This window comes from Anolis sagrei, chromosome 4, assembly GCF_037176765.1.
Source record: "Anolis sagrei isolate rAnoSag1 chromosome 4, rAnoSag1.mat, whole genome shotgun sequence".
Lineage (NCBI taxonomy): Eukaryota > Metazoa > Chordata > Lepidosauria > Squamata > Dactyloidae > Anolis > Anolis sagrei.
Genome location: NC_090024.1, coordinates 45,611,539 through 45,717,640, shown reverse-complemented (window position 1 = coordinate 45,717,640; position 106,102 = coordinate 45,611,539). Strand labels below are relative to the sequence as shown.

At 40.6% G+C, this 106,102-nt stretch overlaps 3 protein-coding genes and 4 non-coding genes across 9 annotated transcripts in view; 4 read left to right on the top strand and 3 right to left on the bottom strand.

Moving 5' to 3' along the window:
- Nucleotides 1–13,773: 13,773 nt before the first annotated feature.
- DNAJC5B (DnaJ heat shock protein family (Hsp40) member C5 beta) lies at nt 13,774–26,248 on the top strand. The gene is made up of 4 exons (XM_060771680.2): nt 13,774–13,880; nt 20,672–20,885; nt 23,262–23,433; nt 26,143–26,248. Exons 1-4 carry the CDS (start codon nt 13,774–13,776, stop codon nt 26,235–26,237), a joined length of 588 nt encoding a protein of 195 aa, XP_060627663.1. The 3' UTR covers nt 26,238–26,248.
- A 5,708-nt stretch (nt 26,249–31,956) lies between these two features.
- Nucleotides 31,957–32,047, bottom strand: TRNAY-GUA (transfer RNA tyrosine (anticodon GUA)). The gene is given in 2 exon segments: nt 31,957–31,992; nt 32,011–32,047. It is a non-coding gene; the product is annotated as a tRNA-Tyr (tRNA).
- A 373-nt stretch (nt 32,048–32,420) lies between these two features.
- On the top strand, nt 32,421–32,493 carry TRNAR-ACG (transfer RNA arginine (anticodon ACG)). Its single transcript has one exon. It is a non-coding gene; the product is annotated as a tRNA-Arg (tRNA).
- Nucleotides 32,494–36,130: 3,637 nt separating this feature from the next.
- Nucleotides 36,131–36,203, bottom strand: TRNAR-ACG (transfer RNA arginine (anticodon ACG)). Its single transcript has one exon. It is a non-coding gene; the product is annotated as a tRNA-Arg (tRNA).
- A 331-nt stretch (nt 36,204–36,534) lies between these two features.
- Nucleotides 36,535–36,628, top strand: TRNAY-GUA (transfer RNA tyrosine (anticodon GUA)). Its single transcript has 2 exons — nt 36,535–36,571; nt 36,593–36,628. It is a non-coding gene; the product is annotated as a tRNA-Tyr (tRNA).
- A 4,723-nt stretch (nt 36,629–41,351) lies between these two features.
- TRIM55 (tripartite motif containing 55) lies at nt 41,352–93,568 on the top strand. Of its 3 annotated transcripts, XM_060775402.2 has the most exons (11): nt 41,352–41,666; nt 42,907–43,079; nt 48,752–48,923; nt 51,559–51,654; nt 59,331–59,564; nt 61,756–61,778; nt 62,239–62,363; nt 63,785–64,005; nt 64,787–65,074; nt 71,484–71,574; nt 92,839–92,929. In XM_060775402.2, the coding sequence occupies exons 1-11, from the start codon at nt 41,499–41,501 to the stop codon at nt 92,847–92,849; spliced, it is 1,602 nt and encodes a 533-aa protein (XP_060631385.2). In that variant the 5' UTR covers nt 41,352–41,498; the 3' UTR covers nt 92,850–92,929. The 3 variants fall into 3 exon arrangements, with proteins under 3 accessions (XP_060631385.2, XP_060631384.2, XP_060631386.2); XM_060775401.2 differs by lacking the exon at nt 71,484–71,574 and having other exon boundaries at nt 41,353–41,666; nt 92,839–93,568; XM_060775403.2 differs by lacking the exon at nt 71,484–71,574 and having other exon boundaries at nt 41,584–41,666; nt 42,902–43,079; nt 92,839–93,568.
- A 5,101-nt stretch (nt 93,569–98,669) lies between these two features.
- Nucleotides 98,670–106,102, bottom strand: part of CRH (corticotropin releasing hormone) — a 7,702-nt gene continuing 269 nt past the window's right edge. Inside the window, exons 1-2 of the mRNA XM_060771681.2 lie at nt 106,037–106,102; nt 98,670–99,842 (exon numbers count right to left, since the gene is read on the bottom strand). The exon at nt 106,037–106,102 is cut by the window's right edge and continues 269 nt beyond it. Coding sequence (XP_060627664.2) covers nt 99,236–99,826 — 591 coding nt within the window. The 5' untranslated portion in view covers nt 99,827–99,842; nt 106,037–106,102 and the 3' untranslated portion in view covers nt 98,670–99,235. The remainder of the gene's footprint in view (nt 99,843–106,036) is intronic.

The window sequence follows — 106,102 nt, the reverse complement described above, 5'->3', positions numbered from 1 at the left end:
CAGTTCTCGCATCCATAGGTTACTCTGGGGAATACCATTGCTTTAACTGTGTGAATCTTTGTTGCCAGTATGATGTCTCTACTCTTCACTATTTTATTGAGATTGGTCATTACTCTCCTCCCAAGAAGTAAAAGTCTTCTGATTTCCTGGCTGCAGTCTGTGTCTGTGGTCATCTTCGCACATAGTAATACGAAGTCTGTCACTGTCTCCACGTTTTCTCCCTCTATTTGCCAGTTATCAATCAGTCTGGCTGCCATAATCTTAGTTTGTTTTTGTTTGTTTTTTTTTGGGGGGGGGGGTTGCAGTTTAACTGCAACCCAGCTTTTGCACTTTCTTCTTTTACCCTAGTTATAAGGCTCCTCAGCTCCTTCTCGCTTTCAGCCATCAAAGTGGTATTATCTGCATATCTAAAGTTGTTAATGTTTTGTCCAATAATTTTAACTCCAGCCTTGAATTCATCAGGCCCTGCACGTCGCATGATGTGTTCTGCATACAAGTTGAAAAGTAAGGTGAGAGTATATAGCCCTGCCAAACTCCTTTCTGCTGGGGAATATTTTTCCTACATGGGGAAAATAAAGATATTACCAGCCAGTGCTCTCCCCCCCCCCCCCCCGCCCCAATGACAATTGGCCACTGACATAGTAACTAATAGGCAACTATGTACCACCTCCTAGACTAACATCTCCTCCAAACCTGTCTTAACAGTGAACCAAACAAAGGAAGCAAGATTCAAGATGACAAGGAGATGCTGTTTCTGATTGTTGCAGATTTGCTCACTGGTGGGTTGTTCTTGTGTGTCTTCACGTTTCTGATTTATGGTGACCTTACTGTGAATCTATCACAAAGTTTTGTTAGCAATATTTGTTCAGAGGGAGTTTCCCTTTGGGGCTCTGAGCGTGTGATTTCTTCAAGGTCACCCAGTGGGATTCCCATGGCTAAGCAAGAATTTGAACCCTGGCCTCCAGAGACCTCCAAAACTGTAGTTCAGTGGTCAAACTATTACACCTCACTGGTTCATACTGGAAATACCATTCTGCTGTACCCTGATTGCTAGCAGAACAAACCTGATGGGATTTCAAAGGCATATAATAATTGAATACAGAGTACTTGCAGTCCCATTACACTAGTTTATGTATTTGTAACTGCAATACAGAATGCCAATTATTGTTAATGCCAAAAAAGTAGCATGACCAATATTGCACATTATTGCAATCATAAATTAATCTGAAATGTATATCAGATGTAAGTAATTTGCAGTGGTATGACACCAGAGGGAGCTGTAGGCCCACAGCATGTAATTATACAATAGATGTTTGTTCACAATTCTGGAATATATTTAATTTTTTGAAAATAAAAATCCCAACCTCTGGTAATTCCAGGGAAACTATGGTTCTTTTAAAAAAGTAAATAAAGCATTTAGTGAAATGAATATTCATATTTCTGATGAAGAACTACATAATTCATATTATGTAAATATTATGTTTTCCATTACAAATGTTTTTTGTTTAAAAATTCCAATAGAAAACTAAAGAAAAGGAAAGAAACCAGTCTTTCATTTTTATATGTGAAACATATGGCTTTGAACATGAATGTGATAATGTTGGGGACTGGAAAATAAATTTATTACTATAAAAAAACCTGAATTCTTTTAATAAATAAAATTGTTATTGTTTAATTTATTATTGAAAATGTTTGCTTCCATAACAGATGATGGTATTTGCAGAAATCTGCATGAAGGTTGTCAGTATTCATCACAGAAGCACATTTTGTGATTGGCAGTTTCAGAAGTAGACCTTTTCCTGTTTCAATGTTTTTGTTCTCCCAGGCATTTCTCACTAGATGGACTATAAAGCCAATTATGCAGTTGTGATATGGACATGGAGAAGAGGACCTAGAAATTCCCAGAAATAACCCTTCTCTAGAAAGTTGGAGGATCTAGGCATCTCTAGGTCCTCCAATACGATTCAGTGGTCAGCTTCCAGTAGAACAGTGGTTCCCAACCTGTGGGCCGTGGCCCAGCAGTGGGCCACAAGAATGAAAATCTGGTTCAAGAACCTCCTTCTCCTTTATTTATTTTATTTTATGTTATTTATTTCATTTCCGCTCCTTTCCACAGAGCTCCGCCTCTTTTGGTACTAATGTTGGAAAGTGGTCCCTGGTCAAAGTGGTTCCCAGTCAAGTGGTCCCTGGTCAAAGTGGGCCCTGGTCAAAAAAAGGTTGGAAACCACTTCAGTAGAAGATTCAGAAATTCCTATAGACGTGTCATGTCATATTTTAACAAATAACAATTTTCTTCTTTATGGTTTTCTGCTTTCTGAGGGGTTCTGTGGCCCAACCCTAGTGAAAGTGTATATTGTGAAATAACAGCTTCCAGTTCTAATGAGCTTTGATGGACTAAGTCTCAGTGAAGATCCAGGACATAGTTCTATCATTTCTTGAAGTACACAAGTCACTGTTGGTGTAACATGTCTTCTCTCTAGCCTTCTGTGAATAAAATTATATTTTTCATACTCATTTCTCTGAAGAAAATAAATTAATGCTAATGGATTCTGTACACCTTAGCAAAGAAAATGAATTAACCTTTAACAAATTCATTCAAGTAAGGTTGTTAGAGGCAGACAAAATTGAGCCAAGAATGAAACATAATCAAACTGGGATGTGATGCACTTTTTGGCGTCATTGGCTATCATGCTATGGCAACCTTTATCCTCATTAATGTTTTATTCGTCTTTTCATGGGCCTTCAGAAGAAATCACCAATGGGCTACTAGAGTAACAAAAAGTAACCAGATTCCACTGACCTGTTTAACCACATATGTGAAGGAAGGAAGAGAGAAAGACAGTTGCCTCTTTTCATAGGAGAGTGGTTCAGGTAGACAGCATGTTTCCTTTATTCTGCCTCCCTTTTCTTTCTTTCCTTTTCTCGGGATAAATAAAATATTTTGAGTTATGAATATCATCAGGGTTTTAAGTTGCTAAACTGATGCAGTGAGTTTCCTTGGAATATCCATGCATCTACTGAACTCTGTTTTAGAAACAGGTATGTCTGCTCGCTACCTTCAGATCTTATTTGTGTTTCTTGAAAGTGTTATGTTGCATTTCTTTATAAAGTATCTGGACATATCAAGGCATATGCCACAAACTGGTAAGAATAGGAATTTAATTTATCCGCCTGTAAAAGTAAGGCAAAATGTTCTTTAGATAAGATTCCATGTTTTATAGTAAATTTGTAGAATTATTAAAGTTAAAGACATGGCTCTGTACTCAAGCGTTTGAAGAATAAGGTTTCGACACAGTCTGAATAAGGATTATGAGCAAGGATTATGGAAAAATGGTACCATGCACTTTATATGTTTTAAATCTGTTATTATTCTATGTGTTTATTTGCTTGACTGTTTTAATTGTTTTAGTTGACGGGATATGTTTTATGATTATGTTTTAAACAGCATTGAATCTTGCTACAATAGTTAGCCGCCTTGAGAAAGGCGGGGTATAAGTGAAGCAAGCAAACAAATAAATATCTGGCGGTTTTATTGCATTGCGTATTCATATTGAAACTATTTTAAGATTGAGAATTTATGCAAATCTACCTGGGAGTAATCACAGTTGAACAATACATCACTTTAGTAAATAAGAATTGGCTGTATGTATAAACATGAGTTGGCTATATATAAAAACATTGTTTAATCTAAACAAGAACTTTCAAGCATACAGGCTGAGTATCCTTTATCTAAATGCTTGGGACCAGAAGTAGAATTGGATTTTTTCTCCCAGATTTTGAAATACAGGCAGTCCCAACCTTTTCCCTATGATAATACTTTCAGGAGTGATTTCCCCTTCCTAGCCATAGATTTCTCTCACTTCCTGCTGTCTCAAAAGCATTTTTAACCATGAGTCATTTGTAAGTTGAGTATTTGGAACTTGGGGACTGGCTGTACATGTATGTATTTATATAATGCAAATAATTAGATATCTTGGAGATGGAATTTAAGTCTAAACATGAAATTAATATATGTTTAACATATACCTTATGCACATAAAATGAAAATCATTTTTACACAATATTTTAAATGCTTATGTACATTGAACCATTAGAAGTCAAATATGTCACCATTGATATGGACTAGTCTGGATTTTGGAATATTTTGTATAACAAATTGTGAACTTGTATAGGCTTTGCTCTAGCTGAATTATGCACATGAATCCATCCATGTATCCTTGGGAAAATAAGGCGGAATATAAATAAATAAATAAATAATAATAATAATAATTATTATTATTATTATTATTATTGTACATACATAATTCTACATAACTAAATGTTCTAAATCTTTAATAAATGTATTTAGTATAGCACTTTTAATTAACAGCATAACATATCTATTGTTCAGAATCCTCTACTGGTTTCAGTAGCTCATATTTCACTTTCTGAAAAGCAAAAAAACCCTCAAAGGAACAAAAACTTTCCAATGTATAAGGATTTTTTAAAGGATAAGAATGAGTAGTAAAGTCCTTGAAGATTCCTTTGTATTAGTCCCTTTTCTTGGCCTCCATTTATTTTGTTGAGTGCAACACTAGTCTCTATGTAACTATCATGTTGAACACGTTCCAGACACACATTCTTAATAACACGCAATACAGGCAGCAACTGAATAATTAAGAGACCTGAAATGACCCCCAGTATAAATAGCAGGGCAAAACCAACATTCACTTCCCTCAATGGGACATAGTCTCTTGCATTCTCTTGTTAAGTTCATTTCCTTTGAGTAAAGTCAATTATCAATAAACCATGAAGAATGATATATTCATATATTTATTTTAATAACACAATTGCAAAAAGACATAATGAATATAAATGTTAGATTTCCCACTGGAAATGAAGTGGTTGTTCCAGAGTTATTAGTTCAGTGTGAGCCTCGTGTAACATTTATTGGTTTAGGAAGATGGGGGTGGACAGCATATCATTACGCTTTACTACTGGAATGTCATAAAGAAATGAAAGTCCTTACAATATGAACCTCTAGCAAAACATGTCTCTGTAAATAATGTATGAATTGGTGCAGTGTATCGTTTCCAGTTGAGCAGTCAAGGGAGAAAGAGTAAGCACTCACTTTATTCAAAATGGAGTTCTTAGGATTGACAGATTTCCATGTACAAAAGAAAGAAATCGATTAACTGCATGATTTATTACACTATTACACCTTTAGATACATTTGAGTGTAAGGATTACAAAGGTTGAACAAAGATATATTTAATATAGTCCAGTATTCAGTGCTTTTATTAGTTTCACCCCCCCCCCCCCACAAACACACATACACACCAGCACCACAACCACACACACACACACAATGTTAGGGTTGCCAGGGAATTGTTGTGCCTCTCTCCAAGCAAGGAGAGAAATCTTGGGGCAAATGGAATCAGATGCAGAGATAGTTTGGATTTCGTGTATGAAGCATCTTCCAAGCTTTTAAACTTAGGCATCCATTCCAAAGTGACAGGTGTGTGTGTTGCACCTGAGCAACTTTGATGCAACAGAAAAAAAGGAATGATGTCAAGATATGTGTTATGCTATTTAGACCAAGGAAGGGGAATGGGGCACAAATACTGTAATTCAGGAGCCCTCCTGTTGTACAAGACCTGGCTGTATCAGCCACAGCGAGCCTTCCATAACCTGCAGCAGCACAAGCCCAGAGAAACTCCTCATGTGCCACTAGAGATGTAGGGAAACAAAGGAATTGCAGCTATGATTGTGGCTGTTGGATGCATATATATTGCTTTGTGTGTTCTTTCTCTGACCTTGGGTTGCCATGCTACCCGGTTGACTAGATTTTATCCGGACTTAGGATCCATTTACCCAGCTTGCTTTTAAACCCCTTTTAAGACCCTACTAATATTCTCACTCCACCCCACTATGCTAAAAGCAGAGATGTGGAGCAACTCTCAGTTTTTAATGTTATATATGAAAGGGATTTTGGGATCCTTAGTTCAACTGAGCTTAGATAAATTCATGGGCGTGAGGGTCATCAATGGCTATCAGAATCAGTATACATCATATACTGGCTGTTGAGGAGAGTGCTGTTGCACTTATGTCCTGCTGGCAGATTTCCCATCGCCAACTAATTGTTGTTGCTGTTATTGTTATTATTATTTGGCTGCTGATATAACAGAATATTCACCAATATGGTCAGATGAAACATGGCTCTTTTTATGTTCTCATAAATGCAGGTTCACTTTGAGATATAGATACACATATACTTATCTGTGTGTATGTGTATGCGTATGAGTGTGTAAGGGAGTTTTAAATTTATTTATTTATTTATTTACTACATTTATATACTGCTTTTCTCACCCCTGAGGGGACTCAAAGCAGTATACATCAAGTAATTTATTTATTTACAGTATGCATCAAGTAATTTATTTACTCCTCTGTGTCCACTCTCTTGGGGGAGCGCGGTCTGACACCACGCTGCTGCGGCTTGAATCGGCGCCTTGCTGGAGGCCTGGAGTGCGGCCTGACATCACGCCGCTGCCGCTTGCGTCACCGCCTTGCTGATTGGGACCCATGGTGGCTTGGATCCCTTGCCTAGCTGCGGGGATCAGTAGGCTCCCTGTGGCGTCGGCTGGCCCTGGCTCTGGCACTTGGCGAGGCCTCTCCATCCGGGCCTCGGCGTTCGGCATTGGAGTGGGCTCCTCCATCGGGGGCCCGGCGTTGCTTCGCTGTTCTTTGCATCGGCCGCAGCTCTCCATAATAACACAGTTGGATTGCTTTGGAATTGAACAAGTGGAGGACCTTCCCCCCTCATCTGCCAGCCCAGAGGTGAGGGTGTAGGAAAGAGGAACAAGCCAGCAAGAAATTGACATCACTGCTGTTGCTGTTAACCCGCTGTTCAGCCCTACTCAGCCTCCGGCTATTGAACAACTGTGTGGGGGGAGTATTATCACGTCCTGAGGCTGGCGGCTTTTATCCTCGCCACCAATAACGACAATCTAACATCAAGACTGACACCACAATGGCGGACGGTTGGTGTTGATACCGGTCGGAAGATTTGTCCGCCATTACCATCCAGCGTTCACCGTTCAATCCTTTGGTATTAGTGCAAATTACCATCTTATACTGCCCTCTCTGGCCAAGCCGAGCTGTGTAAATAACATCTGATCTCCAGCTCTGAAGCTCTTGGCAAACTGTGACGTTAATTAATAGACACTGCCTCTTGCACGAGTATATCATCTGTTCGTGATCAGTGCCACTACCCATTGGCTGGTCGGGAAGAGGCGGGATTCTGGCCAAGGGGATGCCGGCTCGTTCTCCACGGATCCTCAGAAGCCGGTCTCCTGAATCCAAACTGACTACCCTTGATTGAGAAGTGGCCTAGCTCAAGAAGGCAAAGAACTTTTTTGAACTGGTTCCACCACTATGTCACTTTAGCCTAGAACACTTTAGACCTACCATTAGTCACTTTAGCTTAGAGCACTTTAGACGTACCATATCCTGCCAGAGCCCTGCTATTAACTGGTCCCAAATTATTTATCTATGTCTGTGTTGTTATCCAGGGATTAAGGTATTACTAGATCAGTACCCTGGACTGTTGCCTGAGACCCTGCATTAGCACTTTAATTTGTAATTCTAGGATATTGATAACTACTGCACTTTATGTATCCAACTGCCTTACTATTTATATTTATTGCCTCCATTTCTAACCATTGGTATAATTGCACATTACTGTTTTCTGGAATATTAGAAGAGGCAGGAAACATAGAGGGGAGGGAATGCTGGGTTCCGGATATAATTAAGCTTGTAAATGACCCTTACAAAGAAGTAACAACGGGAACAAAAACTGAGAATGGAGGGGGGAATTTCCTCGGGGGAGGGGTTCTGCGGGCGGGGGACACACTATAGAGGTGGTGACAGGTAGGGGGAGATACGGGAAAGGGAGAACAAAACATCTAATTTGGCCAAAAAATTATGACAATAGATTGGCAGCTTCCAAATATATTAAAAATCAGAAACAACATCAAATTCGACCCAAAACTTACAATAGAACATTGGCAAAGATCAATCATAATGTGATTCAAAAACCAATTCGACCCAAAATTGACAAGAAAACATTGGCAGTTCCAAAGCATTCTCCTGACAAGATACAGCTGAGGTGCCAGAATGGTGGTCCCTCCGGGTTGAAGGTAGTGCTGCTTAATGCCAGGTCAGTAAATGTGAAAACATCTACCATCCGGGATCTAATCCTTGAAGAACAAGCTGACCTGGCTTGTATAACAGAAACCTGGCTGGATGAGGGGGGTGGGGTAAACCTCTCCCAACTCTGTCCGACAGGCTACTCTGTGCAGCACCAACCAAGATCCGGAGGGCGGGGAGGAGGAGTTGCAGTGGTCTATAAGGACGTTATCCCCCTGATCAGGTGCCCCATCCCTCAATCATCTTCCTTTGAGTGTGTCAGCATCAGGATAGGAGACCGGGACAGGATAGGGATTCTGTTAGTGTACCGAACACCCCGCTGCACTACTGTCTCCCTACCTGAGTTAGCAGGAGTGATCTCGGACATGGCGTTGAATTCTCAGCGCCTCTTGGTGCTGGGAGATTTCAATGTGCATGCCAAGACCTCCTTATCAGGTGCGGCTCAGGACTTCATGGCCGCCATGGCAACCATGGGCCTGTCCCAATTAGTATCTGGTCCCACCCATAGTGCTGGACACACATTGGATTTGGTTTTCTACCAGGGGTGGGAAGAAGATGGTAGGGTGGAGGAGCTGACCATCGCTCCATTGCCGTGGACCGATCACCACCTGATCAGGTTTAGACTTACCGTGCCTCTTAACCTCCGCAGGGGTGATGGACCCATTAGAATGGTCCGCCCCAGGAGACTTATGGATCCAAGTGGCTTCCTGACGGCTCTTGGGGAATTTCCCACCTCCTTGGCAAGAGACTCTGTCAATGCTCTGTTCTCGCACTGGGAGAGTGAGATGACTAGGGCAATTGATACAATCGCACCGGAGCGCCCCCTCTCGAGTAACCGAGCTAAAACATCTCCTTGGTTTACTGAGGAGCTGGCAGTGATGAAGCGAAATAAGAGGAGGCTGGAGCGCGTATGGCGCCGGAACCCCTCCAAATCAGCCCAAACACGTCTGGAGACCTTCTCAAGGCTCTACGAAGTGGCAATAGCGGCGGCACAGAAATCATTCTTTGCCGCCAATATTGCATCTGCAAAGAATTATCCGGCTGAGCTATTCCGAGTCGTCAGAGGACTGTTAAATCCACCGATGAGTGTGATCCCTGACGACTCGATGGCTCGCTGTGAAGCATTTGCTCGATTCTTTGCGGATAAAGTTGCGCTGATTCGGTCCGGATTCGATGTCATGTTATCTGCAGTCTCTGAGGATGTAACATGTGCACCTGCTTGTCCGGTTTTATTGGATTCATTTCAATTGGTTCAGCTTGAGGATGTGGACAGGATTCTTGGAGAGGTGAGACCTACCACATGCATCCTAGACCCCTGCCCATCCTGGCTGATAAAGGAAGCCAGAGGGGGTTTGGCAGAGTGGGTAAAGGTGGTGGTTAATGCCTCCTTACAGGAGGGAAAGTTTCCAGCAAGCTTAAAACAAGCTATTATAAAACCACTGTTGAAAAAACCATCACTGGACCCCACTCAATTAGACAACTTTCGGCCTGTTTCCAATCTCCCCTATTTGGGCAAAGTCATGGAACGTGTGGTGGCTACACAGCTCCAGGAATTCCTGGTAGACACTGATTATCTAGATCTGGCACAGTCTGGAATTGAGACAGCCTTGGTCGCCTTGGTAGATGATCTTCGCAGGGAGCTGGACACGGGGAGTGTGTCCTTGTTAGTTCTGCTGGACCTCTCAGCGGCCTTCGATACCGTCGACCACAGTATCCTTCTGGGGTGCCTTGTAGATATGGGACTTGGGGGTACTGCTCTGCAGTGGCTCCAATCCTTCCTCGAGGGTCGGTCCCAGAAGGTGTTACTGGGTGACTCCTGTTCGACCCCACAACCATTGTTGTGTGGAGTCCCACAGGGTTCAATTCTGTCCCCAATGTTGTTTAACATCTACATGAAGCCGCTGGGGGAGATCATCCGGAGTTTCGGAATGCGATGTTATCTCTACGCAGATGATGTCCAAATCTGTCACTCCTTTCCACCTGTCACCAAGGAGGCTGTCCAGACCTTGAACCGGTGCTTGGCCGCTGTGTCGGACTGGATGAGAGCTAACAAATTGAAATTGAATCCAGACAAGACAGAGGTCCTACTGGTCAGTCGTAAGGCCGAACAGGGAATAGGGTTACAGCCTGTGTTGGACGGGGTTACACTCCCCCTGAAGACGCAGGTTCGCAGCTTGGGAGTGATCCTGGACTCATCGCTGAGCCTGGAACCCCAGGTTTCAGCGGAGGCCGGGAGAGCTTTTGCACAATTAAAACTCGTGCGCCAGCTGCGCCCGTTCCTTGGGAAGTCTGATCTGGCCACGGTGGTCCACGCCCTTGTTACATCCCAAATAGATTACTGCAACGCACTCTACATGGGGTTGCCTTTGAAGACTGTTCGGAAACTTCAATTAGTCCAACGGGCGGCAGCCAGATTAATCACCGGAGCGTCATACAGGGAGCACACCACTCCTCTGTTACGTCAGCTCCACTGGCTGCCGATCCAGTTCCGAGCACAATTCAAAGTGCTGGTTTTGACCTTTAAAACTCTGTACGGCCCCGGCCCAGTGTACTTGTCCGAACGTATCTCCTCCTATGTCCCACCACGGAGTTTAAGATCTTCTGGGGAGGCCTGCTCTCGGCCCCACCTTTATCACAAGTGAGGCTGGTGGGGACGAGAGACAGGGCCTTCTCAGTGGTGGCCCCTCGCCTGTGGAATTCACTCCCCGGGGAAATTAGGTTGTCAACATTCCTCCTCTCCTTCAGGAGAAAGCTGAAGACATGGATATGGGACCAGGCATTTGGGTAGTCTGGCAGGGTAACATGGTAATGATGACTAGAGCTGGAAATGACTATGGCAATGCTAAACGGATTGACGGATTTTAGAACACGACGAACGCAAGTTTTTAGAGTGGTTTTTAGTTGATATTGTATTGTGTTATGTTGTACTGTATTAATTGTCTGTTTTTAATCTATTGTGTTTTACTATTGTATTTTATTGTAATTGTGGGCATTGAACTGTGCCGGATGTAAGCCGCCTTGAGTCCCCCCTAGGGGGTGAGAAAGGCGGGGTATAAATGACCGAAATAAATAAATAAATATTTCAAAGTTTTATATACCGAGCTTCTCACCTCATAAGAGGGACTCAATGCCATTTAATATGCAAATTGCAGTATGGATATTAAAACCAAAGCATAATAACTAAAACGATTACATAATTATAATGTAAAACCATTTAAATCATATTAAACATAGAATATAAACAAACATTTAGATAATTAAAACATAGAATTAAAAGTATCTTAATATTAACATTGAAATCACATAATCCATTGTGGGAAGGATGTGCTCCAACCTGGACACACACAAAAATAAGTGATTTTATCAACTGGAGACATATGGGAATATCAGCAGACATTCAGATTAACACAATGATAGCAGATAAACTAAAAAAACCTTTCAGATATTTGTGTGTGCATTTATTTCCTGATCTATTGTCATTTTTCTTTTTGTAACTCACTCCAAGTTTCACCCAGGATTTGTGGAGTGAATCTACATCAGTGCTTCTTAAACCTTTTCCACTTCTGACCCCCTCATGCATGAACATTTTTTATGTCACCCTGGGTATAAAGCTATGTAAAACAGATTCAAAATCAGATATTTACTAGTGATCAGTCAGCATTTGCAAGGCCTGCAAACAGAACGATTTACCCCTTTTATGAAATACAGCTGAAACATTTTATATCCATTGTAAACATGGTATGTTGTTGTTAACAGATTTGTGTGTGTCCAAAGATCTCTTCACCCGTTTTGCCTCTTTATTCATAGCTTGGGTAGGACCTGCCAAGTGCCTTCAGGTGATGCATGGCAGGCTCCACCCACATTCCTCCCAAAGGTGCTTCCTTCTTGACCACAGGGAGGAAAGTCTATTTTGGGTAGCTCTGATGGCGCTACCCACACTTTCTTCTCCTTTTCCCTCTATGATGAAGGAAAGGGCGGCGGGGGCAGCACACATTGCTGCCTTTTCTTTGAGTCCCCCCAGGGGTGAGAAAGGCGGTATATAAATACTGTAAATGAATGAATAAATAAATAAATAAATAAATGAAATTTCTCCCATCTGATGGGGACAGGGACCCTATCCCATCCCCACGATGTGATGGAGGAAGGAGAGCACACGGGGCACCATGAGGCCCTGTGAAGACGTCCAAAAACAGCCACTATGCTGTTTTACTGTTACCAAATTTTTCATGACCCCAGCATTGAACTAAGGTGACACCATTTGTGGTCTGGAACCACAGTTTAAGAAGCAGTGATTTAGCCCAGCAGCCGATCCCATAGTTATCTTTCCTACCATATACTACTTCATCACACTAGAGAAGGAATCCAATAGTCACTCAACTCTCTTGCTTATCGTCAACTTGGGACTTCATCCCACAGGATAAGTGAAGCATTTGGGATCATTGCTTTTCCCTTAAGCTTCATACTGCAATTTGGATATTAAATGGATGATTTTACTACCCCCATCATGCCTTTAGGATTTATCCTTTTGATTTGCCACCACACAGTAGAGATTTGTTTCCTCCCATTGTCCCTGCAAGATTTCAATTATTAATCTTTTTTTAAAAAACCACCCTGGATTGTAGGAAGTGGGTTTTAGTTAATCCTGATCTTTCTCCAAGAAATTGCATTGGTGATTGTAGGAAGTGGTTTTAAATTAACCCTGATCTTTTCCCAAGCCTCTGCATTGGCGGTCATAGGAAGTGGATTAAAATTGGAAAAATAGGCATTTTGGCTCCTCCCACACACGGCGTCATTATTTTATTTAGAAGCAGGCAAAAAGGATTAACATCACATGTGGAATTTGGCCATTTCCCCTGCCTCTATGTGGGGAATTTAAAAATAAGTCAATTGACAATTGGCTTAAGAATTGTTGAGGAAACCAACACTTTAGAAGCGGCAAAATACATCATCCCCACAGTTGAAGCTTGTGTCATGTGAAGGGCACAGTGGATTGCTGTTTCTTAAACGTGTGGAAACGCTGATTTTACTGCATGGGGTGAAGTCAGTGGTGTGCTGAACATATCAAAGGACCACACCCCAAATAATAAATTCCAGGTTTTGACTACATCTGATCTGGAAGCACACCATAGAACTACACTGGAGGATCTAGAGAGGGCTACAAATACTTCCAGGGGAAATATTTTTAAGCATGGATAAGTGAAACCATAACTATCAAAGATGTTGATAAAAGGGTCATAGCATATTAATGAACCACTAAAACAGTGCATAGAGGGATAGGCAGGATTATCATTTCCATCCCATAGCAACAGAACTGACTGGTAACCAAGGACGGAACAACAGCTGCCATGGAATAGTTCAAAACCAGGCAGTTATTTGTATTGTAGCACTCCGTATAAAAAAACCTGTTCCCTGTGTGGTAAATTCCACATCTGTATTCCTCTATTGTGGAATCATGAGAAAATGATTACAAGGGTTATTGATGTCTTTCAAACTTTCTCTATTTTTTGTGAAACTTCACATTTAAAAAAGTTACTCTCTTGATTGTCTTTTCTTGCACAGTAGAGTTCCTGGAAATGCTTTGATAAGATGGCTGAACCAAGGCAGCGCACTTTGTCTACATCAGGAGTAGCACTTTATGAACTTCTGGGTCTTGAGAAGGGTGCATCCCATGACGAAATCAAGAAGTGTTACAGGTATTTGTGTAACTTCTAGTCTAATATATTTGCTAGACACATCACAGCCACATTTTGTTAGTCACAAGTGCCATTGTTTTAAAAAACCATCAAGAATTTTATATAGATATATTTTTAAAGAAATCTCTTTAGCTAGCAATTTCCAAAGTTTCCAAATTCTTGCATCCGGTGGTCCTTCAGATGTTTCTGAAGAACTCATAATTTCTTAGGATTCATTTTAACTCTATTTTAACTCGCATGGCAACACCCTATGGAATCATTGAGTTTAAAATTTATCGAAGTGTATTTAGGATTCTTAACAAGAGCTCTAATGTGCAGCACCAACTACAAACCCCAGGCTCTAGACAAAGCTGTGAAATTAGAAAGAGGAATCACATTGCTATAACTGCAGAATGTAAAAGCTCTCTTGAGCCTCTATATCAGGAGAAAGGTAAGATAAAAATTAAGTAAATAAATAAATGAAATAATAAAAGGGACCTTGCTTAAGGCTAATGGCAGTTGCCTACCTCAGTCCATTGTTTTGTGAATTGATAAGAAAAGAAAATGATTGTGAGACTGCTATATGAGGCCCCTTCTACACTGCCATACAATCCACATTATCTGCTTTGAACTGGATTATCTGAGTCTACACTGTCATATGGAGCCCCCGGTGGTGCAGTGGGTTAAACCGCTGAGCTGCTGAACTTTCCGACCAAAAGGTCAGAGGTTCGAATCTGGGGAGTGGGGTGAGCTCCCACTGTTGGCCCCAGGTTCTGCCGACCTAACAGTTTGAAAACATGCTAATGTGAGTAGATCAATAGGTACCACTTTGGCAGAAAGGTAACAGCACACCATGCAGTCATACCGGCTACATGGCCTTGAAGGCATCTACAGACAATGCTGGCTCTTTGGCTTAGAAATGGACCCCCCCTCCCCCCCCCCCAGAACTGGACATGACTAGACTTAATTTCAAGGGGAAACCTTTACCTTTTACATTGCCATATAATCCAGTTCAAAGCAGATAATCTGGATTTTATCTGGCAGTAGAAAAGAGGCCTGAGACTTCCCCACCACATCATGCTTTACATTACACTTGCTATATTTTTAAAGCAAATAAATGTTTTAAAATTTGATTAGCAGCCCTAGGATACACAAACTCTTGCTTCTCTTATGAAGAACAAAGATTAATTTAACACTTTATAAAGCATTTGAAGGCATCTTTGAAATTTAAAGAGAGAAAGAAACTTACAAAGCAAGGCCCTCTAAAAAGTGAAATAACCTGGGTTTTTTATGGCGAGGTAGAAGGGGCCTGAGATTATTGCAAATCTGATAGAGAATTCTTTCAAAACAACTCCAATTATGCTTATCTAGTCTAAACTACAGTAGATGTGTTTAAAGGGGGGGAGGGGAATACAAAGCTTATATAAAATAATTCTAAAAGAACTGGAAAGTCCCAAAACAGAAAGTGGTATAATGAACAAAGCCTGGAGTATGAATGAGAGTGAGGAACAAAGCTGCAGATAAGACAGGAGGGGAGCAAAATTGGAAACCGAGTTAGTAACATTGGAAATAATAATGCTAACATTTTTGAAACAGCCCAACCGTGCTAAGAACAAATTTCCTGTTAAAATAATAGTTGAAATCAATGCATTCCTTATGTATCTTCTTGTTGTTTTTCACACTAAGTGAGAAGAGGGCACATACTGAAGTTTCTCTAATCCCGGAAGAGGAGAATTATTGTGACAGAATGGAAACTGAACTGAAATTTATTTTGTGTTGTACATGAATAGTGATGAGTTATATAGCAGTCTATTGTAAAAATGACAGTGGTGTTTTATCCATCTTTATTAGCAATTACAAGCTAAAAACAAAGGCTGCTTCTGAATAAAGTGGAACTATCAGAGGGATTTACACTTAATAGAATAGCTGTAAATACTTGCAAGACAAAATGATGAGTCAGACTCTTAGATTCCATTTAATTGATCTTTTCACTTGCACTAATTTTCTTCATGAATCTAAAAATCTGTGACTGAACCTACCAGTTGGCAATGCCTTATAATAATCCTTTAATACCTGGCTTCAAATTTCCTATTGCTATTAGTTAGTGTGATACTTACCATGAACACCAGAACCTGTGTTATTTAAATGACATAAACACAGCATGCTACAAAAGTTTTGTTTTCTAATTAAATGTCAATTTATTAGTGAGAGCTTAGAAAAGTTACTTATTAGTTTGGAGTCCAAAAAAGTAACTTTGCAAGCTCTGGTTGGTGTTATTTCCAATTAACAGTTTTGTTACATTAAATCAATAATGCACATTAATGTACTCTACATAAGTACATGGAGCCATGAATTTGTTTTTATTTATATACCTTGTTGACATTATTTAGGAATTGGTAAGGAGGAATGTTTTTTGAATTGTCAAATATTATGCTGATATCTTTGCAATGATAAAACCCATATGATAGTTTATGTGCCGGATATAGAGATACTGTGATTTTGCCTGCTAAAGTGAGCAACACAGAATGATAAGCAAGATTTCTAGAGATTTCTAGTTTACTGTGAATGAACTGTGTGCGATTATGCCACCAATTCTCCCTCACTTGGCTCTTCCTTTTGCTAATATGAGCCATTAAACTTGTTGCTCTCAGATAAGCTAGGATTTGTAAACTGAGAGCCTTATTTTTGAGGTGACTGGTAAAATTGGTGACAAACCAGAATGCCCAGAATGCCCAGTATAGGACATTGTAAGCTAAAGTTGAGAAATAAACTGCCATTCTTATGTTTTTGGACTGCAATTCCCACCATAACTATCCAGCATAGACAATGGTGAAGGTTTGGAAAACTGCCATCCAACAGTATCTGACAGGCATATAGTCTATATTTGATGTCAGTTCTAGTTAGTTTAGTGGTTCACAATAACAGAAGTCTGGAAAATTCAGTTCAAAAATCAAGCAAAAAAAAAAACTAGATTGATTTACCCATGGGTCAATGTAAGTACTGTACCTTAACTCATATTAAGAGAAGAATCATGCCCTTCTCTGAGGGAACTTCCATACAGCCCTATATGCCAGAATATCAAGGCAGAAAATCCCATATTATCTCAGTGTGGACTCAGATAACCCAGTTCAAAGCAGATGTTGTGGAATTTTCTGCCTTAATATTCTGTGGAAGGGCTCTGAATAGAGTGGTAAAAGTGAGAATGTTGTCAAGTTTGGGAAAACCTAAAAGCAACACTGATGCACTCTACTTTCTCCATTGTGGCACCAGTTTGGCATTTTTTGAATGCCTGAGTGAGGAAATGGTGCCGGCAGACCTCCTAAGGTGACATTGGTACTGTCCTCTCCACACGGAATGACCCTCAGCTTATTCATGGGTCTTACAAAAATCCTAAATTTTGGATCCAAACCCTGTCCAAAACTTACATGAGGTGTAAGTGGCTTCAGTCTAAGGGACCTTCCAGATAGACCCTATAGTCAGGATCTGGTCCCAGGTTTTCTGCTTTAAACTGAATTATATGCGTTCGCACTGCCAGATAATCTGGGATAAACAGAAAACCTGGGATCAGATCCTAGGATATCGGACCTGTCTGGGGGCCCTTCCACACAGCCAGGCCCGTAACCAGGATTTTGATTCGTGGGGGGGGGGGGGGGGGGCTGAGTCTGAGTGAAAGAGGGTCTACCCTAGCAAATCTTTTGTATTGTTACCCCAATACCCCCATGCATATGGGATATATTGAGTATGGTGATCAGATCATGATATGAATAAACATATCATGATCTGATCACCATATTCAATATATCACGGACCACCATGAGAATTTCAGGGGGGGGTGAAGCCCCAAAGCCCCCCCCCCCCCCCGGCTACATGCCTGCACACAGCCATATAACCCACAATATCAAGGCAAAATAACCCACAATATTTGCTTTGAACAGGAATATCTGAGTCCACATTGCTATAGATCCCTGTTCAAAGCAGATAATGTGGGAATTTATTCAACTATGTGAAAGGGCCCTGGAAGAGCCATAAGGTGCTTCCAAAATTTTATGTTTGGAATTGCAGATTGAAGCCAGTAAAATCAATGCATATACATGCACCTGTCATGTAGAAAACATAGAAAGTTGCTCTTTAAGGAAACTAACCATCTGACAGCTTTCCAGGGATCCAGATAGTTTTCTTTTCTAACCTTTGCCAGAGATTTCCTCAAATTCTTTGGATACTAACCAGGTCTAACCCTACCGAAATCAGACAAGATCAGCTGTATTCTTTATGGTATGGAATCACAAGAGGGAACCATTCTAAAGAAAGCATAGCGTACATATTGAAAAGAATAGTGGGTTGCAATTCGAAAAGCTCTTGCCCTCTTCAACACCATCCTTGCCATCCTTGGAATGTTCAGAAGGACTGTCAATGTCTCAATGTTAACAGACTCTGCCAGGTTTAAAGACAATATATTATAAAACATTATACATGTATGCAACAGTAGCACACATGTACAATGTATGTTATTGCTAAAAGATTATATTCCCACCTAATCTGAACTCCATGCTGAGAAAAACTAAATTGTGTAGCCACTAGCCTATACTTTTATGCAAACTGAGCCATAACAGTATATTTGGTCTTTATTTTGCATAACATAGCTTGTGATTTTATTCTGGTAGTCATGGGAGAGTGAAAGATATGGAAGATTTGCCCCTTCACCCATCCTTGAAAATTGCTTTATTAGCCACTTCTGTAGCTTCTGGGAATTCTGGAAACATTATCTGTTTCATTTGAAGGCTAGAAAAGTTATTCTTAAAAAAAAACAGAATTAAATTAAAGCAATTGTTTTTAATGAGCCTTATTGTCCTGCACATAAGAGACCCAGTTCCTCAGCCCCTCCACCGTCCACAACCCCTCTCAAAGCAAAATACGGCAAATGCACAATATGTGGAATTTGCCATTTAGATATTATTTCCCTGTCTCTTTTTTCCCTTTCCCTTTTTGATCCCTCCCTTTTTGTGGCAGAACTGTACATTGCATATCATCTGTAACATGGGTATACATTTTTATTAAAACCTATTTGTTTGTAAAAGTGAAGAAAACCTTCTGTTCTGTTGATGTTTCTTTCATCAAAGCTAGTGCCTCTCGCTCATTTTAAGGATCCTGTTATTCTAATAGTCTTGCCAGATACTGTTTGTGGTGTAACTTAATAGATTATGCATTTGTGATAAGCCTTTTCTATCTCCTGCACTTTGGGAAGAAATATTTGTAAGGACACAGAGAACAGGAGGGACATGAAATCCCTTAATTCCTCGTCATTCATTATCATCTTCTGCTGCTCCTTCTCCTCATCTTTCTTTTAATATAGCCCAGTCCAGTACTAATAGGTTTGTGTCATAGTAATATTTAGCTAACACATGAATCTATTGCTCAGTTGAGCAGAGCAAATTTAACACTTTGGGACAAGAGAAAAAAAATTAATCTCACTTTGTCAAAGCACCAGTATTGCCACTAGAGGGCACTATGCAATTAACTTTTGACAGTCAAGTGTTGAGGTGGCAGAGCCTTCTAAACTATTTTAAATACCAACCATATAACAAATGTTATCACTTAAGCCTTTGCTTTTTTAAAAAAAAAAATGCAGTCTTTTGTTTTCATTGTGGGATCAAATAATCTAAATGTATGTACCATATACATACAGGTTACATGATGATATTTCTCCATTTGGTTAGAAATACCCAAAGAAGCATGTGTCTATCTGTTTCATCCATGCATTCCAAGAATACAACCATACAAGTACTTTGCTTTTTTTTTTTTACAATGAGTTTTTTGGTCCCTTCCTTATATTGCAGTTTCTTCGCAATTTTGTGTTAGTGATCCTCTGTAACCCCTTTAACTCAAAACTGTTCATACATTTAGAATATTAACATTTTTAAGTAGGGGGAAATAAGCCACCAAATAATGAGGATGGCCTGAAAATGTGTTGAAATGCCTACACTGTGGTTCTCAACTTGTAGGTCCCTAGATGTTTTGGCCTTCAACTCCCACATTTCCTAACAAATGGTAAACTGACTGGGATTTCTGGGAGTTGTAGGCCCCAAGGTGGTTCTTGATGGGGCCAAATTCACATCTCAAATTATGACAGTGGGGGATACAGCTTTCCATGGTTCAACAAGGGGGCAGTGTGACCCCAAACTGCACCAATTGTCCATCCATGATTGAGAGTAATAGTCATTCCAGAGGCTCATGGCCTCTAACAATGAAGTGGAGGAGAAACCATCAATGTCTAAAACTTCCCCTCTGCTCCACTGGGTCTTGATCCTATATTTGTAGATTGTTTATATCTATATCCTCTGCCAAATACAAATACAGTATTGCCTTTTAAAATGAACATATACTGCTATCATCTTTGGAACATGACCAGAAATCAAAATCAAGGGTAGACATTGTAGTTACACACAGATAATTTTTCTTTTTAAAGAACTAAGTAGTGAAAATCCCTTGAAGTTCTCATCTAAAATTGCCTTGCATGATACTTGTATTGCCATGGAGAATTTCACAATCAATGAAATACTGTGGAATTTGAATATTATTAGGTGCAAACCTAAAATATCAAAAAGCTGTGTTAATTAAGTCTGAATATGGAAACTTAACAAAACTGATTTTCAGAAGCATATTTATTGATACAGAATCTAAACCATCTTTTTGTTTTTCTGTGTGTGTTTTCCTTTATGGGTCTAAAGTTAAGTTATACAGTGTGTACATACTGCAAGCTCTGTCGTTATCTAAACACTTGTTCTTTATTATTATTATTTTGTTGCCTGTTTAAGAAAGTTGGCTCTGAAATATCATCCTGACAAGAACCCTGATAACCCAGAAGCTTCAGAGAAATTTAAAGAAATCAACAATGCTCATGCAATATTAACGGATGTTACCAAAAGAAACATATACGACCAGTATGGATCATTAGGATTGTACATCGCAGAACAATTTGGTGAAGAAAATGTCAATACGTACTTTATGCTCTCTAGCTGGTGGGCAAAGGTAAGTACTTAAATTAAAACTGATGTATCTTCTTTTAGTTTTTGTCTGAGAGAGGCAGAACCATTGGTTGGCAATCTCATTCAGTCTTGCTATTGCAGTTTTCACAGAACCTGCACAGAATCTCTGGAGAGTTCTAGGTAAGTCAATGTTGAACAAGTTTCAGTATCTTGAAGAGCTTTGCTGAAATCGCCGGCTTATCTCAACTGCTTCAACAAATACAGCATAATAATGATGATGATGCACACTTTTGGGGAAGTGTTTATTAAAGGATGTTTTCTTGTCCCTTTCATTTACTAATTAAATATGTTGCATGCCACTTTCATCGCCTCAAGACATTAATTAAATCTGAAGCTGGAGCTCCAGGTTAATTTTGACTTTCTTTTCAGTAATGACTAAATGAAAATGACTCATTGCTCAAAGTGAAAAGTCCTCTTGGTGTGACAACCAGCTAATCAGTTATTGCAGTACAAACTTAGCCCTATTCTGGGCTAAATATGGCATAGCGTATGCGTAAGCAATAGTAGTGCATAACACTGTGTACCTTTATACACACCTTGGGCACCTTGCAAAGGAGTTGGGAAGAACAGGTGCAAAATGGGAGGATGTTGACGGAGGAGCAGAATGGTACAGGTTGAACTAGGAGATTGGGTCTTCCGGTTCTGATGACATCAGATGTCTTACTCATTTGTTTTGTTATGTAATCATCAGAATTTGGCATTTATCGGTGCAGATATCACAAATGTTAACATTTCAATTGGTGTGACCAAATGTATTAGGCCTTAGGCTTCAAGAATGTGCTAGATCTCACACTGAATGTGCTATTCTCACTGCTATTTCTAGTTACTAACTCTTTGGGCCAAAAGAGATTGTTCGTTTAAATAGAACACAAACACACAAGGCTTGCCATTTTTAGACAAGAGTGATATTTTAAGTTGAACATTTGTAGCAATGTATTTATATTTCACTTCCATGAGTTATTCTCACAAGTTGGCTTTGCTCCATGAATCTCATGGTATTGGCTGGAACTTCCTCTCTTTTTTTCCTCCTGCAGAATATATGTATCTCTTTGAAAATATTTAACATGTACATCATTCCCCAAACACAGAGATTAAAGTTATGGGAAAGCTGTATCTGTTGAATTCTGGCTCCTATTTAACTATTAAAAAGTTTAAAGCCTTTGGGAAAGAGACAGTTCTGAATATAATTATTTACAAAACTGTAATTGGAGACAATTTTCTTTCAGTTGCCAATAAAAGCTTCAGTGTCGTTGTATCTTAGCATCGAGTCCCCTGGTGATGCAGCACAGTAAACCACTGAGCTGCTGAACTTGCTGACCGAAAGGTTAGCAGTTCAAATCCAGGGAGCAGGGTGAGCTCCTGCTATTAGCCCCAGCTTCTGCCAATCTAGCAGTTTGAAAACATGCAAATGTGAGTAGATCAGTAGGTACCACTTCTGCAAGAAGGTAACGGCACTCCATGCAGACATGCTGGCCACATGAACTTAGAAGTGTCTATGGACAATGCCGGCTCTTCGGCTTAGAAATGGAAATAAGCACCACCCTCCAGAGTTGGATACGACTAGACTTAATGTCAAGGGGAAACCTTTACTTTTCCTAGCCTCAAATGGTTGCTTATTCCTCAGGGAAGCAGTAGTTTTCCTCCTCCTACAGTTAATTGTAATGGAGCCGGTTTTATTTATTATTTATTTATTTACACCATTTCTACCCTGCCCTTCTCACCCACGAGGAGGGGAAGTGTATGGGTCCTCAAGATTGGCAGGGCAGTTGGCAGGAAAGTGTATATCTTCTAAAACTACAGTGATTACATAGTATTGCAGCATAGCAGTTAAAGTGGTGTCTAACTGTATTAATTTGACACTGTAGATGCACCCTGAGTTATTTCTGAGAAGATGGAGTAGTTAAGCTTGTCTAAACACCCAAGAGGTGTGTGAGGTATATGAGAAAGCAGACATTAATTAGCTCTACCTAATTGGTGGAACTTTATACTACATTTACCTCCCCTGAGCCTATTAACATTAAAGGTATGGGAGTCTCATCCCATATTCAGCTGGCAGTCTTGTATGTGACTATGTAACTTGTTCTTTAATTGCTTTTCAGATGTTATTCGTTGAACTTTTAAAAATTAAATGATTTGCAATTCATATTTTTGGTTACTCTTGTGGTTTGCATTTTAACCTTTTCCAACTACTCTGGGAGCTTTGTTTGACCAAAGAGCTGCACAGACCAAAAGGTCACTAGAATATAACAAGTTGCTCAGCTAGTCACCAATTTGGAGACCTGTCTAGAACTGTGGGCACCCAGTCTCTTTCTTGTGACCTTGAATATATCTCCCCTGCCTCTTTTCTCCTCCCTCCAAGGGCCTGTTTGTTCTTTGTGGCCTTTTGACTGGCTGCTACTTTTGCTGCTGCCTGTGCTGCTGCTTCAACTGCTGCTGTGGGAAATGCAAGCCTAAACCATCTGAAGAAGACCAAGAATACTGCCTGTCTCCTGAAGATCTGGAAGAACAAATTAAGAGTGACATGGAAAGAGGTGTTTATTATTATGGAGTAGTAGATGTACTATTCAAGAAAAAAAATACTATTATTTTCTTAAATGCATACCCTGGGGGTTCAACTCCAGCTGTTCAGCTTTGGTGTTGTTAATTTGAGAAAGGATGCTAAATTGAAAGAAGTGATAATTGTAATCCCTTCTACCTGCTGCACAGGTTCCTTTAAGGCTCAGGAGGTGGCTACTTGTTAATGTCACTGTTAATCTGTGTGCCTTCACCCTTGCCCCAATTTCAGACTTGGAAATTTACTTTTAAGACAAATGGGTATAATGACACACCAAAGCCATCTCTAACCCAGCAAGCTCAGAATAGCACCCCAAAACAATCTCAGTTATAGACATTTTCAGCACATCGCTCTGTTCATTCATTTTAAAAGTAATTATCCAAATGCTGGAAAGGTGATGAATTAATTTCTACTGGTTGCTTATCTTTGTGAGTTTGGTAGATTCACTATAGTTCAGAAGGGGTGGGGAGTTACACTGCCATTACAATTCTGAATGGGAGAGTTAAAAACCACTGTAGACTTACTTCAACACTCATATTTGCTTTGTTTCTAAATATTATTTTTATTCATGAATTTGTTGCCCTCTAGCAGTGTACAGTGTCATTATCCCTTATAACATTCTTGTTAATTTCATAATTGATTGTACTGGGTCTATGATGGTATAGAAATTAATAGTGGGGAGGAAAGAAGGAATAACTTAGCTGTTCTGGGTAGTTAAAGGAGTAAAACCAGGACTGACCAAAATGGCAGAGCAATGGTTACTATTTCCATGAGAGAGGGAGCTATACAGTCAAGTCTGAAAATAGCAGTACTTAATCCTCTACCAAAAAGCCATCTCCAGACATCATTATAGGAAGCTAATATCCAATGCTACATTTTACATATTTAGCTTTGTAGAGAGCCCCCGGTGGCACAGTGGGTTAAACCACCAAGCTGCTGAGCATGTTGACCAAAAGGTCACAGATTCGAATCCAGGGAGCGGCATGAGCTTCCGCTGTCAGCCCCAAATTCTGCCAACCTAGCAGTTCGAAAACATGCAAATGCGAGTATATCAGTAGGTACCTCTCTGGCGGGAAGGTAATGGCACTCCATGTAGTCATGCCAGCCACAGCTCTAGTTTTTGAGATACAGAACATACGCCATTTATCAATCACCATTTGCTCGTCCATAGAAAATCATCAAAAACATATCTCAAAAACTAGAGCTGATGCAGTTTATCAAATGCAATTTTCTGAATCAGTGCCCTGAATAACCCCAGGAAGGATCCTAAAAACCAAGCGACCAAGAAAAAATTGTTTGGCTCTGTTATCTGCCCTGTTCTGGAGACAGAAATTTCTTTATTTGCCCTGGAAAATTGTGCCAGGAACTGGAAAAGGAGAGTCTGCTGAACCCTGTTCTTGGTGGTTTTTAGTAGCATCTCCCATGCTGCCTTTCTAGATCAGTGGCTCCAGGCCCAAATCTCCAGATACCACTCTATGCAAACTCTCTAAAGCCCCAGTCAGTGTAACCAATGGCCAGGAAGTTGAGAAGTTATGGGAACTACTGTTTTATATCAAGGTTTCTTTTTTGATTCATAATTTCTTTCAGCCTGAGAAATGTTTATGTGACCTCAGGTATATAGATATATAAAATAGGTATGGAAATCAAACATCAACTGATAACAAGGAAACATTTGCATGGCTTAATCAAGCTGATTTTCCTTTTTATGAAGTACAACTGAACCATCTTCTACAGAGCGCACTGTAAACACTGCACAACAGATTTGTGTAAATGTCTAAAACAGCCACTAGGTGATGTTTAATTTTTTTTAATGTTGCCATATTTTTGGGACTTGAAAATTGAGCTAAGGGGACCTCATTTGGGGTCTGGACCCAGAAGAGCAGTGTCCTAGATCATCTCTCTGTCGTGGCATTTGGAGGTCTATATTATTGCTACTGTGATACTTACCACTTCATCAGATGGGAAAAATTGCCCTTCATAGGATGCCTTTGCCATGTAGCCCATCCTATGACATAGATCTACTTCCAGTGGAGCTCCATGGTAAAAGTGAAGAGGGAGTGTCATACTTCACCACCGCAACATCATGGAAGGCTTCTCGTGTTACAATGGCAACAACGGGGAGGAAGCCGGGTGGTGGATGTTTCCCCCATGGAGTGGGGTAAGGGGGAAGCTGGGTGATGTGGATTATGGGGTGACGGGTTCCCCATGCCCTTCACCGGATCTCTCTAGATTTGCCACAATCTGTGGCAAATACGGTTGCTAATGTGACGAGGTCCCTACTGAAGGATAGATTACAATAATTGAATACCTGCTTGGCCTACTGTCTGTGCAACCACTACGGCCCACCCCAAATCCCTAGCATCAACATATGATTTTGATGAAAATAGAGCATATGTACTGAACAAATAAAGGAATCTCTAATGTGGAGACTTTTAAACACAGTACATGTTTATATCAACATACCTATCATCTTAACTGAATACAAGAATTTAAGCATCTGCTTACTTCCCCCACAATGGGGTTGTAATATTATTACCTTTGACAACATTGTTCCCCTAAATAATATTAGTTGTACACAGGACAATTAGGTGATCCTAGCCAAAGGTTCATTTTTAATAAGGATAACGTCTTCGATTAGTTAACAAATCAAATACATGTCTAAATCCTGCTCTTTTCCTTGTTTTAGATGGGGAAACTCCCATTATGCTACAGCCAACAAATGCAACAGAGAAGACCCAGCTTATTGGAGACAGTCGCCGCAGCTATCGCACAGAATCATAAACCTGTTATCACTGGAGCCTAACAGAATGTCAGCAAAGGAGTTCGGGATTGTAAAGTATGATTAGAACATTTTCACACATGACACTAAAGAGGAATTCTGTATTGTCTAAATGCATGGGATGACGTCCCATTGACCTCAACTGACAATGGACCTACTTCTGAGAAGGCATGCAAGAGTATCTTTGAGGATCCTCCGTGTCTTTTTCCCTGCATGTAGGCTGTTGCTGAATATCAGGTGGGGAAAGAGCCTTTTTAAAACTGAAAATGCTTTCTACCCAACCTTGGTTTGAGATTCATACTAGAGATATCAAATATGTAAATAGCTTTTCTGGTGTCATCTGTGAAAATGTCTTCAGTTTTCTCTATAATTGCTTTTCATTTACAGTTTAGGCAGTGATTATTTTGGTGTAGTTTTCTCCTTTAATTCTAGGAACTTTAGAGATACGCAGATTCTCTGGCTTCATTTTCCATCACAGTATTGCAACCATGCAAAGTTTAGTGTGTATTTTCTTCCCTAACCTATATATTTTGCAGCCACAACAGCCTCCATTTCTGATTAAAACTGACTAGCACAGCTGGATCTCCAGCTCAGTGAGATCCAGATTTGCAATTTCCAGTGACCACGATTATCATGTCCTATATTAGTAAGTGCTAGAGATGTGAACAGACAAGCTGAAGTGTGCCATTTAATAATACGGGCCTGGATTATCCATGGGTTTTTGGTTGTTTTTTTTTTTGTTTTGTTTTGTTTTGTATCTGTAGCAGATCCCTGGTCAAACCCACACATTCATAGACGGTCCACTGTATTCTTAGCTTTGAACATATATGTAAATCAAGACACAGGCATGACAAAATATTTTGCACATGGAAAATAGTTACAAGATTCTCTCAGCTCCTTTTAAGAAGGGCTAAACAGTAACTCAACAATAAATCAGCTTTTAGGTCTGTTGGGATCAGGTCCAAAGCAGCAGGTGATGAGATATTTCCCAACATATGCAAGAAATGTAAATGAAAAATGGTTGTGTCTATCTTTACCAGCTGCTTCTGTAGCTTGGTTCAGTGCATTTATGGTATGATGTAAACAATGGGTATTTTTGCTGCAATGGGTGAAATTAGTGCTGTGCAGCCGAATAATAAGCCATTTGAGGCACTTGATGAGTACATGGCAAATGGAAATTTGCACTTGCACACCTGCATACATCTGCACTCACAACAGTCATTGTGTTTAGTCATTTTTGTGGTTATTACTTAAATGTTTACTTAGAAGTTGAATTATGTATACACATAATATATCAATCTCAATTTATTTTATGCATGTCAGTGGCCCTATCACTATGGCTTTGCTAAGTCAGGGACCAAAAGGATAACAAAAGGCCCAATGCTCATTGAATAAGTTGGAAATGAAATCATTCAAAAGAGTAGCAAGCGATATAATAGGAAAATATCCACTATATCACATTGAAAATAAATCTACTAATAAGGATCGAAGAAGCCAGTTTTAATAAAAGTGAAGTGCTCATCTCTGTTTCAAGAACAAGATATATTTTAAGTATCCTAAACTCAATGTTTAAATTGGAAGCCATTTGGCAGCATAGCACTTTCAATTTTTCATGTAGTTTGTAAGTGGCTGCATATTGTATGTACAGGTAAACAGTAACCAATGAATCTTTCATAACTGGAAATTTAACATATGCTCATTTCTTGGGAAAGTTACTTTTTCATTTGCAGCTTCCAAAAGATCCCCAGCCAGAATAACCATGCTAGCTAAAAAAAAAAAAAACTCCAGAAGCTGTACTCCATTAAGTTAATTTTTCCCAATGATATCTGATTCTCTATATTACAGTTGTAAGTGTTTAGCACTTTACCTTTGCATTTATTGCTGTACCAATTTCAAAATGTACCATGTATACTGAATTTAACTTTTTGCTGTCTAACATATTACTTGAATAATAAAGATTCTCTATATTGTAAGAAATCGTTATTTTCCCCCTATTTTTGAAGTGTGTGTGTGTGTGTGTGTTACTTCTTTGCTGTTCAGAGAATTGTCAGTTCTCTTTAAGTTTCTAAATTCTGTCTGGAATTTGGGGGTTCCATGCTTTTTTTGGCCTTTTATCTCACAAATCTTTCTTTTAAATTATCTATTAATTGCTTTTTCTTAATTTCTTCTTCTAGTCAGAGGCCCTTAGGGATTAATTCTTCTTTTAACTCTTCATATATTTTCTTTAATCTGATTTTTCCTTTTAGCTTGCAATATCACATTTATGATATCCAGCTCTTACTTTTCTTTCCTTCTCTCCTGTTTATCATTACCTATATTTCTACTTGTCTTAGATCTATGGCTTTCTGAACATGAAACAACAACTTACTATGTTCTTATTTCTCCTAAATATTCATTTTCATCTTCTGACATCACCTTTTGGTCTTTAACACCATTAATACATTTGGGGATTAACTTTAATCCTTCTTTCTTTTTCTATTAATAACCCTATTTCCATGTTTATTTTTATTTATTGTGTCAGAAGCAAATTGAGAATACAGCTATACTGTATCAAAAAAACTACAACGTTAAAAACTTGGCATTATGCTAAATGTCCTCTGACCAGAAGCTGACCACTTGGAGGGCCTCTGGTGTCACTGTGAGAAGGTCCTTCACTGTAAATGTGGCATTGTAGTAAGTGGTCTGTGGTTTACTCTTTTCTGCACTTGCATGTCATGGACTCCACTTTGTAGTCCCATTTCTTAAGATTTGCTCTGCATCTCATGGTGCCAGAGCACAGTCTGTTCAGTGCCTTCCAAGTTGTCCAGTCTTCTGTGTGCCCAGGAGGAAGTTTCTGATCTGGTATCAGTCACTGATTGAAGTTCTGGGTTTTAGCCTGCCACTTTTGGACTCCCGCTTGCTGAGGTGTTCCTGCGAGTGTCTGTGTGGATCTTAGAAAGCTGTTTCTTGATTTGAGTCGTTGGCATGCTAGCTGATATCTGAACGGACGATGGGCTGGAGATGTCACTGCCTTGGTCCTTTCACTGCTGGCTGCTACTTTCCGGTGGATATCAGGTGGTGCAATACCGGCTATGCACTATAAGTTCTTCAGCAATGTTGGGTGTAGATCCTGTAATAATGTGGCATGTCTCATTAAGTGCCACATCCACTATTTCAATGTGGTGAGATTTATTCCATACTGAGCATGCATACTCATCAGCAGAGTGGCAAAGCGGTTGTGATCCCCAGGTTGACTGCCATGTCATCTTATCTTCAATGGCCAGGTTTGAATATTTAAAACATTTGCTTAAAGATCCAACCATTATTAATGTATTCCCCTTTTCCTTCTTGGCCCTTCTATTAATCAGGCATACATCTTATTATTATATTATTTTAGTGTTAGCCGCTTTTAGAGTCTATTGGGAGAGAAGGATTCATCTTTGATAGAGTTTGGAGTCCCCATAGTTCCATAGCACTGAGTTTCGGCAGTTAAAGTAGTATCAAAGTGTGTTATTTCTACAGTGTAGATGCACCCTGTAATTAGACTGAAGATGTTGCATCTGGGTTTTCTTTGTCCATTATTTTGTGTGTGTGTGTGTGTGTTTTTTTTCATTTTCTTATTTAGATTGTGAGCTTATTCTGCCTTGGTCAGACCATACCTGGAATGCTATGTCCAATTTTGAGCACCACAATTAAAGAGAGATGTTGACAAGCTGGAATGTGTCCAGAGGAGGGCGACTAAAATGATCAAGGGTCTGAGAACAAGACCTATGAGGAGCAGCTTAAAGAGCTGGGGGTGTTTAGCCTGCAGAAGAGAAGGCTGAGAGGACACATGATGGCCATGTATAAATATGTGAGGGGAAGTCATAGGGAGGAGGGAGCAACTTGTTTTCTTCTGCCCTGGAGACCAGAATGCAAAACAATGGCTTCAAAATATAGGAAAGGAGATTCCACCTGAACATGAGGAAGAACTTCCTAACTGTGAGAGCTGTTCAGCAGTGGAACTCTCTGCCCCAGAGTGTGGTGGAGGCTCCTTCTTCGGAGGCTTTTAAGCAGAGGCTGGATGGCCATCTGTCAAATGTGGGTTTCCTGCTTCTTGGCAGAATGGGGTTGGACTGGATGGCCCATAAGATATTGAGTATTTGTGCCAAGTTTGGTCCAGATCCATCATTGTTTGAGTCCACAGTGCTCTCTGGATGTAGGTAAACTACAACTCCAAAACTCAAAGGCCAAGGCCTCAAAACACAACATAACAATACAAAACCTAAAGCAAATTAAAAACAATTAAAACAAAGAAAATGAAGGAAGACTGCCTTTTCTAGATGTCCTAGTCATCTGCAACCCAGATCAACAATTGGGTCACACCATCTACAGAAAACCCACACACAGAGATAGATATCTACATAAAAGCTCCAACCATCACCCAAGTCAAAAAAGAAGCACAATTAAAGCCTTGGCAGACCGTGCAAAAAGAATCTGCGAACCCCACCTCCTCCAAGATGAACTGAACCACCTCAACTGGGCTCTCCAGGCCAACGGATACTCCACCTCAGACATCAGAAGAGCTGCAAGACCAAGAACAAGCCACGAGAGTAAAGATGAAGGTCCACCCAGAGGAAAAGTGTTCCTGCCATACATCAAGGGAACCACTGATCGCATAGGGAAGCTGATGAGGAAACACAACATACAAACAATCTACAAACCCACCAAGAAAATCCAACAAATGCTACGTTCAGCAAAGGATAAGAGGGATCCTCTCACCTCTGCAGGAGTCTACCGTATACCATGCAGCTGTGGACAAGTCTACATAGGGACCACCAAACGCAGCTTTGCCCAAACACGAATCAAGGAACATGAAAGGCACTGCAGACTACTTCAACCAGAGAAGTCAGCCATAGCAGAGCACCTGATGAACCAGCCTGGACACAGCATATTATTTGAGAACACAGAAATGCTGGACCACACAAACAACCACCATGTCAGACTACACAGAGAAGCCATTGAAATCCACAAGCATGTGGACAATTTCAACAGAAAGGAGGAGACCATGAAAATGAACAAAATCTGGCTACCAGTATTAAAAAAAAACTCTAAAATTACAACAGCAAAACAGCAGAGAGGAAACAACCAGGCACAGCTTAACACCTCTCAACAGGAGATTTTTCCAGGCTCAGGCAGGCCTTCAAATGCTAATGAAGGTGGTCAGCTGAAACATTCACACCTAGTTTCAGCAAGGAAGAGCTCTTTGCCCCACCCCAGCCATTCCACGGATATATAAACCCATTGTCCTAATTCCAACAGACCTCACTGCCTCTGAGGATGCTTGCCATAGATGCAGGCGAAACGTCAGGAGAAATGCCTCTAGAACATGGCCCTATAGCCCGAAAAAATCTACAAGAACCTAATTAAAGCAATATTAAACAACAAGCAATAAACAATACACCAAGACACAATAAAACCGGGCCGGGCCAGAGTAAGTGACAATTCGTCAAAAATCTAAACTAAGCTAGCAATCTAAATTCCAAGCTGTACTTCCCCATTATTTCATAGTCGAGACACTTGGCTTCTGAACTTTGTGTCATCATAGATATCAAAACAGAGCATCAGAGATCTTTCAATCATAGGGGAGCAATGAATCGAGCCGACTTGACAGCAACAAATGAAAAATAATACTGTATATGAATAGCTTTAGCCGACGTGGAGGACAGATCTTGCAGTAATTAATTAGGACAAAAAACTGTCTCCTTCGAGCCGGAATCGAACCAGCGACCTAAGGATTCCTGGTCTGCGTTTGTCCTACAGTCCTCCGCTCTACCAGCTGAGCTATCGAAGGGACTTGCCGAGCGGCTTCCTTCAGCAACAGAAACAAGATCTGTTGCCATTGCTCGGAAGGTGAAATTCACTACTAAACCAGGAGGTGGCGCTGGAGATCACATTGCATGCAAGAGTTGTTGCTTCTGCTCTCAGTCTTTCCAATGCGGCTCCTTTGAACTGGAGGAGTGAAACTTTGAAATGGGAAGGGCGCTGATAACGGAAAGAGACCCTCTTCCTGCCTTAGTCCCGCTCAGTGTATGGAGGAAACAAACATGGAGAGGTGTGACAAAGTGGGTGGAAGTCGCCCATAAGGAAGCAAAGGGGAGAAGCTGTGCATGGCAAGGCTTCTCTTATATATTTGGAGGTGGTCCTCAGCCCTGCTCTCGTGTGCGGGGCCAGTGGCGCAATGGATAACGCGTCTGACTACGGATCAGAAGATTGTAGGTTCGACTCCTGCCTGGCTCGCAGCAAGACTTGGTTTTATAAAATCCTCAGATTACTACTGCATAAAGGCTTTTATCAAATTTCGTTGACCCCGGGAGGGTTTGTCAGGACATACACAATTTTTTTCTGTAGGGTTTCTCAGGATATATATATTTATATAAATAAAAATGTAATGTTTAGAATCATAGAATCATAGTGGTGGATGAGACCTCATGGGCCATCCAGTCCAACCCCCTGCCAAGAAGCAGGAATATTGCATTCAAATCACCCCTGACAGATGGCCATCCAGCCTCTGTTTAAAAGCTTCCAAAGAAGGAGCCCCCACCACACTCCAGGGCAGAGAGTTCCACTGCTGAACGGCTCTCACAGTCAAGAAGTTCTTCCTAATGTTCAGATGGAATCTCCTCTCTTGTAGTTTGAAGCCATTGTTCCGCGTCCTAGTCTCCAAGGAAGCAGAAAACAAGCTTGCTCCCTCCTCTCTGTGGCTTCCTCTCACATATTTATACATGGCTATCATATCCCCTCTCAGCCATCTCTTCTTCAGGCTAAACATGCCCAGCTCCTTAAGCTGCTCCTCATAGGGCTTGTTCTCCAGACCCTTTATCATTTTAGTCGCTCTCCTCTGGACACATTCCAGCTTGTCAATATCTCTCTTGAATTGTGGTGCCCAGAAGTGGACACAATATTCCAGATGTGGTCTAACCAAAACAGAATAGAGGGGTAGCATTACTTCCCTAGATCTAGACACTATGCTCCTATTGATGCAGGCCAAAATCCCTTTGGCTTTTTTTGCCGCCACATCACATTGTTGGCTCATGTTTAACTTGTTGTCCACAAGGACTCCAAGATCTTTTTCACACGTACTGCTCTCGAGCCAGGCATCCCCCATTCTGTATCTTTGCATTTCATTTTTTCTGCCAAAGTGGAGTATCTTGCATTTGTCCCTGTTGAACTTCATTTTGTTAGTTTTGGCCCATCTCTCTAATCTGTCAAGATCGTTTTGAATCCTGCTCCTGTCCTCTGGAGTATTGGCTATCCCTCCCAATTTGGTGTCATCTGCAAACTTGATGATCATGCCTTCTAGCCCTTCATCTAAGTCATTAATAAAGATGTTGAACAGGCCCGGGCCCAGGACAGAACCCTGCGGCACTCCGCTCGTCACTTCTTTCCAGGATGAAGAGGAAGCATTGGTGAGCACCCTCTGGGTTCGTGCATTTAACCAATTACAGATCCACCTCACCGTAGTTTTGCCTAGCCCACATTGGACTAGTTTCCTTGCCAGAAGGTCATGGGGGACCTTGTCGAAGGCCTTACTGAAATCCAGGTACGCCACATCCACGGCATTCCCCGCATCTACCCAGCTTGTAGCTCTATTGAAAAAAGAGATCAGATTAGTCTGGCATGACTTGTTTTTGATAAATCCATGTTGACTATTAGCAATGACCGCATTTGTTTCTAAGTGTTTGCAGACCACTTCCTTAACAGTCTTTTCCAGAATCTTGCCTGGTATCAACATGAGGCTGACCGGACGGTAATTATTTGGGTCATCCTTTTTTCCCTTCTTGAAGATTGGGACCACATTGGCCCTCCTCCAATCTGCTGGAACTTCTCCTGTTCTCCAAGAACACTCAAAGATGGTTGCCAATGGTTCCGAAATGACTTCTGTCAATGGTTCCGAAATTACTTCCGCAATAGGTACCACTCCGGCGGGAAGCTAATGGCGCTCCATGCAGTCATGCCAGCTACATGACCTTGGAGGTGTCTACGGACAATGCCGGCTCTTCAGCTTAGAAATGGAGATGAGCACCAACCTCCTACTCTTTTCAACGCTTTCTGCACTAATCAGTAAGTAAACATACTGGAGGAATTTGAGGGATTGGCTCCACGTGATGGAAGTTGTAGTTCACCCTGCATCAAGTCAGAGCACTGTGACCCCCACTGACAATGGAGCTGGACCACATTTAGCACATAGAACCCCCATCACCAAAGAAAAATACTGGAGAAGTTTGAGGGAAAATTCACCTTGCTTTATAACTGTTGTAGGTACTGGGATTTATAGTTCACTTGCAATCAAAGAGCATTTGGGGCCTCACGAACGATGGCCCTAGATCTAACTTGGCAAACAGAGCCACCATGACCAACTAAAAATACTAGGGGTTGGGGAAAACTGGCCTTCATTTCTGGAAGTTGTACTTCACTTACATCCAGAGACACTGTGACCATCACCGATGATGGATCTGGACCAAACTTGGCATTACAGAATGCCTATGACTAACTGAACCTATTGGAGGGATTTGAGGGGACTAGCTCACCATAGTGGAAGCTGTAGTTTATCCTGCAGCCAGAGATCACACTAAACCCCACCAATGATGCATCTAAAGCAGTGGTTTTCAATCTGTGGGTCCCCAGATGTTTTGACCTTCAGCTCCCAGAAATCCCAACAGCTGGTAAACTGGCTGGGATTTCTGGGAGTTTTAGGCACACAAAAAAAGAACACCTGGGGACCCACAGGTTGAGAAGCACTGATCTAGAGCAAACTTGCTCAACATGACAAACTTTAACTACTAATGGAGTTTCAGGGGGCTAACCTGGCATGGTGTGAGTTGTAGTTCACCCACAACCTTATGCATTTTGGGAAATTTAAAAAAAAACATGACTTTTTCAAATAACCCAAGCTAAACTAACAAAGTGAAATTCAACAGTGACAAATGCAAGATACTCCACTTAGGCAGAAAAAAATGAAATTCAAAGATACAGGATGGGGGACACGTGGTTCGAGAGCAGTACATGTGGAAAAGATCTTGGGGTCCTCGTGGACAACAAGTTAAACATGAGCCAACAATGTGATGTGGCGGCAAAAAAAGCCAATGGGATTTTGGCCTGCATCAATAGGAGCATAGTGTCTAGATCCAGGGAAGTCATGCTACTCCTCTATTCCGCTTTGGTTAGACCACACCTGGAATACTGTGTCCAATTTTGGGCACCACAATTCAAGAGAGATATTGACAAGCTGGAATGTGTCCAGAGGAGGGCGACTAAAATAATAAAGGGTCTGGAGAACAAGCCCTATGACAAGCGGCTTAAGGAGCTGGGCATGTTTAGCCTGAAGAAGAGAAGGCTGAGAGGAGACATGATGTATAAATATGTGAGAAAGTCATAGGGAGGAGGGAGCAAGCTTGTTTTCTGCTGCCCTGGAGACTAGGATGCGGAGCAATGGCTTCAAACTATAAGAAAGGAGATTCCATCTGAACATTAGGAAGAACTTCCCGACTGTGAGAGCCCATTCAGAAGTGGAACTCTCTGCCTCGAAGTGTGGTGGAGGCTCCTTCTTTGGAAGTTTTAAAACAGAGGCTGGATGACCATCTGTCAGGGGTGCTTTGAATGCAATATTCCTGCTTCTAGGCAGGGGGTTGGACTGGATGGCCCATGAGGTCTCTTCCAACTCTTTGATTCTATGATTCTATCTGTCAAGGGTGGTTTGAATGCAATTTTCCTGCTTCTAGGCTGGGGTTGGACTGGATGGCCCACGAGGTCTCTTCCAACTCTTTGATTCTAATGATACTTGAAAAAATCTTCAGCTCTCTTCCACATGCAAAGGAACAAGAAGAATCAGTGAATGTACTGGAATGTTTGGATTTCAAAGTGTTAGTAAAAGAAACGAGCCAGGCAGGAGTCGAACCTACAATCTTCTGATCCGTAGTCAGACGCGTTATCCATTGCGCCACTGGCCCCTCGCTTGCCTTAACCCTTTGCCAAAAAAAATTGGAAGAGGAATACACACAGTGCAGCCAGCCCCTGTGTCCATGGGTTTGGCAACCATGAGAGTCAGCAAACCCCAAGCTTGAAAATACTCCAAGAAAACCCAATATATATATTTAAAATTCCAAAACCCAAACTATGATTTTGTCACCGTGTATATAAGGATGAAAACAAACCTGGCAAGAGAGGCAGATACCCAAACTATCACCTTTGTTCAGGCACCTATATAGCATGGGGCAATAGAGGCAGTGCCTGTCTCTTCCGGAGGCTTAGATCTCTCAAGGGGAGCAGCTCCGCCGTGTGCCTTCGATAGCTCAGCTGGTAGAGCGGAGGACTGTAGAGGAGAACTTCCCTTGTAGGAATCCTTAGGTCGCTGGTTCGATTCCGGCTCGAAGGAGATTTTTTTTTCAAACTTGCACTTTCAGTTTCTGATTGAAAATAGCTTCCCTCTTGTGCTTTGTAAATTACTGTGACTTTAGTAGTTTAACTCTGTGATTCAATATAAAAAGTTACTCAAGAGATCCATGTTTGGAGGTTGCAGTTCCTTCCCTACAATAAAGAATAGACTATTTATTTATAGAGTCAGAAGCAAATTGAGGGTACAGTTATAATGTAGAATCATACAGTTGGAAGAGACATCATGGGCCATCCAGTCCAACCCCCTGCCAAGAAGCAAGAAAATCAAATTCAAAGCACTCCCAACAGATGGCCATCCAGCTTCTATTTAAAAGATTCCAAAGAAGAAGCCTTCACCACACTCCTTGGCAGAGAGTTCCACTGCTGAAGGGCTCTCACAGTCAGAAAGTTCTTCCTCATGTTCAGGTGGAATCTCCTCTCTTGTAGTTTGAAGCCATTGTTCCGCGTTCTAGTGTCCAATGCAGCAGAAAACAAGTTTGCTCCCTCTTCTCTATGACTTCCTCTCACGTATTTATACATGGCTAGCATGTCTCCTCTTGAGGAAGGGACAAGCTTGTTTTCTGCTGCTCTGGACACTAGGACAAACCAGAGCAATGGAATCAAACAGCACCTGAACATTTGGAAGAACTTCCACTATGCAGTAGTGCATGGGCAAACTTGGGCCCTGCAGGTGGTTTGGAGTCTAACTCCCACCATTCATCACAGCTTATGACTTCCTCTCACATATTTATACATGGCTATCATGTCTCCTCTCATCCTTTTCTTCTTCAGGCTAAACATACCCAACTCTTTAAGCCACTCCTCATAGGGCTTGTTCTCCAGACCCTTGATCATGGTGTGGGGCATAGACATCCTGTGATAATGTGGTATGTCTTATTAAGAGCCATATCTACTGTTTTAGCATGGTGAGATGTGTTCTACGCTGGGTATGTGTACTCAGCAGCGGAGTAGCAAAGCACAAGGGCAGATGTCTTCACTGTGTTTGGTTGTGATTCCCCAGATTGTGCTATTCAGCTTTCATACAATATTGTTTCTAGCACTCACTTTTTGCTTGATAGTCAAGCAGTGCTTCTTGTAGGCCAGAGTTGATGAGGATGTGTCCATATTCTACAGCCAGGCATGAGCAAACTTCTGCCCTCCAGGTGTATGGGACTTCAACTTCCACAATTCATAAGAGCGGCTGTATCCCTTACCCAAAATGGTTGCGACCAGAAGTGTTTTGGATTTTGGATTTTTCCTGATTTGGAATACTTGTATTTGCATATATTGTATGTACACATAGTATTCAAAGACAAAGCAATGTAGTCTGGATCAGTGTGCAAAAGAGATCTTGAAGTAGCTTTAAGACTAGTTATAAAGCCTGTGCTCTTTGGTTGGGCCCAGACTTTGTTTTAAGTATAGATTACCCATAGACTTTGTTGTAAGTATAGATTGCCCCTTGAAGGTTACTCCTTCCTTGTGTTTAGAGCTGAAATTTAAACTTTCCTTGTATCTTGATAGCCAGATAATAACAAATTCTATTAGTATAATGAACAGGCCTTTTCACCATGCTGTCTCTAAGCAGAGAGAGGTATATTCTTACTCTCTCTCTCTCTCTCTCTCTCTAGCTAGCTAGCTATCCTAGCTATTTTATTAGCAAATAAAATGGACCCAATGTGCAAGTGGTATGTACAGGATGAATGCGAATACAACCGCCTGCTACAGTAAGTAAAGTAGATGTTGCACTTAAACTCATAGACATGATACATACTGCTTGTACAGTTGTCTGATAAAGTATTGGCAAGTAACAGCACAGATGGCTTGCTTTAAGATTAGGCCTCACATGCCAGACGTGATCTGGGAAATTGTCATTTTAAAAATAACTTTGCAACAAGTGCCAAGTTATGAGGGATCCATGCATCCAATAAACAGAAACAAAGCAGTGTCCCAGTGCTGGAACTTAATCATTGGGATTATACTATGGGCGTATAACCCAGGCAGAATTATCACCTCTGCTCAGCCAATAAAAATGGTGCATCTTCGCTATTTTTCCAAAGTACTTGAACTTAGAAAACACTGAAAGGTTTTTTTTTCTTTTTAAGTGTATTGGAACTGTTCCTTTAAAAAACTACAGAGAAAGCTTATTTATGAAGAATATTATTGAAGAGCTAAGTATGATTTCTCTATGGCAACACTATCTACAGGTGTGACAGCATGACAGGAAGAAGATCAAGAGAAGAAAGAAGCAAACATTTGCCAATTGGCTTTTTGAGGCAGAAGAGGAGGATGGGGCCTCTGGCTTACCATTATCTAGCAATAGACACCGCTGGTCAGCCATGTGTGAGTACAAAGCCAACTGAGCCACATCCTTTTATGCTATTTTACCACACTGCGCACTGGTGAGAGCATAGGGGGCTTCCTGCCTCAGTGCTATTCTACAAAGGGAGCATCTTTCCATCTGCCACACCATCTGCCACTACTAAGACTGGTTCACACAACTAATTGTGGAACTTGTTTCCACATCTTACTTCTTTCTACAAAAGAGATAGAGACTTTTTGAAGCCTTATATACCATTTGAGAAAAGTAGGTTCTGGACATTAGAAATATGCAATTAATTGGTTAATAAGAGGCAAAGTCCAACCCTGGAAGCACACAGAATCATATAGAAACCACAAAGTATTCCAATTAAAGGATTCCTGAGAGAGAGCCATTCAAACTATGTTTAGAAACCACAGAAAAGGAGAGTTCACCATCCTTCAAGCCAATCTATTCTACCATTGAACAGTACACAAGTTCATCCTAATATTGAGGTGGAATCTCTAATCTTCTCTTGTAATTGAACTCCATAGTTCATATCTGAGGCTCTAGAAAAGCAACAAGAAAGTTCATTCCATCTTTTGCATGGCATCCTTCCATATATTTGAAGATGGTTATCATATTACCTCTTAAGTTTCTCTGCTCCAGGCTCAACATACCTAGATCTCAAAATTATTTCTCATTGCACTTGATTTGCAGACCTTTTACCATATTGGCAGTTTTCCTCTGGACATATTCCAGCTTGTCCTTATTGAACTGTTATTCAGAACTGGAAAAAGTATTTCTCCACTATTTCCCTTGATCTGATCGCTACATTCCTTTTGATGCAGCCTACAGTCCATTGTTTGTTTGCTTGTTTTAGTCACTGCATTATACTATTGAATAATGTTTGTTATAATCTGCTAAAATTGTTTGATCATTTTCACAAGTGTTGTTTTTTTCTCCCATTAATCTTACACATTTTTCCTTCCTAGATATAGTACCCTTCTGAGATTCACTTTATTAGCTTTGCTCCAGATCTCCAATCTGTCAAGGTCATATTGAATAACCCCTGGCACCACATCTATGGCCCTTTTCCTCTTCAGACATCCTGGATTAAAAAACATGAAAGGGGGGGGGGGGAGATTATTCTTCTAGAAGCCTTCAGAAGTTCATATATTAAATAGTTGAAGGCCTTTCTTACACATCTCAACAGGGTTTTTTTGCAGGGGGAGGGGGTGGGGATCCCCCAAAGCCATAATCAAATGTCTGGTTACTTCTGCGTGTTTTTGGTTTGTTCTTTGGCAATCCATCATTATTTGAGTGGGTTCCAGGACCAGAAAATTGCCTTTTGGACCCACTTTAGTTTTAGAAAGTAGTAGTACTACAGTAGAGTCTCACTTATCCAACATTAATGGGCTGGCAGAATGTTGGATAAGCAAAAATATTGGGTAATAAGGAGGGATTAAAGAAAAGCCTATTAAACATCAAATTATGTTATGATTTTACAAATTAAGCACCAAAACATCAACAGAAAAAGCAGTTCAATACATGGTAACATTATGTAGTAATTACTGTATTTACAAATTTAGCACCAAAACATTGCAATGTTTTGAAACAGCTGTGGAGACAGACTGCTTTGAATAATACAGCACATAGGATGAGCGAAGGTTGAATAAGCAAGACTCTATCGTATATCTATTCGAGTATAAGCCAACCTCCTGCATAATTTTTCAGGGCAAGAATTGTGGATTTTGATACCCCCCATGTAGATAAGTTGAGAATAATTCCATGGAGAAAAGAAAACACTAGGACTGACTTAAAGGGCCTTTGACTGCCACTACCATTTTCCCCGTGCAGGCAATCAAAAAGTCCAGAAGCAGCACCATAGTGTAGAGGGTAGAAGAGGTCAGTGCTTCTTTAAGGTTTTCCTGGGATGGACCAAGCTCTTAACTTTTACCATTCTATTCAGAGAAGTAGGTGGTAGTTTTTTGAAAAATTAATATACAGTACTTACATTGACCCATGGATAAGATGACACCATTTTTGGAGCTGACTTTTTGACTAAAATTTCTAGACATATATATGAGTATTTAGGGTATGCTTATTGAATTGCTCCTTGCTTTTTCTTACCACAATGAGATGTAAAGATATTAACAACCAGGCTGTATTCTATGGTCAACATGATATTTCAACTTTTCCAAAAGAGTGAGTGGTGCATGTGTCAGCGGCAACTGTTGAATTTCTCCACCTCCTCCCCTATGCTCCCCCCCCCCATTCCTCTTGGACACAAGAATGTTGCTCTTTCACCCCAGTGAGCTGTCACCTGTCTAAATCTGTCCTTGTGACAGATGCATATATGGAGAGAGTGAGTATGGCAGCCAATGACGCTCTGCTTCTAAAATAGGCCCAGCTCCCTGCTTTCCCTTCCACCCATTAAAACAATGTCATCCAGGGAAAGAGTCTCAAAGGACATTTGATCTCACAAGCATTGGAATTTTTTCAGGGGACCTAACCCGGAAACCCATTGGCCGCATTCTGATTCTGAGCCTATGTTCCTCAGACTCTCTAGGAGATGAGCACCTCTCTTAATTACAAGTCTTTCTCCAAAGAGCAAGAAACTATGGATAACTTAGAGAAACAGCTTATTTGTCCCATATGTTTAGAGATGTTTTCTAAGCCAGTGGTGATCCTCCCCTGTCAGCACAACCTATGTCGAAAATGTGCCAGCGATATCTTCCAGGTAAGTTGACCTTTTGGAATTATTTAACCTTTCAGATTATAAAATCAGATGTGGTGGTTTAATAAAAAGGGTTTTCTCTAGATGAGAAAAAAAATGAATTAGAAAAAAGACACTTGTTTGTTATTTGCTGTATGATTCTGGATCCTTTGCATGTGGAAATGCTCCCCACCCTATTGATCTAGAATGAATTATAATTATTTAATGTACGTAGAGATATTAAAATATAAACTCATTCCTGTCCTTCCCCAATACTTCTAAGAATGGAAAGTTTATCTCTACAAGAAGTTGTTACTTTGTATTGTCGAAGGCTTTCATGGCCAGAATCACTGGGATGTTGTGAGTTTTCCAGGCTGTATGGCCATGTTCCAGAAGCATTCTCTCCTGACGTTTTGCCTGCATCTATGGCAAGCATCCGCAGAGGTTGTGAGGTCCATACTACCTGGAAAACTCACAACAACCCAGTTGTTACCTTATGAACTTGGAATCCTTAAACAAAAGGGACTTGCTGGTGCGAACCTTCCATAAACAAAATGGAAACAATGTACCCTTTGTACTTACTGGATAGCATTTTGGACTATGCCTTGGTGGTTAAGGTAAGTTTATCTTTGATTATCTTATTCCAGGACTTTCCAAACTGCAATATGTAGATGTTTTGCATGAATGTAACAATATATATCGAAGACATATAAATAAAAGGTTTCCATGGGATGACATGTCACCATGCATTTCACTATTACAATTGATGTATGTTTTAATCTCTTATAAGGGATTGGTTTAACTTCTGGTTCATTTATTTATTTATTTATTTATTTATTTATTTATTTATTTACTGTGCTCCTCTCAGCCCTCAAGCGACTTGAGGCGGTTTACATGACAAAACTCAGTGCCACAAAGCATAAGTACAATTTAAAAAACATTAATATACATAAAATCATAACCGCAGCAATAAAACATGTCATTAATAAATCCTTACTAAAAACTTTGTCCAGTAAAACTGAATTACTGTGTCGCGAAATGATTCATGTCTAAAAAGTGTGTCACCAAAATGAAATGTTTTGACAGCTCTGCCTTATCCAACAGTGATTAAAGTGCAATGAGTAACACAAAGGCATGTGATCATTTCTTAAGCAGATAGTCTGACATGCATCTTACAATATGGAAGTGAAAGCAGTTGCAGGAAATATCTGTGAATGAATGCATGCTTGACTCCACAATCTTTTTTACTCCTTGGCAAGAACAGGCCTCAAACCCGTATCTGCCAATGAGAGGAGGCACCACTGTGGCTTCAGGAGGTCGATTCCGCTGTCCGTCATGCAGGCACGAAGTTGTTCTAGACAGACATGGCGTCTATGGCCTTCAGAGGAATCTGCTGGTGGAAAACATAATTGATATATACAAGCAGGAATCTGCCAGGTAATAGATCAATTTCTGTCCTTGAAGGAATGTCTGTGGATGCAGTTCCTACATTGGTTGCATTTCCCATGGAAACAAATTACGATAGTTTAAGGCCTCAAAAAGAGAATTATAGGGTATTCAAATAACGTGAATTGTAGAACTGAACTACTGCTGAACTGCCTCTTTTTGTTGTCGAAGGTTTTCATGTCCAGAGTCACATGGCCATACAGCCCAGAAACTCATAGCAACCCAGTGCCTCTTTCCCCATCCCAACTTTCCTCTCCCTCTTCTTCCTCCTCCCTCCCCTTTTTCCTCTGTCGCATGAAAGTGTATAACTACAGCTAGATCAGTGGTTCTCAACCTTCCTAATGCTGTGACCCCTTAATACAGTTTCTCATTTTATGGTGACCCCCAACCATAAAATTAATTTCGTTGCTACTTCATAACTGTAATTTTGCTATTGTTATGAATCGTAATGTAAATATCTGATATGCAGGATGTATTTTCATTCACTGGAAGAAATTTGGCACAAATAGCTGATACATCCAGATTTGAATACTGACAAAAATGACTGATTTTGTCATTTGGGAGTTGTAGTTGCTGGGATGTATAGTTCACCAGAAATCAAAGAGCAATCAAAAAGCATTCTGAACTCCAACAACAAGGGAATTGAACCAAACTTGGCACCAGAACTCCCATGACCAACAGAAAATACTGGAAAGGTTTGGTGCGCATTGACTTTGGGTTGTGGAGTTATAGGTCATCTACATCCATAGAGCACTGCGGACACAAACAATTATGCATTTTCTAATGGGAGCATTAATAAAAAACAAAAGACTGATTTTTTCCCTATTAAATAGCGTTACAAATTACCGAAGCTGTTTCTGCTGCTCCTCTGATGCTGCTGGGCCATTCTCAGTCCCACGTCACACAGGTGCTTCCCACCTGCCTTGAAGGGACTTGCTGGTGCGAGCCTTCCTCCACCCTTGCATGCTCTCTCTTGCCCATGCATCTGCACTACGCTGCCATGTACCAAGCATGTCTGCTCTCCCCACCCTGCTTGGAGTCTCAGGAACAGCACTTCCCTTAGCTGAGAGACCGGCCACTACAGCCATTTGTTTCCAAAAAGGAAGAGAAAAACAGGCAGTGAGATCTTCAACCTTCCCAGCCAAAGGGGTTCCTAAGACCATTAGAAATTTGCGTTTTCCAATGGTCTTTGGTGACCCTTCTGACACCTCCTCTCCCAGGTTGAGAAACACTAACCTAGATATAAAAGGAAAAGGCTATAGTTATCATCATCAACAGGCTTCATTATGTACAAGTAGATAGGGACCACACAGAACGCCGCATGCATAATTCTTGATTGTTGAACTTCTGATATTAGTTACGCTTTGTTTTACAAGAAGTAAAACTGGTTGGCTTTACCTTTTTTTAATGAGAAGTTTTATCATCCATTTGTAGCTGTTGCACAAGGTTCTATATTTATTACAGATATTTACTATAGAATGTCAGCTTTGTGTGCTTTGTGGAATTAATTGTCATCAAACAATATTCAGCTTTACCTCAGTATTTAATCTTCACATCTGATGAATATTTTGGGTTTGTTTTTATTTGTAACTCATCTATCTCTGGAAGTTCAAATACAACAAGATTCAAAGATACAAATAAAAATTCAAAAAAGTATAAAAATGCAATCAAACACATTGCAATATTAAAAAGTAATAGGATTTAAAGCAATTAAAAGAACCGCAATAAAAATACGGTCCCCTTCCATTAAAAGCCTGCTTCTAGGCAATCAGTCATTTGCTAAAAGCCTGCCCAAATGACTTTGCCTACTGGCTGAAGGACACCAAGGAGGGTGTACCTCTGTTTCCCTTGGGAAGACGACTGGAAGCAGCCATACATCTATGTAGTTGAGTACACAAATAATCCTTGTTCATAGCCAGAAGTGGGAAAATGTAACCCCCAAGATGCATTTGGCTGCCAGGCTATTTTTGTGTGACCCAGGCCCCTTGAGATAAAAACTACTTCTTCTAGGAATAATGGGAGGCACTTTTGACATGTTATCTCCCCTCCAACCCCCGGACCATTTTAGACCTAGGAGAGGCTCTTCTTTCCTAGCCTTGCTGGCCTTTCTCTTCAATAACTTTTGCTATCTTGACCAATCTTGGATGTTGCTTGGCCATGTGTCACGGTATTGATCTGTGAAAAGTTGGAAGTTATTAGTTCTGGATTTCAGGCACAGATTAGTCCTTCTGCTTGGTGTTTAGGTAGGCTGAACTTTGTGGGACAAGGCCCAGAGCCCCAAAACTTAGCACCAAACCTGAATGATAAATCAGAGAGCAAGCAGGAGGTGATGGGAACATGAGCAAAGAATCTTGGCATCCAAATCTGGGCTGTATTGGGTACACTCAGCCTATCAGTGCTGATACTGATTACTGCAGCATTTTAGTTGTTTCTGTTGTTTTTATATTTTTTTTTAATTGGGAACAAACATCCATACATATACATGGCTGCCATAGGTCATTTCATTATTGGATTACTTTTTACATATTTTTCTCTATTCTACAATAAAATGGTACTTCTTTCTAAGTAAATGTGCTTAGCATCATGGCAGCAGAAACGTCTCCAGTGTATTGTTGCAGTTGTAATGGTTCTGCGATTTAAATTAGTTTGAAATATAAAATTTTATACATTTCCTCACAATTTCAGGGTTGCAATGATATATCAGGAATGATGAGGTAGTTGAACACAAAGGGAAGTTTTCTCAGTAGCTGTTCCTAGGCTGTGGAACTCCGTGCCACTGGAAACACGAATGGCCCCTTCCTTATTCCTCTTAAGAGATACATACTTTTTCACTTAAACAAATATTTGTTTATTATTTATTTACAGTATTTATATTCTGCCCTTCTCACCCCACAGGGGACTCAGGGCGGATTACAATGTACATATACATGGCAAACATTCAATGCTATAGACACACAACATATATAGATAGATACACAGAGGCTATTTAACTTTCCAGCTTTCATGAGGGTATTCTGGTCACCAGGGGTGAAGATACATTTTACATACCTCCATATTGCTACAAAATAAGGAAGAAATCCATGTGAGCTGAGCTTCACCCTGACATGGAAATATCTGAAGCTACTATAACAGTTTTCGTGATTTGTTAAAAATCAAATGGAATGTGACTGTATTTTCCCTTGAGGGAATAAAAGGCCTTGCAATTGAAAGGAGAACAAAAATAGTTAGACAGTCCTTCCTAGATTTAGTAAAGGTTCTGAGATAGGGAAAGGGAGGAGGATTTGTCGAAGGATTATTTTAACCTTCATTTGTGTCCCTTAAGCTAAACTAATTATCAGGAGAATTGGCACTTGAACTGCACAACCTTATCTATGCCATTTGACACCTTCTAGGTTCCAGCTGCTCACTTCCTTCTTCCTGTCTTATCTCTCTCTCCCCCCCCCCCCCATAATTGCTGTTAATATGCAGTCTCTGAGGATGGGGCTGTCTCCATGGGCTTCTTAGATGATGAATTCATAGATGCCTCTCTCTGTGAAGCTTTAGAATAACATCTGCAGTAGCATAAAGAAGGGAAATGAGGCAGTTGGGGAAACAAAAGGCGGCAGCTGGGATGAAGAGAGCAGGACTGGCCCCAAGACAAAGAGTGTCCTAGAAAAGGCACGTTTTCATTGCTCCCGCCATCACCACGCTCAAGTTGTACCTTTCATTAAACCATATTTGTATGCTTGCACAAAGATGTCAACTATTTACATTCAATTAAATTATCAACTGAGCTGGAAGTTTTCTAAGGGAAAGGATCACCTTAGTTTATTTTTCAACTAAAGGGTTGAAATGTTGGAATTTCAGCACTAACTTTAGAATTAAGAAATGAATTGAGTTATTAAACAATGAAATGAATGTGAATGATTGGCCAAATGCTATGGTAGATTAATTCATGCCAAGGTTAAAGGATTTTTTAAAAAAACAAAACATCTCTAAAGAGAATGTTCTCTCCTTTTGGTGGTCTTCTTATGTTCTATATTAGAGATCATATAGGGGCTCTTCTTCTGTTCAGGATGCTGAATTATAATATTTGTATCAATTAAATGAATGAACACAAAATATTGGAACATTGTACTTATAACCGTTGACATCCAAGAACCTTCACTGGGGCGCTTGTTAGGCCCCTTCTACGCTGCCATATAAAATCCAGATCATCTGCTTTGAACTGGATTATATGGTACTGTAGATTTATATAATCTAGTTTAAAGCAGATAATGTGGATTAAATGCTTTGATAATTTGAGTTATACGGTAGTGTAGAAGGGGCCTTAGAATCAATAATAAACTGATTTCCCTAACAAGCGATGACCTTTGAAAGCACAAAGCTGGGTGAGAGCTAGGAAGATATTCATGAGGAGAGGGCTTTATAGATAGTTTGAAGTTAGAAACATCTATTGGGTTTGTAGCTCAGGAAAGGCCTGTGAATTTTATGAGGTGTCGTAGAAGCTAGTTGGTTTAGTTGAAGCCATGTTATAGCCAAATGGAGACAGTTCAGCATTTCAGAGAATAGGCATTGTTCCAAAAAAACAGCTCTTCTCTCTAGTAAGCTTTTTTGGCCCTCTTCCAAATAGCTTCTGAGATATCCTGCTTAAAATATAATCCCTTGGGAAAGGGAACTATGCCACAAACAGAAATCCTGTGTAATATACTTGGGATATGGTTTCAGTATATTGAGTATATTACAAGAGGATCCTTGAATGTGGGATCTGTCCCAGGTTTACCTGAGGCATGAAAATGACACCTCAGGTAAACCCAAATTAATCTGGAGTAAACTGGGATTTCCAGTTTACTCCCGATTAATAAAACACCTGGAAAGATCTGGATCTTAATGTAAGATCTGGATCTTTCCAGGTGTGGAACCTGAGGGGATTGACTCCTGGGACCACTTTCACGATCCAGGGGGTCAATCCCCACAGCAATCCCAGTTTTGGGGGCATGGCACCCGCATCCTCCCCTCTCAGTCTCCCATTTCTCTCCAAAACTTACCTGAGGGGCCTGGCGGCATGCTCAAGCTCCTCCAGAGAAAGCTTCTGGTGCATCAAAATGATGCATTTGGAGGTTGGGGGCAAGGGGAGTCTCTCCCCCATTGCCCAACGCATCATTTAGATGCACCAGGAGCTTTTGGCATAGGGGGCAGAGAATGCAGCCGGGCCCCTCAGATAATTTTTTGACTCAGGGGGATTTGTAGCCAATCCCCCCCCCCCCCGGAAAGCCTGAGGTTTGGGGTGACCATGAGGGCTCAATCCTGGGAAGAACTGAGATATAATATCCCAATTCCTCCCAGGATTGAGGTCTGTGCGGAACGGCCCTATATTGCAAACAAGATAGCCTCAAATCCTAGTCTATGGCCCCTTCAACACTGCCATATAATCCAGATTATCAAAACAGATAATCCACATCATCTGCTTTGAACTGGGTTATATGGGTTATATCTACACTGCTGTGTAATCCAGTTCAAAACAGATAATCTGGATTTTATATGGCAATGTAGAAGCCAAAGAAGATAGTGTGTTAGAGGAGCAAATCATCTGGCAAGGAAATGTCTTATAAACCATGTTATTTGATCTTTAAGTGGTTCTAATTGGAAATTAAATTCTTGCTTTCCTTCTTCATTAATTGCAGTTGCAGGCCGGAAAGAAAACCTGAGCAGCCAATGTGTGAAGAGCATGAAGATGAGAAAATCAATATTTACTGCTTGAATTGTGAAGTGCCCACATGCTCAATGTGCAAAGTTTTCGGTGCTCATAAAGATTGCCAAGTTGCTCCCATCACAAATGTTTACCAAAGACAGAAGGTAAAAGAAAAACAAACAACTCCTATTCCTCTTAATGGATTTCCAGGACCCAAAATCTATCAACTTTTAAAATAAGAAACCACAATTAAATATCTTTTCCTGCAGTCCTCTATTATTGTTGTGCAATTGCAGCTCCCTTTATCCCATTTACAAGACAAACGGTCGAAAGCACAAGGAAGTGATTCAGTGGGAAACAGAAAAATGGAAAGGCTCTGCCAAGGCCCTCTTGTTGAAGTCCTGAGCCCTGGAAATATATTTTTGGTTTTCCTAGATTCAAATAATCTCTTGGCACTCTCTGCAACCTATGTAGACTGACCTGATGCTGGAAAGATTTCTATGCCAATAGAAGTTGCCAGCACAACCAGAAATTAATGATACCGATGGAGATGGTCCATACAATAGCATAAGATCAAATGATTGAGCATCTGTTATAGAATCATGAAATGAAATCATAGATTTGAAAGAGTTGCCACCAGGTCCAACTCCGTGATCAGTGTAGGATCTCCAACTAAAGCATCTCCTTGAGACATTCACAGGGAACTCCAACATGTCTCTTTAGTTGGTTCCATTGCCAAACTCCTCTCACTTTCAAAAAGTTCTTTCTAAAGTTCAGTCAAAATCTACCCACCTGTAACATAAAACCATTGCATGCCTGCATTCTCTGCTTTATTGCCTCCCTTGTAGTATTTAAAGAATGTGATATTGCCACCCTTCAATCTCTTTTTCACCAAGCTGAACAGTTCATACACTATGGTCCACCCAATGCAGCTGTTGTCATGTAGAGGCATTTCCAGTGTTTCCCATATACCTGTACAACAACAACAACAACAATAATAACAATAACAATAATAATAACAACAACAACAACAACTTTATTTTTATACCCCGCCTCCGTCTCCCCGGAGGGACTCATGGCAGCTTATATGGGGATGAGCCCAAAGAAATTTAGTTAAAATATAACACACTAAAATACTGAAACAACAGCATAAAACAGAATAAAACAACAACATTATAATAGAATATAAGAGCAACTATCAAACCAACAACCAATGATCAGTTTCTAGGCACAGGTGGGCAGACTGGTGCAAATCAATTGTGAGGATAGAGCTGATGGATAAAGTGTGTAAGTCAAATAGCAACATTAGGGATAGAGAGTAATGTAAGATAGAACATTGTAACTTGGGGTACAGAACAGCAGTAAAGTGTGAGGATAAGATTTTAGGTCCTGATTGGGACCAAGCATTGATTGAGGTCTGTTACAAAGACAAATGAAGTGTTTTGGAATAGACCCCAACTTTCTTTTTCAGCCTTTTCTCAGGTAACCCGTCACCAGAATAATATGCTAATCTTGTAGCTGGAGCAGGAAAACAGCTGCACTCTGGTGGAGCTGCCGTTTCGTTTTTTTCACTGCAGAAAGTGCACATGGAGGTTTCCAGGGTCTCCCTATAACTGGAGTGGGGTTTCAGTTTAATCTTCCAGACTACCTGGAGTGAAGGTAGGCCAGAGGCAATGTGGGAAACAAAAGAGATGGCTTTCTTTCCAACTACCTACTATTCATAAAACTGAAGCATGGTTTAAGAAGCAGAGCCAAGGCAGGAATTTGTCACCTGAGGATATTGTTTGCTGACCCTAACCCTACGTATATCTTATTATTTTTGTTTTCACATGAAACCTTTATCCATCCTTAAGTGTGACCTGCTAGTATCAAACTCTGTCCCTAATTTTTGATGTACAAAAGATAACATGCCACTTTTTGTAAATGTGCCACTTTTTGTAAATCAGTACATTTAGAACTGCACTTTTATTAATAAAGAAGAGTTTATCTTGCCTTTAATTCTTTGGGCAGGGGATAGAGACACTCAGCTGTGCATCCAGAATCCTTGCCTGCCATCTGCAAAACTTCTGTTTATTTTTAACCCAGCATTCACTAAACAGCTGTTTATTTGGAATATCCTCATGAGAAATAGAGCTCAGTTTCTTGGAAGCACAGTGGAACTGCCACTAGACAGAGCCAGTTTACAAGTACAGCCTCTGGGATGGAAACCATAATTGCATTTATTTGTGAACACTAAAGCTGCTTTGGAAAAAATGCTTTTGGGGAGAAAGTGTCCCATTGGATTGTCTTGAATTATGAATATTGGCCATGTTGCAGGCCAGGACTTCCGCCCATTTCCTCCCTGAAATTGTGCATAATAAAAGATATCTGTGGAAATATCATGAACATATATATCAAAAATTAATTTTCACAGTAATCACAGAACAACAATACAATTTTGCAAATCAAATGAAAAACACATGATTTTCTTACACAGGTTTTCAGCTGTAGTCCTATACATACTTGACTGTTAGTCCAGTTGAACTCGGGAAGTTACTTTCTGAGTAGGTTCTGGACTTCACTGTCAGTACGAGTTCTTTTGCATTGGCACCTTTCATTTTGAATGAAGAAAGTTACATTACTTTTGTTGCCATAAAGTATTTTACAGGGTGGTTTTTTCCTAGACTTTTTAAAGTAGGTTTCTTTTTTCTTTCAGAAAACTGGAGTTTGGTTGGGAAAGTATTTTAAAGTAGAAAATACAGACTAACAGTATTTTGGATTCTCCCAAAGAAAAAAACTTACATTTATTTTTCATTACAGTCTGAACTCAGTGATGGCATTGCAGTATTGGTGGGAAGTAATGACAGAGTACAAGGAATAGTATCTCAGCTGGAGGAAACTTGTAGAACAATTGAGGTAAGCAATAACTAGTTATTTTATTATTATCAGTGTAGTTGTAATTAACATACTTATTTTGGCAGGTAAAAGTAAAGGTTTCTCTTTACATTAAGTCCACTCGTGTCCGACTCTGGGGGTTGGTACTCATCTCCATTTCTAAGCCGAAGAGCTGGCATTGTCCATAGACACCTCCAAGGTCATGTGGCTGGCATGACTGCATGGAGTGCTGTTATCTTCCCGCCGGAGTGGTACTTATTGATCTACTCACATTTGCATGTTTTTGAACTGCTAGACCGGCAGAAGCTGGGGCTAACAGCAGGAGCTAATGCCACTCCTCAGATTCGAACCTGCAACCTTTCGGGCAGCAAGTTCAGCAGCTCAGTGCTTTATTTTGGCACAAGGGCAAAAACATATATGATTGTTCAACTTAAAATGCGTTAGCTGAAACCTTTAATTTATTAGTGCTGTCTAGGTTAAATATATGAATCATGACAGATTTTGGATTGCACAGTGTCTTTCTTTCTAACTGAAGGGCCCTGTGCTGCTCAAAGGCTTGCTTTCCTTTGCATCCTGCACAATCTATGGAATTGAAGGTCTTATCTTAATAATTTTCAGACCTATCATGGCTGCTACTGGAACCAATTTGGTTAAATGAATCATGCTGTTTATAGTTTGCAACAAGCAGAAGCTGTGAATAACAAAGGTGTCCCATGACAGAAGAGCCTTTAAGGCCAGAGACGTGTTTTGTAAACAAGCCCAGATGACTCAGGCAAGGGCACCCCGCCACACCTTCTGTGGCAAGAGAGGATGGAAATGCAGAGAGGAGTGAGGAATTTTCATCTGAGCTCCAGTTTACACTTTATTTATTCCCAAATGATCATGCTGACTTTAAAAGAATCAGTTTGGAAATGCTGATTCCAGTCTTGGATGTCAGACTTTACGAATGTGAATTGTACACTGTGGTGCAGAAAACAGTGTTTACATTTTGAAGGAAAGAGGAGATCCTGAAAGACATCCACAAGTCTATCTTTGATACCCCTAATTTAGCTGAATCAATGAGTCCAAAACAAATATTTTTAAAAGGAACCCCCTATGTCCACACTGTAAGCAGGAGAGAGTGTGCTCCTTGGGTAGAAAAAAAATCAATTGACAAACACAGCTATCTGGTCATATTATTACTGAACTTGTAAAAGAAGATTCTGAGTGGTGTCATCTCAAAAAAGTAACATTTCTTGAGCTCTGTGTTATTTATGAGATCTTGCCATCTGGAAATTGTTTCCATACTGTTTATCATATTGTTCTGGATTTTGGTCCAGTTACCACTCCAAGTCAATACTAAGAGTGTTTGGTCTATGAAATCAGATCAACCACATTATTTTTAAAGAGAAGACTAAGAACCACACAGTGGCTTATTGTGAACGTTGATAGCCTTGTTTGATTTCAGCAGCCGGAGTGATGTTTACCAACAACTCAAAAGTCAGTGCTTAGTAATTCAGATCTATACTTAAATTCTCCACAATGTTATGACATATAGTGTCACTCTGAGGTGTTGTGAGAAATTAAATTCTTGATCCCAAGTGAAAGATTGCCTCCAGGTTGCAGAAGAAAATACAATTGCCCAGACGGTCACTTCTGCAATGCCAAGGCCTTAGATGTTGGCTAAGGATGGTGTGGCCAGCACTGGTTAAATAAATGAAAAGCAAATTCTGTACTTTCTTGGTATGTTTTGGTATTAAATGAGATGATCTAGTTAAAGCAATGACTGACAACATTGTAGAATAAAGCTTTACTCAAATAGTTTCTGTTGCCAGGTCAACATGACCTTGGCTAATGACTTACCACTTGCTACCATTTTACAACCAGAGTCATCGTTCCCAGGAGAGTCAACAATTAGAGAGTGCCAGGGCTTAATTGGAACACCACCTGGTTTGCTAACTCTGAACACATATTCCAGATAGGTCAATAAGGGCATCTGAAACCTGCCACTCCTCCCATGACAATTTCAAGATACAAGAAATGGCATTGCAAGTTCAGGATAAGATTTCAAGATTAGCATTATATCGCTCATATGCAGCTCCCCTGTTTCGTTCCATTTCATTTTCAAGCTAAAGCAACTGTTCAGACTTCCACCTCCAGACTGGAGGAGATTGTTTGATGTATTGTCGAAGGCTTTCATGCCGGAATCACTGGGTTGTTGTAGGTTTTTCCGGGCTATATGGCCATGTTCTGGAGGCAATTTTTCTTCTGACGTTTCACCTGCATCTATGGCAAGCATCCTCACTACATCTGAGGATGCTTGCCATAGATGCAGGTGAAACGTCAGGAGAAAAATTGCCTCCAGAACATGGCCATATAGCCCGGAAAAACCTACAACAACCCAGAGATTGTTTGAATTTACATCTTGAAATCAGTCTACCTGCTGGTTGTGACTGCATATGGAAAGGGCCAAAAGCTCTCTTGGGGAGGTAGAAAATTGAAGTTGGAAAAGCAGCAGACTAAAGATATCATTCCTGTCCCTGTGCTAGTCTGCAATATATAATTTTGAATTTAGGATTTTTGATAAAGACCCTTCTTCTAGAGACCTTCCAGACCTCCTGTAGGGTAAAACAGACAATGGACTACTTTCCACACAGCCATATAACCCAGAATATCAAGGCAGATAATCCACAATATCTGCTTTGAACTGGGTTGTCTGAGTCCACGCTGCCATTTAATCCAATTCAAAGTGTATTTTATACAGCTGTGTGGAAGAGGCCTCAGTTGTTGAGAAGTGACTCAGACTTGTTCTTTTTTTGTTAAGATTGCGGCAGATACTAAAAACTTTATTTTTTCACATTGTTTTTTGTGTATAAAACTGGGGGTGGGGTGGGGTGGGGGTTAAATCAACTTAATTTTCCCCCATCTCTCCTGATAGACTATTCTAAATATGTTACATTAGGTATCACTTTGGGAGCCCTTCTGTGCTGAAAAGCAATAACAAATACATTCATTCAATCACCCAATCAATAAAATGTCAGAAAGGGAAGCTTTTAAAATTCCCAGTTATGTGGATGTGATTCATATACCCAGATTTCCCCCCCCCCCATCTCTGTCTCTCACACACACATAGTGTGTGTGTACTTTAAATGGCAAAAGAGTCTAATCACATTATCTCCCCTTTCATATATAGCTCTGCCTTCAATTGCATATAGTCTGACAAAATATCCACAGTAGCTCCTGCGTACTTCTGTTTACAGATGCTATTATAAATGAAATGCATTTATTTACCAGAAGAAGAAATCAACTTAAACTTCTCAAAATCCCATCCCCAAATAAAGGGTTGCAAATGAAAACCTGAGGTAAAGTAGGCTTCAGTTTCAACATCTCATGGCTCTAATTAGCAGAAAAATCCATCATAGTTTCTTATGTTGCCAAAGCAAAGGAAATAATATACCAAGGATGGTTCAAAGCCTCTAAAATCCCTAGGAAAAATATATTAACAGTTTAAAACTTTGTTGTCAGAAAGCCTTTGCATTACAAGGATGAAATCCATTGCTATCAGGAGTCTGCAGGCTGAAATGAGCCTTTCAAGTAACTTAGCTGTAGAAATTAGAATCACACCAAAGCAGAGACTCCTCAACATCGACGCTTTAACAAACCTAAACAAAACGGACACCTCAAAGGTTTGTAGGCAATGATACACCAAGAAGTCAAAGAAATCTCCAAGACCAATGTCGTGTCTTTCCAACAGTGACTCACTTACACTCAGGGCTCACTTTACTGAACTCTTTACTTTCTGAATTAGGTTGCAAAATTGCAATATAAGTTCTTTCACCTTCACACCATTTAATAGGCTTATGTATGCGTCCATACATAATCCCAGAGATTCTGGGGGAAAGGCTTTCGTGATTTTTTTTCTAATTTTGGCTTTATATATTAATTTAGAAATATATATCCCTTTTTCCAGAGCTTCTGCACTATTCAGAGTGACTTATAATAACACTAATTAAAATATAAAACAAAGCAATATAGGATGAAAATCGAATTAGCAGATAAAATATCCTCTGACCAATAAGCCATAAGTGTGTTGGAAAAGAAAATGTATACCAATTAGAAAGCGATGGGTCAAAGAAACATCACAAGGCCAGGTACAGAGTATTTCAAAAGGATGGACCCGATTTGAAATTGCTATATCTCTGCAACCACAAACCACTCATGAATGAATCTCTTATCTCTTGAAAGCCTGGGACATAGTTTCAAAGGCATACTTCTAGATGTCTCTCCCGGTGGACAACCAGCACCTAGCCTCAGTCATTTGCAACATGGTGACCTCACATTAGGACTAATGAAACAGTCTCCACTTGCTGATTTATTTTTTTAGATTTGTTTCTGGCTCAGAATTAGTAAAATTTAATAACTTGATAGTTCATTCGCCAATTTCTAACCTTTTGTGTAATTGTAACATGTCATTGTGAAATATACTGATTTGAAACTGGGCCCATCATTTTGAAAGACCCTGTGTTTTCTGATCTTTGCAGCTAGACCTTGCAGATAACTTAACTCAGTTTTCCAATAATGAACATTTAATGCCACTAAATCCTTTTGTGGGGGACCTACGAAATTGTGAAGGAGGACTATCACATGGTAAAAATGCTATCTTGTGCCGTTGTGCTCTGTTGTGATTGATCAGCTAAGCAGATCAGATGAGAGGAACTTGTAGCAGTATGGCTTTCAAAAGCAACTTTCAAGGCTCTACAGCCACCTTTCCTTTCATTCCTTTCATTCCAAGAGGTTCCACAGGAACCAGTTTGAGGCTGGGATGGTGGCCACGAATATCCACATGATTTTCCTTTCTTACCTCATCCAGGAGAATGTGCTGTTGGGCATTAGCATGAAGAGTGCTGGTGGGCAGCAGGAAGACCAACACTGATGGGCAGCAGCATGTCTGATGGTTTTCAGCACTAGAACAAGGCAGGACACAGCAACAAAGGGTGGGAAGCAGGTGTTCCTATGGGAACATTGTGGGTTCCCCACAAAGGGAATAGGTGTTGCTTACCTTCTGGCATGCTGCATTTCTGATTTTCCCAAATGTGTCATCACTAGCCCTGTCCTGACATGTCCTCTGCATTTTTCTGTCTCAAGTCCAGCTCTGCATGGGATATACACTAATTGGCTTATTCTGGAATTTCTGTTGAGTTTTTTTAAATATTCAGCTTTGGGCTGGATGTGTACTGTAGAGCACATTGGGTTGTATGATTTGTGGACATCCCAATCTCAAGCTGACTTCAAACTGCATTACGATACCTATGTGAAATTGCCCTAAGTGTGCTTCTGCTTCCCCAGTGAGACAGAAACCAGGACGTTAGGGAGTAGGTACAAGAGGAAATATCAACCCACTGATTCTTCATCATTTCACGGAGCCGTCTACCATATTGGATATCATCTTGCTGAACTCTGAAATTGATCAGGCTAAGAACATTATTTTGCACAATTGAAGGACACAATCATCTCCCTATCTTGGCTATGCCTACATAGGCTAAATCAAGTGATCTTACCTTTCAGCCTCAGCAGGCAAGTCTACGCAATGTATAGCTGGATTTGCAGCTATACATCCGGGTAGCTTCAGAATGATCCAAGTGTTTTATAGAAGTGGACAACTGGATCAGCCTAATTCTGGCCAGATCTATTGTCCTTTTGTCCAACAGACAAACTGCCTATATCTTGAGTATAGGTTTGTTGTCAATGACATTTCTGGTGGGGCCAAAAGACAGCAACCAGCCATGTGACCAAGAAACGTAGTGTCACTGCCAAGCCTTTACAAAGGAGATGCTTTTGGTTAGTGACCCAGGGGCAATGGCCCCAGTGTGCCCTCAACCCATTTGGTCATTTGGATGCCAAAAGGACTCCAAGGATGCTCCCAGGCTGCATTAGGACAGCTTCAGAGTAATTTACCTTGAAATATCTGAGTAAAGGTAGACACAGCCCTAGTTAAAGATGAAGGCTGCACATTTGTGTACTGCTGGAGATGGAGAGATTTAAACAGCAGGTGTGTGGAAGAAGGGAGCCCTATCTTATATGTAACATTTTCTGACCTTCCCTGGGTTTGCTTGTTGAAAAAAATCGAACAAGGCAAGCTACTAAAATAGAATGTCTGGTTCTTTATTTCCAATTATATGTGCTTTAAATTTCAAATGCAAAGGCAGAGCCTTCAAAGCTATATTTAGCTTCCACACAGCATTTTTATGTGCAGTTTGTGTTGCATAAGGATATATTTCAAGCTTTTGGAGAATAATATTATTTGATATCTAATTACAGTATCATAGTTTTGATGTGATATGTTATGTTCTACAAACAATCAGTAGCCCTGATAATTGTTGGGCTGTTCTGTTTCTCTTCATAGCAGTTGTTCTCACTCATTTTTGGTTTGATTTGTTTGTCTTTCATTTGAAGTCTGGGTAGAGTTTCCTCCTAGAAACTATAATAAGGAAAGGGACCTTCTAGATGGGCTTGTGATTCATGCTTGGGTCTTTATTCATCTAATCTCATCACCACTCTTCAATAACTGCTGTTACACCAAATACTCAATGTCAAAACTCAAACTTTATAATACACCGTACATAGTGTTCTCAGGGGCACAAGTGCAGGATCCCTGTATTTGCAGAAGGAATGCCTACAGTTTCATTTTTCTACGCCCAACAAAATATGGCCTTTCTAGGTATTTTCGTTTTTTGTATTTTCATATTTTCGTTTCGTTTCGTATTTTCTCATTTCTCCAGTGCAAATGATATTCTGTAGCTCATTATTACAGTTTGCTGCTATCCATGGTTATACATATTCACACAGTGTCCAGGAATGCATCCCCAGTTAATACAAGAGTCATACTACAAAGATGATTTACTGATTGTAATATGAACATAACACCCAAGATTTTTTTCATTTAATGTATCTAAATTCTTATTTATTCTAACAAGCTCTAGCTCACCTCTTTTTCTCCTTCTCCTAACACCAATACTCATATCTCTCTCCCTTGCTCTCTGAGTCTGTTTACAAACTGATTAACTTGTATGGTTTTTAGTATATAAGCCACTTTGAGGGAGTGTTTCTCTGCTTTGAGGAAGAAAAGTTGGAATATAGATACTACTACTACTAATAATAATAATAATAATAATAATAACTGATCTGAGTTGAACTAAACTTTATCTCTGACTTTAACTAACTCCCCTAAATCACTAAATTTCTAACTGATATCTAACAACTAGGACCTCCTGGTGGAGCAGCAGGTTAAACTACTGAGCTGCTGAACTTGCTGACCAAAAGGTTGGTGGTTCGAATCTGGGGAGCAAGGTGAGCTTCCGCTGTTAGGTCCAGCTTCTGCCAACCTAGCAGTTCGAAAACATGCGAATGTGAGTAGATCACTAGGTACCGCCTTGTGGGAAGGTAACAGTGCTCCATAAAGTCATGCTGGCCACATGACATAGGAGGCGTCTATGGGCAATGCTGGCTCTTTGGTTTAGAGGTGGAGATGAGCACCACCCCCCAGAGTCGGACACAACTAGACTTAATGTCAAGGGAAACCTTTACCTTTATCTCAGAACTCATTCCCTGTTCTGATTTTATATACACATACAGAGAGATAGTTCCCAGCATTTATAGAAATAAAAGCAAATGTAGAAAATATAGCACCTTTTAACAAGAACCCAATGATTCATTCACAGGAATGCTGCAAAAGACAAAAGGAGCAACTATGTGAAAAATTTGATTCTCTGTACTCAATTTTGGAAGAAAGAAAAGGTGAAATGGCACAAGTCATCACTAGGACCCAAGAGGAAAAACTGGAACATGTCCGGTCTCTGATGAAAAAGTATGCAGATCATTTGGAGACCGTGTCAAAACTGGTGGAATCTGGCATTCAGTTTGTGGAAGAGCCAGAAATGGCTGTGTTTTTGCAGGTTGGTTAAAGACGGGTCAGAAACATCAAGGGACTATGACCTTGAAAGGGCTAGCTAATTCCTCCAATATATTTCTTCAGTGTCTATAATACATTTTTCTTAGAACTCTGCCATTTTAACTTTAACAGATCGAGCAGCTGTCCCTTTGTAAATATTTAGCTGTTTGATTGTTGCTATGTACCTTCAAGTCAGTTCTGATTTAGACCAACCCTAGGGCAACCCTATCATGGATTTTGTTGCTGTTGTTGTTGAGATGGGGTTTTCTTTTGCCTTTCTGTGAGGTGGAGAGTGTGACTTATCCAAAGCCACCCATTGTGTTTCCATGTCTGACAGGGATTTGATCACTGGTCTCCCAGAGTCAGAGTACAATGCTTAAACCATTACCTCACTCTGGCTTGTATTTATACACTTAGGAGTTTTCTCTCCTTTAATTAAGAAAACATTCTATTTTTATTATGTTCATCTAGCACAGTGTTTCCCAACCTGTAGTCCATGGACCACCAGTGGTCTGCAAGAACTGAAATTTGGTCCATGGCCTCATAATGAGTACACTGCTGCAACAAGAGCAACTGGTCTCGCGAAACTCTCTTACAGTGCTTAGGCTTATTCAGTATGGTTTTCTATGGGTGAACAGATGACAACTAGTAGAAGGCATATGTTCTGTATCAGAAACTAGAGCTGACGTGGTCTATCCAATGCAATTTTCTGAATCAGCACTCCAAATAACCAAACCAAATCTAAAGTTAACCAAAAACTGATTCGTAACCCTTTTGGTACTAATGTTGGAGAGTGGTCCCTGGTCAAAGTGATCCCTAGTCAGGTGGTCCCTATTCAAAAAAAAGGTTGGGAACCACTGAACTAACCATTAAATTAAAAACATATTGCTTGTTTCAAAAATTTCCTTTAGAAGTTCAGCATAATAATATGCATATCCAAGTGAAAGGATGAAACAGGTAACTATAAACAAAGTAAGTGGAGTGCCTATGTAATAGAATCGGATCTCTTCACGGGCCTTAGGCCATTTCCCCTTGACAATATAAATGTTGGGATATAAAAAGATCTGTTTTATATAAAAAGATCTGTTTTATAAAAATAGGTTCAAATTCTACAGTAATAGAATCTACAAATTCTATTTTTGTGTTTTGTTATCCTGACCCTACTTCCTTGTGATTCATTCATTTTGTATACATTTAATTCATTCAGTTGCAGTCTTCACTTACTGTAGAATTTGAACCTATTTTTATAAAACAGATCTTTTTATATCCCAACATTTATATTGTCAAGGGGAAATGGCCTAAGGCCCGTGAAGAGATCCGATTCTTCTCATTTAAATGGACATTTTCCACACACATTTCAGAAAATCACTTCTCTTACATCAAAAGATAACGAATCCCTCTTATTCCAGAACATGACAGCTCTGCAAAAAGATGCCAGGACACTGCAGTGTTTCATATGTTTGCAGTTTTGCTCTGGGAACTCCACCTACGCTATTCTATTCATAGATCTCATAGATGGAGCCAAGGCTGGGTTAGCCATTATATTAGCTATGCTAAAGCTTAGATTTCCAAGTAAACTGAGTACAGTGTAATTATAGTGGAGTTTCCCAATTTTTGAAAATGTTATGCTTGTTATTTCTTCAAATCTCATTATACCATGATTACCTTACTCATTACATGACAGTGGGGCAGTGTCAGTGTCTACAGCAGGCATGGGCAAACATTGTCCCTCCAGGTGTTTTGGACTTCAACTCCCACAATTCCTAACAGCCTCAGGCTCTTTCCTTTTCTCCCTCAGCCGCTTAAGCGGCTGAGGGAGAAAAGGAAAGGGCCTGAGGCTGTTAGGAATTGTGGGAGTTGAAGTCCAAAACACCTGGAGGGACAATGTTTGCCCATGCCTGGTCTACAGCTCCAGGGCAACTGAGTATTGGGGAAAACATTAAGGCTGCCATGTTGAGGGCAGATACATCAGAAATAACTGAAATCCCCAGATATACTCAGCCTTATGAACCAAAATATGTGAGGGATTTTTTTTCAAATCTTGTGTAGAATCTCTAACCATGGTAAAAACGGCAACCACAGTATTGACTGTTTTAACAATCTGCATAATAATAATAATTAATCTGTGATCTATTTGCCTTTTTAAAAGCAAAATTAAAATGTGATTGATTTCATTGGTGTTTTTTCCCCCACAGAATGCAAAAGCGTTGCTTCAAAAGTAAGTGCTTTCTAATAATAATAATAATAATAATAATAATAATAATAATAATCACACAGTCCTAAACTCTTGGGAAGTGTTCGTCTTGTGATTTTGTGATACAAATCCAACATAGATGTCTCATTTGCTGTGTCATACTGTGTTTTTGCGTCAGTATAATAACTTTATTTTTGTATCCCGCCTCCATCTCCCCGGAAGGATTTGGGGCAACTTACATGGGAACAAACCCGATCAACATAGTTAAAATATAACACAATAAAATGCATAAAACAACAGCATACAACAAAATAAAACAACATTATAACACAATATAAAAACAACCATCAAACCAACAACCAATGGCCCGAAATAGTAAACAATTTAAGAAAATGTGTTTCCTCACATTAATCAAAATCCACCAGTTTTGAAAACATTGTTTGGGAGAAGTTATGCAAATTACATGAATTGTTTTTTATTTTAGGATTACTGAAGCTTCTAAAGCATTTCAGATGGAAAAAATAGAGAACGGCTATGAAAATTTGAGCCATTTCACAGTCAATCTCCACAGAGAAGAAAAGATAATAAGGGAAATTGACTTTTTCAGAGGTAAGGGTTTTGGTTCATTTTTTTCCTAAAAGAATTAGATTATTTTTTTAACTCTGGAAGTGCGCATGTATTGTGAAGACATCCTCTCAGGGATATGATTAAGAAAACCTTTTTGACATTCCATAAATATAACAAGGGCATTTTACATGCCTCATAATCAAAAGTAAACTCTTGGGAAGACTGATATAGCATCCTGAAGATATTTTTTTTCTTGAGACCTTGGCATCCACACTCTACATCACAATTTTTCAAGAATCAAATATCCTGTATACAAAAGAGTTATTAACCCCAATTTGGCCTGTTTATATAACTAGGCAGAACCACTGTAAGTATTACCAATGTGTTGTGCATAGAGAACATTTTCTTGAATAAAGGCATTCATGTTATATGGTGAAATAACAGAGTTTTATGGTCTCTATTCATCTGGCCAATAGGATGTCCTTGGCATCAGTGTTATTCTGTGGATAATATCAACTTGGTATGGTAATCATGTTTACCTTTCCATTGAAAACAATTAACATGCATTTTACCCTAACAGTGTCAACAAAAATACAAGTACAAGTAAAGGTGGAAGGAACTTTTAGCCTTCCAGATTTGTGCGTGGCCAATGATTAATTATTGTAAGAGTTGAAAACGTCTCATTGCCTGGACTATACCTCCCATCACCCCATCTGGTATGGGCAATTGTTGGTAATTGTGGAAGTAACACCAATTGAGGGCTTCTCAAAGTGGTGGTTGTACACTAATGCTGTATATAAAAGGGCATCCAATGCAAACATGAAGATATGCCAGCAAAAAAGACTGGAGATGTCTATGGACAACAGGCTCCCCGGCATGGAAAATGAACAAGAGCACCTCCCCATGGCCAGAGTTGACCATTGCATCCAAACGCCAGAGATGAAAATGTGTTTACCTTATCTGTGTATTGTATGTTGCTGTTCTGTAAAAGGCATTGAATGTTTGCCTTATGTGTGTACTGTAATCTGCTCTGAGTCCCTCTAGGGAGATAAAGCAGGATATAAATAAAGTGTATCATCATCATCATTATCATTATCATCATCATCATCATCATCATCATAATCCTATTGGTTGCAAATTTGCAGTGAGTTTCTGGTTTAGTTACAGCTTATAATATAAATATAGTGCTGGTCCTTGGCACATTCTTACCATTCAACTGTACTTCTTTTGGATGGTATGTATACTTATGAAATTAACAAGACCACAACAGGGTATGTTTCCTTTGCCTCCTCTAATGGTGGATATAAATGCCTCAATCATATTTCTACATACACACTGTCTCTTTCCTTTGAAACTGGAAGAACGTTGTTTTTTCAGACAGGACCGTGATCAAGGTATGGAGAAAATGTTTTGCCTGGGTAGATTCACCCCAAGTGTTACCCTTCCTCTCTGTGTTATATTAGAGGAGGAGGGTGACGACGAGGAGGAAGATGTGCCTGAAGGAGAAGAATTGGATGAAGTCCACACGGAATCATCTGGCGAGGAAGAGGAAGTATCTGAGCAAGCATCTCAACAACCACAACAGAATGCTGTGCCAGAAGAAATGCCAGCTGTCACTCAGATTAACGTACCATCAACATTACCACCTCCGCTACCCATGAATGCTGCCACTTCAGATAATCAGGTAACAATCTGGAGAAAATCTTGTCCTATTTCATGTTTTCTTCCTATTCCCATCCCCGTGATGTTAAAAAAAATGGAAATGTATTTTTCCAATAGTTTGCTCATTATACTTACTTACTTTATACAGTATAGGTTGAGTCCAGGTTATCTGATGCACAATATTGTTCCATAGAAGCCTGGTTGGGCTTTGAGACTGTTTTCTTGGTTCTGCTACATTATGAGGTACATCTAGTGTGGACCTGAAAAAGGATTCTGTTAGTGGTTATCCCAAGGTAGTCTAGCACATCTGAGCAAGGGAAGGCAGGCTAGCATCTTCAACAGGGCAGCGCCTTATTATTTCAGAAGGTTTTTCATGATGGATCTCGCTGCCTATGGATGGAGACTCAACCAGATGAGTGTACTATTTGCATTCATTGACATGTTTTTAAATAATGTTTTAAATATTTATGCTCTCATTCATTGTATGTTTTGATTGTATTTGTTCTGTTAAATTGTAAACTGCCTTGGAGCTACTCAAGATACAAAGATGGGATACAGATTGAAACAAACAAAGAATAAATAAATCAACACTAAGATTAAATCTAAGTGTGTAATTTTCCTGCAACCAATAAGCCTGGTTTTTAATCTTAGATGTGAAAAAAAATCAAATTATTCAGTTTAGTGTCAGGGGAATAGCTGATTAGGAATGCTGCATATATTTTCAGTAAGAGAAAGATTGTGTGGGAGGGAATATATACAGTAATTCAAGCTCCGTCTTTGTTTTTATTTTCTCTCCTATTAAGGGTGAAATTGTGCTGACTACAAACGAACAATCTGCAGGAGTAGTGGACACTGAACTACCAAGAGGAGAGCTGATTGATCCCTTGTTTTATCCAAGCTGGTATAAATCTCAGCCACAACAAACAAGCAATTCAAACATATCATCAGTGACCGAAAATAGGCAGGTAGGGCCTTGCATTCCTGTAGAGGTGAATGGAAAGAAGGTAGAAGCTCCAGGAACAGTTGCTGCTACAAATGTGAGTTCTGCCATGAGTGGTAAGGAAGCTAACGTACCCACAGATACTTCACAGGTTAGTGTATAGTCTCCAAGTATGTTTTATTTAATTAGGATCCTACATACAGTGTAATAGTTTGGTGAAGAGTATATGTTAAATTCTTTTCTTGTCAGTACAACCAGACAAAATTTAAATGAAATCCTTCCCCTACTCCAAATAACAAATGAGTTTTAAGACATTTCGTTTGAGATATGTTTTTCATACACTTCAATCCACTTAATGAAGGAGGAGTCTGATGACATGGGCTGTAGTCCACAAACATTTAGGCTAAATAAAGCATGTTAAAGTGTCACAAGATTCTACTGAATTGATTGAAACACGCAAACAAAGTCACTCTACTCCACAAAAGAATCACTACAATTTAAAGGCATTCTCAGTCTTAGAACCAAAGTATGAAAATTAATCAGATGTGATTACTTTTACGAGACATAGAAAATAAATTCCACAGACCTTCTGATGTAGTCAGTCACTCTGGAATGTTTCAATGGTAATTTCACTCCCTCAGATGTTCTTTGGCCAGATAAGTTGTAATGTTTTTTTTTGAACAGCTGTCTTGGAAGTTGGCATGGGCAGGATGCCCAGGAGGAGGGGGTGAGCCAGAACATTAGATGTTCACCTCCTCCCTTGCCATCCTTGTCTATTTCTTCCTTCTTGGGCTCTATCTGCAGTAGCTTCCAAATGAAAAGGGGAGGTAATGTAGAGGAATAGCCCTCACCTCCTTGCTCTTGTCACTGGTTTAAGAAATGAGTGAATAAGCAGCAATAGTAAGCCAGAGAAGCATCAACAATGTTCTAGTGCTAAACAATGGGCTTTCCAGCCCAACAATGCCATCTCCTGATGCCAGCCTTGCTTAGAATTATCATGAAATAGATAACTAAATCACTTATCTAAAGCAGCCCTTACAAACTGGTTAACAGACTCGTATTAAGGCACATGTTTTAGATCAGGGGTCCCCAAAACTATTGCCCGTGGGCAAAATGCGGCCCATTGAGGTTGTTTTCTGCTGCTACTGCCATGCACACATGCATGTGGAGGAGGCAAGTCTGTTCCTGTGATGGTGGGATTTTGGCAGTAGTGATGTGCATGTGTGTATGGCAGCCACAGTGGGTATGTGATACAGACAGCACATGTGTCCACATGCAACTAAAGTCCAATCCCTCAACAGTCTGAGGGATTGTGAACTTGAAAGTTTTGGGGACCCCTAGTACCCCTGTCTTAGATTATACTAGTTGATTCGTGGACTCAATAGAAATTTAAGCTTGGATTTCCCAGGTATCAGACTCCTGTGAAGCCCTCCCTCCTCCAATTCCAACATACCCAGAAACAAATTCTGTAATGCAGGAGAGTTTCAGAAACAATTTATGATAAGGCATGGAATGCAGCATGCAAACCTTTTCCCAACGTCAGTAAAAGTCCTGAGTTGTTTATACACAAGGTCAATAAGGTACTGGGGGTTTCTGACTTGATACACGTAAATGCCAAAACAGCAATAGAAGTTCCATTAGTCTTTGTCCCTCTCTTATTAAACCAGACAGATCATGTAATTCTGCAATTGTTGATGTGTTTGCTTTTAATTTGCTCATTTGATTGTACAAAGGTATCAAAGAGTTACACCTTTGGAATATGTAATTGTCCTTGTTTAACCTATTCTGTGTGTATTCTATCAAATTTACCACCTTCTTAAGTTTTCGTTTTTTTTAAAAAAAAACCCTGATAGTATCTCAAAAAAAGCATGTTTTGTTTTAAATTAATCATGCATTCCCAATAACTGTGTTTTTCCAATTATGTTTGTGCTGTGATCCTAAAACAATATTATATTGTGGCTTGCATCCAGATTTTCATTAAGTGAAGTTCCAGTCAGAGGAATGTAATGGGAAGCTGGTTTTTCCCTTTTTCCTTACTTCCTCTATAGACATAAAATGTGGCACTGGAGGCTGCAGAAGGCTGGAAGAAATTCTGCCTTTACATCTTCCTCTATTAAGAGTTTTCCCTAGATCCCTTTCATTCACGAAGGAACAATTCTAGATTCAACCCAATAAACTCACTCACTTGCTAGACTTACAATAAGACTACATACTTCATTGGCAGGAGTCATTTTCAGCTCAATGGGGCTTACTTCTGGATAGCTATATATACAGTATCATAGCCATAGAAATTACTATTATTGTGATTCCCAAACATGGTCCTATAATGATTTCACAACAAATAACACAATTCCTTGCTTATTAAAATCAACACATCTTGGAAAATTGGGGGGGGGGGGGTGGAGGTTGGTCTGCACTTCCTAGATTCATAGCCATCATGGCCATTAACTTATCAAAGCTCTCACAGTCAGTGGCAGGTATGCTACTAAAAGTTACTGGTTGTTACCGTTTTTTTTTTTTTTCATATATGTTTGTGAAATCTGGTGTGTTCTTAGACTAAAAATTCAAGAAGAAAGAGTATGAGACACACTCAAGCAAAATACTTAACATATATGAACTCACCTCTGCATGCATTATGCTCTTGAGGCCTATGGTTTTAAAAGCTGCACTAACTATTCAATGGGTATTTTTTGTTATATCAGTTTACATATTGATCCTGAATACACTATATGAAAGTACATCTTAGTGATATTTAGGGGGCATCTACATGTTTTTTGGACTATATCAAAGTTGAGCTACAGGCAGCTGCCAGAACCAAGTGCTGGAAACCAGGAACTAAACTATGTAGTCAGAGGTGGGATCCCAACAGAAACTTATCACTGACAAAAATACCAGATTCTGACAAACATGCCCTTCAGTGTCCAGCCCAAGAATCTACTTGGGTGCATTTAGTTTAGAGCAAGAATGTGGAGCACCTGGGAAAATCCAGGTCTACTGGCATATCAAAAATCTTACGACGTCCTTACTGGCAGATAAAATATGCTGGTTAGTATTTTTGATCCCACCTTTTCCCTTATAGCCCCACCCATCATTGAAATCTGAAATTGAATTCAACTCTTGCTGTGAAAGACACTGTCCACCCTTGGTGTAGAAAGTTTCTTGCCAAGAAGACCTTTCAAGTAGCTTACCAGAAATGACAGTTATACACAGGGGCTGACTATGGACTTATCTAGCCTAGTGACCAGCATAACAGAGTGCAGGGAAAGGGGGCTTAACCTTTCCTCTTGAACGGGATGTATATGTGCCTTCAGGTTGCCTGTTTACTTATGGAAACTGCATTATTTCATAGGGTTTTCTTAGGTAATGGATACCTAGAGGTGGATTGCAATTACTGTATTTCACTGCATAATAGTCACATAATAGTTGCACACACTCCCTTTTGGGGAAGGCAAAAAAAGGTCTTTTGTCTTTCCCCACATAATAGTTGCAACCTTTATCTACTTGCTCAAGAGGGTGAACTAAGAGTGTGACTGCCCTTTTGGATCTGTGAGGCTGGACTCAGCTTCCAGCCAAGTCCAGCCCCACGGTGCCAAAGCAGAAAGATGGCAGGTGGGGGGGGGGGAATGTATCCCCCCCCCAATTGCAATAAAATACAGTACCTTACTCTGAAATCTTTCCTACCTGGTATACCTTGATATCTCTTCCAAAGCATTACCAAGATCTGACCATGCTTAGCTTCTGAGATTGGGTGGGACCTTATGGGGTATTTCATCTTTCTCTTCACATTCATTTTACACATGGCATTGCAATTCGAACAGATTCTAATTGGAAAAAAATGCCATGCCGACTAGGGAATTCTGGAAATGACATTGTTGTTGTGTGCCTTCAAGTTGTTTCCAGCTTATATGGCAAGTCTAAGGATGCTCCCAGATAGCACCAAAATCCACATTTTAAATCTAAGAAAAAAAATCCCAAGACCTAACAGCATGTCCACACACAGACCTGTCAGTTCTGGGATATTGTCCCCCACCATCCCCACGGCCTTCCTCTGTAGCAGATCAAGATAAAGGATGGACAGGGGACATCTGGTAGAAGTTTTTTAAAAAAAAATCCCTCCATTCTGCACTGGATCATATATGCGCACATGTGAATTAGGTCCAGCACATAATGGAGGGATTTTTTAAAAAACTTCTGTCAAATCTCTCTCTTCCCCCAATTCCAATTCCACCCCTGTTTAAGATTATAAAGTGTAAAATAAAGCGTTTCAAAGATTTCTAGTTGCTTTCCATTTGTGCTTCCCTTGAACCACTTCTGTTTCTATTTGACAACCCGATCAGCTGATCAGCTGTTTCAGGCCTTTAGAAAGCACACGTACACTGGAGCAGTCTACATAGGAGAGAGGGAAAGAAAGCACGTATTTTGTATGACTGCAGGAATATACAGTCATGTGAAAATGGACTTTTTAAAGGCTGAATCGGGTTTTAAGTGTGCCTTTTTAACACGTGCTTTTTAGCTCTTAACCCAATCCCTCCTGCACTTTGGCTAAACATTCCCCACCCCTTTTAACCTGGTTACTTCCAGGTTTTAGAGCATGTGCAGAAGGGCCCAAAGATGAACCTATAATTGGGTTTTCTTCACAATTTTTTTTCAAAGGGAGCTTGCCTTCATTTGAGTCTGGGAGAATGCGACATGCCCATGTCACCCAATGGGTTTCCATGACTGAGAGGGGATTCCAACCCTTCCACATCTTAGCTATATGGAGCTGCTATACCCCACCTTATTATTGGGTGACTGGCCATACAGCCCAGCTGTATCAACACTCATTCCCAGCCTCCCAAGCTTTCCTTCACCCTATTCCCCCACAGCAAGAAAGCCTCTTTATCATTGCTGGAGGATGCCCTCCTCCTTGATCGCCTTCACTGAGGATACTATAAAGCTTTGAAGTAGGAAGCCCCCTCTCCTTTCCAAAAGTTCCTCATGTCATTACAAAAAAAAATGGGATGACAGACTGAGACTGTCCCTGCCAAATTGGGACGGTTGGACAGTATAGATTAATAGTACAACATTAGCATTCTTGAGCTCTGCAATAAATCTTATTTCTCTAGTACTGATTACTGAGTTGTGAGGCACATAAATGTGTGTGTAAGCGAGGGGGGGGGGAGAGAGAGTTATTGAGGGAAGGCTTAGTGCTCCTTTCTCCATGTTCTATGGTACAGATGGCTATCCCTCTCCCCCTGCCTGCCACATCACACCTGGTATTTAATTTTTAAAAAAACAACAGGCTTGCTAATCACAGTATTGGCGTCACAGTGGTTATGCCCAAAGAACTAAAGGCTCCTGGTTCTAGCCCTGGCAGCTCCTGGCAGCTTGCTTTTGGAAAAGGCTTGCATGAGCAATAAGAACAATGTGTGAAAGGATAAGGGATGCAAGCAGAATGCGCATCAGCTGTTTAGATGTCATGAGCAACTCGGTTGTGCTGGGCTCTAAAGCTAAACAGGAAAAAAGCACAGTGCAAGACCAAAGGAGAAAGAGCACTCAACATGAGCACAGGGACTGAAAAGGCTAGGAACTGTTTCTTTTTTAGTCAAGCATTCCCAGGTTTCTCTTGTCAGGATGTTGGGAATTGTAGTCCAAAAATAAGCTTTTCAGGCTCTGCCATGTGGCTAGTTGAGAGCAGGCCATGATTTAGCCAAAGTGACCCCAGAGGAACAAAGAACATCACAAGACAGATAAGCGTGTAGAAAGGTAGATGGAAATGATAATTTCTACTCCTCAACAAATCTTGAAATAGGACCCATTCCAAGTTGAAGAATCTATAAGCAAATTACCGTATTTTGGGGGGGGGGGGTCCTACATCAGTGAGCTTATGATCATCATATTGTATCTGAGAGGCCATTTTCATTTTCTACAAGTGCCTGGAAATGTATTGTTCAACCAACTCAAGGAATCTAGGAAAAGTATCAGCACATGTCCAAGGAGGATGTAGAGTGGTGGGTGCCTTTCTTGAGAACCTGAGTTTAATGAGATGGAGTTCAATGAGGAAACTTTGTAGTATTTCACAAATCTATAATTCTCAGGATTCTTTGTGGAAAGCCACAACAGTTCATTTGGTATAAAAATTATAAATGTGTATAATGTACATAACTATGTAGAACAGTGAAAGTAGCACACTTAAACAGGGTGACTTCTAAATATTATCAAAGTCAGAAAAGGTTATTTGTTGTTGTTTCAATCACAGCTCAACACATCCAATGATTATTGCTATGTTGGTTGCAGGATTCTTGAAAGCGTAGACTAAAAACAATGTTTTCAAGCTCCAGTTGATACTTACCCCTGCCTAATGTTTTTATCTGTGCATGTACTTCTCACAAGGACTAATCTGGCACACAGTTCAGTTTATTTCTGTTTCAAATCTACCCTGGGTATATTTGTCATATGCACCATTTTTTTAAAAATTACCTAAGAAAGGGGAATGTTTTCATCATCAAGCTCAACGATAATGGGCAGTCTTATTCTGATAACCCATATAGTGAAGTTCTCTTCTTATTATTTCCTCACAGGGGCTAGCATTCTGCCTCTCAGTTTTGGCTTTTCTTATCTTACTGCACCATCTCTGGAGTCAGATTCAATTCATGATTTGTACTTTAAGGGGTAGGAACTGTTTTGTTTTATCCTTAACTAACAGCACAAGTCATTTCTCTGGTAATGCCTGCAGATGGTATAGAAATAAGTATCCCATTCCCATCTCATCTAAACAGACCATGCTGCCATGTAATAATACATGCTGCCTAGTACCTAAATCTTCCCTCCTTATCTCCCCTCCCTCTGAAATGTTATCCTAGAGTGAAATCCTGCATGGTTGTTTTAGAGAGGAAGGTGGGAAAACTCAGATCAATCCCATAAACTGTATTTGATATATTTGGCATTTCTAGCGTTATTTAAAACTATGCACTGTAGGTGTAATAAGGAGTAATTATTTTAGTTGTCCAGACAGCTAGCTTTGGGAGTGGGGAACCTGATTGCTCATACCTGAAATGTGGGTGTCAATTTCACTGGAGAATCCTGGGGGAGAGAAGTCCTGTTTGCGCATCTGAAAAAAGCATGTGATCCAACTTCCCATGGACAAGTGTCACTTCAGAATGCAAGTGGTAGATGATGGCATGATGAAATCTTCCCATATTAGAAAAATGTGCCCATTGATCCTAGTCTAATTTTCTATTTGACATGTGGACATACTGTGTAGGAGTTTTATATTCACACATGCACTCTTGCTTGCATTGTGCGGTCATGGGTACTATCTGCTTTTTCCAAATTTTGAGAATAGATTTTATTGTTTCACAGAAGTTTCACAATGTATTTACACCTGTTTTTCCACTGAAAGAGCAATTTGCATGGATTTTCAAGAGTTTCCTAGTCAAATATCCACCAATCTGTATCTTGCTTACAGCAAAACAAAACGAAAACAAAAATCCAGTATCATGTGCCCTCCGATCAAAACATGTTAGGTGTTTTTTACTGTTTACAAGAACTATAATTGTTTTCCATGAGAAAGAGGTTGGGATAAACTATCAGGTCAAAGTTTTTTGCCATTTTATTCATCCTTTTAAAATGCCAGAGTTTATAAAAATTAATAGTCCTGTAGCTCATAACGGATGTTTATTACCAGCAATAGCGTCTCTGGGAGAGAGAAGAAGACTTCTATGACACATTTAGTACATTGCCTGGAACTTAGAATCAAAGAAAATATTGTATGCGCATTTTAAACAGGGGCACAAATATAAAAACACTACTCTTACAGAAGAAAAAGGTGTTTATCCTGTTCTATACTTATGATTAAATAAGTATTCTATTCTCCAAAACAGACTTTTGGAATTAGTAGGTTCAGCCTTTGAGATCTTGATGTACTCGGTATGATGACAGAGTTAGACCATCAATTAAATAATACATAGTGAAAAATTAATGCAGAAATATGCTTTATGACATACGTAAAGCAGCATAATGAAAATAACAGCAAATGATATTTTGTAGTCATGTAGTGGATAGATTCACAGGGGTCAAAATGGAATGGTTCTGTTTCATGTGCCCATAGAGATCTTACATTTCTGTTCTAACATATTTGCTTCAGAAGGAGTAAAGTTTGTTTACATGCACCTCTTTCCTGGTGGTCATTTTGATATGTTGCTTTTCTTGGTAAAGAAAAGTTACTTATTTCAGATAAATGGCTTGTGTCTTGGGAATGTAGAGATGCCATAGGACCACTAAACAGAAATTACAAAAGCATTTGGATTTATGTACTATTGCATTACAATAGTCAACTCTAAGTAAATCAAAGAGCAACATTCCAGTACCATCTTAATAGTTGTAAGACAGTACTGATATCAAATGTTCAGTATAGAATTGTACCTGCTTAAGTCTGTGCAACACTACCCATTTTTTTAATGGTTTGCATGGCTAGTCACATGAACTTACAGGATCCAAAAGCAAATTGTTATAGGGTGTTGTGTGGTTTCTAGGCCGTATCATCATGTTTTGGCAACATTTTCTCCTGATGTTTCACTTGCATCTGTGGCTGGCATCTTCAGAGGATTGTTACACTTCTGACATTTCTTATATTGATAAACATTAATGAATGATAAGTTAATTTGCTCCAGTTTAAAGACACTGGCCAGAAACATGGTCTACATCAGGCATGGGCAAACTTCGGTCCTCCACATGTTTTGGACTTCAACTCCCAGAATTCCTAACAGCTGGAAAGCTAGCTGGGATTTTTGGAAGTTGGAGTCCAAAACACCTGGAGGGCCAGAGTTTGCCCATACCTGATCTACATGTACCAGAAGTTGCTTCCGGACATGCATATGATGTTCAAGGACTCCCAGGCCATAATACAGTTAACTCAATTTTACCCTCACATTAGCAGAAGTCAGGAAATGCTCTAAGGTTGCACTGAAACTCCAGAGGAACCCACATCTTGGGATTGGTATGGTTCTAAATTGAATTGGTCCATCTGTCCACACAGGGCAGTGCTCCTATCCTCTTTTCACTGTACTCCACAGGACAGGGAAAGGGGGATGCAACATAACTGAGCTATCCTAAAGTCTCTGGTAGATCTTTTGCCTTCACCAATGGAAATGTGAAGTGTGGGTATGGTTGATGCAGATAGTGTATCTCCCTGTGATGTAAGAATATCATGTGCAATCAAGGAGATGTTTGTCAGCTGTTTACACAGATCATGTTTATATGTAAGGGATTTTGGAGATCTTTGCTGTGGACACTCTCTACATATGAATTTCTAACCAAGCTAACCAAGCTAGAAGGCAGATTCAGTATTCTTAAATAAATTAAACAATAGACACGAGGGTCTATCTCCTCATCAGTCATGCATCTCTTAGAATGTTCACTGTAGTTGATACACCTTTTTCTAAGTCACAAACCACAATAATTTATGTCTTCCAAATACAAATAAATAGACATAGTATTCAGAATTAACATAGGAAATATGCGGCTAACACGTAGAAAAAAATCAACCATCCAGGAGGTCTGCATTATGTTAAATCCCAGACAATTGCCACTTATGTAGATGTACTTTAAGTGCACAGTAGCTAATAAGATCATTAAAGAGATGAGACGGAAAGATCAGACTGTGAATTAATGCCATGCTACATCAGAGACTCAAGTGATATACGGTGATTATATTATTTAAGTTGCTCTTCTAAATTGCAGTATTTCGGTTCCTGGGATCATCTGGATTTAGTTCAGTCCTTAATGAAAATTTCAGCATTTAGTTTTGAAAAAGGCTTTTCAAGACTTCAGCCTTTTCAATACCAGTTAAAAGCTTGCATGTTATATTTTGGCATACGAATACTCTGTGTCAGATGAGATTACTCATACACCTAGAATTGGAAATATACTGAAGTCAATGGTAGATTAGAAATTCAAACATAAGTGATAAAATTGTACTGAATTATGTTCAGGGGACAAACTTCTGACTGATAAATTACACTTTCTCCTCTTCCAGCATTTGTATATAAGTACATGTAGCCGTATTGCTGTTCAACTCATCTGACAATGATCTTAAAATTTTCTGTACTACAAACTTGATTCTAAACTTTACCTTCCCCATTTGGATGCTATTTTTTAAACCTACTGATCCTGAATAGTATAATAAGAGTGTAGCATTAAATAGAATGAATTTGAAAATCTCTGTTTTGAAAATCCTTTTATTTGTTTATTTTTGGACCGTGAAATATGCACACAATTTTGGATAACATTTCAAGGTTTTCAGATTCATTTAGGGGGCAGATATTATAAAAAGAGATGAATAAGAGAAAATGAGTCATAGAGTACAGTAGAACTCTACCTAGTTATTTGTAGTTTTCCTCAGATGTTGATTAATTCTTCAAAATAAGCAGTAGTAATAACTCTTTTCAAACACTCTTAACCACTATGGAAACCTGGGCCACCAGGTTCAATGCCATTTGCAAGAGGACCCCCAAACTGTGGACCTGTGTCTTCAGGAGGCATGCAACCCAATCTAGCACATATTTCCTGATTTGATGTCCAACTGACCAGGAGCACCTCTGTCTTGTCTAAATTATGTTTGTTTGTATTAAGATTAATTTGTTTGCCCTCATCCAGTCCATTACTGATGGCAGACACTGGTTTAGAATCATGGCAGCTTCCTGGGCTTTAGGTGGAAAGGTGTAGTAGAGTTGAATGTCATCAGCATATAGATGGCACCACACTCCAGTACTCCAGATGACCTCTCCCAATGGTCTTGTGTAGATGTTAAACAGCATAGGGGGCAAAGCAGAATACTGAGGGACCCTACAGGACAATGGCCAGAGATTCGAAAAGGAGTCTTCCACCATCACCTTCTGGGTTCTCTCCTCCAGGAAGAAACAGAGCCACTGTAAGACAGTGCATCCAAGTCCCATCCCAGCAAGGTGATCCAGAAGGATACCATGGTTGACAGTATTGAAGGTCACTGAGAGATCCAGGAGGACCTCTGTTGTTTTGCTGTTGTAATTTTAGAGTTTTTCAGAAGTAGACCTACTTCTCTGTGTAGGTCATCCACCAAGGCAACCAAAGCTGTCTATGTTCCATAACCAGGCCTAACATCAGATTGAAATGGAGCTAGATAATCTGTTTCATTCAAAATCTCCTGGAGCTGGGAGACCACCACATGCTGTAATAGAATTGGTCATACAAATTGGTTTAAATCACTTTAAACACTTAAAAACAGTGAACATGCTTAAAATACTATACAATCCCTTCATTGTTCATGTTATTTGTACCATAAAATGAACAAAAAAGATTATGTTCCCTGGTAAATTAGGGAATACTTTTCTCAATCTCAAAGGCACAATAGTATTCCTTTATATCTTTTTTATAAATTGTGTATTTATGTTTGAACCAAATAAATACATTTAAATGTAATTAAGCATATATTTAAAACCCAAAAGGCTGCCCCTGGCTATTTCTTTTTTAGCTTTCTATTTAAATTTCTGGAAGTTTTCTATGTGATTCAACAACACCAGTGATGAGCTGTTGTAATGACAAACCATTTAGTAAAGATCTCAGGCAATGCTGTTGCTGTAATTAATTTTGCCAGTTATTTCCTTCCCCTAGCATTTCATAGTCATACATACACAGACTATGTTCTGAGTCATGGGGTACCTTCTGGAAGACTTTTCCTAGTAATCATATCTCAGAATAATACAAGGCAGTGATTTCCTATGTTCAAAAGAAAGCTGAGCCAGGCTGACCTTGCTTTTATATTTTGCTTCATCGAAAATTGAAATTGCCTCCTTAAAATAGATTGTCATCTTCTAAATCAAGGACAAGAATGATTTAGCCCTCCAGATATTTCTAGACTTTAATTCCCAGCATTCCTCACAACTAGCTAAGTTGGCTGTGGTGGTGTGACTTGTAGTTCAGCAATGTCTGGAAATTCTCTCCCTTCCTCTAAGCCATTTAAAGGTAAGAAAACTACAACAGCTTCCCTTTCAAAAGATGTAGCTGCCAGTGCTTTCTTTAGCAAATCATTACATTATCAAGTACTCAAAGCATTTTAAAAATAATAATATGTAAAATATGATACTGGATCATTCACTGGTGACACAAAGGCTCTGTGGAATATGCTTGTATAAATATCGAGAGTGCCTAATGGATGTTATTTATGAAGCTTCTACCAATAAGCAGTTCTACCCACCCCTCTTCCCCTGACTGCACCAGTTCACAAACATTTGCTTTAGTTAGTGTTTCTCTTTAGAGATTACATCTTTTCATTGCACAAACTCTATATTAAAACACCTGTAGTTTGACTTATTTTTTAAATAGGGTATTTTTTGGACCTTAGTAAAAATCAGTATACTGTAAAAATCAATACATTGTACAATTTTTAACTGAAAAAAACACTTGCAAGGATATTTCACAGTTGCTAGAATACACTAGAGCTGTGTGCGGATCCATTTCCCTTCAGTACCTTCAGCACCTTCGGTTTCTCCAGCAGCTTCAGAAGCACATAACACAAAGGACTCTCCCGGTACGAAAATCCATTTAACATGAAAGCAAACGGGAGCCAATCCCAGCTTGCCTGCTTTTCAGAAGCACGTGGTGCTCCTCATGCAGAGCACTGAAAACTGCCGCATGCTCTTTGCGCAGGGTTTTCCCCAGAGCCCTGCCTGTTGGGCCAATTGGAGAAGAATGCTGTCATGTGGCTCACACAAGCGGAGTCTATTTAATGTATTGTTGAAGGCTTTCATGGCTGGAATCACTGGGTTGTTGTAGGTTTTTTCAGGCTATATGGCCATGCTCTAGAGGCATTTTTTTCCTGACGTTTCGCCTGCATCTATGGCAAGCATCCTCAGAGGTAGTGAGGTCTATTGGAACTAGGAAAATGGGTTTATATATCTGTGAAATGACCAGGGTGGGGCAAAGAACTCTTGTCTGTTGGAGCTAGGTGTGAATGTTTCAACTGACCACCTTGATTAGCATTTGACGGTCTGGCAGTGCCTGGGGCAATCTTTTGTTGAGAGGTGATTAGATGTGCCTGATTGTTTCCCCTCTGTTGTTTTGCTGTTGTAATTTTAGAGTTTTTCAGAAGTAGTTCAGCATTTTGTTCAGAAATGCTGGGCTAGTCTAACAACCACCATGTCAGACTACACAGAGAAGCCATTGAAATCCACAAGCATGTGGACAATTTCAACAGAAAGGAGGAAACCTTGAAAATGAACAAAATCTGGCTCTGAGGATACTTGCCATAGTTGCAGGCGAAACATCAGGAAAAAATGCCTCTAGAACATGGCCATATAGCCCGAAAAAACCTACAGCAACCGGACTCTATTTAATGCCTTCATTAGCTCAGTTGCATTGTGCCTCGCCTGCTGCCTGCCTCACCTGCCACTCTAGCTCTGCTGCTGCTCTGCACTTATAGCCTAAGTCTTGTGCAGAATGGTTCCAGAGCTAGAAGAAAAGTGACAAATTTAGGCTTCACTTCCTAAGCATAAAAGGGAATCTGTCCTCATTTTTTTTCCCTTTTGGTACAAAGTAGAAGTGTGAAAAGAGCAAATCTGATCAAGGCCTCAGTTTTTTCTGGCACTGCATAAAATAAAGCTCATATTTTCACTTTTCATTTCCTTTATTAGGCAACCACTGTCAAACATCCAGACATATTTGTACATGTCATTGTGTTTTTAGCAGAGCGATCCAACATTTGCCAAATTAGACCAGAAAATAAAGCCTTGAGATTTGTGTACACACATAATTTAAAGATGGATACAGTTTGAGAATACCTAGAAATGAAGATAAATAAAGATGTTGACATTGTGGAGTGGACTCTTTCCAAGTAGTACAAAATAACTTTCTGGAACCAGAATGTGCTGACACATGATGGTCTATTAATGGAGCTCTTACATAAAGGTGCTAGCTTCCAAAGCATGTGCAGTGTGTCCATAGTTGTTATGCACACTGTATTTACAACGTCTCAGCTAAGTCATCCATTCATGATCAAGTGACACGTATAAATGCTCCTCATATTATGCAGGCTTTGTTACCTGATCCAATGAGTCTATGGTGCAAACTCTGCCATGAGTCATAATCTTAAATGGTAATCCATCTCATTCATCACATCCCTTCAAAGAACAATCTATACTTTCAAATACTGCCTGCTTCCTAAGCGGTACGCGTAGATTTTGATGTTTATTACAACACGAATCACTGCACTTATTTGTCAGAAGGAAAGAAAGTTCCTCTTGTAACTGTTAAAGATCTACTTTTTGCATCATACAACTTCGGCAGCATCTATATATACATTACATGTTCCAGGATAAGCTGCTCCAAAATTGCCTCAATATAGTACAGGAGTGTCCCTAGAGCCCTTTCAGCATACAAACAGCTGGCTGGGCTAAGGGCACTTTGGGGTTGTTGTGTTGCTGGCCACAATCAGCTCCATCACAGAGGCTTACTGGCAATGTTGCTTCCCCTGGTCACATGGTTGCTCACTCAGTTATGACCTCATAAGAAGTGGCACCACCAGCAAGCCTCTGCAAGGGAGCTGTTTCTGGCTGACGACACAATGGTTGGATGTGTGGACATGGGTTCAGTATCCATACCTCCAAAAGCACCAGGATCACTCTGGAGCTTCCAGGAAGCTTTGGAGTAAATCTCATTTTCCCTTACACCAGATTAACAGCTGAATGTGGCACTTCTACATATCCAACTCTTACATGCATCATGTGGACTCCCCACATCAGCTGAGTGGAGAGTGCACTTTATTTGGCCATGTAAGCACAGCTTTGGAGATCTTTACTTTCCTTAATACTTTTTAAATGAGTGTTAAACAAACAATCAAAATGGAAATGAGTAAGTATAAAGTTCGCTTTCTCAGATGAATGTTCAGTTGCTACTCTGTATTTTAAAACAACCATTTATGGTTATACTACATTTGTATTTCTAGGGTAGCAAATGAACAAAAGGAATTGTAATGACTTTATTGATAAAGGTAAAGATTTCCCTTTGACATTATGTCTAGTTGTGTCCAACTCTGGAGGGTGGTGCTCATCTCCATTACTAAGCCAAAGAGCCAGCATTGTCCATAGACACCTTCAAGGTCATGTGAACAGCATGACTGCACAGAGTGCCATTACCTTCCTGCCAAAGCAGTACCTATTGATCTACTCACATTTGCATGCTTTCAAACTGCTAGGTTGGCAGAAGCTGGGGCTAACAGCAGAAGCTCACCCCATTCCCTGGATTTGAACCACTGACCTTTCGGTCAGCAAGTTCAGCAGCTCAGCAGTTTAACCCACTGCGCCACCTGATTGATAGTTAGATGAATTTGAGTTTTAATATGACTGGATGGTTTGTTTTGATTGATTACTTAAATTCAATGTTGGTAACTTTTTTAAAATGAAAAAGCTAGAGATAGCTAATTATGTAAGAGATTTGCATTATTTACATTATAATCTATCAGTGCAATAATGAATAATGCAAGCGACAAGTGGATGGCTCCTGGAATATGCTTTCGGATTGTGTGATTTTAAGTAATTGTTTTAAGTTTGATGTGTTTTAATTATGTGGTTTCAAAGTATTTATGGCATCAAATTGTGCCTTTGTTGTGAGCCGCCTTGAATCCCCTTCAGGTTGAGAAGGGTGGGATATAGAAGCAGTAAATAATTGTTTTAACAAATAACAGAAGGTAATGATTTCCTATCATAGGCATTCATTTTGGGTACAATGATACAGTTCAATTGTGATTTAAAGCATTTTAGAGTAGCATAGACTCTTGTGTCATTTCATATGTTCATTTAATGATAGAGATGTGAAGAACTAGAATCAAGTTAAATGGCTGCTTCAGTTTGCTGAATTCTAGGAATAAAGAATGAATCTTAAAAATGACTGTATCATCAAGGTTTCCTGGTATATGCATTGCTGGAGTGGAAGTCCCCAAATGCCCTCTCCCTCAAAACTGCACATAGTAAAATGATGTGCTCAGTCTCTACTCTGCTACAATCATATAAAACAGCTTACACAACTTGCCAGCTGGAAAGGGGTAGAATTTTTTAAACCTTCAGTGAGCCACTCCTCTCTCCCTCCCTGCCTTCCTGGTCAGGCAGACAGGGGGGAAACAGACCAGTGAATGAAAAGCCCAGCACTTTATGCAGGCCACAGAGAAGCCCTTTGTGGGATGCATTCGGCCCGTGAGCCATAGATTGTGTAGGCCTGACATAAAAGATCCACAACTGGATACATTTTTTTGTTCTGTCTGGTTTGATTCTGATTTCTCTGTTTGTCCTTTGAGAAATTAATCAGAGAATCCAAACTTGGCTTTGAAAAAAAAAACCCACTAGAATTTCCCTTATAGTATAACCATGCTATGTGGGGAATTCTAGGAAGTCCAGACCTTTTTTTATTGTCTAGAGACAGAACAGATAAGTTCTATCGACCAAAACTCTTTCTCAGTGTTTCCTTTTGCATTCACAAAACTTCCAAGTGGCCTGGCATAATATAGTATATGACAGTATAATGTATCTATCATAGTTGTCATACTTGTTGAGTCCCTTGGTGATGCTTATTTTGATGTTTCACTCAAATGTCAGTCATTCCTGTGCAAGAAGATGTATATAGGAATCTTTGCAATCTACCATACATACTTGAGTATAAGCCAACCCGAATATAAGCCGGTGCACCTAATTTTTCCACAAAAAACTGAGAAAACAGATTGACTCAAGTATAAGCCGAGGGTGGGAAATGCAGCAGCTACTGGTAAATTCCAAAATAAAAATAGATACCAATACAATTACATTAATTGAGGCATCCGTAGGTTAAATGTTTGTAAATATTTACATAAAACTGTAATTTAAGATGAGACTGCCCAACTCTGATTAAACCATTATTTTGACTTTCTTCAGTGTAAATGTGCTTATGTATCCTTCCAAATAATAATAGAGTAAAATAATAAATGTAATAAAAATAATAAAAATAGAGTGAAATAATTGAAATGTAATAATAACAGTAATTATAGAGTAAAATAATAAATGTAATAATAAAAATAGAGTAAAAAGTAATAAATATAATAATAAAAGTAGTGTAAAATAATGTACTAAAATAATAATAGAGTAAAATAATATAAATGTAACAACAACAACAACACCACCAACAACAGAGTAAAATAATAAATAACTTTCACTTGAGTATAAGCCTAGGAGGGCTTTTTCAGCCTAAAAAAGGGCTGAAAAACTCATCATATACTTGAGTATATACAGTATGCTTTCCTAAGAATAAGACATTACAAACTAAGATAGTAGGAGATGTTTCACTTGGACTTTGCTGGTAGTTTTCTGTAGAGCCACTGAGAAAGAAGTATAATGAAATGTGTGGGGTGTTTTTTTAGGTAAGCCCAAAGGAATTTTCACACTATGCACACTATGCTTTCTTAAGGTTCTCTTTCTCCTAAAAAGTTTTCACAATTAATATAAGCTTCCTAAAGTAAACTTGACATTATATCCTTCAGGGAACTTACCCAGCCTACACATAAAAAGAACACTGAATTCATTTGCTCAGGATTATTTTTGGAATCGTTAACATTGTGTGAAATAAACAGCATTGCATTATCTTTTGCCACACAGCTCTAATTGTAACAGAATGAAAATCTATTTTGGTGAGACATTCAGTCCCCATTGGCGTGAAAAGTTTACGGCCAACCACCTTTCTGAGAATTGAACAGCTAATGTTATGATGGATGGGGTTTGCTGGTGCATATTTTACTGCCTACGGTTATGTAGTTGAACAATTTATTTGAGAAGAAAAAAAATTCACTTGGCTCCTAGAGAATTAAAAATAGGCATAAGAAAAGAACCTTTGAGTTGGTAGCTGTATTGTTATGATGAAGTTGACAGCTGTAGGAAGTTTTGGTGAAGGAATGATATCATATTATATGGTAAACATACCATTTTAGAGAAAGTTCACATTATTTAAAAATAATACATCCTTAGGTTTTCCATTCTGTAGCCTGATTGTTGAGAACAGCTTTTAACTTTAATGATACATAATTATCAGGCACTGCAATCTATAGTGGAAAAGACTTACATTTGGCACATTTGATTTCAAAACTATGAGCTCTTGAGCTGCAATTTTGCAAATTATTTAGTTTTTAAGTATTGGAAATTCCATAACCTATTGGAATTAATTGCACCATAACCTTATTGAAAAGGTTAAAATGATGTCACATCCATTTGGCAATTGTGAATCTCCATGAATATGTGGAAATCACCTTTTGAAAACCACTAGTCAAGAAAAGCATGAGCTTGATAGAAGTCAATTATTTGAACACGTGATATTCATAAGCATTCATGTAATGGCACACAGGTAACTCAGCTGTTAAACTGAAGAACCATGTCCTTAAACTACCAAGGATAAAGACATGCCACTACAAAAATATATTTGGTTAGAGGAGGATAATTGTTTCTTTGAAGTTACCCATCTACTCTCCCTTAAAAACCTCTTTTTTAAAATATGCACACAACAGACAAAAACAAAGTAGTCTTCTTTAAAAATAACATCTCAGGTTTACTAACAAACTTCTTGTATATAATCACCACCCATACACATTTCTTATTAAAAGTCAGTTATATATAAGATGTAGTTTCTTCTTTGTGTTGAGTACACAGGGTATGATACTTAGTCCATAGTCTTTAAATATAGCTGTACTCACTGAAGTCTGAAAGTCATACTTCTCTACTAAAGTCCAAACAGCAACATGCATCCACCTCCACTGAGGTCTGATGCAAACTAAATAACAAAAATAGAGTCCTGTGACTGAAGCCCTTCCCACACCAAAGAGGTACAGTCAAAGTGTCAAACCAAAATGTACATACAATATAGGTTAACAATTATACACATTTACAAACAGTAAGTGGAGGGTTAGAAGGTTGCTATTTCCAAAACTTCCAGTTCGGATAGTGAGTGAGCATTTGGATGCAGAAAGCAAAAACTGTTGTATTAAACTCAGCAGTAAAATGTAGCTGTCTTTTCATCCATAAACTGTTTTTAACACCAACTTTTTCACAAGTAGAATCATAGAATCATAGAATCTAAGAGTTGGAAGAGACCTCATGGGCCATCCAGTCCAACCCCCTGCCAAGAAGCAGGAACATCGCATTCAAATAACCCCCGACATATGGCCATCCAGCCTCTGTTTAAAAGCTTCCAAAGAAGGAGCCTCCACCACACTCTGGGGCAGAGAGTTCCACTGCTGAACAGCTCTCACAGTCAGGAAGTTCTTCCTCATGTTCAGATGGAATCTCCTCTCTTGTAGTTTGAAGCCATTGTTCCGCATCCTAGTCTCCAGGGAAGCAGAAAACAAGCTTGCTCCCTCCTCCCTGTGGCTTCCTCTCACATATTTATACATCGCTATCATATCCCTTCTCAGCCTTCTCTTCTTCAGGCTAAACATGCCCAGCTCCTTAAGCCGTTCCTCATAGGGCTTGTTCTCCAGACCTTTTATCATTTTAGTCGCTCTCCTCTGGACACATTCCAGCTTGTCAATATCTCTCTTGAATTGTGGTGCCCAGAGATGGACACAATATTCCAGGTGTGGTCTAACCAAAGCGGAATAGAGGGGTAGCATTACTTCCTTAGATCTAGACACTATGCTCCTATTGATGCAGGCCAAAATCCCATTGGCTTTTTTTGCTGCCACATCACATTGTTGGCTCATGTTTAACTTGTTGTCCACAAGGACTCCAAGATCTTTTTCACACGTACTGCTCTCGAGCCAGGCATTGTCCCCCATTCTGTATCTTTGCATTTTGTTTTTCCTGCCAAAGTGGAGTATCTTGCATTTGTCACTGTTGAACTTCATTTTGTTAGTCCTGGATTTTATTTTAAACAAGGGATAACATCACTTTTAATATAAGCAAAATGAGTTTAAGATGAGCCTTTCCTTTCCTTTTTAAGTAGTAACACAAAACCTAGTAGCCTGCTTTCTTCAATAGCATTACATACCTAGCTTTGTTGTCATAGAATCACAGAGTTGGGAGAGATTCATGGGCCATCCAGTCCAACCCCCTGCCAAGAAGCAGGGCAATCGTATTCAAAGCACCCCCAACAGATGGCCATCCAGCCTGTTTTAAAGGAGTTTCCACCACACTTCGGGGTAGAGAGTTCCACTGCTGAACAGCTCTCACAGTTTGCTCTCAGGTGCAAACTACAGGAAAGGAGATTCCTTCCTAATGTTGAGGTGGAATCTCCTTTCCTGTAGTTTTCACCTGAACTTTCGGAAGAATGTTGTCAAAATGTTGATTGCTGGTATTCTAAGATAATAATTTCTGAGCAGATATTCATAGGATGTTTGCAAACATTTTTATACAAATCAAATGTATTTTGTGTTAAACTATATGTTTAAAAATATATTGTAAAGTCCTTGCTGGGCTGTGTCACTTAATTGATTGTATATTTAAATAGTACCCATCAAGGGAAAATGTTCTGAGATAGCAACTCTTTCAAATTAATGTAGCTCTCTGTCTCTTTGTAGTGTATACAATCCACAAATGTTTCTTGAACATGCTTTATAAGAACTAAAGCAAGTATCAGACAACATTGTCCTAAGCACTAATACCAATTAAAAGAAAGAGTACTAAATTTTACTAAAGATTGAAAGTATAGGAATAGGTAATGGGTGGCTCTATGGAGAAATAATGTATAAAGACATTGGTTCAGTATTTAATAGAGACCATTCTTGATTAGTAATGACTAACTTACGTCCCTTTGATTTAAATAGACAAAATATGGGGGGAAATCTATGGGTTTGGCTCTATATTAAGTCATCTTTTATTGTTGTTAACTGCTGTCAAGTCAACTTGGACTTAAGGCAACCCCATGAATGACAACCATAGCATGGACCTTCCACCAGCAGTCCTTCTCAGGTTTTGCAGATTCAGAGCTGAGGCTTCCTTGACTGAGTCTATCCATTTTGAATGAAACCTCTCCCTTCTTCTACTGCCTTCTATCTTACGAATCATTGTTGATTTATACAGTGAGTCATGTATTCTCAGGATATGGCCAGAATAAAGATTAAAGGAAAATACCCAAAATCATCCTTTAGTTCCATTAAAGTCCATAGATGTGTTTTCATTGTTGCTATTATTGTTGTTGTTAAGTTGTTGTTCTTGTTGTTGTTACAATGAGGATGGAAGTAAGGGTCATGATGGGGATGGCGGCAAGGATAGGGATCAAGATGAGTAAGACTACTAAAGCTGCACAAATACAGCTCTTTTCCAGGCATTCGGACTATAAAATGATGGTACTTTTTAGCAATCATGGATACAGAGCATCTGTGACATAGCATGTGAAATGGGCATAAACTGTTTTGCAGCATACAGAATGAATTATAAGAATTACAGTCATTGCTGCAAAAATCTCCTTCAGTGCCTTGGTCCTTCTCTTCCTTCTCATCGAGATGAGTGACTAAATTAAATAACTTGCCACCATGAAGAAGGTTTTGCAGTCCAGGCAGCAGGTTTGGAGCAGAAAATTAGGGCAGCAAGTTATTTGACTTATCATTACTTTCTTTTATTCTAGAGAGGAGCACTTGCTTCAAGAATCAAAGTAGACCAGACTATAATGTACATTGAACTGTAGGGGTTAGGGCTACTATTTGCTGCTTTGTTTAAGGCAGAGGAACTCATATGGAAATTTTGAATAGTGCTGTGGTTTGAAGGCACATGATACAGCAACTTTGCTAAAGCTAAGCATGTTGGTAGATTGCCTGGGAATCTATGGGTGCTGCCTTAAGGGCTATTGGAGAAAGCGGAGGAATACATTAATAAGGCCAAGATTCTATTTGTCATCATGAAGTCACTGGGAGAGAGGGTAGGAGCAAGAGGGAAAAGTGTTAGAAGAAAAAAATCTCTGAGATGGTGCAATGGCAGAGCTAGAGCAAGACCACAACAAGCATTTCTCCCTATGTTCTTCATCATCATCATCATCATCATCATCATCATCACTTTATTTCTTAATTAGTCGCTCTCCACCAAAGTGCTCCGAGTGACTTACAATTTAAAATAGCTTATACACAATATAAAACATATATATATATATAAATCTGTTAGGTTCGTTCAACCGGACAGCAAAACTCCACAACCCCCCAACGAAACTTAACCAAAATTCCCATGCCCATAACACAACCCACAAGGTACAAACATATCTACTCAAAATGAAAAACAACACAACAACACACTCACAAAATGGCAAAACAACAAAACTAAAAAAAACCAACGAAACTTAACCAAAATTCCCATGCCCATAACACAACCCACAAGGTACAAACATATCTACTCAAAATGAAAAATAACACAACAACACACTCACAAAACGGCAAAGCAACAAAACAACAAAACTCAGAAACCCCCCAATGAAACTTAACCAAAATTCCCATGCCCATAATACAACCCACAAGGTACAAACATATCTACTCAAAATGAAAAATAACACAACACACTCACAAAACGGCAAAACAACAAAAATCACAACCCCCCCCCCCAACAAAACTTAACCAAAATTCCCATGGCCATAACACAGCCCACAAGGTACAAACATATCTACTCAAAATGAAAAACAACACAACAACACACTCACAAAACAGCAAAACAACAAAACTCACAAACCCCCCAACGAAAATTAACCAAAATTCCCATGCCCATAACACAACCCACAAGGTACAAACATATCTACTCAAAATGAAAAACAACACAACAACACACTCACAAAACGGCAAAACAACAAAACTCACAAACCCCCCAACGAAACTTAACCAAAATTCCCATGGCCATAACACAACCCACAAGGTACAAACGTATCTACTCAAAATGAAAAACAACACAACAACACACTCACAAAACGGCAAAACAACAAAACTCACAAACCCCCCAACGAAACTTAACCAAAATTCCCATGCCCATAACACAACCCACAAGGTACAAACATATCTACTCAAAATGAAAAACAACACAACAACACATGCTCCATCACTCCCGCCGCCGCCGCACACACACACACACAACCCCACTCCCCCCGCCGCCGCAAACACACACACAACCCCATGCTCCATCACTCCCCCCACCACCACACACACACACGCAACCCCACTCCCCCCACCGCCGCACACACATACACAACCCCACGCTCCATCACTCCCCCCACCGCCACACACACACACGCAACCCCACGCTCCATCACTCCCCCCGCCGCCGCACACACATACACAACCCCACACTCCATCACTCCCCCCCACCACCACACACACACGCGCAACCCCACTCCCCCTGCCACCACACACACACACACAACCCCACGCTCCATCACTCCCCCCGACGCCACATACACACACACAACTCCACGCTCCATCACTCCCCTGCCCCAATCTTACCTCCTTTTACTTCACGCCACCTCCAAACCCCACCCCGCCCCTTTCCGCCCTGTCAAAATCCAGGAAAGGAAGGAAGGAAGGAAGGAAGGAAGGAAGGAAGGAAGGAAGGAAAGAAGGAAGAAAGAGAAAGGGAGGTAAAGAAAAAGGGGGAAGGAAGGAAAGTTAGAGAAAGAAGGAAGAAGAAAAGGAAAGAAAAGGAAAGATGGAAGGAAAGAAAAGAGAGAGCAGAAGAGAAAGAAAAAAGGGGAAGGAAGGAAAGAGGTAGAGAAGGAAGAAATGAGAGACAGAGGGAGGGAAAGAAAAAGGGGGAAGGAAGGAGAGAAGGAAAGGAAAAAGGGAATGAAGGAAGGAAAGAGGGAGTGAAGGAAGGGCGAAGATGTAGACAAAGAGGGAGGGAAGGAAAGAAGGAAAGAGAGAAGGAAGAAAAGAGACCAGAAGAGAAAGAAAAAGGGGGAAGGAAGGAAGGAGAGAAGAAAAAGGGGAATGAAGGAAGGAAAGAAGGACTGAAGGAAGGAGGAAGATGTAGAGAAAGAGGGAGGGAAGGAAAGAAGGAAAGAGAGAAGGAAGAAAAGAGACCAGAAGAGAAAGAAAAAGGGGGAAGGAAGGAAGGAGAGAAGGAAAGAAAAAAAGGGAATGAAGGAAGGAAAGAGGGAGTGAAGGAAGGGGGAAGATGTAGAGAAAGAGGGAGGGAAGGAAAGAAGGAAAGAGGGAAGGAAGAAAAGAGACCAGAAGAGAAAGAAAAAGGGGGAAGGAAGGAAAGAAATAGAGAAGGAAGAGGAGAAGGAAAGATGGGAGGGAAGGAAGGAAGGAGGGAAAGAAGGAGAGAAAGAGGGAAGGTTGGCCACAGCAACATGTGGCGGGCAAAGGTTGTTATTTCTATTATTATTATTATGCTATTATTCCTATGAGACCCTGGGGGAATGGGAGAGGTGTCAGGTCCCAGAGGCAATGCATTCCATTATTGTTATTGTTATGATGGTGGTGAAATGAAAGGAAAGAAAAAGTGAAAGAAGGAAGCAAACAGGGAGGGAAGAAAGGCAAAGGAAGAAAGGGGGAGGGAATGAAGGAAAGAGAGAAGGATGAAACCAAGTAGTGAAAGAAGGAAAGAAAGAAAGAAAGAGGTAGAGAAGGAAGAAAGGAGAGAAAGGGGGAGGAAAAGGGGGAAGGAATAGGTAGGTACCTCTCTTTCATAATAGTCCAGATATCTACCTCAACTTTGATAAGTTTTACTATAGGCCACAGCAACGCGTGGCAGGGCACAGCTAGTTCAATATAAAAACATTCAACATAAAAACATTCAAAATAAAAACATTCAACATAAACAACATTCAACTATGTTCCCATATTGTTTGGGAGCCGGGATGGGAACTTTATTTTCTAACAAAGACAACTTTCACTCCCCTATTGCCACAATGTCTTGATTTTAAAAAAACTTATGATAACTTAGTGAGACTTCTTCTGGTATAAGTCGCCAACAGGTTTCTAGCCTAAATTAGTAAATCACATGAGGGGCGTTTTCTGCAGCAAACAGAACATCAAGATTTATTCACACAATTTATTACCCAGTGGGCCCAGTGTGCTTCCAAGAACCGTGGTTTCCTGGAGTCCCAGTCCAACACGCAAACCAATGTGTCATGTTGGCTCGCATTTTCACATCATGGGCCAAATTGAAAAACACTATAAAACAGGGATGCCCAAAAACCTGGTTTATCAATTATAAGTAACATGCTGATACACACCGACTGATGATTTGCAACATGGGCAGGAGAACAAATCACAACAAAACTGTATGGTTTATTCATTCTTTCACACAAATATAATTTGTCTCTCTTCTCTAGCTTTCTTCTGTCAAGACACATTAGAAAAATATTTCAGGGTATGTTTTAGGTATGTTTCCTTCATTCATTAAGAAGCACCAAATCGGAGAGAGAAAAATGTCAATATTTGGGCTATGTGTTTCATCAAGGAACAAAGTTTTAGCCATTCTTCCTTAAATGGGAGTGAGCACAACAAACCTGCATTGCTACACATCTGTGATTTTTTTCTATGTCATTCTGATGACATATTCGAGGTTTTCTTTTCCCACTCTTGAAAATCAACAATACCACCATAAAGCAGAGCAGCAATCTTAGCAGTGTATTGTTGAAGTCTTTCATGGCTGGAATCATTGGGTTGTTATGAGTTTTCCGGGCTGTATGGCCATGTTCCAGAAGTATTCTCTCCAAACTTGTGTCTGTTTGAGGTAGGTGTGAGTTTTTTCTCCCACCCTGGACATTCCACAGATATATAAACATCACTTGCCCGGTTCCCAACAGACCTCACACCTCTGAGGATGCCTGCCATAGATGTAGGTGAAACGTCATGAGAGAATGCTTCTGGAACATGACCATGCATCCTGGAAAACTCACAACAACCCAATCTTAGCAGTGTTTGCATGTATCTGCTGTTTCTCTGCTTCTCTCGCGAGCTATTATACTACTCCCTGAACCATTGAGTTCCAGAGATTATAGTTCACATGTTGACTGTAGGATTAATAGCTCAGTATACAGTATCTGGATGCCTTCAAGATCGAAAAGGTCAAGCTAAACCATATCATCTTCACAGGGCATATAACTTTTCCTTTGTTAAGGTCTTGACTCCCTCATTAATGGCTCAGCAGCCCTTTCTCAATTATCAATATTGCCCCACCCATAATAGTCCCCATGATATTCTCAGGTGCCCATGTTCTATTTTCAGGCTTAGCACTGACAAAGAAGTAGGGCCCAGCTTTATATATTTAAGTGCCAGTGATTTGGAAACCTGTGTTTATGAATATACAGATTTCTAATTTAAATATTGTATCATCACTTCAAGGGCACAATCAGTATAAGGATAATATTTGCCTTTTAGAGATGCTCTTTCCACTCACAAAATTAAGTTGTATGGTGCAAGAAAATCTATTTGTGGTTTATCTTATTTACAATGGAAGACCTGGTCCTTGAAGGAAAACCAAAAACTCTGGTTAGATAGAAGCAAATGAACTATTTTTTCACATCTACTAGGCAACTTGATTTGTCATGCAACTGTGTAATTTTGTCCAACCAGCATGATGCTAACTAATATCTAACAAATCATCATTCCTCACTAATTCAAGTTTGGCATTTAATATTATTTATTTAAAGAAGATGCTTAGAACATTTCCAACCAGTTTAGCTGATAGCCTTTAGCAAATCATTAGAAGCCATGTGTAAAGCTGTATATGGTGATGTTTTGTGAAGGTGTTATAAATGCTTGAGGTAGTAAAAACCATAGTTTGTCTGTAGTAAACTGAAGGAGTCAACACTGTATATTGCAAATCTTTATAGTCAACAGTCCTGTTGGCTCCACCAGTAGCATAAAAACATTAGAATTAATAGCCATAGTTATGGCAAAAAAAGAAAAGAAAAAGTAAGGCTGTGGGTACACCAGTGCTAAGAAGTGATAAAAATACCATATATACTCATATATAAGTCGACTCATGTATTGAGTTGAAGGCAGGTTTGGGGCCAAAATTATAGATTTTGATATGACTCAGAGAGAAGTCGAGAATCATGGAAAAGGGGAAGTACACGTGCCATCTCAATGGTCCTGCTGCCCTAAGTGTTTCCACCGTTTCCCTACCAAGGAAATTGAAAAAGGCCAGAAGAGGCACAGTGACAAAAAGAGTGCTCCTTTGATGTTCTCCCAGGAGGGACTAAGGTCTTGTCTTTCAGAGAAGGGGATGAGTGAAGGTTTAGTACTCAAATTGACCCATGGATAAGTTGACCCAGGGTTGGATTGATTTTTTTTTACTACAATTTCTAGACTTATACATGAGTATATAGCAGACATGGAAAAACTTTGGTCTTTCTAGGGTTTTGACAAAGGAAAACTGGATCGGTTTATGCTTTGGAAGGTTTATACATGCGTTCAGATCTATATACAGTAGAGTCTCACTTATCCAACCTTCGCTTATCCAACGTTCTGTATTATCTAAGACAGTCAAAGGTGAGAGAAAGAAAGAACGCTTGTCTGTTTTGGCGCTGAATTTGTCAATACAGTAAATACTACATAACGTTACTGTGTATTGAACTGCTTTTTCTATTGATTTGTTGTAAAACATGACGTTTTGGTGCTTAATTTGTAAAATCATAATGTAATCATAACATAATTTGATGTTTAATAGGCTTTTCCTTAATCCCTCCTTATTATCCAACATTTTTGCTTGTCCAACATTCTGCCAGCCCATTTATGTTGGATAAGACTCTACTGTGTATGGGACATTTCCTTCCAAAGCATAATCTGACATAGGTTTCCTAATGATGTCCTAAATGAAAATTGTGACAAATCCCACAGAATCATGATCTTGTTTATCTCAATGGGGCTTGTTCTATCCAACTTTTTGTTGGAAAGTAGCTGATAGAGAGACCTGCAACTTCAAAATACGAGCTTTCAATTCTTCTGTTTGTGAATCTTTATTTTCTCCCCACTAGACTGGGTCTGAGCCATCTCCTCAAGGACCAGTGGAAGGACAGCCTAGGAGTAATGAAAGCCTTGGTGAGGTCCCTCGTCATGTCTTCTCTTTCTCCTGGTTGAACTCGTTGAATGAATGATGACTCCAACAGCAGAACTCTAGAGGAACTCAAAGGCAGCAACCAACTGGTCTCAAAGTGATAACGACAAGTAGCACATTTGAACCAAATGGTGGATCAGGTTTATCCTCAACACTTTGGAAAAGGTCACATTGGATCAAACTCTCCTGAGATTTTCAGAAATGGCTCTTCAATTTGGGAAAGGGAGTAGAATAGAAGAAATGATGAGGGTCAGTGGCTAATTAAATGAACCAAATGAGGACTGAACTCATACCACTTTTGAAGTAATGATAGTGAACGTTTCATAACCTTATTAAATGACTAGCTCACTTTCACATATGGGTACTCAGTTTGTTTGATGAGACTTTGTGTGACAGATAATTGTGATACGAACAAGCTGTTGTATGACGATTGCAATGATAGCTCAAGCAAAGCTAGGGTTGAAAAGAAAACAGCACAATACTATTGTTACAAGTAAAATGTTAAAAGCATAATAACCACCACTTTGGAAATGTTTGGGGCATTTTCTTAGTTTTCTAGAATTGATTTACCAGCATTCTTGTGTTAAAGTACTTGATGTTTCCTTACTGAAATAATTATTATTGTTAATAAACTTCTCTATACCAAGGAAGTCTCTTCACCTGACCAATTGTGGCAGGCTTTCAGTGAGAATTGCTGTCAGCTTCAAGTGAATGGCATCACTGTGTTTTATAATTTCACAATGTCAATCAACAACTCCAGTACAAAAATAAGTTGGGTCTTTTTATGGGTTGGCTGGTTTAAATAATCAGTTAGCCACTTTTACAACATTTCAGAGTTGGAAGGAATCTAAGGCCCCTTCTACACTGCCATATAATCCAGATTGTCACCACCCTGAGTCCCCTTGAGGAGATAGAATGGGATAAAAATAAAGTTGTTTTTGTTGTTGTTGTCAAAGCAGATTATCTGTTTTGAACTGGATTATGTGAGTCTACACTGGCAGTTCAAAGCAGATATTCTGGATTTTAAATGGTAATGCAGGTGGGTCCAAGCAACCTTTTAATCCCCCCACTGCTGAAATTCACAGCTAAAGCACCACCAAGAGGTATTTCTATTTCTCATCTGAAACCCTTAAGCAAAAAATTAGTCTACCACCTCCTAGAGACATTTCTTCTGCTCTCAAGCAGGTTTTACCATCTGGAAGTCAGTATCTTCTTTCTTGTCATTTGGATCCATCAGTAAAGGTGCTATTCACAGAAGCACTTAATCTGATAGGCAGGACAGTGTACAGCAATGTAATCAAATTCAGACATCAACCATCACCATCCCATAAAATGAGTTAAATAGTGTGCTTCACAAAGTCCCTCTAACACACTTTTGGGGGGTGGGGTACTGAGCTTCGGGTAATCAGGGATATGAGAAACTCTTCCAAGCAGGTAAAATTATTATTATTATTATTATTATTATTATTGTTATTATTATTATTATTATTATTATTATTATTATTTCTGTGTAAGCACAGCTTCCAAAGTCATTTCATGACTGTTGGTGGATGTCGCTATTGATTTTGCTCATGGTATTGGTGACAGTTAGGCAAACAAAACAAAAAAGGAAGCAGTGACAAGTGTTCTGTATCCATACATACAGTATAATATAAAACACATGTCTCACTACAAGAACCCCTTGTGTATTTTACATGCATGTGAGCAACCTTCTAGGGGTGAAAAATCTTCTGAATTTGTTTCCAACACAAAAACATATATGACGTGTGCGGTTTTACACAATTGCGCAAACATGAAAACATTTTGTCTACTAACAATGTTAAAACATGCTGCCCAGTTGTACCTAAAACCAACGATCACTAAAATTCTTGTTGGGGAAGGACAAGGGAAAACATATCTCTTTCAAAGGTCTATGGCAGGCATGGGCAAACATTGGACTTCAACTCCCACCATTCCTACTGGCTGTTAGGAATTGTGGGAGTTCAAGTTCAAAACACCTGCAGGGTCAAAGTTTGCCCATGCCTGGTCAATGGGGAATGATCAGTATGAGTCCACCAAGCGACTTGTGACTATCATTCAACATGTAAACAGGGCTTCGGTGTGGACCCGGCCGATAAGAGTGATATTTGTTGTTGTTGCCAAGTACAGGTTATCTTAAAGCAGTGGTTCTCAACCTTCCTGATTCTTTGACCTCTTAATACAGTTCCTCATGTTGTGGGGACCCCCAAACCATAAAATTATTTTCATTGCTACTTCATAAATGTAATTTTGCTACTGCTATGAATTGTAAATATCTGATATGCAGGATGTATTTTCATTCACTAGATTAAATTTGGCACAAATACCCAATATGCCCAAATTTGAATACTGGTGGGGTTGGGAGGGGATTGATTTTGTCATTTGGGAGTTGTACTTGCTGGGATTTATATTCACCTACAATCAAAGAGCATTCTGAACTCCACCAATGATGGAATTGAACCAAACTTGGCACACGGAACTCTCATGACCAACAGAAAATATTGGAAGGGTTTGGTGGGCATTGACCTTGAGTGTTGGAGTTGTGGTTCACCTACATCCAGAAAGCACTGTGGACTCAAATAATGCTGGATCTGGACCAAACTTGGCACAAATACTCAATATGCCCAAATGTGAACACTGATGGAGTTTGGAGAAAACAGATCTTGACATTTGGGAGTTGTAGTTGCTGGGATTATAGTTTGCCTACAATCAAAGAGCATTCTCAACCCCACAAATGATAGAATTGGGTCAAAATTCCCACATAGAACCCCCAGGACCAACAGAAAATATTGTGTTTTCTGATGGTCTTTGGTGACCCTCTGACACCCCCCCCCCCACACACACACACCCAGGGGTCCCGACCCCCAGGGTGCGAAACACTGTCTTAAAGGTGCTAGTGATCCTATCTGATTTGAGAACCTAAGCAGGGTCAACTCTGATTACTAGCCCTGCATAAGAGAACCCCAATAAGTAAGGGGCTATATTTCGGGGGGGGGGGGGGGACTTGCAAAACCAACTACTCTGAGTATTCATTGCTTAAGAAAACCCCTAAGAAATCCATGGGGTCTCCTCAAGGTCTCAGGCGACTTGAAAGCACAGAGGGAGAGGGGGAGGGGGAGGCAGTTATACAAAGGACAGCAGAGCTGCTTCAACGAAAATAACCTCTTGTATGAGCAGGGTCGACTGCTTAAGACCTTCCCTTCCTTTTCCATCACCTCCCTCTGAATGAGCGTCTTTCTGACAAACCCTGAGTAGGTTGGCTCTAAGATCGCCCTTCCACAGCCTTTTGGGTCTGAATTCTTCAACCACAATTTTAAGCTACAATCCCCTTATTCTAAACTAGCTATCCCTGCCACGTGTTGCTGTGGCCTAGTCTCGTGAGCTGGAAAATAAAGTAATGAGAAAATGTTGGTTTCTAATATATGTAATCCTTGTGGGTAAAAAAGTATTTCTTGTTTTTTCTTTGTCAGTGTTTATGTGGAGATTGTCTGGTTTGCCTACTCTGGAACATGCAACATATCATTGTCCTTCTTTAGGGGTCTCTTTCAAATCTATGATACTATATCTGTGTGTGTGAATCATATCTATCTATCTATCTGTATCTATAGCTGGATGGCTCTTTGTCAGGAGGGCTTTGATTACGTTTTCTTGCCCTGTGAAGGACTTGATGGCCTTAAGTATTTTCTGTTGGTCATGGGGGTTCTGTGTAGGAAGTTTGCCCCAATTCTCTCGTTGGTGTGGTTCAGAATACTCTTTGATTGTAGGTGAACTATAAATCCCAATAACTACAACTCCCATACGTCAAGGTCTATTTCCCCCAAACTACATCTGTGTTCATATTTGGGCATTTGGAATATTTGAGCCAAGTCTGGTCCAGACCCATCATTGCTTGAGTCCACAGTGCTCTCTGGATGTAGGTGAACTACAACTCCCAAACTCAAGGTCAATGCCCACCAAACCCTTCCAGTATTCTCTGTATGTCATTGGAGTTCTGTGTGCCAAGATTGGTTCAATTCCATCATTGATGGAGTTCAGAATTCTCTTTGATTGTAGGTTAACTATAAATCCCAGCAACTACAACTCCCAAATGACAAAATTATTTTTTTTGAGTGATGGTCACTCCTTGGGTTAGTAGATGTCTTATGGCCAAATTTGGCGCCAATTCGTCCAGTGGTTTTTGAGTTATGTTAATCCCACAAACGAACATCTCATGTTTTATATATATAAATCAGTGCAATGCTCGCTGTGTTTTGTGGGAGTTGTTACCGCAGACCTCTCCTACTCCTCTGGTTTCTTTCTCCAACTCGGCGTGCTCAGGGTGTGTAGGATTACGACTACCAGTGGGGATTATGGGACATGCCATCTGTTTCAGAGGACGGAGCTGGGTATTATGAAATCCATGGGCTTATCAGAAGTCCACAGACGACTTGAAGGCACATGTCCCCATGAATTTTCACAGGGATTTCTTAGGCAAGGGATACTCAAATGTGGTTTTATCCCTTCCTTCCTTGTTGGCGACTTCCCATTCAAGTACTAACAAGTAGTGATCCTGCTTAGCTTCCAAGATCACTGTGGCTTTATTGCAGGCATGGGCAAACTTCGGCCCTCGAGGTGTTTTGGACTTCAACTCCCACAATTCCTAACAGCCGGTAGGCTGTTAGGAATTGTGGGAGTTGAAGTCCAAAACACCTCGAGGGCCGAAGTTTGCCCATGCCTGCTTTAGGGTATTTATTTAGACCCATCTGAAGGAAACCCCCTTGGAGAAAGCTGCTAAAACAATGCCCTGAGCTTTCTCTCTCCCCATCCCCATCCCCCTGTCTCTGTCTCTCTCTTCGTTCTCTCTTTTGGAGTCAAAATACTACAAAATCAAGCCAGTTTTACTTCACGTCTGACGACAAAAAGTCAAACGGAAGAATCTATCTAAGGGACACGTTCGTTTCTCAACAGGAACGGATTGGATTGGAGAGGATTACTTATACTTAAACAAGATTTTGTATCTGACTGCAAACTAGGCGACATCAGCCTCCAAAGAAGGGCGAGGAGCTATAGCTTCAGAGACATCTTTCTCTCGGGGAAACCGTCTTCTTTGACCTTGCACCTTTGGCAGAGAAGTCTAAAGACCTTATAAAACTACAGTTCCGGTGATTCCATAGCGATGTTCCAGAAGCATTCTCTCCTGACGTTTCGCCCACATCTATGGCAGGCATCCTCAGAGGTTGTGAGGTCTGTTGGAAACTAGGCAAGTGAGTCCTGGCCCTTCAAGTGGTGTATTTATTCTACAGCAGGCAAGGGCAAACTTCGGCCCTCCAGGTGTTTTGGATTTGGATTTCAACTCCCACAATTCCTAACAGCCTATCGGCTGTTAGGAATTGTGGGAGTTGAAGTCCAAAACACCTGGAGGGCTGAAGTTTGCCCTTGCCTGTTCTACAGTATAGATGCCCCCAGAGATGCAGACAGAGGACACAGAGAGAGGTGCATTCGGTTGTTGTTCAGGAGCTGGGACTTCGCCCATGGGCCAGTGGGAGGAGAAAGCCGTCCAAATCCTGTATGTCGGAGTGTGGACATACATGGGGCTTCGAAGCGCCGTTTCCACCCCTCCCGAAGAAGCCCTTGAAGCGGGATTCTCCCCATTCTGCCCCGAAATGCCTCCTCCTCCTCCTCCTCCTCCAACCCTCCCTCTTCTCTTGAACCTAGACAGACAGGCAAGGAAGGAAGTGTAGGAGGAAGCCATCGTTCCTTTGCAGCTTTTTTATTAGAAATATAAATATTAAACGCTCTTCTTACACAACCAAGTCGACCGAGCGCTGAAAATATGTTTTATTTGTGGAAATGTTTACAAAGGAGGACGAACGAAAGGGAGGAGGGGGAGAGAGGAGAGGGCGAAGGTCGAAAGAGCATATACAGACAGAGCCCTACTCTGGGCACCCACAAATCCCCTTCCCCAGAAGGGTTCAAGCTCCCCTTCCATCTGCCAGGGCTTCTGGACTTCCCCCCTCGAGGATGGGGCCAATCTGGGCGGAAAGGGAGGGGAAGGGGAAGGAGTGGGAGGCGGGAGAATAAGTTACAAACCACACCAGGGCACAACGTCGGGCATGCTACTCAAGGGCATTGAGGGGTGGAAGGGCTGGGGATATGGACAGACCGTACACGCTCAATGGAGGTGAAGCTCTCTCATAAAAATAACGAAAGGGGGACTACACCAGGGGCATCCGTGTAAATATAAGTCGAACTGGAGGGTCTCTTTGGTGGGGGAAAGGGACGGGATGGGTGTGAGGTGGGGGAGGGGAGAGCCGCGCGCTTCATTTCCCGATGATTTCCATCAGTTTCCTGTTGCTGTGAGCCTGCTGAGCCAACTGCTCGGCTCGGGCCATCTCCAAGACTTCTCGGAGGAGGTGGAAAGTCAGATCTAAGGAGATGGGCGGCTCCTCAGAGCGCTTCTCCTTCGGCAGGGCCTCCCCTGCGTGGGCGCCGTCGCCTTCTTCCCAGGGCTGCTCGGCGGCGGCCACGGCGGCGATGGCGGCAGCGCCCCCTAGCGACCGCTCTTGGAGCTGCTGCAACTGGTGCAGCTGCTGGGCCGCCGCTCGGAGAAAGTTGCCCGTCGCTGCCAGGTGGCTGCTGCTGGAGGTGGAGGAGAAAGAAGAGGAGGAGGAGGAAGAAGAAGAAGCAGGATTCTTACGAAGGCTGCCCAAGCGCAGGAAGTACTCCTCTCCCATGCGGAGCAGGACGGGCAAGGACGCGGGCAGCTGGTCCGGGAAATCCGAGGGCTGCGAGGCGCCGGAGTCGGGTGGGGGCGCCACTGGGAGGCCCTTGCTGAGGGCTCGGCATTCATGGCAGCCGGGCAGCAGAGCCAGCAGCAGCACCCCCGTCGAGACCAGAAGCTGGATCTTCATGGTTCGGCCACCAGATCTGGAGGGGAGGAGAAAGAGGAGGTGGGGAAGGGAAGGGAAGGGAGAGAGCGAGCGAGAAGGAGCTGCCCTTGGTGCTGAAACACTCCACTGCCTTGCCTTGAGTACTGAAATACTCGATTGCCCCACTCTTGCCCTATCCTTGGTCCTGAAATACGTGACTGTGCTACCCTATCTTTGGTGCTGAAATACTCCACAGCTTTGTCTTGTCTTTGGTGGTGAAATACCTTCTCCTGTCCTTGGTGCTGAAACACTCTACTGCCTTGTCTTGTCTTTAGTGCTGAAATACACCCCCCCCCCCGGCCCTTGATGCAGAAATATTCCACTGCATTGCCCTCTCTTTGGTGCTGAAATACCCCCCCCCCCGGCCCTTGATGCAGAAATATTCCACTGCATTGCCCTCTCTTTGGTGCTGAAATACCCCTGTTCTGCCCTGCCCTTGGTGCTGAAATACTCCACTGGCTTGCCTTTGCTTTGGTACTGAAATACCTCTTATTCTTGGTGTTGAAATACTCCATTGCCTTGGGTTCTTGTGGGGTTTTTCGGGCTATAGGGCCATGTTCTAGAGGCATTTCTCCTGACGTTTCGCCTGCATCTATGGCAAGCATCCTCAGAGGTAGTGAGGTCTCACTACCTCTGAGGATGCTTGCCATAGATGCAGGCGAAAAGTCAGGAGAAATGCCTCTAGAACATGGCCCTATAGCCCGAAAAAACCCACAAGAACCTAGTGATTCCAGCCATGAAAGCCTTCGACAATACTCCATTGCCTTGCTTGCCTTGCTTGCCTTGCCTTTGGTGCTGAAATACTCCCTGTCCCACCATGTCCTTGGTGCTGAAACACTCCGCTGCCTTGCCCTGTCTTTGGTGCTGAAATACCCCCTATCCTGCCCTGCCCTTGGAGCTGAAATACTCCACTGTCTTGTCTTTGGTGCTGAAATACTCCCTGTCCCACCCTGTCTTTGGGGCAAAAATACCCCACTGTCCTAAACACAACACCTGGTATTCCTACGCTGTGCCCTATCCACTACCTTGCTTGCCTTGCCTTTGGTTTTTTGCTTGTTTGTTTGGTCATGTCAGGAGTGATTTGAGAAACTGCAAGTCGTGTCTGGTGTGAGAGAATTGGCCGTCTGCAAGGACGTTGCCCAGGGACGCCTGGATGATTTGATGTTTTTATCATCCTTGTGGGAGGCTTCTCTCATGTTCCCGCATGAGGACCTGGAGCTGATAGAGGGAGCTCATCTGCCTCTCCCCGGATTCGAACCTGCGACCTGTCGGTGTTCAGTCTTGCTGGCTCAGGGGTTTAACCCACTGCACCACCGGGTGCTTCCTTGCCTTTGGTGCTGGAATACTCCACTGCCTTGCCCTGTTTTTGGTGCTGGAATACCCCCTGTTCTGCCCTGTCCTAGGTGCTGAAATACTCCACTGCCTTGCCTTGTCTTTGGTGCTGAAATACTCCCTGTCCCACCCTGTCTATGGGGCTGAATACTCCCTGTCCCGCCCTGTCCTTGGTGCTGAAATACTCCACTGACCTAAACCCAACGCTGTCTCCCATCCCATACTATCCGAGACTGAACCTGCTCAGCTTCCCAGATCAGACGGATCTTGTGCTTCAGAGCGTCTCAAATCAACCTCAGCTTTAATTGGTTCCCACCCGATAAATCCTGCTCAAAGAAAAAGAGAGAAGAAAGTTTGCTCTCTTTCTCTGGATTACCTTGGAGGGAGCGGGGAACGCCCCGAATGAGAGGGGCGAGCAGTAGGGAGCTCTTTCTGAGGCAGGCTCCTTATAGGTCAGAGCATGGACTGAGCACTGGAATGAAAGCGAGAGACCTTGGCATACCAGACGCAGGTGCAGCAACCACTGAGCGCAAAGGCAGCGAAAGTGCCTCCACCGCCCAAAGAGTCTTTGATGAGGGAAGAGGGAGCAGGGATTCCCGCCCCAACGTGCCGGAAGTGGGCACCCAATGGGGTACCATTGTGTTTCCTTACTTGGAAACTTATCAGTGACCCTCAGTTAAAGACTCGAGGACCAGGACCAATCCCGGGACCACCCCTTTTGTCAATATTCCCGGTCTATATTCCTTCAGCTCCCTCCTTCAGGAGTCCAGAATGACTTCCTTTTCTTAAACCCCACATGGACCGTTGCTGCTGATGCCTCTTGCCTGTCTCTACCGCCCACCCTTATGGGACAAAATGGTTTTTCTTTGCCTGGAAACTGGCCAGATAAAGACTCGGGAGCTTGGACTAGTCCCTATTGCTCTAGCTAGTAGTCTCTATTTCTATAGCCAAAAGTTTATGCTGCTATAGATAGTGGTTTACATTGCTTTCGTTAATATTCTTTAGTATATAATTATACAAATATCCCCTATTAGCTATAGCAATATAGACCATTAGCTATAGCAATACAGAGAATATTAGTATTGCTAATAGTCTATATTGCTATAGCCTATGTTCTCTATTGCTATAGGTAATGATTTATATTGCTATAATGGTCTATAATGTTACAGCTAATAGTCTATATTGCTAAGCTAATAGTAGGTATTGCTATAATGATTAATATTGCTATAGCTAATGATCTATGTTGCTATAATGGTCTACATTGTTATAGGTGACGGTCTCTATTCCTAAAAATAATGATTCATATTGTCGAAGGCTTTCATGGCCGGAATCACTCAGTTCTTGTGGGTTTATTCGGGCTATATGGCCATGTTCTAGAGGCATTTCTCCTGACGTTTCGCCTGCATCTATGGCAAGCATCATCAGAGGTCTGTTGGAATTAGGACAAATGGGTTTATATATCTGTGGAATGGCTGGGGTGGGGCAAGGAGCTCTTCCCTGCTGCAATTAGGTGTGAGTGTTTGGCTAATCACCTTCATTAGCATTTGAAGGCCTGCTGGAACCTGGGAAAGCCTGTTGCTGGGAGGTGTTAATCTGTGCCTGGTTTCTTCCTCTCTGTTGTTTAGCTGTTATAATTTTAGAGTTTTTTAATACTGGGAGCCAGATTTTGTTCATTTTCATGGTCTCTTCCTTTCTGTTGAAATTGTCCACATGCTTGTGGATTTCAATGGCTTCTCTGTGTAGTCTGACATGGTGGTTGTTGGTGTGGTCCAGCATTTCTGTGTTTTCAAATAATATGCTGTGTCCAGGCTGGTTCATCAGGTGCTCTGCTATGGCTGACTTCTCTGGTTGAAGTAGTCTGCAGTGCCTTTCATGTTCCTTGATGCGTGTCTGGGCGCTGCGTTTGGTGGTCCCTATGTAGACTTGTCCACAGCTGCATGGTATACGGTAGACTCCTGCAGAGGTGAGAGGATCCCTCTTGTCCTTTGCTGAACGTAGCATTTGTTGGATTTTCTTGGTGGGTTTGTAGATAGTTTGTATGTTGTGTTTCCTCATCAGCTTCCCTATGCGGTCAGTGGTTCCCTTGATGTATGGCAGGAACACTTTTCCTCTGGGTGGATCATCATCTTTACTCTCGTGGTTTGTTCTTGGTCTTGCAGCTCTTCTGATGTCTGAGATGGAATATCCATTGGCCTGGAGAGCCCAGTTGAGGTGGTTCAGTTCATCTTGGAGGAGGTGGGGTTCGCAGATTCTTTTTGCACGGTCTGCCAAGGCTTTGATGGTGCTTCTTTTTTGACTTGGGTGATGGTTGGAGTTTTTATGTAGATATCTATCTGTGTGTGTGGGTTTTCTGTAGACGGTGTGACCCAATTGTTGATCTGGTTTGCGGATGACTAGGACATCTAGAAAAGGCAGTCTTCCTTCATTTTCTTTTTCCATGGTGAACTGGATGTTTGGGTGGATGCTGTTAAGATGGTCCAGGAACCTGTTGAGTTCTTCATCTCCATGGCTCCAAATGGTGAAGGTGTCATCCACATATCTGAACCATATCGTGGGCTTTTTGGTTGCTGTCTCCAGGGCTTGTTCTTCAAAGTGTTCCATGTAGAAGTTAGCTATGACTGGGCTGAGAGGGCTCCCCATAGCTACTCCATCTTTCTGTTCGTAGAATTCATTGTCCCACTGAAAGTAACTGGTGGTGAGGCAATGGTGAAACAGAGCCGTGATGTCTTCTGGGAACCTCTGGTTGATGAGTGCCATGGTGTCTGCTACCGGGACCATGGTAAATAGAGATACCACATCGAAGCTGATCAGTTTGTCGTTTGTATTTAGCTTGAGATTGCTGATTTTTTCTATGAAGTGGGCTGAGTCCTTGATGTAGTGTGTAGTGAGCCCAATATGGCTTTGTAACTGTGCAGCAAGAAATTTTGCTAGGTCGTATGTGGGGGATCCAATGGCACTCACGATGGGTCTGAGTGGGGTGGAGTCCTTATGGATTTTTGGGAGTCCATAAAGCCTGGGTGGATGGGCTTCCGATTTACATAGCTGCTGTCGTATGTCAAAGTTTATTGAGGAGTTCTTAATCAGGGTGTTGGTTTTCCTGGTTATTTTGGCAGTTGGGTCTTGCTTGAGTTTTTTGTATATAGTAGGGTCCAGGAGTTTTCTGATCTTCTCCTTGTATTGCTCCGTATGCATGATGACTGTGGCATTCCCCTTGTCTGCTGGCAGAATGAGGATATCAGGATCTGAATTTAGGTCTCGAATGGCTTCTCTTTCCTTCCTAGTAATGTTACTGGAGGGGAGTTTTGCCTTTTTCAGGATCCTTGCTGCTTCCGCTCGTACTTCTTCTGCTTCCTCCTCTGGTAGGCGGTAAATTGCTGATTCGACATTGGCAATGATGTTTTCTACTGGGATCCTGGTCGCGGTTACAGCAAAGTTTCCTCCTTTCGCTAGTATGGATACTTGGTCTTCAGAGAGTTGTCTGTCTGTCAGGTTGATGATGGTCCGTGATGTATCCAGTTCTGGTTTCGGTTGTTGCTTTTGTCGTTTGTGGAATTTTTGTTTTTGTCTGTTGGTGTGGACAACCATGTTCTTCTCCATTTTCCTGTAAGTGAGATTGTCTATTTTGTCCCAGTCCTGGGAATTCATCTTCTGGCTGATATTGATATGGAGATGCAGCAGTTCCTTGTCTGTGTTTGCGAGTTCTTTGCGGATGGTGTGGATTCTCTCTCTTAAGAGGTTGCGTTCCAGGCGGTCATAGATCCGGTGAGCCTGTGGTGTTTTGAAAGTCCTTTTGGCTGCGAGGAATTGTGGGATGGTATCTGTGTCTCTGCAGCGTAGAAGGAAAGTCAGGGAGCACAGTAGATGTGCTTTCCTGGTCCTTAGTTTCTCCAATTTCCGTGTGTCTTGGAACAGTTTCTCCCCGTAGAGATGTTCAATGTATTGTCGAAGGCTTTCATGGCCGGAATCACTCAGTTCTTGTGGGTTTTTTCGGGCTATATGGCCATGTTCTAGAGGCATTTCTCCTGACGTTTCGCCTGCATCTATGGCAAGCATCATCAGAACATGGCCATATAGCCCGAAAAAACCCACAAGAACTAAATGATTCATATTGCCATAATGTTACGGCTAATGGTGTGTATTGCTATAGCTAATGCTTTATATTGCTAAAATAGTCTATATTAATATATCTAATAGTACACATTGCTATAATAACCAATATTGCCATAGCTAATAGTTGGTATTGCTATAATAATCAATTTTGCTATAGATAATAGTTGATATTGCTATAATGATCAATACTGCTATAGATAATAGTTAGTATTGATATAATGATCAGTACTGGTATAGCTAATAGTAGGTATTGTTATAATGATCGATATTGCCATAGCTAATAGTTGGTAATGTTCTAATTATCAATGTTGCTATAGATAATGGTATTGTTATAATGATCAATATTGCTATAGCTAATAGTTGGTATTGCTATAATGATCAATATTGATCAATATTGCTATAGATAATAGTTTTATTGCTATAGCGAATGCCCTATGTTGCTCTAATGGTCTACATTGTTGTTATAGGTGATGGTCTCTCTTGCTACCATGGTCTCTATTGCCGGATAGAGAAAGGTCTCTCTTCCCTTAGCTCCTTCCTTCATGAGGACTTCCTTTCCTTCTGCCCCACACAGGCATCCCTATGAGCTCCCTCACACCTCAACCAGGCTCCAACCCCATCCGCACACACCCTTCTCCCAACTCTCCTTCCTCCTCTTCTCCCGAATCCCATTCCCACGCCCCTCTCTCCTTCCAGGGCAAAGTTGGCCAGGTTTCCCGGGCTCCCTCCCGCTCTCCCCTTCTTCCTTACCTTCGAGACTCGGAGACTGGAAGCGGCCAGCGGTGGGGACCCGCCTGCCTTGCCCTCCCTGCCTTG

Bases quoted from the DNA above. Each gene is read 5' to 3' on its own strand.
- TRIM55 (XM_060775401.2), top strand. From the start codon at position 41,499: ATGAGCACCTCTCTTAATTACAAGTCTTTCTCCAAAGAGCAAGAAACT. The intron at 61,779-62,238 runs GTAAGTGCTTTC...TTTTTATTTTAG, and splicing joins GCAAAAGCGTTGCTTCAAAA to GATTACTGAAGCTTCTAAAG. The intron at 64,006-64,786 runs GTAACAATCTGG...TCTCCTATTAAG, and splicing joins CTGCCACTTCAGATAATCAG to GGTGAAATTGTGCTGACTAC.
- DNAJC5B (XM_060771680.2), top strand. From the start codon at position 13,774: ATGGCTGAACCAAGGCAGCGCACTTTGTCTACATCAGGAGTAGCACTT. The intron at 13,881-20,671 runs GTATTTGTGTAA...TGCCTGTTTAAG, and splicing joins GAAATCAAGAAGTGTTACAG to AAAGTTGGCTCTGAAATATC. The intron at 23,434-26,142 runs GTGTTTATTATT...TCCTTGTTTTAG, and splicing joins TAAGAGTGACATGGAAAGAG to ATGGGGAAACTCCCATTATG.